Below are 142,985 nucleotides of genomic sequence, written 5' to 3'. Positions count from 1 at the left end.
TAATTTCGCTGTGTGTCAAAGCAATTTTTGTATCTTTCTGAAACAGACAATTCAATAAGCATGACTATGATTGGTCAGGTGGTACCTAGTTATAAGACGTGGCAGAATATTCTTCATCATATTCACTGTAACAACCAAGCCAAGGCTTCTGTCAGAAAAGTTGTTATGCGCAGTAAGGTGAAATTTATTTATTTTTGGGAGGGGAGCTGAGCAAAACTGGGCTTGTGTATACTTATGTAAAGCACTTTTGTGTCTGAAATGTGCTATACAACCTGCCTTGCCATGTCACTAAAATTATATTAAACATCAGTCCACCTTTGGTAAGCCTGGGCCAAAGTGGTCAACTCTGTGGCTAACCATCTTCACATTAATCTGCAGTTGGCAAGCAAGACACAGGAACTTAGTCAGGTTTCGAGGAGTGATGGAAATCCTGTGAGTGCAACATCATGAATACCTTCAAGGAGACACTGTCCCAAACTGTGTGCCATAATGCCCGTCGTATGATTTATTGCAAAAAGATAACAAACACATGCAAACAATTGGAAGAGAGATGATGACTTTGGCTGTGGCCATTCAGAACAGGTAGAGACACAGACGACACATCAAATGACCCTGTTTGTTTCAAGTAGAAGTTCAGATTTGATAGTTTTGAAAAATTACAAAATTAAGAGTTGCAGCTAAAATACACATTGTGCTCAGCAGAAATCTTCCACCAAGCTGAACTTTAGTCATTTATCTGTAAGCAAAACTATAGAAAATGAAAAAAAAAAATGGAAAAAGCTCACGTTATTCCTGTAGGATGTTTGATAAAGTGTGGAGATCTGACTGTGTTTTTTAGACAGTGATGTCCCATGAAGAAGAAAAATATCACTTATTTATACTAAGAACGCTGCTTGCAGACACAAGGCAGATAATAATAATCCTAATAATTGATAGGATTTATATATTGCTTTTCTGAATACTCAAAGACAAAAACAAATACAAAGTCGGTTCAAGTTCAGATTTAGAGGGGCAGTGGGAGTCCTGTACAGTAAGGTGGGTTTTTAGTTGACTATTAAATAAGTGAATTGGGTCTGAGTTGTGGATGTTTGGAGGATGAATGTAATTTAACAACTTGTAAATGAAATGTGCATTGACATACAGCAGCCTCCGTGGATTAAATCAAGCATTCAGTATTTGCAAAACTAGAAATACTTAAGTGGTTGACTTTATTATTGGCTTATTGGTGGACTTTGTGGAAGAATGTAGCAAGCGCCAGTGAACCCTATAAAAATCAGTATGTTGAATAATGCAGCTGCAGCTCTTTGGCAGGTTGCACCAAATATATTTTCTGTAACCTTTTTGTGACTGTGTTCATCAAAGTAACATTAAAGTGAGACCACAACCACAATCCTGAATGTAGAGAGGGGCAGTTAGGCGGGAATCAGCTCAAAGAGTGTTTGTGAATGGAAAGAGGAAGAAATAATGAGGAAAGGCTGTGGAGAAGAAGGGGAGGGGAAAAAAGTCTGGAAAAACTAAGGTGTAGATTAACAAGGGAGTAAATAATGGAAACAGTTCTTTTAACCAATCATTCATTATGAAAATAATATTAAAATCCGTAAGGGAAAATGTACTTCGGGATGATATTTATTCATTAAGAGGACAAACTGACTCCAAAGATACTCACTTTATAAACACCCCCACTTTCAAAGTTGGCATTAGCACCAGAATAAATGAACACCACGACAGATATTGTCCCATAAGCCATTAAAACCACCCACTACAAAGTTTGAGCAGCTTCACGACTGAAGAGAATATCTTCAGAAGCAGACAAACCATTTTATAGTATTTACTGCACATGTAGAGTGAGATAAGGCGTTTATTTTAATATAACACAGTTATGGAGATTGTTCCTCTTTTTATGTTAAGGGAAAATAAGATTGAATTACGTTGCTGTTTGCAGTTTAAGAAAATGCAGATGATACTCAGATCTCCTATCCCAAAGTCAGACCAGTAACTGCATTACAAAGCTTTCTTCAAGACTCCCTCCAATAAACTGAAGACGAAACATTCTTGATTCTACTCTATGACCTGGCTGTTATATTTGATGGCGAGCTGAGTTTTAACAGGCAGGTCAATTCTGTTGTGAGGACCAACTTCTTTTAACTAGAAAGAGTCATTCGTACTCTGATATCCTCCAGACTGAACTACTGTAACACCCTCTACTATCTCTCATTTACAACTGGTTCAAAACGCTGCTGCCTGTTATTCACCAGGTTCCTATTCTTTCATCCAAACAGTTCTCAGTTCTTCACTCAAGTTATGTACTTATGTAAAATTTTGAGGTCTTTGAATTTTACTTGAGTATTTCTATTTTATGTAACTTAATACTTCTACTCCACTACATTTTGGAGGTAAATGTTGTACTTATTACTGCAGTACATTCAACTGAGAGCTTTAGTAGCTTTTAAGGTTGAGATTTAACATGAAAAATGTGATCAATTGGGTGATTTTAAAGGCTTTATAATAAGGTCCTTAATAACCATTAATTAACAACTAATAAGACATTGTTCTCGCTTTAGATCCGGTAGTTGCAAAAAGCATAGTTAACTTATAGTTATCTTATAATAGATGAGCAATAAAGTATATTTTAATATCAATAAGCAAACAAAATAAGATTAAGAAAGGCATGGCAAAGACATAGGTGGGTCATGGGTGTTTGTAACGCCATTATTAACACTTATATAAGCTTATAAACACACAACAATGTTAATAAGCATCTTGTAAGGGCCTTATTACTTGTTAATTCATGGTTATTACAAGGACCTTAATATAAAGTGTTATCTTTTTTTTAATGAAACCTCAAAATCAAAATGCTGCTTACATAAATGCCTCAATACAATTAATCTAATATTATATTTAGAATATATAAAAACAATCTGAGTGGGGCCATTCTGCATAACATGTACTATTACTTTTGATACTTTTACTTCAGTAAATTTTGAATCCTGTACTTTTACTTGTAGTGGAGTAATTTCACAGTGTCGTGTAAGTACTTACTTAAATAAAGGATCTGAATACTTCTTCCACCACTGCCAAGCACTGGCTCCCTGTTCCTTACAGGATTAACTTTAAAATCCTGCTAATTGTCTATAAATCCACATATATCTCAGATCTTCTTACCCCTGACAGCAGCATCAGACCCTTCTGAACCGCCCACCGTAACATGAGTCCTCTGCTTTGGAACAAACTGCCAGGAGCCATCAGACAGTCTGAGTCTGTTGATGCTTTTAAGATCCACCTTAAGACCACATTCATTCTCTGGCCTTTAAGTATGTTTAACCTGTTTTTCCAGTCTTTTTTATCCAATTCACCTGTTTTACATTGTGTTTATAGTTATTTCTATTTTTTTTTTTTTTTTTTTTTTTTTCTGCAATGTATGTGCATGTACACTACCACTCAAAGGTTTGGGGTCACTCAGAAATGTTTTTATTTTTTGAAAGAAAAGCAAATTTTTTTCAAATTTAAATAACATTATGAATTGATCAGACATACAATGTGGACATTGTTAATGTGGTAAATGACTATTAAAGTTGAAAACGGCTGATTTTCTTATGAAATGTCTATTATATATTGTCAGCAATCATCACTCCTGTGTTCCAGTGGCACATTGTGTTAATCCACGTTTACAGTGTTGAAAGACTCATTGATCATTAAAACACCTGAGCATTATGTCAGAACATCTGAAAACATTTATGTGCTGATTTGAGAAGCAATAAAATGATCCTTCCTCAGGCTAGTTGAGTATCTAGAGGTAAAGATGGAGATTTGTACAGCTTAAAATGAGTCTTTACCATCTTTTTGATTAATGTTGTAACTCATTTCATAAATAAAATAGTTTATTTTCATGGAAAACAACACAGACATTTTTTGGGTGACCCCAAACTTTTGACCACTAGTGTATACTCCATGTCGCTTTGCTCATTCTATATGCATAGTCTATGTGATGCACTTTGGTGCAAAAAAAAAGCCCTGTCTGCTTTTAAAGTGCTTTAAAAATGAGATAAACTTGAAACGTGATTTACAGGCAGTGTCAATGTTCAGCACCATTGCAGAAGTGAGATTGCTGAATTTTAAAAAGTTGGCACTGGAAGCTAAAAGACATTGTCATTGAAGTAGATCTGCAGGATCATCCAATGACTTTTGGTGCTACTGGCAACAAAACTTTGACAGTTAACCGGAACTTATCTGTCGTTTCTCCTTTAGTTAACCCCTTGTGAATGTTTAGCCCAAAATAAACAAATTAACTCAAGATCCGGACTTGTAATAAAGTGTCCATGTTTTTCTGTCTTCCTCAACTTTCTCTCTAGAAATGAATGTTTATGCATTTCTAGTTATACATTTATCACTCTATACATTTCAGTTCTATAGTTGATGGACCATAATTTGCTCTTCCCAGTTGCAGTTTTCCTTACAACAAATGCAGATTTTCAGAGGGCAGCTCTGTCTCAAATTTATATGTTTAAATACATATAAACCTATGAAAATAAAGTTGCAGATTTATGAGATTAACAGTGACAAATCTACTAGAAAAAAGTAGCAGATTTATGAGTGAATTGCCCGTAGATGTAACCAGCGATATCCTTTCATCTGTCCATTGTGTTGTAGTTCCTGATGCAGAAAAGCTCTCACCTCATCCACATTAGTACGGTGTTTTCTTCTGAAGATACCCAATTCACAGCAATGTCTTTTTAAAGTCTGTTTAGTTGTTTCAGTTGATAAATCCTTTTGCAAAGTATAATTTGATAAAGTCACTCCCTGCAGACATAGTACACGGCATGCGGCAGCTTCTGTGCTGATGGAGTTCCTTGAAAAACAAACCACTAGATTATTTTATTGACTTTTTTTCTCGTAAATCTGCAACTTTTTTCTTGTATATTTGCAACTTTTTTTTTGAAAATGTTACCCGCCTCCCCCGGGTCCATATTTTATTTTATTTTTTCTCTAATACGCTGTCGTATAAACCAGAGTAAAGTTAAAAAAATAAATAAATAAATAAACTAATGTTTCTTGCCCTTGGTAAAGAAGAAACAGAGAAGGTGCATTAATAAAGCAGACGTTCAATGAAAGTACAGAGGCCAAACGACAATGAGAGTCATGGAGAGAAGAAGAAAGGGTGGACGGGAAGATAAAGGGGAAACACTCTTAATTAAACGCCTACAAAGAGTAATGACGCCAAACTTAATTTTTACCACGTAACTGCAAAAAAAAAACCCAAATGCTCTTGATTCGTGTGTGTGTGTGTGTGTGTGTGTGTGTGTGTGTGTAGTCATGGGAGTCTGTGCATGTGTGTGTGCACAAACGTATTGTAAACAGCATTTTTCCTCACCAGCTATCTGCTGAGAGTGCATTACACATTATTTCTCCCTGACATGGTGTAAAGCGAAAACTAATTCACAGAGACAGGCGCACACACACAGATTTACGCTCACACACTGCAGGTCCAATGATGAGACATACTGCTATGGTAAGGACTTTGTTGGGTGATTGAGTGTGTGTGTGTGTGTGTGTGTGTGTGTGTGTGTGTGTGTGTGTGTGTGTGTGTGTGTGTGTGTGTGTGTGCCGCAGGGCTTGAATAACACAGGTCTAGTTGTATTAGTGGTAGCGGCAGAGAACACACAAACCCAGGACTATTACACGGAGCAAGGACAAACTACAGAACTAACATAGACGGCAGACGGCCTGCACAGAGGTGGGGAGGTTATGAGGACAGACAGGGAGGCTGATGGACAGATGAAGAGGGTGAGTGGGTGAACAGATGAGGGAGGACAGTAATGCAGGACAGATAAAAGTGAGACATTGTGGAGAAAAAAAAAACACCATGCAACCAGCATTCACCCCAAAGGCACAATGGTATGATGGAGAGAGCACTTTAATAAAAGGTACAGAGGCAGCAAAAGCAGGCAGGATGAGGGAGAAAGTGGGAGAGATTAGGGGACATGACAGATGAGTGGAAGAATGACTAATTGCTGAGAGAGAAAAAGAAAGACAGAGCAGAGGCATGCAGATGAAGCAAAATCCTTTCTCGCTTTCAGTCATTATGCGTCTCTTTGTCTCCCCCGGGGATTGACAGAAGAAGACAAGGAGGCTTCTGATCTTCTGACTTAGCAGGGAACTACTAGAACTTGACATACTATAGATCTCCAGTACAGGATGAGAACCAAAGCCCTGTCTCACAGCCACACACTGCATTACAACTGAGGATGTCAGCTACTTAAAATCTTTTAGGGAGCAATCACCATGACCTGCAGCATGGCTGAATGCTTGGGTCATATAAAAGTGCTTCCAGTTTAGTGCTGAAATGATGGGACGATTAAACACTATGAAATGATATAATAAAGCAGGCGTTGTTATCTTTGCAGCAGTGTTTACATTTCATGATAAGATTTCTAAATTACAGTTTTAACCACTAAAACAGTTGTATCTGCATTGCATTTGCAGCTTTATAGCATTATCATCACTTTTTTTAAAGGGAAACTTTACAAATTTCAGCTGGTAAAGACATCATCTGCAACACTTTTCACATTATCCGGCTACTGTGAGCAGTCCTAGTCCTGGCCAGGAAGTTGAGAATCGGACTTGTTACCAGAGGGTCGCCGGCTTGAATCCCATGACAGACAGGTCAAGGACTGAATCCCCCCACAGCTCCCCGGGCACAGAAATCTGCTGCTCACTGCTTCTAAGCATGGTGTGTTCACTGGTGTGTAAAGGAAGGGTTAAATGCAGAGGACAAGTACACTGCTCGCTGTTTCAGTGTGTGTGTGTGTGTGTGTGTGTGTGTGTGTGTGTGTGTGTGTGCGCGTGCGTGTGCGTGTGCGTGTGCGTGTGCGTGTGTGTGTGTGTGTGTGTGTGTGTGTTTCTTATCATTAGCCTCATGCATATGGGTTAGAAGGTGCCTGCTCCACCTATATATGTGCAGCAGGTCATCTCACTTTTAAATGTTTGGTCGCAGTTTATTAAGTTAAGGTGCCAAAACTATGTGGTTAGGTTTAAGAGTAAAAAACTACAAGTTTGGTTTTAGTGAGGGTTGCACGGCAAAAGGGTCTCCGATTGTGGAGATTGCTGGTTATTCGAATGTCAGCTTGGGTTTTCTCTGGTTTCCTCCCACAGTCCAAAGACATGCAGCTTAGGTCTAATTGGTGACTCCAAAATTGCCCGTAGGAGTGAATGAGAGCGGGAATGGTTGTCTGTGTGTCTGGAGGCCTGTTCAGACCCCGCCTCTCGTTTGGATAAGCAGTTTAGGGTGGATGGATGGTTTTAGTGAAAAAAAGAGATCATGGTTGGTTTGGAATACTCATCAATGTTGGCTGTCACCTTTACAATGCTGCCCAGAAACTGAATGCTTCACATGTCACAATAATTTAGCTATTTTACAAAAAACAAGCCTGTAATCCAGATAAAATCATTTCTACAGAGGGCAGAAATTAAACTGCCCAGTTAGCAATTAGGCAAGAAACTGCTATCACACACTTAACTGAATAAATTCATTAATCCTGCCGAGTCCTGATGCATCACTGACATCAGAACCTTTTGTTTCCAGCTTGACTCCAATAAACACAACAGCGAAGGCGAACTGCAGAGTCACCTCTCTTAATTGAACATGACTCAGCCTGAATTTAATTGTAACTCTTATATGGGTTCTTTCTGGTATTTTGTCTTTTCACTTTAAGCTGGCAACTCGCATGCATGCAAAGCTGTCTCAGAGAAGGGGAAGAGTAAAAAGGGAGCACTGGTTTGGTGCATTTAAGAGGGACAGAAGAGAAACAGGGAGCAATGCCTCAAAGTCACAGAAGCAGGATTTTGATTGGAAGGTCACTGAACTGAATCCCTGGGCAGCGCTGGGAAAATCTGGCCAGGGGAAAGTGGATGAGTAAAACCTTTTCCTACCCTTGAACCGGTCCTGAGCAGCTACTTGGGCCATAATTTCTCTAAATTTACTTTGAAAAAAAAACACCTTTTCATCATTACAGTAAGGAGTGGAAATTCAACAGAGGTGTATAGAGCTGACTGGGGAAGTTATTCTGCACGTGTCAGGTCAAGAGAGGATGTTTTACTCGACGGCTGCATCTAAGTGCCTGACAGCATCTTTACGACATAATAGTTCACACTGAGTTAATTCTAAAAGCAGATAACAGGCCCCGACGAATAAGATATGGCATAATAAATACATGTATAACAAACTGTATTCAGCGGCGTGTCCAGACTTTCACTGGTTTATTCAGGGTCGGGCCCTGACGTGTCAGAATAACAACTCACTATTTGTCTAGATTTCTCATATCTTTTTTAAAATTAATAACATTACAGAGTTACAGTTAATTAGTTACAAACAGTGACATCAATCAAATGTAATATAAAGCTTTCATACTTTATTTTCCAAATCCTAAATCACAAAAGTCAAATAAATAAGTCTAAGGTCCCGCCTCTGATCAGACAAAGAGCCAATCATAGTTTAGAACAATGGGGTGGCCAATCAGATTGCAAGTAAGGATACATAAACCTGACATGTGATCCTGCCTAAACTATATAATAGGTCAATTGCTATAGACTACCAAAATGAGATATATATGACCCTCTATTTAATGTTTTCAAACAGTTGCAGTTTTGAACACGGTTAACACCTTCTCGACCAACGCAAGCCAAGTTCTGGTGCTGGGCCGGCGCTGGTTCGCAGTTGGTTCAACTTGCAAACCTTCTCAGAACCTGTTTTCTTTTCCATGGACTAGAGAGCCTCCTCATTACGTCACTACATATGTCTGAATACCTCTCCGCTTTCAAGCATATTAACAATATAGCAGACTGTATTTTGAGCTTCTGTCGAGGACCATGCTGCTCGGAGACAGTTTGTCTTCTCCACAGACCAGTGCTTGGATTTCACACCCATAGCGAAGCTCTGCATTCTTAAAAATGCTGCTCACAATGTTTTAGTTGTTGGTCCAGACAATCCTGCCCCCAGCCCTGACGTAAGTGGTTTGTGGTTCAAGACCAGTAAAGAGTTGGTGTTGCTATGGAACCAGTTTTCTTGGCTGAGAGCTGGTTCTTTGGCTGAGAGATTAGACACCTGCTCTGAACTCACCCTCAACCTGCCTTGGTCGAAATTTGCCAATGACACTGAACTCCTTGGTTATGTTTAGGCACAAAAATGTATTGTTCAGGTTCAGTAAAAGATCATAAGGATGGTCTGGACGTTATAACATACTTACATACACAAGGTTAAAGAACTCAACACTGACTTTTAGTTTCACACGGGACATGGACACCAGTCTCCTGGTCAAAGTCCTGTGTTTTCTGCCCATACATCCACACTGACCTGCTCTATATGTTGACTTTTATTCTACATCCCTTGAGTTCCTACTTTGCTAACGTCATATTTACTACAGCTGATAAGTGTCGCTGCAACACTGAAACGACCTATACAGATGTTTAAGGCGAGGATGGTCTGCTTAAAACCATAAAAATCTTAACCAAACAAAATCTAGAAACTCTTCTTTAACATTTAGAGAAACTAAACACAAGTTGTTTCTTATGACAAACATTTTCTCTCTTTCTGTCAGAAAATTTGCAATTATACAACACTGAATAGTAATCACGAATTTGTGATTCGTAGAGATGTAATCCAAATTGAAGTTAATTACAGTGCAAGAGCCTCCACAGCAGATTCAACATGCTGAATCACCCACAAAGCCAACAATGAGGACTGACTAGTGCCAACGGAGTGGGACGGACAGGCCAGAGAGCCTCAACAATGCCCAAAACTACCCACGAGCAGTATGTTGGAAAATTAACATGTTCATGGTCTCAGATAGTTTTTACTTGCATCATTATTAGTAGATACAGACCAACTAACACAGCCTCTACTTACACATTAGCTACCATTACAGTCATGCTCCTGTTCACAGATTTTCAGGCTGAAAAACTGTGGCAAAAAAATAATTTAAAACCATGTTATGACAAAATCCTCATTCCTAGATACTTGTGAAAATGGTTCACAGCACTCAGCAGGTCACTCATTCAAATGAGTCAGAGCAGGCAGCAGTCAGTTACTCATTCAGCGGAGGTAAAAGTAACCCAGCCGTCCGTTTAGCAGCCAAACACAGCTCCTGGTCTCCTGATGTTCTGACTGTCTGACTGCCGCTGACCTCTTTCTGCCTGTCATCCCCCCAAACGCTCTGACCTCTCAGGTCATCGCTCTGTGACTGCTGCATCCATCAAAGAGCAGGTGAATGCTAACAAGCCACACTGTTTCTCCTCTCACGTCAGCTATGAGGATCCAGCAGAACCTGGAAAAGTCTCCTTTTTTTCCTCCACACTCACTGCTTTGTTATCAGGGGAAATACCAAACTTTAAAGGCACACACCAACACATGAATATGGTAAATGTCCTTTTGGTTTGCAAATATGTGCTTCTTTTGAGCAGGTATTAGTCCAAGGTCCACTTTATCCAACAACAAGTATTATATTGGATTATGCCGTCCTGTGACACTCTCTTTAAATCCTTGAAAATATATATTATTGTAAATTTTGAGGAAGGGTATAGTAAATTATTGGTTGATGACATTTTCATTCACCTCGCCAAGGTGAAATGATATCACCAGCAGGACTCTGGATGCTTGCCATCTCTGCTGTAGCTTAAATTACCTCCTGCTGTCCCAGGAAACATTAACTCAGGGTGTACAAGTAAACCTTTCCTTTTAGAAAAAAATATGGTATTTATGATCTAATATTATTATTATAGTATTGTATGTTGTAGTTTATTATATTTCTATGTTATTAATTTTACAGTTGTCTATTTACTGTTTTTTAATGATTCCCCTCTTATTTGCTGCTTAAAACCTTTTTCATATATGTATTTACTCTATTAATTTAGATTTTTGAAAAATATTGAACTATTGGTATCTTATCTTATATAATTATTATTAATTTTATTTTTGTATTATCTTTTTCACTTATTATTCCACTTTTATAAGTTTATTTATTTATATCCTAGTCATATCTTTATTATTATTACTATCATTATTTATTTTATTATTTTATGTATGTATTTTTTCTTAAGTCCTTTTCACTTAATATCACAATTACTATTTCTCTGTCTCTTCACATTTAGATGTATTATGCCTATATACATTAATCTGTCCAGAAGTGGGTACAGAAACTGCTGATTCATATTTGCCCTGTAACTGCAATGAATAAAACTGAGAGGGGAAAAATGTCTTGCTACTTAAATGGCAATTTACAAAAAGTTTTGTATACCAGCTTTAAAATTCAACATATTTCCTGTAACAAACACCTGACATGTCCTGCTGATATTGTCCAAACCTTACACAACACATCTGTGTGTGAACCTCAGCAGGTGGGCGGGATGTGTCATTTGTGCGATGAAATGAACATCTCAGGTCTGCAGAAATGTCCCAGGTGGGAACATTGAGGAGTAAATGCACTGAGCACTGCTTAATGAAGTGTGAGAAGGTTTTTTCTTGGACCAGTGAACTGTGAAAAGAGCATTGCACATTCACAGTGTGTGTTATCCAAACTAGCTTTAACCTGCTTGGTGAAGGTTTGAGGGCCTCTGGACGACCAACTAGCTGCTCACCATACACTGAGGGTTGAAAAAATAATGACAATGAGCAGAATTGTATGTCATTGTCAAGCGAGAACTTCCCGGCAAAGATGTTTGACCCAGTGACGTCCCTGTTTTTTTTTTTTTTACCGAATACATCACAACAGGTTGTTAGAAGATCACCCCACCACTGTGCTTCTACAAAAATAAAAGCTGTTTCCAATTAACAAATGGAGATCAAGTGATTTGGCTTTGGGGAAAACGTAATTAAATTGTAAACTGTCTCAGTGAGTCACCACACTAGCTCTGGACATGAATAAAATCAGCTGGCAACATGCTGAGATCCATTATTCTAAGAGAGGTAGCCAAAATTATGGGGCGGCGGAGGAGACAGAGGTATTACTGGAGCTTATAAATCTGAGTTAGTGATGGACACAGAGACAGACAGCCAGGAGAAAAAGCTAGATACGGAGGTGAGGTTCCTCTTTTCATCAAAACACAAACACAAGCATACGACTGCTGTCCGCATCATCGCTCTGCTGAACCCAGCCAGTGTCTCACAGTGGAAGTATTTACTTTGGGTTTCACCCTAGGGTGCTACGACACACTGACTCACTCCCGCTTTCATCCCAAATGCTGCATAAAAGCTAGAACACAGGATGTTGTTTACTCCGCCGAGCCCGGTACACCCACGACAACCACGTTTGATTTACGTCACAGTCCGAGAGGGAAGAGCTTCCAGATCACAGAGAGCCAGGTGTAAACAGGGAAACTCACCCAGTCATGGGACAGTATGTGTATAAAGAGACAATTAAATTAAATTAAATTAAATTAAATTAGATACAGTGGCAGAACAAGATGTAAATCGTGTAGCTGAATAAAAAGAGGAACAGCACAGTGTAAAAGTACCCCTGCATTCAAAATGATACTATACTTAAACATGACGTTCCTCCCGGGCAGCAGCATCTGGAAAGTAAAACTAATGTAGACATGCACAAAAACTAATGACTTGTCTGGCAACTTGAGGCTGGCTTAAAAAGGGAGCCAAACCTTATTGACACCCTTATTTTGAAATGCTAAAATTGAATAATCCTCCTTTGTGGAGTTTTCATGAAGGTTTAATTTCATATAACTGACCTGTTTCATTGAACATTAAGGTTTACAGTGTGTGTGTTTTTGGCTGACCACAACTGTGGGAGCTTGGTTTAACCGGACCAATTCGCAAATGCAAATCAGTCATGATTCTCTCACTTTAATTTTCAATTTCTGTTGAAGTTGTTATCAACAGCTACAGCACCAAAGGTGTTAATAGTCAATTTGGTCGCTTCCCTGATCTATGACTGGAGGTAGAACATTTTCGAAAATCAACTGACAACCGTGGTTACTGCGACCAGAACCACTATAACTCCAGCCTATGGCATTATGATTAGCATGAAAAAACAAACATTTAACACCACCTTTTTATCAAAGTGTCACAAAGACCTTTATACAAAACCCAAATGCCAGAACTAAAGTTATGTTTGGTAAGAATTGGAGACAGATGCACCACTGACTAAAGTCCAGGTTACATTTCTGTTGCCATGGTAAAGGAAAATTGTTGAAAATGATAACCAGTCTCCTCTACTCTGTGAGAGCGACAATATTTTCATTGCTCCCCATCTTTTTGGCGACCAGCGTGGCCAGTTGGTAGATCTAACTTATCAAATCCTGTTGGAAGTATTGGAGACATATGTTCTTATCAACAAACTTAACACCTTACATGCAGTTGCTGTTCTTTTAGAGAAAATATCCAATTATTCAAGTGTTCAACTTGCATGAAATCTGGTTGTTTAAGTCGAGATCATGCCAAACTATACTTTCCCAACTATATTTAAGTTCCCTGTTAGGGGACAACCTTCAGTTTTGTAAATTCCTGGTTTATACTCGTTTATTCCCACAAATTTCTGGAACTTTTCAACCCTAATCAGTAGTATCTTGGTGGATTAGAAAACACCTCTGTCATCTGTCTCACACCAGCCCCGTATTAGATGTCCTGGTTGTGATTGGCCCGCTGAGGACCTGGTCGACCCAAGATCTCTCTAAAAGAGAGGAGGAACTGATTAACCTGCCCGAGGCAATGCAACATGAGCTTGCATTTTTGTCTGGTTTCCAGGCTAAAGTTAGGGACATGTGGTGCAACTGAGCAACCTGAAAGCAAGCTCTAGAGCGGGCATGTCCGAGACAAAGAGGAGCTAAGAAAGCTGACAGCAGCAATCAGGGGAAAGGTCTGTGTTTTGCAGCCCAAAACGCCAGCTTCTCCGCCTGAGGGCCCCTTGAAGGATGACATTTCTGAGCACACTACTGGCATGGACAGTTTTAACTGCTCTGGACTTTTTGGCCAAGAGCCGTGCACTGCTAGACTGAGGGTGGAATGTGTTGCAATTACGGGATGTAAGCGTGCCCCCTGCTTCAGGGCGGAGAGTTCGCTCCTGCTCTAATGTGTCCCCTGGGTGCATGGGGGAGTGTTGTGCCCTGTGGTACTGTTTCTACAGAGTGGAGTTAAGGTGGAGGGACACGTTTTCCTTCAGATTTTGTATAATTATTTTCTGTTAAAGGCAAAACAGTGATGCTACACACACATAAATGCAAATAATTCCTGTCTGGTGCAGAAGAGATGAAGGGATCATCAGTATTTGTACAAACATGCAAGAAATATATATATTGCCATGATGGCTTTATACCTGCATAAATCAATTAGCAGGCCAAAATAAAATTGTTTAAATTATTAGTATTTTGTTATTAAAGTTTCCAAATTTATGAATGTGAAAAACCACCCAATATAATAAAAACAGACTATCTTTTCCCAGTCACATATTCTATAGGAAGCATTATAAACTTATTGTACTATTAAAAAGTCAAAAGAGAACAGTATTTCCCTATTCATTTCCCTTTTTCCCTTCTGGTGAGATTCAAATCCCCTGTCCATTCAAATGGATGGATTTTTTTTTTTTAAAAACCCTGAGCAATAGATATGATATTGTGACATGTATAAGGCACTGCTCACCCACACACATTTTCAGTTACTCTGGCTGATTAAACCTCTCGTCAAGCTGACAGTGGGTGCTGTGAATTACGTGACTTCACCATGTGTGATTGTGTGAATGAGAGGTCAATGAAGCCAAGTTTCTACTCACACGTCTACAAGCTCTAAAAATAATGACAAAGCACCAGTGGGTTGACCATGGGTGTGTGTTAGGGGGCTTAAAAACTCCCCAATTCAAACTGTAGCAGGGATCTCCAACATAAACTGGTATAAATATTCTCTCCATGTGTTTAAGTGTGTGGCTGTTTTGTTTGTTTCTTTTGATTTTGGCAGCCATGGAGCATATGAGCAGATGGGTTAGTTCCACAAGTAGAGATGTTTCCCATAAATATTCTACTAGCCTATATAGTATATATTAAAAACAAACAAACAAAACAAACCCTAGACCTGATTCCTTTCAATGTTAACTGTATGTGGATGTGGCTGTCCTGCCCTGAGGAAATGACACCTGTCAAACATTTTTTTTACCTTGTTTCTCACCTGCTTTCATGTCCACAGGCAAATGGGAGTGACAAGGTGTTCATGCCTATTTATTATTTCCTGGTTCCACCATGTTTGAGGAGAGGGGAAGCTTAGTATGCATGTCTCTGTTGTGTCTCACAGAAGCTGCTGGATATATGAAGTTTGTTTTATTAAATATTTAGTGACTTCTGGACACATTTGAGAAAACAGACAAACCAAAAATTGGGGCCAAATTTGTTGTTTTTAAGTAGGTAAAGAGTAGAACTCCCCCACTGGTGGTGCAGTCCGCTCCATTGTTTGTGTGTTGTCTGTTGCTGCTGTTCCGTCATGCAATGATGTAAAGTAACTAAGTACATCTACTCAAATACTTTTTGGGGTACTTGTACTTTACTTGAGTATTTCCAAATTATGCAACTTTATACTTCTACTCCACAACAGTTAAGAAGTAAATACTGAACTTTTACTCCGCTACATTTATCTGACAGCTTTAGTTCCTAGTTACTTTTCAGGTCAAGATGTGAAAAAACACAAAAAGGTGATACATTTAAATTGATTCTGCACTTAAATAATTAAACCACATAACAGAACATTACATAGTTAAAATGAGCCCTATGTTGACAGTAACAGTATAATGCTGCTTACATAAATGCATTTGGAAAATATATAACAATTTGAGTGGGATTATTATGCATTACAAGAACTTTTACTTTCGATACATTTTGATACTTTTTTGGAATGCAGAATTTTTACTTGTAGTAGAGTAATTCCACAGTGCGGTATTAGTACTTTTACTTAAATAAGGGAACATAATCCTCTTTTCAGCACTGCTGTCATGTTGTTGCATAGTGTGACAATGAATGTCTGTACTTAGAAATGTAAATATTGAGCTTTCTGAGGCACTGATAGTTCCCAACACACTGTCAGAAACAAGTTAAATACTCACAGTTTCATGCGAAATGTTGAAAGTTGCCTTCTCCTGATAAAATAACGTGATAAATTACCTGCACTTGATTATAAACCATTTCACAGAAAGTCACACTTAACATACTGTGCTTTTTTCTTTGCTAACTTGTGCTTCCTCGTGTCATGTTTCCTCCTGTGGCCCACACCTAGTTCTCTTTAAATGAATGAATCTTTAAATACATCTAGAGGATAGAGGAGGTTCCTGGAGGACTTTAAAATGAGGACAGACAGGTTTATCCTTCACCAGTCTTTTCTCAACTGGCATCAATGCTGCACCTTCACATGGAGCTGGGAAACCATGGATCTTAGGTCTCTTCCTCAAGTCTCTCTCACATCCTCGCTGAGAGGAGCTAAGACATGAGGAAGAGATGCAAGTGATGGAGGCCAGGAGACCCATGGTGTAGGGTAATAAATCTTGTCTGATAATATGATATTGTAATATCAAAAATCAATTAAGAACTGTAGTGAGCAAACAGTGCTAATTTAAGTCTTATCTTTGTGTGCCTGTGTTTAATTTTCCTGCCAATAATTTTGTTTGTTTATATGAATTTAACCAGATGGCCACATATTTAAACAAATATAATTAAGGTTTATTGTATCAGCAATGATATCTAGGTTTATTACAGTAACTATGCTTGTGCAATCATGACCTCCCCTCCACTCATTTACAACAACAAACCATAAAAGGTGTGTGAGACTCTAAACGGCCCATAGACCATCCATGGGTTCACTAACAAACTGCTCCAAATATCGTCGGTCACAAGATTTTTGCAGACACAAAACGAAAATGTTGGCATTTAACATTTCTGCAAAGAAGAGGTACATTGATATTGAAGTCAAATGAACCTCCCTACATAAATACATCACAACATCTAACCTCACCATCATCTTAACCTCCGTAATTAGTTGGGTGGTTAGTTTTTTTCCTCAAACTCTTTTTTTTTTCCTATCCTTAACCATGTAGTCTTGTTGTCTAAACATGAACAAGTGGCTTTTGTTTGAATTCACAACCTTAACCATGTGTTCAAAACTGAGACCCAGTGCATCGGTATGTTTTTTTTCTCCCAAAGCTTTACTACCACCATGAGAGGTAGTTTGCAGAACAGAGAACAGTCTGCAGCAGTTCAGAAATGTTGAGACTCGACATATCTGTGGTTTTGCAGATGCATACAATGCCAACATTTATTCCACCGACTGGGTTGCAGCGTTACTTATCACATCACCGTCGGACTCAGGCTGCACCAGCTGCATGCAGAGTGTTTTCTATCATGTCTTATCATGTTTTCTCAATTTAAGGGCACAGATTAGTGCACTACATCTTGTTTTTGTCGCTGGAAAAGCACACTAGAGGGCACATTATCACGTATTCTCTCATGGAAGGGCAACTTAGAGGGCACTTTATCACATTCTCTTCACTGGAAAGGCACCTTAGAGGGCACTGCATATCATTTTATCCACCATAGGGGTATCCAAGAGGACACTTTTGCAGCATTTTTTCTGAGCACTGGGGCATTGAAGGGAGCGGTCACACCCCCGTCCCCTCCCTGAGTCCACCAGTGCGTCACACAGTATAGAAACAAGCCTCTGGGCTACCATATCAGTTGCAACATCATTAATCTTAAGTAGAGGCCAACATGGCACTGACTTGGGCTTTACATCCACTATCTACACTATTTATTCCCTGCATGTATCTTGTTTATCTCTGTTTGTCCCATTGCTGGACATTGTTGACTTTTCATCTTCTGCTTATTGTTAGTTCAGTTTGACAGTTACGGCCTCTGACAGCGCCACTGTTTTGTCTCATGCCAATAAGGCTCTAAGTCAGTCGAGTAAAGCTGACAAACAGAGGGATAGATTGACGGATGGAGGGATGGAGGGGTGGATAAACGGAGTGGTGAGACAAGAGGGTCAGGAGAGAGGTGACCCAGAAGGAACAGGCATGAGTGAAGGTGTGAGGATGCATTTAGTAAACACGAATACAAACACACATGCACACATGTGTCAGAAGGACTCAAATCGTTTTTTTAAACACTGGTTCTGTGGGCGTTGAAGCAGGAGAAAACCTGTAAAGATTCTATAACCTTCAGATCTGATGATGCTACGCTGTGTCAGGTTTGAGCCAAAATCGTAAAGGAACAGAGAGAAGAGGAAATATTTTTGGCTAAGAGGTGCAGTAGTACTTTCGAGAGATCTGCACACAGAGATTTTACATAACTCATCCAATAGCAGATACCATACTCTGATGTGTTCAGTAATAGCCTGGGGAGAAAACCTCGACGTCTATCTCCATCTTGCCTGCTTCAGAAGAAGAGCTGTTGTTCTTTGTATAGATCCAGGGTCGTCTTAGACTCGCTGTTCTCTCATCTTAAATATTGAATTTCAGCTAAGGGCCAATACCAGCAAGTCCACAGAAATATAATATAAGTAACTTTCACAGTTTTTTTTCTGTACTCAAACTACCAGTGAGCTCTGAATGGCCATCAAATCTGTTTTCAGGGTTTTCCAGACCTCCACTGCAGCCTTAAAGGATCTGAAGAAGTTTCTATCATGCAGCGTGGCTCAGGCTAGGCAAACATTACGCAATATCTTTCCTGAAGTTTCTTTGATTTTAGCTTTTGTTGCACAGCCGTTAGTGTCTTTTGTGCTTCTGCTAAATCTATTTTTTAACAGATGGAGCTTTGTCTCTAAACACACCAAGCCAACGGATATTTATATGCCATTTTTCACATTATGACTAAACGTGTATTTACATGGACAACTTTCTTTCTGGACTTGTTTATCATACAGTTTCAGGGATCCACTAAGGGGGTTTATTGGTCCACTGCACCAGTGACTCAATCTTTTAGTTTGTTTGTGTTATTAAGTGACTTCTGGTCTCAGATCTAACTAACATGGTGTCTGCAGCAGTATATTGCTTAGCTTTCATGCCGGTGCTCAGCTTTCTTCGCTATTGGTAATACACACTGAGCATATGGATAAAGATATATAAAGAAACCTATGTCAGGTCATGTGGGGAATTAAAAAAAAAAAAGACAAAATGTGAATGTTTGGATTTGAATACTTATTTAACACAACTGCATGGTTACAGAATGATATAAAAACCTCACAAAAACAAAATATAGTGGATCTGCCAATTAACGTCCTTCTAAACACCTAGATTTTGTACAGAAAAGTCTACATTTTTTACATTATAAACAGATGAAAAAAGTAATTTTTGTACAAATTTCCGAGATTCTTAGTATAGAAATCATTCTGCAAAGATACAGTTTAGAGGCATTGCTTGCTTTATATATATATATTTACATTTTGAAGTTGTACATATCATGAACAAGTTACACAGACTTTCAAAAGTAAAAAAGGAATGTTTGGATTTGAATACATAAGTAACACAACTGCAAGGCTACAGAATGATATAAAAACCTCCAAAAACACAGGATACAGTGGATACGATCTTTAGGGTTCTAAAAACTGAGATTTAAGACACAAAAGTCCCCTTTTATATACATTACCAGGGATGAAATATGTAATTTTTGTACAAATTTCCTAGGTTCTTTACTTAGTATAGTAATCATTCTGCAAAGATACAGTCTGGAGGAATCGCCATCTTTATATATACTTCACATTTAGTAGTTGCACTTTTCATAAGACTTTCAAAAGTAGAATAAGCTTCATTTTCCTTGATCCACTGAACAAGGAACCAATAAGGAGTGCAAAGGTCTCGGTCTCAGCAGACTTCAGTAAATAACCCACTCTCCCTCCTCTGTAGGTCTTTAATCAACAATGACTGACCAATGGCAAACAGTTATTATTACACTGAGATGGAGATGCTCCAGGGTCCATGAGGATCACTGTTCTGGCTCTCAGTTTGCTTTGAGTCTTGTCTGTCAGTCAACGTCAGCAGATGATGTAAAATCTCAAACACAAATTGTTTGGAGGTCCAATGGGGACGTGTAATTACAGGGGGAAAAGTTCAGAGCTAAACCTTTTAAGGACTTGGGAATTACCCTAATTAATTTTAATCAAGCCCATTTGAAAGGATCCTAATTAGGTTTACTCCTACGCTGCAAATTTGGATGAAACTGGCCAAAAAAATCGAATCTCATCCTACAAATTGTTCAGAGGCATTAAAACTTCTGGTCAGATCACACCAGGTGTGCTGTGTATCATTATAATTCTGAAAGGATGCTTAATCTTTTGTCACTGTGTTGAGATACTAATATTGAAATGTGGAAAAATATCTACTCAAACAGCAAAGCTAATCAAGGAGCCATAATGCCGACCATTAGCAGCTTTCGCACTTTTACCATTCAATAATGCTGAGGAATTAAAATGAAAACTGAAGAATAAAATTATGATTCTGCAGCGTCATGTTATACATTTTGCTGTATATATTTGAATCCAACTGTGAGATCTTGCTTATTGTCCCATGTCATGTTGGATGACTGATGCATAGGCCTATTTTTACAGACATTTAGAAGAAGAAGAAACAAAAAACAATCATCAATCATAATCAGCATTTTAAAACATTCCAGTGCAGTGTCAATGCCCAGTTGGCTGATCTGCGCATCATCAATCTGTTCACCAAATAACCAAATATATATTATATTTTACATTGAAAATAGTGTTGATTGTTCTGAATTTCTTAGAATAACCAAAAAGCAATATGAAATCAAACTTGTTAAATATCATTGTGACCAAATTAGAAGTTTTAATTGTGCAACTGTGGACAAATATTCAATTTTTATCAATCATATGGTTAAATATTGACTTAATAATACATTTTAAGCGTGTTAGGTGCAAAACCATAATACGTGCAAGCTTACTGGCCTTTTTGCTTCTTATGTCCCCTAAAATGCAACTTATTTTGTTGCACGAAATGAACATTTCCCTGTGACTGGTGGGGTAAAAAGAAGAAACACTTGACTGTTATTTCCAGGCTCCAGATGCAGCTGCTGTCTCCTTACCTGTCTGTCAGGTGCTCTGCTGTCCAGCGGGTACCAAGCCTGCTGTCTCCGGGGATGCCAGACCCGCCCACCGGGTCTCCGGTGTCCCAGACCTGCTCACCTGTCGTGGGGAGACGGCTAGGAGGCAGTCAGCGGTGCTGGGAGGACTGGACGGGCGGAGGAGGAACAGAAACGTATCCACCACCGGAGGGGAGGAAAACTCCATGTTCACATCCAGAACATCCCGACAAAAGTGATGTCCGCCGGTCAGTGAATGTCACTGTGGAGTCAGTGGAGGAGGAAACGCTAACACTGAGATGTCTGCTGCAAAACTGGAGACAGGCAGGGCATTTTCTGATCCGTTGTGTTTGGAGTTCTGTTGTTCCTAAAAGGACGTTTCGGTCTGTGAGCTGACTGCCCCTCATCCACCACACTGACTCTCTCTCTCTCTCTCTCTCTCTCTCTCTCTCTCTCTCTCTCCCTCTCCCCTCCGTCTCAGTCTGAGAGTCTCACATTCACACTTCCAGCTCCTCTCTTTATTCACAAAACTCAGAGGTTGGTGTAGTTCATTTTGATTTACTTAAAATGAGCCTTTATGCAGACCTAATATATGCCTTCAGTATTTCTACTGGTGTTTCTTCTGTTCATTCTGCAGGAAAAATATCCTTTCCCATACAAAATGTGATTTATTTTGTGTCTTTCTTTCATTATCTGAATTGAGGATCTACAGATTACAAACTGCCTGAGATATGACTTTCGGTGATTTTGGCCTATAGCTATAATGATTGGGTTTACTTGACACGTGCCAAAGACACATTTAGGTGGGAAATAAACATGTATATTGATTTTAATTAATTTACCATTACTTAACAAGGTAAAAGTCTAATTTTAATCAATATTTCAGGAGAGACGTTGCCAACAGGAAGTCATAAAATCATCAGGTAGAACAATAAAAACAAATACAAACAACATAATCAGGCTGAGACAACAGTCATGCCCCATAAAATATTTACTGAATATACAAATAGGTATGTGTTTCCAAAATGATGTAAAATAAAGTAAACACAATACATTTAAATGTAAATGCTGGATGTAGAAACCACCAAAGCGTGGCATAAATCGATAAATCCACTTACTCTGTTATAAATGTTGATTAATCCACTAATTTGGGGCTGGGTCGCAGGGGATGCAGGTTAAGGAAGGTGCTCCTGAAGCTCCTCTCACCAGCAATATTTATCATAATAATATTTATTATAACTGCTCCTGGGGGTCCCCAAGGTATTTCCAGGCTAGATGAGATATGTAATCCCTCCACTGTGTTCTGGGCCTATCCCAGGATCTCTTACTAGTTTGACTTACCCCAAGCACCTGCAACAGGAGGCAAAGAAGCTCCAAGCTCCCTCTGGATGTGTGTGCTCCTTACTCTACTGTATCTCTAAGGCTGAGAATACCCACCCTAAACCCCACAGACATGTTTGGATAATAAACATTAATTCTCTCGTTCGTGATCCTTAACCGTTTATCCAAACTCGGGTCGTGGGGGGCTGGAAACCAGCAAATCCCAGCTAATTTTGGGCGAGAGGTGGGGTACACCCTGTACAGATCTACAGACTATCACAGGGCGGACACAAAGGGACAGACAACCATTCCCACCCTCAATTTAGAGTCACCAATTCAACCTAAGCTGCATGTCTTTGAACTGTGGGAGGAAGCTGGAGAACCTGGAGAGAACCCACGCTGACACAGGGAAAACATGCAGACTCCAATATTAAAAATAAACCTGACTTAGCAGACGATAGACAGAGATCATCAGCCTTCAATCATTTTGGCAAGTATGAATTCGCTATTTCTAGTCAATTCAGCATTTTCCCACTCAAAGATTTGTGTCTTTAAGAGAGAAAGGAGATTAGGAGGGCAAAAGAAAAATATTAGGATCATTTTTAGGCAATAGGCTGAAGCTGCAGGACCAATGTCACGGGGATCTGACTTCTTACTGTCAGAATACTGCCCACACTGCTGTGCACACTAGCATTTGTATGTGTGCATGTGTTAGCATTTCTGTGTGGCTTTTTGTGTGCGCATTTGTGTGTGTGTGCGACAGCCTGACGACAGAGGATGCCCGACTCAGCATCTTAGCACCAACAGTGCCGGTGTTCACATCCAATAATAACACCTTGCTCGTGGAAATTAAAGCCTGTAGCCATACATACACTTTCTCTGGCACACACATTTAAGGGATTGAAATATTGCAGAGAGGTACAATACGGTTTAACCCCATTCGAGGACACAGAAAGTAACCTTGTTGTTATACTGCAGAGACTCACAGGGTTTCAGCTAACATGCACATGCAAACGTCCACACAAGCGAAAGTTCACACGCTCACAACTGACACAGGCTGCAGTGTTGAGGATACAATACTAACCTAGCACAGTGCACACTTTATATCTTAGCCTGAAGGTTAAACTATAATGTTAGGTCTGAAACGTTACTATTATATCTTTAACTCTTGTGTTGTCTTAAACTTCTGTATACACCACTTGACCTTCACTGAACCCCTTACATTAAGCAGCTCGATTGGGGGGGTCATTTTTGACCACTAAGACAACACAAGTGTTAAATCTGAAATTATCTGGCTGTTGATGCCGAGTTGCATTCATAACCCCTATTTATGTGTTTTAATATAAGTGTCAATGTTTGGTTGTTTCCCATTTCCTTTCATGAGGAAATTATCTGTAAAGAGTTCCCCTAATAACTGAGGGTATTATTTATTGGTTATGATGCTTTTACAAACTATTTACCTTTTAGATACTGACCCTTATTAAGTCAGAAAAGTCCTTTGCTTTGAGCTACATGCAGGATTCTTATAAAAGCATTTTAATCATTTATCTTAAATGCAAAATGTAACAATAAATATTTCTTCGTTTCTAAGTAGCTGTCATTAAACTGAAGCAAAGATTAAAAGAGTGCAATGCATCAATGTTTAAAGCTAATAAGATAGGTTGAGCCAGATATATGCAAGTGGTGCAACATCCTGCACAAGTTGCCCTTGAGCAAGGCACTTAAACATGCAAAGTCTTTTATAGCCAGTCTGTAAGAAAATAACCAAGCCTTGTCTATAAAAAACTAATGCATTACCCAGTAGCAAATGCAGTTATTTTGAGCTACAATATTTTAGTACTATTTATGTCTGCTTTACATGCTCTTTGCCATTTTACTTTAAGTATACCTGGTATTCCTTGTCCTGAAAATTATTTGCTTTCTGACGAACAAACACATACTGACTAAAATTACATGGATGTGACAATCACAGTATGTTTTATAGGTGACATGAGAGATTTACTCCCAGAAGAGATGTCCGTGTCTTCCTGCTGGAGTCAGGGGACTCACAAAGAACACATAATGCACTTGCTCTCAGATATAAACATTGCATAACAAAATAAGAGCATTTTGTCAATGAAGTTTCAATTGTGGTTTTCACTTTTAAGGGAAGGCAGGTAACTGGCTTCTTCTAGTGTCTAAGACTAAGACTAAGACTAGATAAGACTAGATAAGACTAGATAAGACTAGATAAGATAAGATAAGATAAGATAAGATAAGATAAGATAAGATAAGATAAGATAAGATAAGATAAGATAAGATAAGATAAGATAAGATATACATAAAGTACTTTTATGGCTGATATTTGGCATTTATTATTATAATATATATTTTTGTGTTTGTTTTCCTGAGAGTACTTTGCATTTTTCAGATATTACACATTAGAGAAAATATATTTTAGCATGTGAAATAGGTTAAATATGTTGTTGCATGTAGTAGTATGAACATCAATGAATAAAAATATTTATTTATTAAGAGTTATCTCACATCTGAGGGGCATATAGGGTCATTTGACCAACAGTTTTTAGGAGTCACAGGAAACATCCAACCACTTTAAACCACCTGTCGTCCATTCCACACAACCAAGAAAGATAATTATTTGTTGATAATGCCATGCCTGCTGCTTTCTCACCAACCGTTAAACATTTACTGGGGGAATCATTATTTTAGTAGTTAATGTCTTCCATCAACTAACTAATAAGTGGAGGCCACAGAGACTGGACTCTTTGTGATTTCCTTCTGATTCATTAGGGACTCACTCATCTGTGATGCTGCTGTGCCCTCTAGTGTTACACAGTGAGAAGGAGGCCTGTTTCACAGTGGTCTCCCTACACTCAGATTCAGCAGAGCAGAATATGGAGATTAGATTTAATTAAAATCGCCTCAAGCCCGTCACCCGCTGAACTTAAGATCTACATCCAGCAAACTGTGACAGTTTTTAATATCCAAATTACGCAGCCCACCGATCAATGTGGACGATAATGCTGACTCGGACGAATTCAATATCCTCTCCTCTGATAGCAATCAAACAACAAATGCAGCATTAATACTAGGGCGCACAGGATTTAAAAACCACAACAATAGGATAGAGTTGGAGTTGTTTAAGTGCTTCCCCCCCCAAAAAAAGAGGGAGTTAGTAGTGTGAGTCAGGACAAAGTCAGGAGAAAATCCACTGGGGTTTGCTGAAATGGTGGCTGCAAGCCAAGAAGCCAGAGTATCCACTCTGCGTGGCTGCAGCAGGGCCAGGTCTGGGGAGACGTGAGTTATATGCCACTAAATCAGTCTCACATCCAGCTGACTCCCCAGCTTCTTGTCCGTCATCAGCGTACACACACACAGTCACACACACAAGCAGTTAAAGCTCTGTGCATATGTTGTAGAGAGAGCAATGAGAGGCTGGAGGGGAAGAGACCTAACTGTACACTAACGCTGAAAATTACAAAATGAATCGAAAATATAGTAAGACATTGACAAGGGGGAAATAATATTTTTAACCTGTACAAATCTTAATCTTTACCTCTAGATACTCAACCAGCCTGAGGAAGGATCATTTTTATTGCTTCTTTAATCAGAACAAAACAGTTTTCAGCTGTGCTGACATAATGCTCAGGTGTTTTAATGATCAATGAGCCTTTCAAACACGGTAAACGTGGATTAACACAATGTGCCACTGGAACACATGACAATATATAATCGATATTCCATAAGAAAATCAGCCATTTCCAGCTTAAATAGTAATTTACCACATAAACAATGTCAAAACTGTATGTCTGTTATTCTAATTCGAAAAACAATTGTGCTTTTCTTTAAAAAAAATAAGGACATTTCTAAGAGACCCCAAACTTTTGAGTGGTAGTGTATGTGTGCATGTATGTGTGTGTGTTTGAACCAGAAGATGAGGGGAAACCTCTTACCAGATCAATGTCTGCAGCTGAAAAGTAACATTAACATTAAGTACGAATTTGAGTATTTTCTTAATAAATAAAGTATTGATTTGAACTGAATGGGCAACTTTACTTGCCAATTAATTTGCAGACTTGCTTTTAAGACGCTTTCTGTTATTTATCGTGAAATAGGATTAACATGTTTTTCTAAAGAAAAATCAAATTAAGCCATTCCTTTTTAAAATCATACTTTATTAATGACATTCTGCAACAGATCAGCCAAACAGTAAAGTTTTTCATCAACAAACAAAGTTAGAAAAGGTTAAAAAGAGAAAAAAACATGAGAAGGCAGTCAAAGACAACTTGATGTCTCCGTCTTTACGTAGTGTCTCTTTATTGTCCCCCCCCTCTTGGGTTCCTCTTTATCCTTCTCCTTCTATTATATTATCTTCTTTTCTGTGTCTGTTTTTTCTCAACGATGGCCAGGGGGTGCAATCAGCTGTCTCATCACCACCACTCCAGCGTCCGCCATTCACTTCCATGCTCTTCTGCAATTGGTCCTTAGTTACCATGGCGGCGACATTGGCTGTGGGTTCTGGAGGTAGGACATCACCACTGCTGAGATGGACAGCCTGCAGACAGCAAGAGAGAAAGCATCACTCGACTAGTCGGGTTGTAGTTTCAAAGTCAAACTGAAAAAGTATTTATTGAACATCTTGCTACCTTAATGTAATTAATTTCATATTCAGAACTATATGGGGTAATTCATAAATATTGGAGAAAGTATGTTGTAATAAGATATTATTTGAAAGAGAAAAATACTATGAATAAGGAATTATTCAGGGACAAAATTCCAGAGAGGAAAGACAGCATGTCAACAGTACATGGCACACAGAAGTGGTGTACATCTGGTCAAAACTAGTCTATAATAATATGACGAAATAATCAATGAAGTAAACTTATTAAGGTGAATAAGGGTTAAGAACATTAATGTTTGGCTTTCTGGAGTCCATTCCCATGCTCAGTTATGTCCCATAAGTTGCTGCAGCAGTTCTCTTTTAATACCATTTGTTCAACACATTTGGTGCAGAATTTTGCAATTTTTTAAACATTGAGAATGGATAAAAATGTCAAAGCCCCTCCATAATATTTCATCAAGACACCATAGAAAATCCATGCTGTGATTTGGTTCAAATAAACAATTTAAGCAATTTGGAGATTTCTGTATTTTCAGCAATTGGATGGTGAGCACTTCTGTTCTTCAAACTGCTGAGAAAGATGCACTTTCGCCGAATGCTCTTGGTCTCTAGTTTGTGCTTGTAAAGTTTCATGAGGCTGTGATTATCCTCAAGGTCACAGCAGCTCATGTTATACACTCGGGTCCAGACTCAAGAAATGTCCTCATTGCAATGAACTGGCTACTACTGATGACATCATCCCGCATGAAGAAAACTGGGCTCATTGAATCTACAAGAATCTCAGTTTTTCAGTGATACCCAATGTATGCAATTCACAGACTGTTAAGGTATGCCAGCATGCAGAAATATTCACATAGAGGCCGAAATAGCATATTTTAATACAGAAAAACAAATGTGTTTTTTGCTTTAAACTGCATTTTAATCGTCATAAAGCAGGCATGGCTGTAAAGAAGAGACTTTGAGGAACCAATGGAGCCCATTTTCATTCAGATATCTTGAGGTCAGGGTACAGCTTCCATAAAGGGAAACACTGATACACCTTGATGAGGTTTTTACTCTTGTCCAGTAAGCTGTTTGGGCCTGCAGTCGTAAAGAGTATTCCCCTTATCACAGGGTACCTACATGACTCAGTGCTTCCCTCTAAAAATGTATCTCAAATACGTTAGCTACAGTTCCACCTTTGCCTCATGTTAACCTGCTTTAAACTCACTAAAGTTATGTGTAAACAAAAAAAAGAAAAAAAACACTGCAGTAAGAGGCGGAGCAAAACTGGAAAGACGAAAGCTTCACTGTCATATCAAGCTAGACAGTGGAGACGAATACATAGAAACAAAGAAACAAACTGTCTTAATCAGGTGTTTTCCCCCAACAACACAGCTCTCTGCTAAACACTGGTGAGTACAACTGCTAATGTTGACCGAGTTTTAAAATCTAACTCCTTTTGTTTAAATAATATCAGCTGTACTTTTCCTGCAGCTGTTGTCCATATTTTTTTCCATTTATCGAAAGAATAAAACATTCAAAGAACAAAAGACATTTTTTGAATATATTGGACATTCGAGACACTGTTTTTAGTGAGTAAACTAAGCTTCTGAGTGGGGCCTTTTCTCTGTGAGCAGTTGGCTGACACCTGAGAACCAGTTTGCTGACTGACTCAGCGAGTTTTGGTTCTGCATATACTACAAACAGTGATAAAACATGTTTGTGTCCCGAGTGTTGCTGATGTATCATTAAGTTCAGACTTTTGCCCCTGTACAGCATTCAACAGGAACTTTGCTTTTAAGTTTGTATTCTTAACACGGCTAGTTAGCTTAGCTTGCTTAAGTTAGCACTAATTCCCACTAGCATCACATTTCATTCATGTTATTTCAACACCTGTGTTATCTGTCATCCTTTAACGGTCCAGTTGTACCAGCAGCAACTAACCAGACTATTATACGACAACATGTAGTCCTGTAACAGTTTTCATTTGTATGAAGATACAACCATTACACCACGTGCATTAAAATATAATCGGTGCAGCGGTGACTCAGGTGATAGAAGGGCTGTCCAGTAATCAGAAGGTCTTTTGTTCCCACTTTGTAGATATGGCTACTGTGTCCTGCCTGCTGTCTGAAGATCAGTTTCTGTGCTCCATCTGCCTGGATGTGTTCACTGATCCCGTCAGCACTCCATGTGGACACAACTTCTGCAAAAGCTGCATCAATGTACACTGGAATGCTAGAAACCAGTACCTGTGTCCGATGTGCAAGAAGCTTTTTACCACAAGACCTGAGCTGCATGTCAACACTTTGTTCTCAGAGATGGTTGTTCAGTTCAGACAGTCAGCTCAACAGGAAGCCAGCAGCAGCAGCAGCAGCAGCAGCAGCAGCAGCAGCAGCCCAGGGCAACAAGTGTCCGAACCAGGAGACGTTTCCTGTGACGTCTGCACTGGAACCAAACTGAAGGCCTTGAAGTCCTGCCTGTTGTGCCTGGCCTCCTACTGTGAGACTCACCTGGAGCCTCATCTGACAATGCCAGGCCTAAAAAGACATCAGCTGATCGACCCTTTGGAGAACCTGGAAGGCAGGATTTGTACAAAGCACGATAAACCCCTAGAGCTGTTCTGTAAGACCGACCAGACGTGTGTTTGCATGCTCTGCACCATTTCCGAACACAAGATGCACGAGGTTATTCCTCTGAAAGAGGGATACGAAGCAAAGAAGGCCGAGCTGGGAGAGACCGAGGTTGAAATTCAGGAGATGATCCAGAAAAGACGACTGAAGATTCAAGAGATCAAACACTCCGTGGATCTCAGTGAGAAAGATGCAGACAGGAATATATCAGAAGGAGTTCAGGTCTTCAATGCTATAAAGAAGTCTGCTGAGAGTGGCCTGAATGAGCTGATCAAAACTATAGAAGGGAAGCAGAAAACAACACAGAAACAGGCTGAAGGCTTCATCAAAGAGCTGGAGGAGGAAATCTCTGAGCTGAAGATGAGAAGCACAGAGGTAGAGCAGATCTCACGCTATGAAGACCATCTTCATCTCCTCCAGAGTGTCCAGTCCCTAGACACCCAACACCCAACACCAACCAAGGACTGGACAGAGGTCAGCGTCCGTCCATCATATGAGGGGACTGTGAGAAGAGCTGTGGCTCAGCTGGAGGAGACGCTCAGGGTAGATGTGAAGAAGTTGCTTGCCGAGTTTGAGCTGAAGAGGGTGCAGCAGTATGCAGTGGATGTGACTCTTGATCCTGATACAGCGCATCCTGAACTGATCTTGTCCGATGATGGGAAACAAGTGAGTCATGGTGATGTAAGGAGCGATCTTCCAGACAACCCTGAGAGATTTTCTCTCAAACTCCGTGTTTTAGGGAAACAGAGTTTCTCTTCAGGCAGATTTTATTTTGAGGTTCAGGTGCAAGGAAAGACTGCGTGGAACTTAGGAGTGGCCAGAGAGTCGACAGACAGGAAAGGACTGATCACACTGAGCCCCCAGAATGGTTACTGGGCTATATGGCTGAGAAATGGAAACGAGTACAAAGCTCTTGATGACTCCCGTGTCCTTCTCGCACTGAAGTCTCCTCCTCAGAAGGTGGGGGTGTTTGTGGATTATGAGGAGGGTCTGGTCTCCTTTTATGACGTAGATGCTGCAGCTCTCATCTACTCCTTTACTGGCTGCTCTTTCACTGAGAAACTCTTCCCATACTTCAGTCCCTGTAATAATTGTGGTAGTAAAAGAAATGATGGTGCCAAAAACTCTGCACCTCTGATCATCTCTCCTGTCTGAGTAAATTAATCACTTATCTGATTTCATGTACTCATTTATATCCATTCAGAGTAACAACTTGCATTTTTAGTGTGAATATAGTATAGTGAACATTTTTTGGACTGTGGGGATTGATTTATGCTTCTTTGGTAGTTTGTATAAATCTCTTTACAAGGAAAAAAACAATGACCTGATACATTCCTTTTTTCAACTTTGCATGATGAGACACATAATTTGGAGAAAATCCATTTAAACCTTTGAATCCCAAGCCTTTAATTGCTCCATTTACATTCTACCCACTTGAGCCTTGTATTTCAGTATATAAAATATACTGTACTGTGCAAAAGTGTTAGGCAGGTGTGAAAAGATGCAGAGAAGAATTTATGCTGGTTTGAAGGTAAAGGGTTATAATATTGATTTGATTCAGATTTTTCTTCTGTTCACTCACTTTACATTTTGATAATTGATGAAAACAAACTAAACAATTCTATTTTTGAGGCATTCTTATTTTACTATATTTTTTTTTACACCTGCCTACAACTTTGGCACAGTACCGATATAAAATATACAAGTCTTTGAGGGAAAAAAAAGTGAATAAAGTCTTTATCAAGGTGTAGAAGAAAGGTTTTGCTACCTAGGAATTATATTTTTTGTTTGCATTTGTCACTTTCTATCAGCACCTTTGCTTGTGTGACCTTTTTTAAATTATTTTTAAATGATAAACACCCACTGTATTTTAAATTATTTACTACTATACAGTTAAATCATCCAAACCTGAATAAAGAGGTTCACCTGATAACCCCAATGACACACCTGGCCTCCACAGTTCTTTCATCCTGTATCGGCACTCACCTTTGTTTAATAACACAGGGATACTTACATCATATCTTGGCAATTGACAAATGTCCTGAAACTGGCCTTGAACCAACTTCTATGCACACGAGGCTGGTGCATTAAGTTCATCGTCTGACATTACTTGCTGAGCCAAACATTTCGTGTTACTAAACTATGAGTGCATCAAGCTTGTCTTTAATACAACCTCATCTAGACGATGGACCACAAGGTTTTTCCCTTATTGCAAATCTGTCTGCGAGGACTGGACAGGTGCCCTACTGTAGTACTCTTTTATAAGCAAATGGAAATGTACCACCGCTGGAGGTCACACAGTTAAAAGCTTTTGGACATTAGAGTTGGCTCATCTCAAGTCTCAGCGGCAGACAGGAGAGAGTCTAACCTGCAGATTTAATGCTGCATAATTCAAGAATTTAACGTGAACACATATTAGCCCCTTTCTCTGCAACAGAGAAGAGAGCCACATCCCTAATAGCGGAGATAGTAATGGGTCTTACAGTTTGTTTAAATTCAAGTGGGCACACTTCTCTGTCAAATACAGGGGAGTCTTTGGCTGGACAGTCAAACAACTGTGCACAAGGAGGACATATATAGTATTTCCTCTATGCATAAACACGTGGAGCTGTACACTCACATGAAGCTGCTCATCATCTGTTTGGTGTCCTCTGAACTTCTTGAATTTGCAAAGCTTATGAAAGAGCAGTAGACCGCGATCCAGGCACACCACTTCAGCTGAAACACACAGGTTACAAAGGTTAGCTGCACAAGGTTGTGAAGGACTAAAATATATAGTATATCTTTATAATGGCAGTATGGGACCCATTAATATAATTGGACATCAGATGCTCTGCTTGGAGACAGAGTGACTGTATAAGCAAAGAGGAACAAGGGTCTGTGGTTGAAGTTTACTTTGAAGATGAATGAACACAGGAGACATCTGGATATCATAATAGTTGAGAAATGGTACTGAATGAATAAGCACACGATGACCTTCAATTTAAAGTTGTGTCAACTGGATACATGCATGTATCCTGGCCAGTATTCAAAAATGCATAATGTGGTAAATCACCTCTGCACAATTATCAAAAATTAAAAGAAAGGGTGGCTCTGAACTCCTCCGTTGCCAGATATTGTTCAAATATTTTGTTACCATTATTTTGTTAATCTAACTCCTCCTGTACTTTGAGTGCATTGTCAGTGTTTTACATAAGATTTACTTCTGGGCTTTATTCAGAAGTAAATCGTTTTTTTTGCCATTTGTTTTTGGAAAACAAAGTTAACATTATACAAGTCAAAATTGATCTCTTTTACTAGACAGAAAATTAATTAAACAAATGATCCACTGTCGGGCTCAGAGGCCCCATGAGTCTGCTGCTGCGGTCACCCCTTCTTTGTTTTGCGTGTCCTTAGTGCTGAAAGGCAAAAGCTGTCCTTCATCCTTTCATCTAAAAGGTGAGTTTACCTTTAATCTTCTAAATGGAACGATTGGGATGGACCAAGGTCTACTTTTCAGGGGCAACACCCCTTTAGTGTGGATACAAAGACGTACACACATAGAAATACACAGAGGACAAGAGAAGAGATGTGTAGTGTGTGTGTGTGTGTGTGTGTGTGTGTGTGTGTAGGTCACCTTGAGCATCAGTCCACACATGCTGAAGATCATGCCGAGCAGGTTCATGTAGTCGGGTGTGGGGTCCTCCAGTGTAGGATTGGTCTCTGTGCTGGGGGGTTTGTACCTACAACACAATAAACGCATATGAATAAAAACACTGTAAAAAGCATTTCATTTGTTATTTCCACCAGTCCCATGTTACTTTTATTACAATATCCATTTACATCTGTATACAACTGTTACACAACATCATTTGAAAACTATGGGGATTACTCTCCTGCTTTAAAAGTCTAACCCAGCTGTAGGGATTTTAATGCCATTAAGCCAGAAAAAAAGAGAATTAGTGAGGTCTAGCACTAACATTAAGTCTGGCTTGCAGTCGGCATGTCTACTCCCCCTCAAAAGCAGTTGAATGAAGCTGAGGTCAGGATTCTATGCAGGCTAGTCAAGCTCCTCCACAGCAAACAGGGCAGACCATTCTGTTATTATAAACCTGCCTTTGTGCAAAGGGGCAATGCCACATGAAACAGGAAAGGGCTGTCCTCAAATTATGATCAGAATGTTGGAAACTAAAAATAATAATGTCTGAGATTACTCTCCACTGAAACTAAAAAGACAAGCCCAAACTATGAGCCCGAGATCACAGTTACACTAAAATAGGTGGACAGACACACATCAGTGATACCCGACACAGATGCCAGAAAGAAAGTATGTGGTTCATTTTGTGCAACTTAATGAAAAGAAGCCCACCTTGTGAAAAAAGGGCAAGGACGAATAGAAACATGGAAAAGCAAGCCAAATGCTAAAATCTGAGCTTTTATGTGACAAAATATTAAATCACTGACAGCCGAGCAAACATAAAGTTACTTATGAACGAACATTATTTATTGGATGTTCAGTGGTGTATAAATCCGACAGCTAAAACAACTAATCGCTAATCCCTTTAAGCTAGTTATGCTCATGAATTGTGTCAAAGGCTAAGCTAGTTAGCTAACATGCTGGCTAATTCCGTCAATAAATACCAGTTTTTATTGTATAAAAAACTCACCTTAAAATCTTATTCGTTCTCCTCGGATCCGACATATTGTTGGCAGACATAATGTGCTACAATAACGTCCCGGGGAGGTTTAAAGTTAAGAAATATAAACTCCGGTGGGGGAAAGCCAGCTGATCGGCCTCTTGATGAATGGAGTAGAAGGGGGTAGTCATATCCGGTGAGTTTCGAAATAAAAGCGTAAAGGTAATCCGTTAGCACAGTATAAAGCAGAAGATGGGTTTTGAGCTCTTATTTTGACATGGGCTTTTTATCCCAGTGTGCATTGCGCATACTAGCGAACATGTTGTGTAAAATGAATGGAAGAAGCTGTTGAAAGCTGTAAACTGGACATAAACTTGTAATTATTATGATATTTGCTGCTCCTGGAATTTCAACATGGCTTTCGCATGAAATTTAACTCTGATAGAGCGGTTCCAGGAAGCTAAGCGATCAGGTAACACGGGAAAACTGCTGTAAGTAGTAAATTAATAGCGTTAACTATAACTCTATAAAGCTGTAGCTCTTTAAGCTAATAGATTTCCGTCATTCCATACGTTTTCTTGCATTAGTTTCCTTCGAGAGAGCTAATTACTTGCACTTATATACACGAAATAATATATAGCTAATCTAGCTTGCTTGCAGATTATTTACAGAGTATCAAACTACACGAACTGTAATGAAGAGAAAGTTGTCAGCACATTTTGTAAAAGTAGTAGTACTTTACTGTATTGTAAGTAAGTTAAAAGCCCAGCATTCAAAACATTAATTTAGTAAAGTAAGTATTAGCATCAAAATTAACGTATACTACCAAAAGTGAAAGTACTTATTATGCAGAATAGTTTATATCAATATTTTATTATTGGATTGTTATTGTAAATACACGTGTACGTCACTTTTGCAGGTTGTAGAGGTGGGTTTAATTTAAATTTTAAATTATTTTGTATAACTGGGTAGTTTGTGAATTTACCCTGAGCATCAATAAATCATTTTATCTTAACCTATAATAATACATCATTATTTATTTGTTGAGTATATTTCACATTATTATTCTGGATCTGCAAAGTAGTAACTGGTGACTAAAAATACCTAAATAATTGTACTGGAGTAAAAAGTATAATATTTGCCTCTGAAATGCATTGAAATAGAAGTAGAAAGTCGAAGAAATTGGAAATACTCAAGAAAAGTATAATAATCTCAGAATTGTCCTTAAGTGTGCTTTTTTACTTTCCATATCTGGTCGTTATTGTGGTTAACGTGTGTGTATTGTGTTTTTTCCACACAGGTAATATCATGTCGTTCCCTCAGCCCAAACCTCAGGCTCCTCAGCTCCCTCAGCATCTGCTCAAGACCATAGACTGCCAGCAGGGAGCTGTCAGGGCTGTCCGCTTCAACGGTAAGAAAGGAGTCACATATTTGTCATCCTTGTGTTCAAAATGTTAAGATGTCAACATAAGTAGCTCGCTTGTCATGAGAAATTTGGTTTAAGCTTAAATCCAACATAGGAAAACATGCATGATATAATCTGACACCAGTCCAGTTCAGTTAATGACATGAGGTTAATATGATGTGTCCTTAATTTATAATGTGTCAAGCTTATCCTGCAGCCCGGAGCACCCTAAGTGTCCATGTGAGTCATCCATGAAATGTCATTAGCTTCTACCCATCTCTGTTTCATGTCAGCTGATGGGAACTACCTGCTGTCCTGTGGCAGCGACAAATCTCTAAAGCTGTGGAGTGTGAGCCGAGGGACCCTGCTGAAGACATACAGCGGCCATGGATACGAGGTCCTGGATGCAGATGGGTGAGAGAATTGGCACGGTTAATTGTGCATTGTGACATCATGCAGCATGACAAATGAATTGTTAATACATGAAGAAAGAGTGTGTTTTTCTTTCAACAGATCCTATGACAACAGCCAGCTTTGCTCCTGCAGCTCTGATAAGACTGTGATCCTGTGGGACGTCGCCACAGGCCAGGTCACACGCAAACTCAGAGGTCACGCTGGGGTCAGTTCTGCTCTTTATAACCCATTTTTTTTGTTTTTTCACCAGCCCAGTTTCACTTGTTCTTCTGTGTCTCCATACTTTTGGTATGTTTGTTCTCTCTTCCAATATTTTATATCTCACTCAAATTTTCTGCTCACAGAAAGTCAACTGCATCCAGTTCAATGAGGAGGCAACTGTCATCTTGTCTGGTGAGTCTTCACTCATGTGCAGTGGTGGAATGTAACTAAGTACATTTACTCAAGCACTGTACTAAAGTACAATTTTGAGGTACTTGTACTTTTCTTGAGTATTTCCATTTTATATAACATTATACTTTTACTCGACCCATTTAAAGGCAAATATTGTATTTTTTACTCCACTACATTTAGCTGCCAGCTTTAGTTACTTTTCAGGTCGAGATTTAACATGAAAAACATGATAAATTTAAAGTGATTAGACATTTTTAAAATTAAACCTCATAAAAGTAAAAGTAGTTAAAATGAGCTCTATCTTTACAAAATTAAAGCACTTGCATATGCATCAGTAATAATTATCTAATAATATATTTGGAATAAATATAACAATTTGAGCATTTTTAACAAGTACTTTTACTTTTGATACTTTAAGTACATTTTAATGCTAATACTTTGTACTTTTACTTAATTAAATTTTGAATGCAGGCAATTACTTGTAGTGGACTAATTTGAATTTAAAGAATCTGAATAGTTTTTCCACCACTGCTCATGTGAAATACCTACAAAACATTATTCAGTATACATTGTAGGGTTTTTTTCTTGGATGATGTGTGTGTGTTCTGTGAAATATCTCGCTACCTGAACATTGTTCAGATGTCTCTTATCAACCCCAGTCCTGATTATTAACTGATTCTAATTGTGCTTAAGTGTTAATTTATCAAACGTATATATTAACTTATTTGTGATATGTGATTTTTTCCCTCACCCAGGGTCCATAGATGGGACGGTTCGGTGCTGGGACACCAGGTCCAGAAGATTTGAGCCCATCCAGGTACTAGACGAGGCTCGGGACGGCGTCAGCAGCCTGAAGGTGGTGCAACATGAGCTGCTTACTGGGTAATAACAGCAAACATACAGAGTTTCTGCCATGAAAGCCAATATAAGTCATCTGCATGTTGAAGTTGATATGATTATACTATACTGTACTGGGAGCAAAACAAAAGATAATATTTCCAAGTTTTTCTTCATGACTTTCTTGCCTCGATGCCAGTTTGATTTGACAACCTTGTTTTCAGATCGGTGGACGGCAGAGTGAGACGCTACGACCTGAGGATGGGACAGCTGCATGTTGACTTCATCGACAGTTAGTACCTTTTTCATGCTATCAGCAATCATTGAAAGTAATAACAATAAGTATTACTGTTTTTATAAGCAGCTGTAGTAGAAAAATGCATAACCCTGTAACTTGTGTATATGTTTGTGTGTCCAAGGTCCCATCACATGTGTGTGTTTCAGTCAGGACGGTCAGTGCACTCTGAGCTCCAGTTTGGATTCAACAGTCAGACTCCTGGACAAGAGCACGGGGGAAATGCTGGGAGAGTGAGTGCTGTTCAGTCTCTTTTAACGTGTAGCTTCAATTATAAGTTAACTAAACCAAAATGTATTGACAGAGTGTATGTATATATATATATATATATATTCTGATAAGATGTTTATGTTGATATTTTGTTTTGTTTGTTTGTTTATTCAGGTATAAAGGACACAAGATGAAGGGCTATAAACTGGACTGCTGCCTGTCCAGTAAAGACACTCACGTCCTGAGCTGCTCAGAGGACGGACATGTGTACTGCTGGGACCTGGTAGAAGTAAGTGCTCATGGTGCATTTAAGATAATGCTTTCACCGTAAGCATTTTATAGAACTTGTTATTATATTAAAGCAACTGTGGGGAGATTTGTGTTGATTTTGGTGCCCCATGTGGACAAAAGCGGTAGTGTTTTCTAGGAGCACCACCGCCTTGTGTCGCATGAGGTTGATCTGGCTGCACATGCATTTGTTTAGCAAGCAAGTGAAAGAAAAACGAAATTTATTTTTAAGTAAAGTATTTTTAATACTTTGCCTGGGAAAATTTAAACATTGGCACTTCTGTTGTACACGATTTAAATAATTGTCTGAATTGGAGGTCACTTTTTTCACTTTTTGTTATGCATATCATTTAGATTGGTCAGTTTAAATTGAGACTCCTTCTAGTTGCTTTAAGTGAAAAGAGAGAGAGCTAGTTGGCATTCAGTGCAAACTTCCACCAATACTAAACAGCTCTCTATCATGCAGAACAGCAGCATGTAACTTCAGGGTTTTATCCCATGAGCACATGAACGCAGTATGATTATGTCTCAGAATCAATAAATCCTCCCAAATTAGACTTCTATCCACTGAATTATAGACAAATATGGTCTACAGATATACTTAAAGCATCTGTTGTTTTTCTCACCTTCAGGGATCTTTGTCTCTGAAGCTGCCGGTGGGGAAAGCTGTTGTCCAGTCATTGTCCTTCCACCCCACAGAGACCTGCCTCCTCACAGCCATGGAGGGGCGCGTCCAGGTGTGGGGAGCAGAGCCGGAGGAGACGGAGGAGGATGCCATGGCCACATAGAGCTGGTGAAAGTAGAAGTCAGAAGCTACATCTGCATGCTGAGAAGATTCATTTTTAGTTCGTTATTCCAGGTAAAGCCTGTAGACATCTTGTTATGCTGGCAAGACAATTTCAGTTTTTGTGTCCGTGAACACACGTTGGTTGGACAGGAATAGAACTATTCTGTAAGAAAACATTAAACTGGATCAAATACTGATGTGGGCAACTTGAATAAGATCCTAACTGCAGTCTTTATGGCTTTAAAAAGATTCAGTGGTGTACAGAAAGGAAGCAAATGTTGAACATACCAGCATAAATAGTAAAAAGTCAAAAACTGATGAGCTTTGGTTCACAGATGTACAGAGTGCATGATCTACATGTCTTAAGTTTAAGTTCTTAAATGGCTCATGAGATGATCTAGAACTTTTATTTTTGTACATGTGCAAAACATATATTTTTGTATGAAACCTTGAATAAACCCTTTTGTTGTATAAATGACATCACATCATGTAATTTCTCTTTATACCAATAATACTCCTAGTAACACAGTTTGATTCTGTACAAGTTTTATCTTTTAATAGGAACTTTACACAATGACCACAGAGAGAACACATTACAAAATAAGTTAATCAGCATGACAAAAGAATGGCGACAAATAAATAAATAACTTATCTTACATAAATACATTTTTTTAAAACTGTAGTGGGACTGGTGACAAATAAGTCTGAACTGTAAAATACTTCACTCAGCTGCGTTTGTTGAATCTACGCAGCTTCGTACATATTATCCGTTCTACTGTTAACCCAAAAATTGCACTCAAGATTTTAAATAAATACATGTCAGCTTTTTTTTTTTTTTTTTTAAATAGTCAAGTAGCTTGTAGCAGAATCGTGTCAGTTCAGTTTTACCCTTTAGACCACTTTGTCAGGAAATAAAGGTGTGGAATAGTTGATGTAAAAAATGCTGTCATTTGTAAAGTACTAACATAAGAAGAGCTCATTTTATTTCCTAAATTATGTATTTATTGCTATTGTCAGATGAAAAACTGAAAAACTTCTAGAATATAAATGTATCGGTTGGATTTTTTTTTTGTAGTTTGACTGCTATTAAAGTCGTCTTTTTAAAGCTTGCAGATGCCAAAAGTAATAAAATTGTAATCCTATTGAGGCCCATTAGATCACCAGTTGAAGTCAGAACATTTAAATCAGCAAAACTGGATTTATGAGTTTTTCACACAAGAGTGAAAAGGAAAATAGCTTAGGTTTGTGCTCATTGATTTGACATAAATAACTTAATAAAAAAAACATTTCAGCTTCCTTAATGGTGTGTCATTTTTTGGATAAAACGCTTCATTTACAGACATTAAAGAAAAACCTGCCAGAAAACTTTCAGAACCGCCATCATACACCCCTACCATCTCCCTTCCCCTTTTTCAACCATTTACGCTCAGCTGTCTAGCCAACACAGCTGCAGCCCGCGGCCGACAGCTTCTCCACCTTGTGCCAGCGGTGCGAGTTATCGAGGAAGGCCATGTCCTCGTGGTTGGTGGGCCTGCAGCAGGGCGTGTTGTGCCATAGTTCCCCAGGTGCTGGCTGAGGCAGCACCCCGCTCACCAGCAGGTTGGTGAGGGTGAGGTCGTGGTTGGAACGGACGTGGGGACACGTCCCGCTGCAGTACTTGAAGAGGACGGTCTCGTCCGAGTCGTAGCCCAGCCCGAGGTTCCGAACCTGCAGCAGGATGGAGCGCAGGCTGCACTGGGAGTCTGCAGTAGAGCGACGGGACCGGGCTGGGACCGGGATGATGGGATTGGGTGGCGGCCCGACTCCAGAAGCTTCTGTTTGGTCATCATGTGCAGCTGGTTCTCTGTTCCTCTTGTCCTCGTTTAGTGGCATGTGAGGAGATGCTGTTTCTTTTTTCTGATCTGGAAAAGGAAGAAAGAGTTCAATATACACCCAATGAACAAAACTGGTCACAGGTTAATACAAGAGCAACTCATTTCAAGCTTTAACTGACAATTCAAAGAGGTAGAAAATCAAAAATCAACACAATATTTAAGACATTGCTCTCAAAGCAACCAAAGAGGTCATAGGTCACAACCTTCCCTCCAGCCAGGGGTACACTTACCTATCAGTGATCTCAGCCAGTGGCCCTCTCCCCGCTGGACGCAAAACAGAATCACAACCAGCTTCAACAAAGACCTCATCGCTGGAGTCTGCTCTTCGTCTGTGGCGCCGCTCAAAATCAACCAGACACGTGTGTGTTTGTATGTCTGCGAGTGTCTGCGTGTGATGCTTAGGATGCAGACGAGTCACAACCTCCAATATATAGCCCTCGGAGATGAAGGGGGGGTGAAGGGATGAGATGAGGAGGTGTAGGGGGGAGACAGACACTAACCCGTTACTTGCCAACAGACTATCCCACTCACCTGAGCCTGACAGGGAGCGTAGGAGGGCAGGCGGGCGCTTGACCCAGAATTTGTCCTGTTGAGATTATCTAATTGGTGTAAATCACTGGCTTATTGTTCAGTTTCCCCCAGATGTTTTTCCAGAGGATGTTGGCCCCCGACGGTATGGATTTCCCGGAGGTTTGGGGCTTCTTAATAGCTTCTAAGGAGTGGACAATGATGTCACATTGATGATGCTGAGAATTATGTGTAATAAATGAATCAGGAGATAGGTAGCTAGACAGACACGGAAGTGGAAAGGCAGGCGAGCAGGCGGCCAAGAAATATCACAGACAGAACTTTATCAATACACAAACACAGAAATGTTCCATGTAGGAAATGTAAAGGAAGAAGTGCGGTGAAAGGTTAAAAAGGGGCATGTTGAGTCAGTGTGGAATTCCTTCAGATAGAGCCACGCTGGTTTGTCTCTTATCATATCGGAACGATTACATGTTAGGATTGTTCGAAGCAGAAGAAAAGAAAAACTTTAAAAGTCGGGAAGTCGGGTTAAAATTAGAACACAACAGGGCCTGTTTCAGCAGACATTCCACAATGGGTGACTCGTCTTGAGCTGCTCCATAAATCGAGGGATTTCATCAGCAATGTGTGGCTGACATGTAGAATATGTAGAATATGCATTATGTAACGGTTATAGGGCCCAAGCAGGCAGTGAATGGAATTTGGAGTTTGGAGGAAAGTGCATATTTGGACCCTGTTTTCCATCCAGGTGCAGGTCAAACGCCCCAGTGCACTTTATTTAGCAGCTGATGTTACTGAAATATGAACTGAACGAAAATTATTTGAGTTGCTCAGCGTTTGAAATCATATCTGTCCTGCCCTACTCTATATCTGATAGTATTTGTGTTTTTGTTTTGTTTATTTTTAACAGGGATTTAGATAAATGGTCTTGGTTCCAGCTTGGACACTATGATTCTACTGAAGATTCATGCAGTGGGTTTTACTGTTAAAGAACAAGGATGGAAGAACTGTTGCGACCGGGACAGCAGAGTTAGGAGTTATTGGAATGTTTAACAACAAGAGAGTCTACAGCCATGCTCACAGCTCTGTCAGGCTGTATTTACGTTCTGCAGAGTCCAGGTTTTGGACAAATAACTATTTTTGACCCGATGTTGGAACTAGAGGAGAAGTCAGGGTTCAATTAATCTGAATGTCCTTTAATTCAGCCAAAAACCGTTGAGACATTTCACCACAAACCACAAATATGGTGGCCTTACAAGATATGTCAGGAGAAGACTGATTCAGTAATGCCACAATTTCAAATCAATCTATTAAATAGTCTGGACCAAAGTGAAGGACACATCAGTGGACATTAAGGTATTTACACAAAGACAACAAATACTAAAACAGGGAAGACAAATCAACAAAGGAGGATTAATATTAATTTATTAATCCCACAATGGGGAAATTCAACCACTGCATTTAACCCATCCTTTTGACACACCGTGCTGAGGAGCAGTGGGCAGCACATTTCTGCACCCGGGGAGTAGTGTGGGGTGAGGTGCCTTGCTCAAGGGCACTTCAGTCCTTGACCTGTCCTTCCAACAAGTTCTCCAACCTAAACGACAGGAGAGGTTGTGTGTCAGTGCCACAAAGTATGACACAGGTCACGTGACTACAGCAAAATACATAAACAACGTAACTTCAGTTAAAAATCATTTACTTTTGATTTCAGACGGGACGTGTATCCTGCTTTCCTGGGTGAAAGTCCACCACCTGAGACTCCAACCGAACTTGGCAATCCATCTTTTTGACTGCGATTGGCTGTCAATCACTACTACGTCAGCAAGATGAGGGCGGACGCATTACAGCGGACGGTGAAATACGTACATATAGCTAGTTTTCGCTGCCTGTACACCCGACCTATACTGATCTTTTTGAGGGGAGAATAGGCTGGTCTGTCCTGGGATTCGAACCCTGCAGTTACAAGCCCAATTCCTAACCCCCAGGCCACCCAAGAGGAGATACAGTATATGAGTTTAGTCAAAGATATTGCAAAAAATTTAATGAGTACAGAAACAAAGTGAATTCACAAAAATATGGACAATACTATGGATATCTGAAAACAAAGAATAGATTGTTGAACTCTCAAAAGACTTTTACACAAGACAGATCTTTCCTAGACATAACACTGTACCATCTTTGTAGTTGGGGAATGACTGTAAAGTGGCACTTATTACATATTTATAGTATAGTTGTGACATCACAACCTGACAGAAGTCCTTCTGAATAATGACTGAATGTTTCTTCATGGACTAAGCGTTTTGATGCTTTCACAGTATTTTTTATAGCACGCTTTATAAGCATGCTTTATAATATAAAAATACATTAAAATGTCACTTTTTACAATATCGGACCTTAAAAATCTGCACATTAAAAATTGTGAGTGGTCTAGATAAACAGAAAAGCACACAGGACTTGAAAAAGCAACAACAAGAAAAAGTCGTTGGAACCTGGGAATTAGTAAATGAAAGAATAAATGCCAAAGAATTAGAGAAAAGTGGAGTAAAAAGCGTAAGTCACATAACAGATAATATAACCTATGAAGCAGGCAATTAATATAGTAATCAAAACGAAGAATATGACTTCTACTGCGCTGTATTCATGCCTGACTTCTGGCTTCCCTTCGTTATATTCAGACATGAGGAGTATGTCCAATGAGATTTTAAGTTTATTTATTAGATTTAAACAGCCCCATTTATTATATTATATTATTGCTCTGTTGATGTGAATTACATCCCTAAATCTTGAACTAATAACAGACCATGGAATTTACTGCCAGGAATTTCAATAATTCTTTCAAGGATGTGTTTTTTCAGACTGCACTAAATCAGACATTTAAAGTGAAAAATGTTTTTTTAATATATTTGAGCCCTTCTTAGTTATAAAACAGTCCCACTCAATACACCTGACTCGAACTTTTACACAAAATACTTGTTTCTTCATGCTTTACCCTAACTGTAACGTTCTTTTTAAAATCAACTTTTTGAACTTTTGTTAAAATCATATTTTCAAGTCTAAGAAATGGTTTTATCAATCTCAGAGTGAAATATAAATTGTCTGAGTGGCTTGAACAAACTAATATATGTAGGTTTTAGGACTCAAAACTGGCTCTATAGTCTTAGGTTGCAGTGAATAAAGTTAAGCTAAAGTGCATTTGAGCAAGACAGATCTGCACCCAAATGCTCTAGTGACGTAGAGCTCTGCAACGTCTCGCCTCCACTATAAACGCACCAGAAGCGGGACGCCGGGATAAAATGATCCCACCAATTTTCCGCCTCCAGAGATAGTCACAGAGGTGGAAAACTGGTGGGACTGTTGGAAGCGGGACCACTATGAACGGGCCATCGGGGCATATTTGACGTTGTGTGTGACGTCTAACACATACACACTTGGTCCAACAGTCATAGAATCACAGTTCACTGCGGCCACCATCACTAACTGTGCACAGCGTCCACCGCTTACTGTAAACAAACCAGCATGCTAACTGTACACAAAGTGTCCGCCGCTGATCGTAAACAAACCGGCTTCACTAACTGTGCACAGACTGTCTGGTGCTTGTTGTAAACAAACGGGGGTCGCTAACTGAACACATACTGCTGCAGCACATACATAATGTACTGCTACAGAGCTAACTGAGTAGCCTATTAGCACTGTGCTACTGCGCAGCACTGCTGCTGCTCTGTCGCACATCACTATCGTCTCCTCCCACTATCTCCCCACCACGTTCCACGATGCCAGACTGCACTGTGAAAGGGCAGAATATCTTGCCTTCATGGGATTACTATGAACACCCTAAGGCGAAAAGCCGGTATCTTTCCAGCAATATAGCAGGACATTTGCAGGACGGCACTATGAAAGGGGCTATAGACTTCATATGTCAGCCGTCTTGGATCCGGCATCTGATGAAATGGCTCCCATCAAAAATTGAAACTTATGGTGACAGAGGGCATGTGAAAAAAAATTGGTGCTTTTGTCCGGCGTGTCCCCATTCTTCTCAAATCTGGACCTAACCCGCCTGACTATATGTAATCCTTCTTGTTTCTGCAGATACAGTCATTAATGTCCTTTTTCAGCCTACACAAGTTGAAAACAATAACAGCTCTGCTGTCCACACGCAACCACAATCATTCTCCGAGAGCATTCATTTCCCAGTAATTTGAATGGAAAACAAGAAAACGAAAAGGGCAAATGGCCGGACACATTCCTTCCACCTCTCGAAGGAGACGGGAGGGATGAAGGCCAAGCGAGAGATGAAAAGACAGAAGGAAAGCGGAGGAGGTTGTGGGAGAAATACAGTGGAGATACAGCAATCCCATTGGATTAGGGCCTAAAGAACCAGTCTGGAATCCAGGGCTGTCAGAGGACAGGAATGGAAAGAACGAGGCATCAATTTTTGTTACAAAAGACACAAAACATTTTTATACAGTGGTAAACCAGGCCAGATCTAAAAACTGTCTGCTGCTTTTCCAAAACTTCATCACCTGTTGCTTATGCCAGAATTAATACCACACATTTAAAACAAAGTAGGGCACCAGCAGTTATTAAATACTATAGGTGGGACTCCCGATATGTATCATCCCGATACTTCTTATATAATATTAGTCATGTTACAATATTATTTTAACTGCCGTGATACTATGCTGTATCTATTTTTTCCCCCACCATGTTTAAACATGAGATCCACTTCTACGATGATAAATAGTTTAAGTTGCAGTATCATATAAGTTTAATAGAATTCAGTAAGGACAAAATAAAACATTCACATCTACTGCCGGTTACTGCAACTCTACAGGAGCAGCTCAGGGTTCAGTGACTGTGATGCAGGGCAGGACGCTCATTTCTTTTTTTCCATGGCCCAGCTTGCTTAATAGTGACTTTGCAGTTTTTCCAAACTCTGGGCTGCATTCAGCACCTTACATAAATGTCACAATTGTCTGGCTTCTAGTCCACTTTTAAATCTTTTTCACGGCATCATAGATCTCAAAGCGGAGAGTCACTCCTCCCTGTCTCCTCCGGCACATTCCTGCACATTTATTTTGTTGTCTCATGAAGCAGATATTTTTTTTTTAAATGTAAAGGAATTTCCTGCATTATTTCATGTTTGTGTATGTATATTCTGTGTAGCAGATGAATGTAAATAAATAATTTATAAAGACATGTAATAACTCGATCCTGACAATTAAAATTAAAGGTAATTATGGTGGTTCCAGGCTTTTATGGGCTTATAAAGGAATTTCACCTACCATAATGTACTTAAATTCTTAAAAAAGATATCTTATTCTCCATCAGCTACACAAATAACATTACTTTTCTTCATGTTGAAGTACTCAAAGATAAAGATGAGATATAAAGGTTTAATAATAGCTGCCTTTGAACCCAGCACAGGCAGTCTGTACAGCCAGACTGCTGAGGCGTCGGCATGACTCAAGACTGGGCTACATGAAGCTGAGCTCATGCCAAACTGATAAAGAGAGGTAAAAATAGAGCTGAAAATAAATGGTTTAGGTTAAAAATGGAATATCATTTATTTAAAAGTTTTTTTTAAAAAAGAGTAAAACTATGGAAAACATTTTATTTTTAGTGGTCAGGCAAAGCCAAATAAATGAGTCAAACTAAAGTTTAAGAAGCAAGATCTCAGGGATGTCTTTTAACCAAAATGTTGACTAAAGTTACAGATGTGAACACCGATTAGTGTATTTTTGTTTGATTCTCTTCAGTGGTCTAATCAACACAATTCAGAGCATATCTTCCTCATGATGAGTCCATTTTTATATCTCCAGCAGATCTTAAAATAGAAAATCATTACAAGACACCATGTTACATTCAAATTGCATGAACACTAATTGGATGAGGTCTGCTGTGCATTCCTGAGTGAGCTGGTCAGACAGTCGGTCCTTATAGGGCTCGTCTGAGCTGCACGGGGCAGGAATGTGGGGAGCAGCCGTCCTGTAACGGGAAATATTCAGAGAGGATTTAGCCTTGGAATCTGAAACTTGCACGGAGCTGCTCCTGTTTATGCTGTAAATCTGTTGGTCAGAGCTGAGATGAGATACCTCGCCGTGTCGTCACAGGCACAAGAATCTGCAGAGTTTTGCTCCAGCCGATGTGTGCATCAGGTGGTTTTTACCGACAGCAGGCACCCCTCCAGTGGTGGAAGATGTGCATCAGCTGCACACCTGAATGACATGCATTTCAAACCAATACACCACATTATCTAAAGTATGTTGATACCAAAGCTATTAGCTGAATATTTTAACCGTACGTGATTGTTGAACATGTAATTGCAAAACCAAGTGCTGGATGGGGTTTGAAATCAGGTTCTTAATTAACACATTAGGAAAGCCATCTCTTTATGGATCTTGGCTTTGTGCATTGTGGATCTGTCATGTTAAAATAACAGCCAGAAGCTGGCAAAAATTTGGAAACACATTGTCTGAAATATCATTGCGGGCTTGCAAAAAAATCTATTAAATTGGAGCTAAGGGTTCTAGCCAGAGTCATGAAAAACAGCCCCACACTACATATTTTTGACCACATGGTGTCATTGTGCTGTAACAGTGTCAACAGCAGCAGCAAACCCATGATCGCTGTTCACTAGGGCTGTGCCAAAATTTAGAGATACAGTGGGCTTAACAAATGTATTAGACCAGCGGTTTTTGCCACAGCTGTCCTAAATTAACAGCATTAGTAATTACCAAAATCCTATTTATGTTTCTGTAATGGTTAATACAGCAGCATGTTGAAGCTCTTTAACCCAAATTATATTTTTAATGCTAAAATCATTGTTGTCCATGAATTTTCAAATTTACTGTTTTCCCAAAAAACTGTAAAAAATAAATAAATAATAGTAAAGCACATTATTATTTCTTGATTCAGATGTCAAATAATAGTTATTACAGTTTTTCACAACCGCTATGACTCGTTGTTCAATACTTTTACCGCTTTTTCAAAACTCTTCACAGAGTTACCACAACATCAGCCTGTGTGGGCGATACAATTAACACAATTCTTCTTCTTTTGACACAAAATACACACATTTTACACGTTTAAAATTAATTTTAACTCCTTTTACACACAAGCTCAATCAAGACCAAAACAGTAGATGTTAACTGGTGAATTTTCAATTGCTTTCACACAGTTTGTCAAAACAGAAAACCTCATGTTCAAAACTAATGAATTGAAGATTACATTGATCACAGCTTCTGCTCCTTTTTCTTTTTGTCTATTTGGCAATACAGTAATGAATGACAGCTGATTTTTTTTACCTCTTTACTCTACTGTAAGTCATTTTAATTTGCAATACAGTAAAGTGTTTACTGCAAATCCTGTCATTCACTATCTTCTTCTTTCATACGTAAACATTCTGCAAAGCTGCTCTGACATGGCTCGTTCACTTTCTGTACTGAGTGTTGTACAAAAAAGGACCAAAATTCATGGCCAACAAATGAAAAATGAAGAACATCGTCATAAACATTGTCTCTATGGAGGCTATTTTGTCCATTTTTGAATCATTTTCATGTCTTTTCATGTCTTTGTAAGTCATTTTGTGTCTTTTTTAGTCATTCAGTCCAACATAAAATGTGATTTTGAATCTTTTTTTACTTTCAAAAAACTATCATGCTCAATAAAGAATTTTACAGTAAATGTTGCAAATGTGAACAAAGGTCGCAAATACAACATATACGTAAGAGGGTTCCATCCAGTTCTATCATTTTATACTAAATATATTTGAGCTTGTCTCCAGTTTTACTTGGTATATCATCATCAAACTGAAACTGGCCTCATGGAGTTTACAGCCAGAACTTTAGAGGTAAATTTACAGTAGGGCTCCACGCTGCTTTGTTTTCTAGTCTGGATGTCATGAAGAAGTCTGGATTTGGTGCTTTTGGAGACTCCACAGGGTTAATTTAAATGTATGATCAATACAATAATCTGTTGATTGTAAAAGAAAAAGGAAAACAAGTAGATAAGAAACATGCAAAGTGATTCGGTTTGTGTTATTCCATCAGTTGTCAGTGTTTTTTATGATACGGTGCTGTGACTGACTAAATGTTTCTGTTGGAAGACAACGTGTGTCAGTGTTTTGGTAGATTTGGTGAATTGTGTTAGTGTATTATTGTATTTTGGAAGTGTGTGTCTGTGTTTAGTTACACTGGGTGATTTTGACCATGAAATTTACTGTTTGGGGAATTGAGTGTATCAGGTGTGATGTACGTTAACAGTTTTGAAAAAGTTTTTAAGGTTCTGACAAACGGGTCATAGCGGTTGTGAAAAACTGTAACTTGCATTCCTGAACAGAAAAAATAGTTTTAGTCGTTAAATGTTCTTTGCTTGTTATGTGCCAAATAAATAACATTTTAGTTTTAAGGATTTCTTAAATATTTACGTTTTCTCATTTTTATGACAGGTTGTCTAATACACTTGTTAAGCACTGTATATGGTTACTTATGTAGTGTATAAATGAGAAAATATACAAGAGAAATTTTAAGCCTGGTAAATTACACTACAGCACAAAGTATTTTTAAAAAATCTTTGACAATGTTTTGTGAAATGTTCTGCCAAAAACATACAAACAGCTGGGCCTCAGGAAGTAGAGCTAGTTTTCCATTAATTGCAGGTTTGGTAATATCACAACTTTTAAAATGCCACATTCAGCTGGATAATGTGTCCACAGTGCACCACATCAAAATGTGTATTTTCCCTTAATTTCTTTGAAAGTGATAAGACTCAGATCCTTACAGGCCTTACCGACTCTGAAGAGTAAATACTATTCAGACACTAAATAAGTCCAGAAACAGGTTTTATTTAAACACTGTGCAATATGTTTTCTGACATTTTATGATTTTCTTAACAATATAGACAAATATATTTCAATAAAATTACACAAATAGAAAGATGTAATGGATGAAGAAACACAATTAAGTCTCAAAAAAACAATATTTACACAGAGATAGACCATTGACGACACAGAACACCAGAATTTGAAGCTTAAATTTATCCTCCCTGTGCTCACTTCATTAATCAAAATCTTTTGACCACAAATGAAAATAAATCTACTCGTGGGACAGCTTAATTTGTGAGGTTCCAGCCTACCAAACCACACTGTGTCCAAAATAAAATAGCATTTTATATGTTAAACTACAGTGGACGGAATTCATGCAACAACAGGACCTCCAGCAACCATGTTAGGGGAGGCAAGACATCATAATGCTATGAACAAGTGCTGGTTAGGACTCTTTCTATTGCAGTCTACATTGTGAGAGGTGTAGTCAGAGCATTAGTGAGCTCTTGTGTGTCCACAGCAGGGCTGCATAGCAAGGACGTGTCCTGCAGGAGGGACACCAACTCAACAGAACCAGGTGGATCAGTGTTCTTTTGTGCAGACTCTCTGAGGGATTCAGGCTGCCTGCACTTCTTCAAAACCAGTCTCTTTGACTCACTGTAACCGCTCAACCTGGAAGCAAGAGACCTGCTGGGTCTAGGCCTCTTAAGCTTCTTCTTCTGTGGGTCGTGGGCGATGCTGTGGCGCTGGAGGCTCTGCCTCATGGCGAAGGTCTTCCCGCAGCCGGGGTGGGTGCAGGCGAAGGGCCGCAGCTCCTCGTGGAAGCTGTTGATGTGGCTCTGCAGGTTGAATATCGTGGTGAATGAGCGGTCACAGCCGTCCCTGGGACACTTGAGGACCACCCGTGTGTCAGAGTGGACGTGCTGATGCTGCTGCAGGAACCAGGAGTCCCTGAACACCTTGCTGCATTGGTTGCACTTCAGGATGGGCCTTTGCTTCTCCTTGTTGTGCTGCCCCTTCCTGTGCTTCATGTACTCGGACCAGGTCTTCCCTGTGAAGCTGCAGCCCTCGTCCTTGCAGGGGTACCCTCTGTGCACCTTCTCGTGCCGCTTCAGCTTGCAGGGATAGGTGAATCGCTTCTCACAGCCTTCAAACGTGCACTTGTACGTAGGCAGCTGGGTGTGCTGCTCACACATGTGGGACTTGAGCTGCTTGTTCTTCTTAAACTCGAGCCCGCAGTCCTCAAACTTGCACACGTACTTCTTGTGCTGCTGCGTGTGAGCGCGGCTGATGTGCCTGGCGCGGTTGGTGTTGGTGGTGAAGGCCTCCTCGCAGCCGTCCTCGGTGCACAGGAAGGGCTTCTCACCGCTGTGGATGAGCTCATGTCGCGTCAGGTGGTACTGGCTACAGAACGACTTACCGCAGCCGTCGTGCTCACATGTGAACGGTTTCACCCCCGTGTGTTTACAAAGATGAGCGTCCAGTTTCCACTGTTTGTTATAAGCCGCCGAGCAGCCGGAAAACGAGCAGATGTACCGTTTTAGCTTCGCCGTTTGAATTTCCATTTCTGTGACACTGACAGCGAACACAGGTTGGAAATATATTTTGCTTTGCTCTTACCACGTTTTCTCTTCTGACACCGGTACTTCCCACAATCCTCTGCGACGAGACGCAACTTCCGAAACCGGACGTTACGTCACCACTACCCATCGACCCCTCGGGTGTTTATTTGGTGTTTGTTTTGTGCAGCTACAGTAGCATTTGTAAGTATTATTTTTTTTAGCGTTTGTACTAAGATTAATATATGACAGCACCGCATTTGAAACTATTATATAAATGTGTGTCAGTCGTTATTTAACTACGCGCTATTCGCATTTCGACGAAGATGACGCTAACATTAGATAGCAAGCTAGCTAAAGTTAGCTTCGCTAAACCAAACTTCATGCAAAAATCTGTCATTTTAATGTTTTCATAGGTCTTTAAAAACAGCGAAAGCTGTCCGTATTAAGCCAGACACATCTGTTGTTGCAGCTATTGCTCGTTGTGTACACGTTGTAAAGTAAACTAACTCAACAAAGATTGGTGAAGGTTTGCTTGGTTACCGTTATTAGACTTAAATGTTATGTCCAACGTTGCACTATAACTAGTAAGGAGGTTGATAACATAAGCCACATTTACTAATAGATTTGTACAATATAAGTATGTCTCCAAAGACAAACAATTAGCTTTACTGGCTGAATTCATCTGTGTGTATTGTGCACAGTGATGGAAGAAGTAATCAGATCCTTAACTTAAGTAAAAATACTAATACCAAACCGTGGAATTACTCCATTACAGGTAAAAGTCCTGCATTCAAAACTTATTGAATGAAAAGTACAAAAATATCAGCATCAAAATATACTTAAAGTATCAAAAGTAAAAGTACTCGTTATGCAGAATGGACCCACTTAGATTGTTTCATATATTCTAAATATGTTATTACATCATTTGTGTTGATGCATTTGTGTAAGCAGTGTTCTAATTTTGTAAAGATAGGGCTCATTTTAACCGCTTGATATACTGTTATGAGGTTTATTTAAATAACATGTCTAATCACTTTAAATTTATCCTTTTTTTTGCTTGTTAAATCTCAACCTGAAAAGTGACCGAAGCTGTCAGCTAAATGTAGTGGGGTAAAAATTACAATATAATTGGCCTAAAATGTAGTGAAGTAGATGTATAAAGTCACATAAAATGGAAATACTCAAGTAAAGTACAAGTACTTCAAAATTATACTTAAGTTCAGTACTTGAGTAAATGTACTTAGTTACATTCCACCGATTGTGCATAACTGTTTGATTATATGCAGCCTCACTGACATGTCTTTCTTTTGTTTTCTGGTTAAAATAGTTTAATCTATTACTGTTACTGGTGTGGAGATACAGCTGTCACAATGGTAAGTCATGATGTCTGTGTCTGCCAATACAAATCTTGACAATGATAAAGGTTTGATTTGTACTCTTCACTAATTACATATCCTGAATGGTTTTCTTGACAGGGTGAAAGAAAGGGAACAAACAAATATTACCCTCCAGATTTCGATCCAGCCAAGGTGTGTATTATGATCGCACAGAGCAGCGTGTTTCAGTCAGTTAGTGCAACTTGTGTGTGTCTATACTGACTCATATTTTTCATCATTCATTGTCTTTAGCATGGATCCCTCAATGGCTACCATAAAACTCACGCTCTGCGGGAGAGGGCAAGGAAACTGTCCCAGGGCATCCTCATTATCAGGTGAGTAGACACATAGATAATACAGAGATCCCTCCCTCTATCTCCCTCTCACAGTCTATGTCTTGTTACTTTATTGTGTTGATCTATTTTATAGAAATTACAAACTTTGAGGAGATTCTGTTTAAATAAGTTTTTCCTTGTCCAAAGTGAAAGTCAAAAGGTGTTGTATGATGTACAAATTGGGATTTTGGGCAATGTAAATATAATGAAATTGAACCGATGGTGGAGATTGCAGATGAGAAATTATTATAATTTGCAATCAAGGTACTGTCATGTAACTAGATATGTTAAATTATTTTGTTATTTTGTTATCCAAAAGACATATTTAAAAATGCAAATAACAGCAAAAGTATACTGTTATACATACTGTTATAAAATATATAATGCTAGACCTAAAAATATTTTTTTACCAGATTTAAATTTACTAGAACTGGTAATTTCCTTGACACCCAACCTAAGTGTATGTTTTAACTGTTTAACTTTTGTCCATTAAGGTTTGAGATGCCCTACAACATCTGGTGTGATGGCTGCAAAAATCACATTGGCATGGGTAAGTTTAGAAGCAAAACGTGGTACATTTCATCTGTTTTTGTCTCAACGTCTTGTCAATAGCTGAGTGAATAAATTATCCCAAATCTATTTGTTTATGTCACCCCTAGGGAGGTAAAACATCCACCTCCAGGGAAGCAAATATGTTCTAATAATGTTCTGTTTCTACAGGGGTTCGTTACAATGCTGAGAAGAAGAAAGTGGGGAACTACTACACCACGCCAATCTACAGGTAAGCACTAAAAGAGTGGGTCTACTGCTCATGTGAAGTTCACAGTGTCTCCTTAAACAACAGGAACTCATATTGAACCTCACTCACAAAGTGAAATTTAAGATATTTACATCCTTTTTTTGTCTCCTAAACCAGGTTTAGGATGAAGTGCCATCTGTGTGTCAACTACATCGAGATGCAGACAGATCCGGCGACCTGTGACTATGTTATAGTAACTGGGGCAAGCAGGAAGGAGGAGCGCTGGGACATGGCTGAAAATGAGCAGATTCTCACCACAGGTAAAGGATTTGTTAAAAATCAAAAGATAAAGGAGAAAGTATTTTCTCTTAAATGCACATATGTCTTTGCTGCCCTGAGGCTTTTCTTTAAAGTGCTGATATCATTTTTGACAGTTTGCCTCTATATTTGCCACCTCAATTTTATTCGCATGCTTGTTTTCTGTCCCTCAACAACTCTGTCCTTCGCCTTTCTGTGCAGAGCGAATGGAGAAGGAAAAACTGGAGACGGACCCCATGTTCAAACTTGACCATGGTGGGAAAGACAAGGAGAAGCTCAAGAAGGCTCTGCCTTCACTTTCGGAGATCCAAGACTACCAGTCTGGCTGGAAAAACGACTTCCAACTCAACAGCTCCCTCCGCAGGAAGTTCAGGGTAGGATAATGACCACCTGTGTTGGTAACTGCTGCATTAATGCCACCTAAAATTATGCTCAACGTCAATTTTTCACTGAAAAAAAGGCTCTGCTTTAATTGGACAGACGGAGAAGAAAGTTCTGGCTGAGCAGGAGGAGAAGGACAACACGGTGAGGATGAGGACCAACCTGTCCATCCCACTGCTGCCAGAGAAGGAGGAGGACAAGAAACTAGCAGCACTGCTCACATACCAGGCACCTGACTGTAAGTAACACATACAGGCTCTAAACCCACACACTCACACTGTTTAAATACATGTACCAAGATCTATGCACGGTCACCCTTTGAAAGATTTAAACTTTAAGAAAGACGACTAAACACAGCTGACTCTGGAGCCTGCCGAACTGACAGCAGATCTTCAGATTAAATTCTTCAAATGGGGCAGACTAGTTTTTGTCGAATTGCATGGTGCAAATTTTTCTAACTTGGGTGTTTCTAATAAACTCACAAAATAATATATTATAATATAAGGACTCAAAACTGCTTTTATTCCCCTCCCTTTCAGCCTATGAGGACAAACAGCACAGCAAGCGGAAAGAGATCTCTTCTCGTTCATGGTTCAACTCCCCCTCGACCACACCAGGAGGTGCTGCAGGCAGTCTGCTCCATAAGCTCAGTCTGCAAGGGAAAGAAGCAGCAGTGGCCAAAGCCCTGAGCTCCTCACACAGCCCTCTGATCCGCAAACGCTCAGGAGGATCGGGGATCAAAACCGAACCCTGCGCCACCATCACTTGCAGAAAGTCAAACCCTGAAATCAGCACGTGTGATGGGAATGTTTCTAAAGTCACTCAGAGAGAGGAGGACCAAAGTAGAGCGCCAACACAAGAGGGGAAGGAAGTCACAGAGACAAATGGAAGTGGCTCTGGGGAGATGCATGTCAAAACCACAGAAGAAGCAAATGAAGGACTGACACAGGTCAAGGACTCGGGGAAGGAGAAGGAGCAGGTTAGGCGTTTAGGAGCACTGGCGTCCCTGGTGGCAGACTACAGCGACTCAGATTCAGACCCTGGACAATGAGGCTGACTATAAACTAAATGGGACTATTTCTGTTTTCAGTGGATGGAGATGATTGTCAGCAATGTCAGTGTGTCAGTTTGTGACAGTGAAACATGAACTAAAGATGCACATCATGACTGAGCAAACATCTGCTTGAATGTGTGTTGCATTTCATTTGAAAACAGTGACAGAATAGACTCACCAGTCTAGTCAGGATGGAAATATTTTAGTTGTCTAAAACAAAATGTTTAAGATAAGATTTTGATTTTAAGTTTGGTGGGCTGCAGAATGCATTGTCATGTGTTGTATGATGACAGCATGACTGTTTAATATATTTAAAGGAGCAGTGTGTAGGATTTATCGGCGGAAATTTAATAACTTTTTCATAATTTTGTTTTTCGTTCAGCTGGTTGTAATCAGCAATCTCACCACTAGGTGCTACTAATGCTCCTTGTTTATTTAGATTTCCAGATTACCGTTATTTGAATGATATGATGCTAAAACTGCCAGATAATTGTAAAAAAATAAACACTGTAAAAAAAACCTGTTAAACTGTTGTTTGAGTTGAGTTTATTACCTGAGAACTACACATTGTTGCAGTGGTAAACATCAGCAAAGCTGCCAACACACACAAAAATTTTACACTGAGCAAATCATCATTATATAGGCAAAAAGAGACCAGTTTGGCTTCTAACTTGATCTCTAGTAAAGCAGAAACAATGCCACTGAAAAAACCCCATTTGATTACAGTTGTCACAGATATGCTTCAGTGTGCTAACTCGTCCAAAGAGAAAACAAAATCTGACTTTTTTAAGAGTCATTTTTCTGCACATCAAGAGTAAGTGATTACATTTTCAATGTTTTGAAAACTGCATTGCATGTCTCAGACGGGACACGTTGCTATGACAGCAGTTATTGATACTGATAAGACCTCTGCTCAGGTTTGGAAGTGCAATGCTTAAAGTGCATGATGTCACCAGTCTCTATGTAGTAAATAACAATGATGCATGATTAAGTTAGTGTACTAGATAAACCAGGCCTCGTTCTGTTAGTTTGAATCATTTTCAGTTGAACAAAATATGAGTCAGACCTTCCAAAATTTGGGAAACCTCCATTATAAAAAAGGGCCGTGAACAAGTTCAACAAAGCTCTCAGGAAAGTGTTACAAAGGCCAGTCAAGCACAGTCTGTTTGTGCCCACACAGTCCTAAAACTAACCATGCAAAACAAGTGAAAAGACCTGTTTAGTGTACTATGCTTGTCAAGGGGTATTATCAGCAGCAGCTTTCAGCAAGCACAGATAGTCACTCTTATCTCAAATCTTATTGCTAAGAATAACTGCTGAAATGAGCATAAAATACACTGAGGGAAGTTAAAGAGTAGCAGTGGTAATGCCCTCTAGTTGGACCTGCTCTGGGACAACATTCAAGCATGATTTAAAAAAAAAAAGAAAATGAGTGTGAAGCCAGTTTTGCTAGAATGCAATCATCTTTCCTGACAACATACTTTTACACTAATAGATATGGTGATACACTTTGCATTGGCAGGTTTATCTGTATAGAACACCCATTTTGGACATGTAGGTAAGATGAAATAAGAATTGAAATATTTTTAAAGGTAAGTGTTGGGAATGTAGTTTTCCTTTTCAATAGGGGTGGATTGAAAATAGCCAAGGAATCTCCTTCACCTTTATGGATCTGAAATAAAAATTTCAACATTTTCATGCTGAGCTTTGGGTTCTAATCAAGGATCCCTCACAGCTTGGGAGAGCTAACACACACACACACACACACACACACACACACACACACACACACACCAAACTGACAATAACTGCACTATAATACACACAACATGTGCAATATCAATACTTCAGTTACAATTCATTTCCCTGTGCAATACATATTTTTCTCTATTTAATAGTGCAATTTTAACTCTTTATTGTATATACTGTTTCTAATATTTCTTCTTGCTTAATTTGTTCATTCTTTTGATATTTCTTGTTTCTATTTCTTGTTATTTTATTGATGCTTCTTTTTATTTCTTGCCATACACTTTACTGCTGTAACACTGGAAATTTCCCTGTTGTGGGACTAATAAAGGAATATCTAATCTCACCTCATCTTCCTGTTTGTTTTTGTGTCATTGTTATTGATCGGAAACTGCAGCCCCTCCTTCTCCCACTGACTGTACGTGTCTGATGAGTTGGTTGGAGCTTATAGCAGGTGACCGTCTCTCCTGTGGCCACAGTCCACTGAGGCTCCCAGTCGGTTAACATGGCTCAGTGGACGTTACACTACATTGTATTTTTCGTGTTTCTCTGCCGCTCCAATGGACAGTTTGACTTGGGAGGAAGGTATTTGATCTGTTTTCTCCTCACTGTTAGACAGTTTATATCTGTAAAAATATCTGTTATGTATGTGTGTATCCACAGAGATCAAATACACCGCTGCAACATTTTGTCTCTGACAGCTAAAGTTATTATTTCTGGTTGCTTCCCAGATTTGCCCCCATAGACAGATACTGGAACCTCCATGAGTAAGTAACCAATGCTAGACTTTGACAGAAAACATGCAACAAACAAAAATATATATTTTGAGATGAAATGTGTTTAATTCCGCACTGCAGTTTTTTTTGCAGTATAACACAATGAAAAATATAATTAAAATAGTCATGAACAACAATCTGAACAAGGGTTAGAATGACTGGACTTATTTTATTTATTTATTTTTTACTTTTGTGGCTTGTTTGTTTGTTTTTTTGGTAAAAGATTGCCAAATTATTATTTTTTCTGGTTTAGCCTAATTAGTCACAGTATATACTGTGTTTGACATTAAAAAATGACATATAAAACTACATTAATTCCTGCTTATTTTCTTTGTTTTAGTGTTAATATGCATTTTAACTCCACATGACCTTTCCCTCCCTCCTTGTTCCATACCATGTGACTTATAATACCATGTTATAATTCCACATGTTGTTTATTTTATTTCTTCCTTGATTTGCACAGCTGTGTCATGACTGAAATTAATACTTGTTCTGTTTATTTGCAGCAAGCAACCCCTAAAGGTCGATGGTACTGCACCGAGGTACAGTTTCCATTACTGCAACAGTTGAGCCAAATTTTTCTACTAATGGAAGGACACATTAGGTTTTTTAAATTATCTTCTGACATCTTATCAATTTTCTTTCTTGACCTGCCTTCCACAAACTCTGCTGTGTTTCTGTTAACTTTAAAATCAAGTTTAAGTTATGTTTGTTTTTAGTGGTAATGTAGTAAGTAAGAAAACATCGTTTCATAGAGAATGCATTGGGAAAAATGTTTTTATAAGACACAGAGAGGTGAATATTTTGAGTATAGTACATTTTCAAAATGTTCTACAATATAATAAACCTCATTTGGGTATAAAAGAAAAGAAACAAATAATTATGTTCTCCATAAATAAGACTTGATACCTTATAACATCACATGTTTGAGTTTGAGGGGCTGTATAGGCCATAATTCATTCTTCCCTCTCACATTCACAGTTTTACCTCTCACATTCACAGTTTTACCTCAAACATATACAGTTTTACCTCTTAAATTCGCAGTTTTACCTCTCACATTCACAGTTTTACCTCAAACATATACAGTTTTACCTCTTAAATTCGCAGTTTTACCTCTCACATTCACAGTTTTACCTCTCACATTCACAGTTTTACCTCAAACATACACAGTTCTACCTATCACATACACAGTTTTACCTCTCACATTCACAGTTTTACCTCTCACATTCACAGTTTTACCTCAAACATACACAGTTCTACCTATCACATACACAGTTTTACCTCTCACATTCACAATTTTACGAAGAATGAATTACGGCCTATGCGGCCCCTTATATTTGAGACTCACATCACATATTGGAGTTCCTAATTTATGTGGTGTCACCTTTGAAGGTCCGAGATAATGGACAACTCCTCGTGAAAATTCATTTAGTTAACTGTTAAAATGTATTTTCTGTGAATTTTTATGTCTTAACATAAAGTCAGATTTTAAAGCATTTTCCACACTGCCAGGGATATGATTCTGCTCTGGAAGCATAAGAATAGTTTTTTTTACTATTAAAGATTTGAAGAGCAGCAGTATGGTAGCGATCATGCACAGGGATCTATTTTAACCAAAGTAAATATTGATTTATTATTGGGAAGTTTATTTCTAATTGTATGCTTTGATTTTTGCATGTAATAGTAGTGTTAGTAGATCTTAAAGTTCTGGCAGTACCTACCTAGTTATTGACCACTTCCTGTTCATGTTGTGGTGTTTTCCCTGCAGGTTCACGCTGCTGGCTCCAGACCTGCTGAGGGCAGACAGTCAGGAGAACATCTACCTACAGGCAGACAGCGTGTCCTCACCCGTCACTGTCTCCATCTCCATCGTGGACTTCACTAAGACCACAAGTCTCCTCCAGGACTCTGTCACACTCAATCTGGAGAATGGATACCACGTTCTCAAGACCATACAGGTGACTCGTCAGGGTCTGGGCAGTTTTCTGGAAAAGAATGAGAAAATTACAGCCACTGTATGCACATGCTTCATAGAGAAACTCATCACTACTTTCGTCCTGTTTTCTTTTCAAATGTGTCAGTCTGTAAAGCTCTTTGAGCAACATTTTCTCTTCATATCTGAAATGATTCACTGTTTGAATTAGGTAGCCCTCCTCCCAGCACTCAACCAGTGGTGGAAAAAGTATTCAGATCCCTTACTTCAGTAAAATTACTAATACCACACTGTGAAATTACTCCACTACAAGTAAAAGTCCTGCATTCAAAACTTACTGAAGTAAAAGTACAAAAGTATCAGTATCAAAATGTACTTAAAGTTTAAAAAAGTAATGTTATGCAGAATCTCCCACTCAGATTTGTTGTTTTATATATTTTATTTATTTTATTTTATATATATATTATATATATAATTTCCTCATGATAGCTGTCATTTTAACTACTTAATATACTATTATGAGGTTTAATTAAAAAAAACAACAACATCTTATCACTTTAAATTTATCATGATTTTCATGTCAAAAGTAACTAAAGCGGTCAGCCAAATGTAGTGGACTAAAAAGTACAATATTTACCTTAAAATGTAGTGAAGTAGAAATATAAAGTTACATTAAATGGAAATACTCAAGTAAAGTACAAGTACCTCAAAATTTTACACGAGTACAATACTTGAGTAAATGTACTTAGTAACATTCCACCACTGCACCCAACCTATATATGTATTTTATTAATTAGCTTGGCATTGCTGAAAATGTTTTGAATCAAACATTCAAATCAACTTTAAATGGATTGCACAGATCGGAATTGAAAAATACAACCTCATTCAGCTTTTTGTTGTTCATCCGGAATTTGAAAAACTAAGATATTTTTGTATAAATATGACTAAAACTGATACCAGTACATATAAGAACATATATTCTGAGAGAAGAGATTTTCCCTCTGCTTTAGTACGGTTCTCCCATTTAAAATGGCTTGACTAGACTGAAGTTCCTAATGCTGAATCAACAACCTGCATCTCAATCTCATTTCATCTCAGCTTCCCTCGGATCGTTTGAATCGTGATGAGAAAAAGAACAAGTTTGTGTACCTGAAGGTGAACTTTGGGAGCTACCACTCAGAGGAGAGGATCCTGATGGTGTCCTTTCACTCCGGATACATCTTTGTCCAGACGGACAAACCCATCTATAACCCCGGAGAAACTGGTGAGACACAAAGATAAGGATTGCACAAATGTCACAAACCAAACATAACTGCAAAATAAAAACTTGGATATGGAAGACCATCATTCGAATCTGTTTAAAACTGCTGATTCAGTTTGGTTGATCAGATTTTAAAGTTTAAAAATATATATAATTAATGCAAAGCATATTTTGTCTTTCCAGCATAAAAGTTGAGGTAACATTAGCAGTGATATTGGTAAAAGTAATGGCAGTAGCAGATGTAGTGGTCACAGAAAAGAACAAGAAGAACTATAGTAGTAATAATATCAAAATACGCCTGAGTAATGTTGCACTAATATACATATCATGTAAAGTTTATTTTGAGTATTTTATTTCTCTCTCTCTCTCTCTCTCTCTCTCTCTCTCTCTCTCTCTATCCAGTTCGGTTCAGAACCTTCACATCCACTCCGTCCTTTAAAGCCTTTAGCAGCTCCATCACAATCGAAATTCAGGTAAACAAATTAATAATAAGTCCATTAATTGATTCTCTTGTTCAGTCATCTGGAGATTTGCTGCTTTTTTCTGTTTTATCTTATTGTAAAATAAACATATCTGGGGTTTAGACTGTCTGAGTCTGACATAGGGGTTTAAGAAACTCTAAGGCTCATTTTTTCCACCTTTTATAGACCTTAAGGTGAATGGAATAATGAAAAGGATCATTAGATGCAGCCGTAGTAAGTGTGACATCTTATTATAAATGTTGAGATATGAAAGAGGAGCACAAAAGGGTTCAAAACATAATGAACATGAACATGTTTCAGATGTTCTGCAGGTGCAATGCTGTGTGCACATTGGGTCATGAGTTATAGTAATATCTCTTTTATATCCTGTTGAATAATAGGCCATATTAATTTAAATGTTTGCGTGTGTGTTTCAGAATCCAGACGGTGTGGTGGTGAAACATATCAACAGGAGAGCTATTAATGGCATCTATTCTGACACTTTTACTCTCTCTGAAATTGTCAAGTAAGATATTTGACGCCTCTTTCAACTTCCACTGCTCACATGTTTAAATGTAGCATGTAGCATTCACATTTTTTTTACAGCCATTCTGCTTCACATTTATACAAAACAATTGCTTTAGCTGTTGGGCATCTCAGCAGTCAATACTTGCACCTAATCTAATAAGGCTAGGTGCATCTCTCTGTGAGCCTTTTGATACCTGGACCTGCGTTGTAATAAAAAATAAGACATGGAAATGTCACTTTTTACTCAAATACTTTTAAATGTTTTAGGTACTTGTACCTCACTTGAAATTAAAACACTGCTTACATAAATGCATCAATACAAATAATGTAATAATATATTCAGAATATATGAAACAATCTGAATGGGTCCATTCTGCATAACGAGTACTTTTACATTTGATACTTTAAGTACATTTTGATGCTGATACTTTACTTTTACTTCAGTGTTTTGAATGCAGGACTTTTACTGGTAATGGAGTAATTTCACAGTGTGGTATTAGTACTTTTACTTAAGTAAGGAATGTAACTACTTCTTCCACCACTGCTTTTTACAATGTAAGGCGTGGGACCTTCAAGGTAAAATTAAGTTAAAATCCAGAACAATATAAAAACACCAACTGTCTTGACCACGGTACGACGTATATGAAGTCATTTCAGGGATCATAATTTAGCCCTAATTTGGCTCTTTGGATCCACCACCATTTTGCTGATATACTATTTTTAACAGACTTTCATGGTCACCAGAGGGTGAATCTTACTAACTTTCCTGTAGTGCCACAAACAGCTCCAAGTTTTCACTTCTGCTTAAATATTACAAAAAATACAAAATAGAGAGGCACAAAATTATTTACAAACAATCCTGACTGCATGTCCTCGACAGTGAAGGAAAATGGATACTGACTGCAAAGTTCGACCACTGGAAGCAGAACACGTTCACCTCCCAGTTCGAAGTGAAGAAATACGGTACGCCAAGTTCAACTGTGCTCACTTCTGCTCATAAATTCAGTTTTCCCTTTCTCTCACATTAGAGAGTATTTTGTCTTGAGTTCATCACCATTTCTGAAACTAACACATGTCACATTTTGGAAAAGGAGTTTTGGAAATGTTCTCTAAATGTCCAAGACAGTTATGTAGTATTTTACTGCCGTGTTTTGTTTCAGTGCTGCCTGCCTTCAATGTCACCCTGACGCCCAGAAAGACCTTCATCGACCTGGAAGACAATGAAGTGATTGTAGAGATCACAGCCAGGTCAGTCTAACACGCTCTCTCTCACACACACACACACACACACACACACACATGCTTGTTGTGACACTATTAAACCCCTTCTGGCCATATTAATTCAGTAGCTCCTTAAGGTGAACCTTAACTTACAATATTACTGATTGAACTGTCTGACTAAACTAGCCTCTGAAGAAGTCAGGAGGTGCAGAGAATCTTTTGCAAAGACATACTGAAACCACAGGAACAGACACATTAACAGATTCATGATATCTGACGACAGAAACACACTTTAAAGATATTCTACTGGAATTTTTAAGTATATAATAATGAATGAATGATACCTGCTGACTTGTGGTTGTGTTTTTAGGTACCTATACGGGGAGCCGGTCCAGGGGACGGCCTATGTAGTGTTCGGAGTGATGATCAACCAAGAGATGAGAAGGTTGCCTGGGGTGAAGCAGGTGTCAGATGTAGGTCACTGCTCCGTCCCAAAAATACTCTCATAAAATCACATTTGTGAGATATATCATAATCTCCGCTGATACTACAACTCTCTGGTTCTCCTCAGCATTATCTTTATGTTGCGTTCTTTGTTATTAAGCTTCTTTACATGTTTGGTGTGAAGCAAACAGTATGTTTTGCACAACATTCCCCAGAGTCAACTCTAAGAAAGAGATATTTGGTTTAAAAAGAAATGTGCATGAAAATGTACAAGTTTTTAACTTGGAAATAGCAGTTCAACAAAAAAGTCTAAGTCATCACAAGTAAACACATCTCGCAGCCTTTTTCAGGAGAGGAAGTAGACTGTGGTATAAACATAAGTTTAAGTAAGTAGATTTCTGTTGGATGTTTTGTTGAATCACTTTGTGTATTCTTGTTCTCCTGCAGCTGAACGGTGGAGTCATCAGACTGAGCATGGAGGAGATCAAGACAGCTTACCCAAACATCAGATCTTTGGTGGGAAACTCTGTGTATGTTAAGGCCTCTGTGCTCACCAAGTCAGGTAAGAACTTCATGCCAGTGGGTACACAGGGGAAAAACAGTAAAAATACAATCCTTTGACAAATTATTCCCCATTATAAAAGCTTACAGAGTTTTGTTGCATCAGCTTCTTCCAGTTACAAGCTTCTCTGGCCTTTAAGCTCCATTACCCAGAAAACAACAGGGCAGCAGCTCAGGACAGGGTTCTCTCTGCATAATATTGGAACCCAAATGTTGATTGATCTCATATTCAGTGTAAAGCTGGAAATGTTTATTTTTTCTCTATAATTTCACCCAATACTGTTCATTTGTCCGATTTACTTTGAATAAATGAGAAAAATATTCAATACTTTTTATTCGTCAAGTATTTAATTCACAGTGGGGTATACAAAAAGTAGGCCTTACCATGTGGTTATTTAATATAAACTTTTAACAGTGTTACAATGTTACAACTTCATTTAGCAGACACTTTTATCCAAAGCTACAAAACTCTGAGAGTACATACAACACAAGCAAATATCTAATCAATAGAACAATACATGTATGAGATTTCTCCCTGAGACAATACTTTTCCAAATAAAAGTAGAATATATGCTTTTTAAGCCATTTTTCCTGCTTACAGTATTCACAAAGTTTCCTCTTAAAAAACTTGAGTGGCTTACTGACATGATTGGAGTCTAAGTATCTCTTCAAACTGTTTTCAAACAATTTGGTTTCATATTGTCCGCTGCCAGAGTTTTGAGACACAACACAAAAAGGTCTTTCTTCATCTCCCACCTCATTCGCCATGAATCCTGAAGACTGAGATACGCGCCGTCATACTTTCTCGTCTTGGATTTTGGTGGTTAATCATTGTTCACATTGCCCGACATTGCCCCCCCTTGGCAAGCCTCAGTTTGAGAAACGCTGACTTAGTCCAATTGGACGTACTTGCAATCAGGCTCTGTACAAAGTGCGTGCAAACAGTGCTTTTGTCCTCTCTATTTGATTTTCATTCCCCATCATCCATGCCGATGTAAGAGGGTTTTCTGTAAAGATCTGGGTCTTTAATCTCTTCTTAAAGATTGACAGGGACTCAGCAGATCAGATGGAGTTCTGTTCCTCCATCAGGGAACTACAGAGGAGAAGAGTCTGGCTTGTGACTTATAGTTCTGGGTGGGAGGGTGTGTGGACCTGAATGAAGGAGTTCATGGAGCTGAGTTAGTTGCTGATTTGTAAGGAAGTGTCAGGGATTTGAATTTGATGCAGCAGCTGGGAGCCACTGTGCAGGGTAGAGGTGGGGAAAAAAATTGATACAGTATAGAATTGGAATATTTTGCATGGCGATATATCGATTCATGGCCGCCAAGTATTGATATTTAGCGATTCAACATTGTGCACTTTTAAATCAAATCAAATCAAAATTACTTTACTTATCCCCGAGGGGAAATTGAGTTAGTCTGTTAGCTCTTGAAGAATGAGACAGCCTGAAGGCTGTAGGGCTGGCTGTAAGGATCATTTGAATCTCTCCGTCCTGCAACAGAGAGAGAGGAGCCGTCCACTGCGGATGATCTGGGTATTTCAAGATGGGCTCGAACATCTTGATAGTGCACCTCTCCACCTTTAGAAATATACTGGAGATACTGGTATCATATGAAACTAGAAGATTTAGACCATGTGCTCTTTTTGGGATATCATGTCGGGAAGTTGTCGAAATAACGATGCAGGGTTCGGCTTTTATTTATGTTTCATTAAAAAAAAATTCAGAGCAGTGAAGCTTAAAGTTGAGAAACGTTTGATAAAATGCTGCAGTTGTTGTCGTCCATACATGTTTGATATCAGTTCAGTTCAGTTTGACTTGAATACTTTGTAGGTCAGTCTGTGGGTTTGACTCTCATTGTGGAGAAATAAAAAGACTGAAGTGAGATGAATAGACTGAGAATTTTCTTTTATTTGACAAAACAATTCTTGATTTAATTTAATTTTGTGGACACAAAATACAGTTAAACAGTTAAATTGCAATATATTATATTGCAGTACTCACCATACCATATTAAAATCGTATCGTGGGGCCTCTGGTGATTCCCACTCTAGTGCAGGGATATGAGCAGCAGGGTGACATGTGCTTTTTTGGGTTGGTTGAAGACCAGATGCACTGCCACATTCTGGATCATCTGCAGAGGCTTGAAAGTGCATGCAGGGAGACCTGGAAGTGCTGGTACCAGGAGTTGTCTTGCATGCAACGTGTTATTTATTGAATTAACAGACAACATGCTATACAGTGATGTATTTTTAATTGAGATAGGAAATTTGGATTTGGGCCTTATAGCTGAGCCAAAGTTCAAAGAACATATACTGAACACATGTCAAATATTGATCCCACATGGAGTTAACAACTCTAAATGAACATATGCTGACTTTTACTTGTACAATAGGATCATTTCTCCTGATTTGTGTAACATTTTTAATCCATCTCTCTGTCAGTGAGCATTTGCTCAGTGATGCAGTGATTTCACTCAGTACATGGGTGTGGCATTTCCAGACGGTGATCAGACAGAATGAGCAGTACCCAGACACTCCTTATACTGGGGACAATAAAGGCCACCCCAAAATGTCAAATGTTGTCATAAGTCATCATGCCTCAGATGTCTCAGGTCATGCAGTAACGTGCCATTGGCTGCTGGATGCAGGGTCGTCTACCAGAACGCTCGCTGTGCAGCTGAATGTTAATTATCGGACGATAGGCCGTTGAGAGTTCATATTCGCCAGACATATCGCCTATAGAGCATCTTTGGGCTGTTCTGGATCGATGTGTCCGCGACCGTGTTCCAGTCCTGGATAATGTGCTCCAGCTCTGTGTGGCTCTCCGGGAAGAATGGAATAACATTCCACAGGCCACGATAGAAACCTGATCAACTCCATGAAGTAGATGTGTTGCTCTGAGAAATGCAAATGGTGACACACAAGATATTGAACATTCAATTTCTTCAACCTGACCCCCAACGTGTTCAAAGGATTGTCACCCTTTGCAGATGCCAATATCAAGATGTTGATCTGAATATTAGTCTTTAACAAAAATAAATTTTGATTCGCTTCATATATTGCATAACCCTGATGTTAATAAAAAAACTAAAATTTGACATGCGGCGTTCATATTTTTGTTCAGTGTAGGGATCAGTGAAAGGACTTTAAACAAACTGTGATGTGGGCTGTGTAGTGTTCTGCTGCCTATAATCGTTTCTGTTTGTGTTTGCTCTGATCCTAGTCAGACCAAAGTCTTCAAAATGTTGTAAACAGACGGTTTAATGTATCACTGTAGAAGGCAGGTCGATTGGGTCATCTAAACATTTCCACATGTAACTTGGGTTCAGACACATATCAACATGACCTTTAGCCCCTTGGACAAACTGAAGACATCAAACACTTTAAACCAACAGCAAGGTCTCCACAAACAACAAGACGCTGCATTAAAACATGAAACAATTGAAACATTGAAATTTCCCTGTTGGAACTGTAAGACAATACAGCAACATGGTATAAAACATCAAAATATCACTGGAACCTTTGAGTCTAGTTTCCTGAAATGATTCATGTTTGTGGTTATTGGTGCTGTTTGACCCTATTTTTCCTCCTGTTCAGGCAGCGACCTGGTTGAAGCAGAGAAGACTGGCATTAAAATAGTGGAGTCTCCATATGTTGTATCCTTTAGAGCCGTACCAAAGTACTTCAAGGCGGGCCTGCCTCTGGATCTGACAGTAAGGACCAATCTACTATTCATATATATTTGTCTGTTATATATATCTGTCTTGTTTAAAAAACAAACTGTATCTTCTGTGTCCTTCTGCTAATCACTATGATTGAAAAACAGTAAAATGTATAATATAACAGAGAAAAATGTTCCCCAACCTGTCCAGATCCAGGTGAGCCACCACGACGGTTCCCCGGCCCGTAACATCCTGGTCAAGCTGACGCTGCTGGCCGAGCCTCTGCGGGTGACCTCCGGCACCACCACCGCCACAATCAACATGCCTGCAGAGCAACAACCACAAACCATCACTGTTAGTGTGACTGCTTTCTCATTGTACTCACAGAGTCTCTTCCTACCTCTGGTTCTGGTTCATAATTATTCAACCTTTCTATTGTTAGTTTCTATTTTCCGTGAATGCTTTATTGCAAAGACACCAGATAAAATGAAACCATTCTTTACTCTGATTTTATAGTATTTTCATTCAAATCCCGTTCTTGGAAATCTCTTTTCAAGCAGTGCATTAGAGCTTTATGATGCTCATATTGGGCTTAATATCAAAATCTAAAATACCATGATAGCAAAGGCTGCACCATTGCACCAAATAGAAATATTCTATTTGTGTTGTGAATCATTTTTGAGACATTTCCCTATTTTTGCACCATTGAAAACCTTGGGATCAAATCTAATATTTCCTTATGATTAACTGAAATCATAATCAAAAAAGACATTTCAAGCAAAAATGCTCCAAATTTGCTGGTTCCAGGAACTCATTTAATATGATGTTAAGGTTTTTCAGTTTTTATTTGCTTTAAATTACAGAAAATTGTTTGTTGGAGCATTTTTGGTTCAAACAAGCTGCTACATGCATCACATTGGGCTCTGAAAAATTGGTCAGTTTTCATTATTTTCTGACTTCATGAGCAGCAACTAGTTGGCAGAGATGGCAGGAAAAAATTTTTTTCCCTAAATATGCAAAGGTGGTTTTGACATTATTTTGTAATTGCTGATGTCATATGCCAGATAGATAAAGGTTACTTTTGATCTTGGCGTTAAAACATTTTTTCAAACTGAGATTCCCTTTTTTGATTTCTTTTGTATACCTTTGGGATAACAAAAAAAAGAAACTGTCAATAACCTATATTTCTTTTTCTATTGTGTCTGTTCCTCAGGTTGAGACGGTGCAGGCTGGCCTGAGACCAGACCAGCAGGCCAAACAACAAATCATTGTTCAACCGTACCGCACCTTTAACACCCGCCACCAGAACTACCTGTACATCTCTGCAGGGAAAAACATGGTGTCTGTCGGAGAGAGTCTGTCCCTGAAGCTGAGAATCAATCCTGCAGACGAGACCCACAGACAGCACATTAAACACATCACCTACCTGGTGAGACAAGAACACAACATTACATGTCCAGTACAGTAGATTTCCAATTCACATGGATTTTTAGAAAGAACTAAAAGTAGAACCAGCAAATCATAAAAAAAATCTCCCTAAATCTCTCAGGTGCTGAATAAAGGCAAAATCATAGTGGGTGAGCGTGTGGATGTGACGGGTCAGCTGGTCACCAGTGTTGGACTGACGGTCACCCCGGACATGATGCCATCGTTCCGTTTCGTGGCATTCTTCAGTATTCCCTGGTCGCGGGAGGAGGAGGTGGTGTCGGACTCTATCTGGGTGGATGTGGTAGATTCCTGTGTTGGTGGGGTGAGTGATCAGCTCCGTCTCTGAGGTCACTACAGCAGCTTACAGTTTTTTGCAAACATAGTTAAGATACATGGCATCTGAAAGCAAGCAAAAATGTATTAAAAGACAGACGAACACATTGTTGGTTTTCTAACAATTTAAAGAACAGGAAAATGCCAGCTTTATCCTAAATTTGATCTTATCAGTTACACTTACAAAACAACTAGTAAATTAGGATTTTTTCTGTTCCAATACATTTAAATTTAAACTGTCTTACAGCTCAAAGTTGGGCCGGTGGATGGCACAATTCGAAAATACAGTCCTGGAAAGGGCTTTAATTTCCGGGTCAGAGGAGATCCAGGGGCAAATGTCAGCCTGGTGGCTGTGGACAATGCTGTGTATCTGCTCAACAGGGACAGACTTACACAAGGAAAGGTAAGTGTGTGTGGAAACAAAGAAAAGATCCAAAACTAATTTTATTTAATATACTTTTTTTTACAAAAAGAATTGTTTCTTTGCAAACATCTGCAATTATCACAAAAGTTTGTTTTTAGGTGTTAGTTGAATGTTATGATTTTGTTCTGTAATGACAAGCTATACCGAAATTCAACAACATCAAGTCAACTTTTTGTTAAGGCTAATTCATACTCCACAAGAAAAGAAAAAGAACAAAGTTAGTTCTGGCCAGGACATTTAATACTTCATGTGAAACTCAAGTGCAAAACTCCTGGGAAGTCGTCATAGGGCCATCCCACTGCAGCACATGTCAAATTCAAACTTCTGACCAATCACACAATAGTTGTCAGACACCACACAAGAAAAAGTTTTGCCCAGATGATGTGTCTAGAACAGAGACATTTGTTCTCTCTCCCAGGGCTGCAAGAACAGAATCATTCATCAGAAGTCTTTCTGTTCTTGCAGCCCTGGGAGAGAGAACAAATTTCTCTGTTCTTGCAGAGTATGTATTAGCCTTTAATGGGAACTTTTCATCAGATTTGGGGTGCGGTGGAGCAGGGAGACATCGGCTGCACCCGAGGGGGAGGCAAAGATGCCAAGGCGGTGTTCACAGATGCAGGACTGCTCTACTCCTCCAGCACCGGGTTCAAAACCCAAATCAGACAAGGTACCTGCGAGCATGGAGCAGCTAGCCTGGAGAGCTCGTGTTTTATTTGCTCGGACAAATGCATCTGGTCACTCTCACATTCAGGCCAAATCGTGGATAGACCGATCTCATACGGCATCCACAAAACTCATGATCATACTAGGCAGCACTAACAACATATTCTAGTGTGTTTGTGACCAGGTGTTTTTCATGCTGACAAACAGACCAAGCACCAGTCTAATTTGCACATGTCACTAAGCACTATATCACATGTTCTGTTGCTCTGATTGGTTGTATATCTATCAGAAGCATTTTGGATAAAGCCCCTTGGAAATGAGAGGTTCCAGACTAAAGGCAAAGTCACACGTACAGCATTACCACTGATGGGTATTCGCCTCCAATACACTTCCATTCTATGCAAGCAAAGGGCCAATCTATTCAATTCAGTTCTATATACATTACATACTGGAAATGTAATTCCAGTTAATTGCTGCTGTTATAGCAATTATAAAAAATATAACATTACATTAATTGTAATTCCTGTTCATTCTGAAGATGTTTAACAAGTTGCTGCTGCACAATTTATTATTTAAATTAAAAATGACTTACAGTACACTGATGTGTGTAATTACATTTTGTTTTACAAAGTTAGGAAAACAATGTTTAAGTCAAGCCTGATGTTGTATTTCACATAAAGAAATTTTTTCTTTATGTGATCTCTCTTGTAACTGGTCATTGTTGCTCACATGAATGTTTGAAAATGTCCTTGATAAAGTCATGGGTCAAAGATGTTTTTCTCCTCTCCACTCCACAGTTCTGCAGTGTCCGAGCAGTGCCAGAAGGAGGCGCTCTGCTGAACGGCTACAGCGTAAAGCTCAGCTGGGTGAGTAAAAGAAGTGAATTTATTGCTTTACTTAGGGGAAACAAGCTGACATTTTAAACTTGACTACACAGCAAGCAGACATAAAACATTAGGTTGTGTTTCTGTCTACCTCATGAATATGACGGTGTATTAGGGCCAAGTATGAAAAAAAAAATTATGGGCCCAGGTGGAGGGGTAATATTTTGAGGAAAAAGTGTCAAATCTACAAGAAAAAAGTATCTGATTTATGAGAGGAAAAATAAGCTAGAGTTTTGTTTTACAAGGAGCTACATAAGCACAGAAGCTGCTGCATGCCCTGTACTATGTCTGCAGGGAGTGACTTTATCAAATTATACTTTGCAATGAGATTAAGTAATGAGGAAACACTCGTAGTTTTAGCCCAGAATCACTATATTATCAGGTAAGTATCCAGACTTTCAAGAGTCTTTGCCGTGAATTGGGCCTATTCAGAAGAAAACGCTGTACTAATTTGGATGAGCTGATAGCTGGAACTACAATGCAATGGACAGATGCAAGATATTGCTGGCTACATCTATGGGCAATTCACTCATAAGTCTGCGACTTTTTCACCTAGATTTGCCACTTTAATCTCATAAATTTGCGACTTTTTTCTCGAAATATTACCCCCCTCACCCAGGTCTGTATTTTTTTTTTTTTTTTTTTTCATACTTGGCCTTAATATGCCATCGTACATGAATGCATGTTAAATTATTCACTCACACAACAGTGGTTATATGCATCAAAAAGCTTGGGACAGAATCACCCCTACTGTTTAAATAACTCGTTTACGGTTAGTCTGACTCACCAGATGAAGCCAGCCATTGGTCGCCTATTTCAAACGTCAGTCTTCTGTCTATCCTGCAGGAGCACCATCACTGTATCCTCGGTTTGGCACCACTTAAAACGTTTGATATTGGTTTAACAAACCAGCTTTTTTAATGATTGTTGTGCAGTTTGACCATTTTCCAGCTAGGTTGGCTATGTGAGATTAGTTAACAATAATCAAGTAGATTGCTTATGGTGAGGATTTGGGGTCTTTTCATACGTGACAAAATATGAAAAAAATTCACTTTCATGACAATCTTCTTGTGGTAACCTGTTTGCATTTCCAAACTTGCTACCAGTTCAGTGTGGATAGCCTGCAGTTGACAGAAATGCACTGAAACCACCAAGCTGTTGGTTTGCAGCCTTTTGTAACGACTTCAGAAACAAAACTGGTGGACTCAAATGCACGACTTACAGGCAGTAGAAGGTATAACAAAAGACTTTACTTTACGAAAATTTAATCAAAACAAAAATTCACTCAATATGAGGATCAAAGCACAAATAAAGGAAAGTGCTCACTTGGAGGATCAAATATATTCACAAACTAAATCAAACCTGATGACATGAAAAGCCTGAACAAGACAAACTGGCAACAAGACAAAGGGAGACGAGGACTATTTATACATGAGGTAGGGAAAACAGGTGAAACCAATCAGGGCCGGGGTAGACAATAGTGTACTGTAGACACAGTGGCAGGAAATTCACACAAAGGGAGGAAGTCAGGGTCTGAAACAAGAGGGAGAAGGTAAGTACATGTGCACGACAAGACTAGACATGAGTGACTTTAACTAAACATAAAGTGCTCAAGACAACAAAGGACTACACATGAAACTAAACTAAGGCATGACATCAAACATGAAACACTAAACATGAACATGAATAAAATTAACACACTTGACGAGACACAGCACCTATTTGCACTATACTGACGTTACTGTATTTAGAAACGGCACAGTACTTTTATGGGCTATAGCCTATACAAATGAATCTACACCAAGCTGTACTCTACATATAGAAGACCTACTGTGTTGTATGTTAGTGTATATGATCTATACACAGTACAGTGACTGAATTTGTCCAGTAATTTGAAAGCCAATGAAATTCAGTAAATAGCAATCCATTACTTTGTGCTCATGGAGTAAACAAACAAATATTAATCACATGTTAATATGCATGAGAAAAAAGGAATAACAATGATTTGCTAATAGTGAGACATTTTATGTGATCACTATAAAAAATAAAAAAAAATCCACTGTATCAAACTTTGATTATTCCCTGTGGGTTCTACACCGTCAGTAACACAGTTCACATTAAACAGTCATTTCTTTAGCGCTGAAATAAAAATATTTATATTCCATCTCTAGTACTTATGAGTCCGATACTTCTCTCTTCTGCCTGCAGAGAATCATTACAAGGAGAAACTGCAGCGGCGCTGCTGTAAGGACGGCCTGCGGGAGATCCCCATGCCCTACTCCTGCACGCGGCGCTCCCTCTACATCACAGAGGGCTGGGAGTGCATGAAAGCCTTCCGCTACTGCTGTGCAACCTTCAGGAACCAAGTGTTTAGCACAGAGATTCCCACCACGCCACCACCCTTGACCACAACTGTTCCACCCACCACCACCACCACCCGGCGACCCAGGGTGCCATCCAGCAGACACTCTGATGTGATGGTGTATTCAAGGATGGGACCCCCTCTAACCAGCAGAAACTTTAGTAATAACTACCTCAACCTTTAACAGCTTGCTTTAAAATGTATCGGAATAACGTTTGTGTTGGTTTGATGTGCTTCCATGCTAACGTTTGCTAATAATCAAAGCATGCAAAGTACAGCCGAGGCTGATGGGAATGTCATTAGTTTTTGCAGGTGTTTGCTCATAGACCACAGCATTGGACACATTAGAAATGTGACTGGCACTAGATGAAAAGTCAGGAGAGGGGCATGAAGTTCTGTAGTTGGCAAGACACTTCACAAAGAAACACTAAAGATTAAAAGTGGTGGCTAAATCCACCAAGATTTTTTGACAAAAACAGCCAAACAGAACCAAGAAATGTTGAATGCAGCTGTCAGTCATGTCAGCTGCTGCTAAACTGTCAACTAGGCAGTGCTGATCAAATGTCAATCAAGATTCTGTAACTGCGTTGCCTATTTTTACCCTCAAATGTTATCGGGGACATATTTTAGTTTAATGTTCAGCCGTAAAATTATAAAATGTGTTAGCCGGCCGCCATTTGTTGGACCTAAAGGCTATGCATAACTTAAATGCATACATTTTATGCACACTTGTACTGCTTAGCGCATAAAATGCGTTCTTTAAAAGCAAGCTATAAAAAAAAGATGAATTATAACGTTATATTTGACTTTCATTGTACTGATTTTTTTCTCTTCAACTGACTTAATAATTGATATATCAAACAGTAATTGATATTTTAACCCTTTAAATGCCATGTTTTTGTCATAATTCCACCATGTTTTTAGATGAAAAAAAAAATATATGAATTATTTTCAATATACTACATGCAAAGTAAAAAAAAAAGTTTAATTATTGCAGCAAGGAACTTGTCAGTGATAAGCAGCAACACTGCTTTTGTTGCATTACTATTTTTTGAGCAGTGTCAAATACTCACACTTAATGCTTAGCGCATAAAACGCTCTCTTTAAAATCAAGCTATAATAATATTATATTCTACTTTAATTGTGCCGATTTTTCCCCCTACATCTGACCTAATTATTCATATCAAACACTAATTGATTTTTGAATATTTTAACCCTTTATATGCCAGGTTTGTGTCATGATGCCACCATTTTTATAGACCTGGCTGTGTAAATAACTTTTGTTATTTTTTTCGTTTGTCATGTCTCTCTAGGGTCAAAATGACGCAATCTGGTGGAAAGTAGTAAAAATTATCAATTCCAAGGCCAAAGCCCAGATTGACACCAAGATTTCATAAAATGCGTGTATTATGCCTTAACGTAATTGAGATCAAAAATAGCATTTTAAATGGGTTTCAATGGCTCATTTTATTCGCTCAACCTTAAGAGTGGAACTATTGTTTGTCCACAGTGTATTTTAGCCTTACTGGAGGAGCTGAGCTGGAAATAACAAGATCAAAGAAAAATACACAATCTTGCCAAAATTCATGCCAAATGCATGAACACAGCCAAAATTATCAAAAAAAGAAGAAAAAGCACGTAAAAAGCGCTCAACCTGCCCTGAGGGTTAATTGTGCAGGAATTTGTTGTGTGTGGGTGCAGACTAATTATGTTTTTAAATTCAAATTTTAAAGATATAATATAATGAGAGGTCAAGACCTGCTAACCATGTGAATGTGTTTACACAGATTGGGGACGTGAACATGTGGTTGCAGTGGCTGGACTGCCTGGACTTGCAGAAGAAAAAAATTACATGTACACAGATGTTAACAAAATGGCAGAAGAAGACGTGGTGCTTGCTCAAGCGGAGAGTCATTTTGACTATGACGAGGAGGAAGAATATCTGGATGAGTCTGAAGTGGATCTGCGATACAGGTTCTTTGAGTCTTGGCTGTGGATAGATTTAAACCTGCCCAACGAGGCGGACAGAGAGGGGTGAGTACACGGTTAGAGTTGAGGTTACATCAGAGGCCAATGATTCTCATTTGTATTAGAGCGTGAAACAAGATTAAATAGTTACTGCTGTCCTGTCCCAATCCCAGGAGAACGACTCCCCTCCCATCCCTTTCCTGCGTTAGGACTCAAAAATGCCCAAAGGACCCAAAAACATAACAAAACACTTTTGCTTTTCTAAGTTCCTGTTTTTTTGGATTGTTATTATGATTCCTGTCCCCAATAATATATTTAATCTTTCTAAGAAGAATTAGGAATGCCAAAAATGCCACTTGGTTGTATTAATAATCTCAGATAAGAAAAGGGAATCATCCTAAAATAGGTTTTAGGGCATTTTTAGTGTAATTTCAAGAGCAAGAAAAGTTTACAGATATGTGTTTCAGATTTTAAGTTCAGCAGTTTAAATGGAAAGAATGTGACTCAGTTTGTTTGGGTCCATGATTCATTTATATGGGAACAAGTGAGTAAACAGGTCATCCCTTTGGAGATTTAGTTATCTCTTGTTTTGTAACTGACAAATAAACCTTTCAACAAATGTTGCAATAGTGAAGATTCTAGTATGCAGCAAGGGTGGTGTATAAGTACGTTTGAATGACCCACTGATGTGCCTGTGATTTTCTTCGTAGTCGTAATGTACTAAAAACATCTAGGCCAGTGAAGGTTACTTTTGAATGTTTAAAGGTTATATTGTATTTCCTTATTCCCATGACACAACTATATAGGGCTTTTTTACAGGCAGCAAATTACAACTCATATTTACGTTTTACCCCCCAAATCCACCGGGCCCGTCCACAGCGCGGCGTGGAAGCGTTGCGTCATTGCAAGTAATACGCAGCCAGTATAGTCAATGTATCAACCTCCACTGGCTCCGTAGTGCTCCGTTTCAGATGCGTCCCGGACGCATCTCAACGCTCGGCCACGCATGCATTACGCATCTGTTCTATTTTTGATGCTCAGCGCGAGTTGCTGGACAGAGAGCGGATTGTTCTGACAGGAAGTCAGACAGAAATTGCAGGGCGAATCTGGTCGGTTTTCAAATTAAACACCATGAGCAGACTCCGGGTCGTATTTCACATCGCTAGATCAGCATTACGACACAACCAGTGGCACCAGGCCATAAGTCAGTTGGAGGCAGGTCACAATGAGAGATTGACAAGGAGAGATTTATTACAGACCAATGGTCAACACCATCATACAAAAGATAAAAACGTGGCGCACGCAAGACATGGCACTTTTTAATCGCTTCTGGTGGGTGTTTACGGCGTGAGGAGGACGGTCCAAATATGTGATGTTCACACAACGTGACGCGGATGGGCCTGATGGATTTTCGGTGAGACTGTCTTCCGCTGCCATCTTGCTGCCATAGTAGTAGTGATTGACAGCGATGCAGTTTAATTGGCGAATGTCACTATCGTACACTGCAGACTTTTACCCAGGAGAACAGGGTTCGTGTCCCAAGTAAAGACAAAAGTAAACAACTTTTTTACATAACTTCCGTGGCTCACATCACCCTCGTAACTACTTCACTGCCGGTATTTACGTACATTTATTTACTGTTTAAACAGTCTTTTATAACGCCTAACCAGGAGTTTTTTCCCTAAACCTAGATCAGTGGTTTCGTAGCCTAAACTCACTGAAACTGCAGAAACCCCTTTTTACAACCGCAGATCAAACAAGTATGTATTAAGACGTGTGTGCCATTTTTACCATGAGCTGCAAAGCGCTCATATGTGTCGTTATGGGTGGTGTTGACAAACTGTCTATTCTGTCGTTTAGGTTGGAGATCTTGTTGGCCCACAAAGGGCCGGCGGATCCAAATGAAACCCCTCTATCCCAGAACCATGACCTATTGAAAATAAGAAACAGAAATAAAATACCTGAAACTGAGCCAACAGTCCCATCAGAAAACAAAGGAAAAACCAAACCAAACAAAAGGCCTGAACACCAACGGCATGATGCTGCTGCTGCAAGGTGGAAGTGAGAGAGTGAGGAAAGGTCGCCGCCTCCTCTTTATAACCTTCCCCCTAATCAGCTTCACTGTTCACACGTGAGGGAAAAACACAAGACATAAATGAATGACAGACTCCTTATGACAACAAGAGCAAAGATGGGGGAGCGCGTAACACCATGATAATAAGGACAAGCAGTAAACTGTCATTTACCATTTCTCAAAAAGCAAACAAGACAACAGCTGATTTCACAGGACTTTAACCACTCGAATGCTAAAAACTAACTGTTCACACAACTTTCTGCTGTGAAATATACATCCTGGTCAGTTCAATTTAAAGGCAGCGCGAGATGTATTACTCTAACAAATGTTGTCTTGTCTTGTCCATCCAGTTTCTATCCCCCTGTGACAGTATAATGCTGGAATATACCAGCAACTGGTTTCAGCAAAAGTCCACACCCAACCAGTGATTGTTAATGCATCTTACCTGTCTGATGAAAAAACGGATTGGGGACAATCCAAAGCCAAAGTTTCATCATATCAGACAAAACACGCAGCACTGTGAACTCCCTGCATTGCATCATGTTTTGTTTGGTCAGTGATAAAAGCTGAGTAAACAGCTCAGATTCAACAACACTGATTCTAAACAGACATTCTGTACTAATGCAGATTCCTTTATGTTTGTGATTTCCTTGTTTGCCTTGTGAAACGTATCAGTCAACCCAAACTAGAAAGTAGCTGTTATTGTCTATTAATAAGTTAACATTTTAAAAATAAGCTTTAACATGATGCTAATTCCTCTTTCATACATTCATACAGCTATTCTTTACATGTTTTTGTTACTTCTATTTTAAAAAATGCAGCCTTGGCTTTGGACCTCCTGGTGCTAACACAGATATGAATCTGATCAACAGGTTGGCATTTAAGGACGTGAACGACTATCCCCTTCCTGACAGCATCACAGAGTGGGGAGTTCTGGCCATCAGTGCATCACCTCACACAGGTGCGAGTGTGGTAGGAGGAGGGTGTCACATTGTGGATCTTAGTTTTTGCATCATCTACCACAGCCTGTCGTGTGATTACAATTCTGGCTTTTATAAAGGAATATAGGCAAACTTATTGCCAAAAAGATTAAATGTCACATGCACTCACCGGCCACTTTATAAGCTAGCAAGTTGTACCTAATAAAGTGTTGGTGTGGTCTTCATCTGCTGCAAAGTTGGACGTGTTGTGTGTTCAGAGATGGTCTTCTGCAGACCTTGGTTGTAACAAGTGGTTATTTAAGTTACTGTTGCCTTTCTATCATCTTGAACCAGTCTGGCCATTGTCCTCTGACCTCTGGCATCAACATTCGCCCAGAGAACTGCCGCTCACTGGATATTTTCTCTGTTTCGGACCATTCTCTGTAAACCCTAGAGATGGTTGTACGATCAGCAGCTTGTGAAATGCTCAGACCAACAACCATGCCATGTTCATGTCACTTAAATCACCTTTCTTCCTCATTCTAATGCTCAGTTTGACCTTCAGCAGCTCGTCCTCAACAAATCTACATGACTAAATGCATTGAGCTGCTGCCATGTGATTGGCTGATCAGATATTTGCATTAACAAGCTGAACAGGTGTACTTAATAAAGTGGCCTGTGAGTATATTATTTGGAGTTTCCTCAGTGTGATGAGAACTGGGCAATGGATATACAGGCATGGTATTTTAAGATGTTAGATGATAGAGAATTTCTTAACAGCAACTGTAACCATAACATACTACAAAAAAAAATGATTAAAACAGTTAATTCTGTTCATTTTTTTGTAGAATCTGTAGTCCAACAAGCCACTCTGTTGCTCGACCTGATGATGAGCACATGAATGAACTTTCTACTGGCCTACTAGCTGCATTGCTTTAAGTGTAGCCTCACAATGCCAGACTAATCTGCTCAACTCAAGGGATGAAGGAAAAACAAGTTGTTTTGTTTTGTTTTGCAGGCCCATCCCTAATGTGCTTCTGATTGTCCGCAGGTTTCTGTGTTGCCGAGCCTTACAACGTCAAAACATGGAAGCATTTCTTTGTGGACCTGAAACTGCCATATTCCGTGGCGAGGAACGAACAGATTGAGATTAAAGCTGTGGTCCACAACTATGCCTCTACAGAACTGCATGTAAGACAATCACCCTGAAACAAACATTCACTTCATTATTATTCAGCTGGGAAATTACTCTCTATAGAATTTATTTTCTACAAAAGGAGTAGAGGTAGGTAAAATAGAAACATAATGTTCAGTATCTAATATTAGTATGTCAGGAGATAACATTTTCTAATTAGAAATTAACTCAAAATACAGTTGAGTGCACTCAAAAAAATAACTTGTTCCCAGAACAAAATAAAATTATGGAAATCATTTCCACCTAAATAAAATGCTTTAATTAAGCGAGAAACAGTTTTGTTGAGTGAACAAAATGTAAATATGTTGGGTCAACATGATGTATTTGCGTTACTGTTAATTACCAGGGGTCAGTCTAACTAGATTTGTAAGGGTAATTGTAACATACTAACATAATTTTCTTGGGCCATTTAAACGTGTATGACATTATTAAGAGTTACTTTATTTAATAGGGTAGTTACAACTACTTTTTAAAATAGTGCAGTACATGAATTAATTGTGCTGAGCCAACAAAACAAAGTTAGGTTGAAGTGGTTTAGCCTAAAAGATTACCTTTATCATATGAAAATGAACATAATAGTAATTATTCAGAAAAATAAAGAATTTTTAGACAGAGTATTATATTCAGCAATTTAATTGGTGTTGTGTTGTTTTAACATAAAGTATTCTACTAAATTTTAAAGTGTTGCATTTTATGCTAAAACTACATGTTTTAAAACTGTTCAACCACAAAACATCATTTTATTTAGTAGAAGCTACATGTTAGACTAAGGAGAAGGTAACAGACACCCAGTTTGCTTTTTTTGAGTGTGTAACAGAAATGACATACGTTTTGCAAGTATTTGGTCATAAACCAATTTATTTTCTGGTAATCCCTCTTATTGCACAGACACTAAAGGGGAAAAAAATATTTGTCACTCTGTTTCCACTCAAACTTAATCACTAAAATACAACTTGAATCTATACATTTTGTGACTCAGGTGAGGTTGACGCTGATGAAGACAGAAGGCATATGCAGCATTGCCTTTAAGGATAGACACATGCAGGAACTGACGGTGCCCGCTGGCTCTTCTGTCGTGGTGCCTTACACCATCGTACCGCTGGTGGTGGGGAAACTTCCCCTGGAGTTGATGGCGCTCGCCAGAGACATGATGGGAGGAGACCGCATCCAGAAAGATCTACGGGTGGTGGTGAGTAACCCTTGATGATGAAGATGTCATCAGGCTGGGATGGTAACGTATTTCCCTTCCATCAGCCTTTTGAATGTTTTTATGTTCATCCCAAAACAATTGACTTTCAAAGAGTTTGCAAAACAGAAATGAACTGAAGTCTAATTAAAGGTTAAATAGGAATATATATAAAGAAAATAAAAGATAATAAGGAGACTTGCTAGTATATTTTCTCAACCCAAACAGATGGATGGAGTGGAGAAGACTGAAGTTTGGAGTGCCGTGCTGAACCCGTCAGCTGAAGGAGGTAGGAAGATAACCATTTATTCATTCATTATCCCTAATCGATTATCCAAACTCGGGTCTCGGGGGGCCACAACCTATCCCAGCTGGCATTGGAAGAGTGGCGGGGTACACCATGGATAGGTCGCCAGACTATCGCAGGGCTGACACATAGAGACAGACAACCATTCATGCTCTCATTCACTCTAACAGGCAATTTAGATTGACCAATTAAACCTAAGCTGCATGTCTTTGGAGCATGTTAATTTGCCACAATTCTGGGATATCATTTTGCATCCTGTCCTCCGTATTTGAATGAGTTGAGGTTGCTTCTGAGTCTGGTTTTCTGTTGTGGACATAATAAACGTATTTCCCAATTTTGTTCTTTTTTGGTGATCATATTTTTAAAAAAATTAGAACTAGGTATTAACCAGTTAAAATTGGTCTTCTCATAGTCCTAAAGCTCACAAACTCAAGGGCCTAGTCTGTCCAGGATTAGAAATGTATTGTTGATATTAAAGAAAGAAATTATAAGCATTCAACAATGCTGAAGCAACAGTAATGCATAAACTTGAATGTTTCAGTTTTTAGACTTTCGTGGCTCTGTTTCTGTGTACTATAGGACGGCAGACTGTTATTGTGGGCAAGATTGAACTGGACTCAGTTGTGCCAAACTCTAAGCCAGAGACGATCATCAATGTCAGAGGTCAGTCACTAAAAGAGCAACGGTAAGGATTCAAAATGAGTCCAGCAGAAAGGACTGATTCCTTGTCTCCCATGCAGGCAATGTACTGGCAGACAGCATTGATAACTCTATCAGTGAGGACTCTTTGGCCTCGCTGATCCGGATGCCCGGCGGCTGTGTGGAGCAGAACTTGGCCAGCATCACCCTGCCGCTCATCGCCACCCTTTACCTGGAGCGAACCAACAACTGGGAGAGCGTAGGGGTAGAGCGCAAGGCTGAGGCTCTCCGGTACATCAGGAGAGGTGAGAGAAGGACAGAAAACACGGATAATGGATAGATAAATGGACTGATCTAAATATAAGTTGGTTGGAGAGTTAGATGAATAATGGGGAGTTGCATGAATGGATGGACAGTTGGATGAATGGATGGAGAGTTGGACGAATGGATGGAGAGTTGGACGAATGACGGAGAGTTGGATGAATGATGGAGAGCTGGATGAATGGATGGAGAGTTGGATGAATGGTGAAGATTTGGATGAATGGATGGATGAGTTGGATGGATGGATGGATAAGTTGGATGAATGGATGGATATTTGGATGAATGATGGAGGGCTTGATGAATAATGGAGAGTTGGATGAATGGTGAAGTTTTGGATGAATGGATGGATAGTTGGATGAATGATGGAGAGTTTGATGGATGGATGGATAAATTGCATAAATTATGGAGAGTTGGATGAATGGATGGAGAGTTGGATGAATTATGAGAGTTGGATGAATGGATGGAGAGTTGGATGAATTATGAGAGTTGGATGAATGGATGGAGAGTTGGATGAATTATGAGAGTTGGATGAATGGATGGAGAGTTGGATGAATTATGAGAGTTGGATGAATGGATGGAGAGTTGGAAGCATGGGTGGATGAGAGTTACAAAAATGGGCGAATGGATGAATAAATGAATGGATTGTTTAGTACATGGATGGACAGTTGGAAACATGGATGGATTACTGAATGCATCCTGGATGGATAGATAATTTGATATACTGATGGTTACATAGACATGAATAAATGGCTTTTGAGATCCATGGATGGATACATGAATCCAATGGATGGGTGTGTGGATAGATACAGTAATTGATGGATGGATGAGTAAATGACTAGTCAGATATATGGATGGATCAGTAAATGGATGATGGGCGAACTGCAGGTTTGGTAAACAGATGGAATGCCAGTTAGCTTGATGGATGATTTTGGAACAAGCTTTTTTTTCATTATGAGTAAATAAAGATGTGTCCCTCCTTCTTTTTAAATTATTCTATGTTGTTTTTTGAGGCTATGAGAACCAGCTGGCATACAGAAGAAGTGACGGATCTTACCCCCCCTACAGGAGCGAAGGCGCAAGTACATGGTACTGTCAACATTTTAACATTTATCATATTTAATTGCATTCTAATTATTACTTCTCCGTAGACTGACATGCATTAGGTATTACGATATCTGATTAAAAAAGAGCCAATCTAATATATTTAAAGTTTAAATGTATGAATGCAAACATATTTTTTTCCGTGCCACATTCGGAAATGGAATACTATAGAAAAGCAATTAAAAATACTATTAATTGATTTAATTCATACCATAAGCTGTTTTGTGTGTATAATGTTTTGTGTAATGTGTTTAAAAGTGACCGAATATAATCTAATAACAATCCACCTGGTTGTCAGGATCACGGCGTACGTGGTGAAAGTTTTCTCCATGGCTCACTCTATTGTTGGCATCAACGAGGAGCAGGTGTGCGAGCCTCTGCTCTACCTGGTGAACAACAAATTCAAGCCTAGAGGCTTCGTAGAGGACAACCCAGTGTACACGACTACCATGACGGTGAGACGCACCCAGCCACCCTGCTGATAACTGATGAAAGCTTTTCCACGTGGCTTTTCACCTTTTTTCTTTCAATTCACTTAAATGAATGAATATGCACTTTTTTGTGCAAACCTAACCCTTGTCCATCTCTTCAGAACAGCTTTCTGCCACAAAAAAACTTTTAACCATCCTGATCACCTACTACTATAACATCCATTCTTTCAATTGAATTTTAAAAATTTTCAACATTTCCTTTCCTACATGTGTCTCCAGGGCGGTCTCCGTGGAGATGACCCCGGGCTAACCCTAACAGCCTTCGTCCTCATAGCACTCGCAGAGGCCAAGCAGGCTGGGATCCGCTGCACTGGTCCAAATGTAGAGGTAAGTGTAAACAGGTGTTTGTTACCTGCAGAGGACTTTTTTACCTCATTCTATCGTTCTCTATCGTCTCAAGACTATCTCTCCCCGTACATATGAAATATGTAACGGAGTGAAGAGAAAGTCCCTTCACTTAGAGAACCAAGTTAACAACGTAACCGTACGTCATCATGTTCAGCGATACTATCAGTAGTTTTAGTTCAAACTAATGCATATCTGTCTGCTGTAGCATGTTATCAGTACGGCAACTGACCAACTGAGGACAGCACTGGTGATGCAGGGGAGGAGACCGTACACTGTGGCCATTGCCTCCTATGCACTGGCTCTGCTGTGGAATGGTCAAGGCGAAAACCCGACACAAGCTTTACTCAGAGCTGCAGCTCCAGGTATTCTGTATACTCAGCCATGTTTTAATTGTGCCGTACAGAAAATGTTGCCGGCAAAGACAGCAAATAATGCTGCAAGCCATACACTTTATTTATGTTTTGCCCTGTCCTGTAGGCGGCAGCCACTGGCCCGACACGAAGAACACTTTGTTCACCTTGGAGGCAACCGGCTACGCCCTGCTGGCTCTGGTCAAGTTAGGGCGCATGGAGGAAGCAGCAGCGCCATTCAAATGGCTGAACAGCCAGCGGAGGAGAGGAGGCGGATTTGGCTCCACTCAGGTACCAGCTGTAGACTTTATATGAACAATAGTAGTAGTAGAAGTATTCTCTGACACATCACCCATAGCTTTGCTAGCTAATGTTACTTGCAAGTGTTTCATTAGAATTAAATGACATCAGGTGGATTAAAACTTGAGTACATTAACTCGTTCCCCTTCTCTGTCTCCTCCCAGTCAACCATGGTGGTTCTCCATGCGCTGTCGGAGTACCTGATTAACAAACCTCCTCCTGATAACCTGGATCTGAATGTGAACGTTATGATTTCAGGACGCAAGCTAATCCGCTACAATTTCAACCCTAAGACCTCCTACGCTGCTCGCTCCAACAATGTGAGAGACAAGAAACTGAATTTAAAATATGAATGAGTTCATCAGTGGGAGGAAGTGAGAGTGGGTCATAATGTTTCTCTTTTAATGTCCAGAAACTCAGCACAACTCACAGTTGAGTTGAACATCAAACTGTGAGTTTGGAGGGCGTTTTGGAGAAACACTGGTTCAACCCTGCCACCGGATTTTTTTCCTTTTTATTCTTTTAGAGGCTGTAGCAAACTTTAAGGGGCTACAAAGACTATATTAATATCTCATCAAACTAAAAGATCTAAGAAATCCATTGGTACTGACCTTGTCTTGGTTCTAATATTTTGGAGGGATTTTTGACCACTTTTATCAATTTTTGACTCATAAAAAAAGAGCAAAATTTCTGACGAAGACGTATGCAACAAATGGTATCAGGTCAAAAACGTATTTGACATTAGTGAGCATGGAAATGGACTTCATATATTCATCATAATGTTCAAAGCCCTCATACACTTAAATCATTTTAATTAATTGATTTCTTTGACAGATTTATGCAACAACTTGACACAGTGCTGAGCAGCGTCTCATTAATTCATCTCCAGGTTCAACACTTATTTGCTATACTGTTGACCTGCTATCTCCCCCTTAAAATCCTAGGCCCCCCACCCTGAGGAGTGTTTTTTTATATATATTTTCACCAAAAATGTCTTCTTCTCTGGTGCTTTTGTTTCGTAGTTGCCTGCTGGTCATGAATTGACGGTTCAGGCTGAAGGGAATGGACAAGGAATACTGGAGGTATGATCACATTTTTAATATAGTAACATTTTTCTTTTTTTATAGACATAAATAACCTTTATACATACAGGTATGCATAAATGTAATCAATAGTCTGATTATATGAAAGAAAACTAGTGTCATTCAGTTTCATAACATGATGAAACTTCATTCAAGCAGGATTTTGTATGTGGAGTTTTTTTTAGTGCAGTTTGTACAGGTTTTGTTTTTTTGGGTCTAGTGTGTGTCTCTCTTGTGTTTCGCATGGTGTGTCCCTTCCTGTTCCTGGACTCAAGGTTGTGACGTATTACAACCAAGTGCACGAGGTGGATGAGAAAATGCCCTGCAAGCACTTTGATCTCAGCGTCACTATAGACGAATCCAGCGGTAATTCAAGTTCTCACACTCTCATATATGCATCATTTCTTGTTTTCTGTCTTTCTTCTTAAGTGCCACAAGAGGGAAAAAATGCATTAACTATCCTTCTGTAGACCTTTAACATCTGCCCTGATATAAGCTCATGAAACAAAATAATATACTAAATGAATGTAGCTTAACCAACCTCACCATGCCACCAAACATTAGCACATCATAATGCTTTGTTTCTGTCCCATAACAGAAAAACTTCCAGCAGATGTAGTTAAATCCTACCAATTCACTGTTAAAGTGAGGTGAGTTATTGTTGTTGTCTTTAAGCTTTTTTTTTCCTTTACGCTTTTTTATAACTGAAGAAGGGGAATGAAAGACTGAAGTATCGATTGTCTCTGTGTATCCAACAGGGCTTTAGGACCCAGAGATGTCAGGATGGTCATTCTGGATATAAGTCTGCCGACGGGCTTCACCCCAGAAAACTCAGACTTGGAGATGGTAATCAGCCTCTACTCCTAAATCTAGTTTAAAATTTTTTGCTTATTTTACATTCTGAAGAAATTATTTTAACACTTAAGCCAACAGGAAAATGCTTGATAGTTTTACTGACAATGTTTTTTATCTTATTTTGAAAATAAAACAACTGATATAACTGATAAGAATAAGAAGAAAAAGTTCCCCTTTTCACAACAGAGAGGAGTAAAGTAGTTGAATGCACACAAAACCCACAAAATGATAATAAAGATTCTATGAACAATTTGTTTTACCTACATAAAACATAAATCCAAGCCCTGCTGATGAGGAGTGTCCTCTGGTGACCAAGTGAAAAAAGATGCATTCAACCTCATCCCAGTTAATCCCTCTACATTAATATAAAGTTTACTATGTGGTGATAATGATGTCTGATTGTTAAAATGAGACTGGTGACATGTTGAGGCCAGTGCTGCTAACTGATTCCTTCTGTCTGTCCAGTTGTCTAACTCAGTGGACAGCTACATCAACAACTTCCAGATTGTTGATAACCTGAGTGAGAGAGGCTCTCTGATCATCCACCTGTTCAAGGTAAAACATTGTTGACTTCTTTGCAACCAGAGTGAGTTTGATCTGCATTAATTCAGTTTACTTCCATGAAATAATCGCCTCTTTAAGTCAGTTTGTGCATCTGTTAATGTTTTTATTTCTGTGCATTTCGAAGAAGTTGGTATAATGAATTATCTTGACAACTTTACTTGGTTAATCCTGGACCAATAGCCCTAGACTTGAAGAGATTCTGGGTTTTACACAGCACTGTTACATAGATAACCTTGTAAACCAGCTCAGGCTCGCTAAATTGTCTATAGCTTTGCTTTTTTCTTCTCTGTTGCACTATATTATCCTCCCTTGTTCTGCTCTCAGGTGTCTCACAGAGAGCCTGAGATCTTGATGTTCAGGCTTCAGCAAAACTTTAAAGTCGGCCTCCTCCAGCCTTCCTCGGTCACTGTCTATGAGTATTACAACCCAGGTAGGAGAACACGTGTGACCATCACATTATAGCATCATACAAGAAATAGATCACGACCAAAACATCTTAAACATCAGTGAAAAGCCCAATCTGAGACAAAAAGGGCAGCCATTTGATCCTTATAATACTCATCGATAATGTTGAATATGTCCAGTTTTAGTTTACGGTAATTATAATATTAACAAAAAATAATATTCCAAATTTCAGTATGATGTTGACAGGTGTTGTATCCTTGCTATCTGTCACAGATCACCGCTGCAGCCGCACATACACTCCCAAGGAGGACAAAGAAGCGCTCACTCACATCTGCAGGGAAAACGTCTGCCGCTGCACGCAGGGTAAAGTGTGCCTGCATCTGCAACGATGCATTACAGGACATGTTTGTACTTATGCTGTCTGTTATTTTCAGTTTATGTTGATTGTTTAATTTGCTCATAATCTCCAGGTGACTGCTGCATCTCCAAAAGTGACAGTGAAAACTTCCCCAGCACAGAAAGAGAGACGTTTGCCTGCAAGGGTTTACACCACGGTACCACACACTGTCACACACATACATGCACACAGCTGAGTTTAAAGTTAAAGTCTCAAGTCTTCATTGGACAATTGCCAGTCAAATGTTTTTACAAAGCCATCCAAAAATATATATTTAAATATTTTAACGAGAAAACTGCAGCATTAAACATTTCATATAAATGGGAGAATAACATTGGATTCATTATTAGCAATTCTTGTTCCAATATGCAGAGAAAGATATCAATAGAAGTCTTCAATTATTTAAAAAATTTAGCAGATAAGGATGAATCTAGCACATATAAAGAAATCTGTACAGGGAAATGTAAAGGGGAAGGGGGTAAACTGTCAAGCTACCCATTTATGGAGATACATTTATTGGCTAGTAATAGAATAAATTCTTAGATTATTTATTGGAGCATTTATTATTAGGGCTATAAGAACATTGATGTGCCCAATTTGCCTATTGGGATGCATTTTGGTGGTAGAAGAAATGTGAGGGCCATGCCATACACATTCATAATTATCCTCTGTGGACCAATTCATGACATCACTACCACAGATCTAAATATTTACAGGACAAAAAAATGATATATTTTTCTTGTGCTTCAGTTTTCAAGGTGAAGGTGCTGAGTGTTGTGGAGAGTTACTACGACAAATATGAGATGGAGATAACACAACTTATCAAGCTGGGTGAGTCAGTGAAATGTCTGTCTGTCTTTTATGGTCGTCAGTGTCAGAATGACTCATAGTCACAATAATCTGAATCTCTCCCTCCTACACTATAACTGGCAATGTGCAATAATTTGTGCAATAAATTGTCCTTCAATGTGCAATATATTTATGAACACTGCATAGAATCATATCTGCTTCTGGCAAATTGAATTGAAGGCTGTGCACCTTACCTCCCTTTCTTGCCTATGTTTACATTTACCGTATATATTTTTCTTTACATGTACTTGCATGAGTATGTTTATGTTTATGTTGTATATTTTTATATTATATATATGTTTTATTTATTGTCGCACTGCTTTTTGGAGTCAACTCTCAAATCTCATTGTACATGTGTAAAGTGACAATAAAGGCATTCTATTCTATTCTACCATCCAGGCCAGGAGGCAGGGGTGGGAGTGGGCCAGAAGAGGGTTTTCATGTCTCACGGAAGCTGCAGAGATGGAATCAACCTCAAGCAGGGCTCCCAGTACCTCATCATCGGCCCCAAAGAGGACCAGTGGAACCTTGACACGGAAACCAACAAGTAAGAAGAGCACAAAAAATACAAGTTGGTAGAGTTTACTTGCAGACAGCTGGGGGACCTGACTACATAGAGAGAAAAAAAAGTATCTTCTTCGTCGGCATGCATGTGAATGTGTGCTTAATAAAAAAAAAGTGGGATGCTTGCCGTAAACTGTCGGCTGTTTATGGGAAGAAGACACTGTACCAGTACGTCCTTTGTTTTTTTTGCTGCATCACAAACTGGGGTTTTAGAAATTGCCCTCCTAAATAAGTACAAACTATGATTTAAAAAGGCTACTTTATTTTTATTTTCCATGTCAAAAGAAAGGTTCCTGCTCATAATCAATCAAGTGTTGAATTTTATTATCATATGCACAAGAATTACAAAGAAGCCATGGCTGGCAAGGAAAATCAGATCACTGACTAATTAAATTAAAAGAAAGAAAGATCACGCAAGTTGATAAAAAAATACATTAAACTGCACAGAAGTTAAATTCTAGGTATAAAATACAACAAACAACTATTCTATGGTTCTGTGGTTACCCACAAGTCTCCCCTTTACAGACAAATATCCATTATAACAAGCTTTGGTCTCAAGATGAAAAAAAGTGATTCATTTTGGTTTATCCCAGAAAATTAGGTGATTAATTTGTTACATTGCCAGCCAGAAAAAGAACAATTTATGGTGGAAGGACAGGTGTAGCGTAAACTGTAATTGAAACAAGAAAGTAGTATATGCATACTGAAAAGTACAAATATATATTCAATGGTTCAAAGTTTGTTAAACAGTAAGCAAAAAGTATATAAATGTAACAAATAAAGTGACAGTATAATATATTACTGAGGAGCAAGGTTATAATAGTTTTGGATTTTTCATTATTTTTTATTTTGTTGTGATTTTTTGTTTTCAAATTCAGTTAGTTTTAGTTTTTTTTTGAGTTTGGTAGTTGTTATTTTTATGAAAATGCTTAGTTTTAGTTTAGTTTTCATTTGTTTTATTGTTTTTGGAATGGGGTATTTGTTTGGTGCGAGATTCAAAAAGTTCACAATAAATGTTGCCTTTATTTCCTTTGCCTTATCCATCTCAGCCCCAATAAGGTTATTAACTCTGGCTGTGCCGAACTTTTTGAAGGCAATTTTCACATTAACTTTAGTTAGTTGTGTAACAACACAATACAATTTCAGTAAGTTATTGGGTTTTTTTTTTTATAAACTCTAGTTTTCATTCAGATAAATGTTAATTACACCCACCAGTGAAGCATGCATCATAGCCATACAGAGGCACTTGCAAAATGCAACCTAAACACTCCTCTCTTTCCTCCCTGTCTGCCAGAATCATCTACATGTTAGGAAAGGACACCTGGTTGGAACGCTGGCCTACGTCTGCAGAGTGCTCCAGCAATCCCGCCATGCGAGCTAAATGTAAGAGCCTCGACGACGCTGCAAAAGAACTGTCTGTCACCGGCTGCAGGCTGTAGAGGTGCACACTGTTCTCCTGTGCAGGCAAGCAACTATGCATGCAAAGATTCACTAATTATTTTAGGTTTAAAGCCTGTGCAATATGAAAACAACTTACTTGTGTTTTCACTGTGGGAAAAAAGAACTGAAAGTGGAGCCAGTAATACCCATAAGGTTTTTTCTCCACTTAGACGATTTCATGAGAAAGAGGAAGAACTGCAGGCAGCACAAAGTAATAAAAATATACCAAATTGCACACAATGCCTACTGTAACATGAGCTTACATAAATGTATTATTGATATTGTGGCAGAAGACCCCATCTTTATCATCCTGTTCTGGTTAAGTTTGTACATTTGAATCTGTGTTAAAAGTGTGTGGTTGTCTCAATGCTGCATTCTAATAAACAATATATTAAAATCCTGCTCAAATGAACAATCTATTTAATATAAATACCAGGCTGGAGATTCTCTGTGTGTTCAGCTGGTTTTGTTGATCGTGCTGTACAATGCAGCTGGATCCTCCCCGGCAGACTTCTGACTTCTGATTTTCAAAGTAAAATAAAGAATAATGCAGAGAAGATATTAAGCGATACAAACGGTGCTTATAAAACATGTTAAATCACACCAGGAAAATGCAGCAGTGATGAAATATGTATTATATTTTTACTCTTAAAATCAGCATAATGTTCCTGTGAGAAGAGCTGCTCACCTCGGGGCACGCTTGAATTTCACCGCAGTGTACACAACACTCTCCTCCTTCATGTGTGTGTGGAGCTGAGCTGGTCTGATGTTGGAGTAGAGAGGATCCGCATTTATCTTGGAGAACCGGACACTGGCATAGTGAGGGTCGTCCTGCAGGTCAGCTGGCTGTCTCTGAGTCGGTAGACAGACGAGATTAGTTACCTTAGGAGCTTTAAATATGATGTTTATAGGTTATTGTTGCACTGGAATAGTTAGAGTCTCCAAGAGTCTCCCTAAAATAATCTTAGGTTGTATCACTTCTTGCCTGTGATCGGTCCATTCTGCAGCTTCCTGGCAGATCTTCTGAGATATGTAATCCTGAGATATGTTCCTGTTAATAATAATAATAATAATAATAATAACACATTTTATTTGGAAGGCGCCTTTCTTGGCACTCAAGGACACTGTACAAAAAAGATTAAGAACAATACAATAGATTGGACAGGGCAATTGTCATCAGAGGGAATAGGCAGTTTTAAACAGATGTGTTTTGAGTTGTGATTTGAAATGGGGGAGTGAGTCAGTGTTTCTGTTTTGGGGTGGTAATGAATTCCAGAGGCGGGGAGCAGAGCGGCTGAATGCTCTGCTCCCGTGAGACGGGCAGAGGGGACAGACAGGTGTATGGAGGAAGAGGATCTGAGGGAGCGGGAGGGAGTGGGAACATGGAGGAGATCTGACAGATATGGGGGGGCGAGGTTGTGAATAGTCTTGAAAGTTACCAGGAGGACTTTGTATTGAATACAGAGCTGAAGCGGGAGCCAGTGGAGCTGTTGGAGGACAGGGGTGATGTGGTGTATGGAGGCGGTTCTTGTGATGATGCGGGCAGCTGAATTCTGGACCAGTTGAATTTTATGGAGTGATTTGTGAGGGAGGCCAAAGAGGAGAGAGTTGCAGTAATCCAGACGGGAAGTGACGAGGCTGTGGACGAGGATGGCGGCAGCGTGGGGGGTAAGGGAGGGGCGGAGGCGCTTGATGTTTCGTAGGTGGAAGTAGGCAGACTGGGTAATGTTGTTGATATGGGATTGAAAGGATAGAGTACTGTCAAGGATGACACCCAGACTCTTAACCTGGGGGGACGGTGAAACGGAGGAGTTAATATGCTGACTATGACTGGCTAAAAGCTGTGTCACTTTCAATGTTTTTATTGTGGGACAGATTTATTCCCTTTGCTTTGTAAAGAACGATTGAGTGTTGCTCATGCTCAAGGAGAAAGCTGCTGCCACATATACTTCCAGTTCATTTCACTCAGTTAGAAACCCTACAAAGCAAAAAAACTCTATTTGACTGCAGCCTAGGTCTTGCAGTTGTGGAGTAGATGGCTTCAGCTCAATGTGTTTCTGTCTGAGCCCAACCTGCATCCATTGTAGGCGGGCAAAAGAGCATTTTAAGTGGATTCCATGTGACCCAGCAGTCTGAACTGAACTGTGGAAACAGAATTGATTTTATTTTTGCATTGCTATTGTTCAACTCTTTTTCCTCACCTGTTTCCTGTAGACCAATCTCTCTCCAGGCTCAGGTGATTGTTTAGCAGCCCTCTTCTTTCTGGGTAGAAAGGTTAGAAATGAATGAATAAATGATTTAACACTTTAAAACTGATTGGTGAAATGACTTCATTTTCAATAGTTTAATGAAAGTTCATTTTGGTTTCTAGAAGAAGCCTGGGTACTTTTTTTTTTTTGCAGTTTTGGTAAATATCCTGGAAATAATAAAAGTGTACTTTCCAAATAAACTGCGACCATCTGGCAGCAAGTAGTCACACAGGTTTTAAACTCATTTTCAGGTTTCATGAAAGATATTTGCAAAAGGGAACTGAGACAAATTTACATGTGACAAATGTTTGTTTCACTCACAGATTACAAACTTCCTACTTCAACTTTGACCTGCTGTACCTATCACAGTTGTGTGTGCACACAATGAAGGATTTCAGTGTCATTTAGTGTAAGCTGTCTTTAAATTCACCTACAACAAGTGGGTGAGAAAATCTGTAAACTATTAACTTTTCTTCTTTGGACACTCAATGTCCTCAGTGCTACAGAATCTATCTAAAGCAAGAAGCGTGTGTGTGGATGTGTGTCTAGGGCATATCTCGCTGACCATTAGTCAGACCTAAGATTTCGTATGTGAATGGCACGATGGTGTGCATACTTGATTTTGAAGATTTTTTAATTCATTTTTCAAAATATCATTATTTACGTAGGATGTGTTGCAGCATTCTACTGTTTCCCATCGAACGCCTTTTAGGGGAGCTCCGCTCCACCAACTAAGAGCGGCCATGCACCACCAAACACAGAATCGAGAAAGAGCTCTCAATCTGTCAATCTTTTCCATGTCCGGGCAGGTGAGGTTTCCCGTGTTGAGTCAAATTAAGCCTCGGGCTCCAATTCACTCTGGATTTCCACGCCTGACTCATCTCATCTGTAAGTCTATTTAGCCTACTTATCTTTCGGAGTTTTAAAGTGCACTACAACGTTTGATTTTCAATAATATTTGAGTAGTTTCCAGCGAATATCTATGTTCAATATGTATGTGCTGGATGGTGTGGTACCTTATGAAAAGTAAGTGTTTTATGGAGTTGCAGACGTTGTAGTGTGGCATGTAATGTACGAATACATACTTCCTACGGGCACTGCAATGCACTGCACTGTAATACACTGCTATATGGCTTAAATTTACAAATATACATTGAGAGCAAACTGCTTACCTTGTCAGTATAAGGACAGAGAGGAGTACAATAACCAAGACAAAAGCAGTGGTTGTTCCAGCTCTTGATTTCCATCCTCCTGGATACATAAAACAGCAACACACAAACTTAATCAGGCTGTTAGAGAATGTGAGAATGAGAACTAATTATCAGCAAAGTTATAAGTCTTTTATTCAGTATTATTAATTGGAATATGAGTGTCTTCTATATATGTTGACTGACTTTATCATATGTTTAATGCTCGGTTTTCCTTGTCAACACTAAAACAGATACCTGCTTCTAAAACTTCTCTCCTCTTGAGACAAACTGTAGAAAGTGTAGATGTGGTCGGAGTTTCCTTCTGCATGTTGTTATCTCTGCAGCAGAGTGTGTGGAAACTTACTCGCCACGGCAATCAGATGTAAAGTGGAGTTATGGCGTCCTCTGCTGTTCTGGGCTTCACAGTAATAATTCCCACTGTGCTCAGCTCTGAAGTCAGTGATGGTGAAGATCTGTCCTGATGCTTTTGCTGAGTCTTCATTCTCCTTGTACCAGGTAATGTTAGCTGCTGGGTTAGCATCACTGCTGCAGGTCAGATTCACTGAACTGCCCTCCACTATCTCAGCAGAGGGACTCACTGACACAGAGGGAAGCTTTGGAGCATCTGGAGGAGAACAAGCAGAGACAATTAATTGATATTAGTGGGCATTTGTGCGCCTGAACTGTGTCTCTCTGTGTCCATTGTGGAGTAAATGACATGGACTCTTACAAATGTTTTGTCACATGACCAATTTTAACTTTGCATTCCGAGAAACAGCACACATCACTTTATTCCCACTTGTAAATATAGTGTTGGCTTTAGAGAATTGCAAATGTTCAACTCTTACACTGGACATCTATACAGACAGACTCAGAGCTTGACGCTCCATGTTGATTCTCAGACTTGCAGTAGTAGATCCCTCTGTCCTCAGAGCTGATGGAGGTGAAATGGTAACTTCCTCCATGTCTCTGAGGCAGTGTTTGGTTCTCCTTGTACCAGGTAATGTTAGCTGCTGGGTTAGCATCACTGCTGCAGGTCAGAGTCACTGAACTGCCCTCCACTATCTCAGCAGAGGGACTCACTGACACAGAGGGAAGTCTTGGAGCATCTGGAGGTGGAGATGATTTAACATAAATCAACTAAGGCCACACAAATGTCTATAATACTGGAGTGGGTACATATAAGGGGCCAATGGGGAAACTTTATCCCCCTGGGCCTGTATTTCACTCACATTTCACATTGATGAAGATGTGTTCAGACGTCCTCCTCCCCAGCTCGTTCTCAGCTGCACAGGAATAGTCTCCAGAGTCAGAGGCCTGGATGGAGCTGAAGACAAGCTGTGGTTCTTCATTGAACAGTGTTTGGTTCTTCTTGTACCAGGTGTAGTTAGCTGATATGTTAGCATCACTTCTGCAGGTCAGAGTCACTGAACTGCCCTCCAAGATTTCACCAGGACTCACCGACACAGAAGGAACATTCAGAGCATCTGGAGTATAAAACATTAATGTTTATAAGGTACAGAAGAAAATTTTAGACTCACAGTGAGGAATGCAGGTGGAGCCACATCATGATGTTGGAAAACTTTTCTGAACTCACACACTGAGGGCGAGCTGTGATTCTCGTGTCCTTTCAAAGCACAAGAGATGTCGTCTCCAGGATTAAACCAGCCTCGATATGAAGAACTTTCCTCCTGCATGATTTTCTCTCCATTCTTGTACCAGACGTAGGAAAGACGAGCAGCTGGAGGGCAGCTGCTGCCACACGTCAGCTCCGCCTCGGTGTAAGACTGATGGACTCGCTTTCTGGTCACTATCACCTGGAGAGCTGAAAAAAGAACAAGAACCAACAATGTATGAGGTTAACAGCAAAAAACACACATGCATCTTTGAAGGAAGTTGTGTTTCAGCCAGCTGCTAAACAAGCACAACTGCAGAAACTAGAAGATGATAACTTTCAAATGAAGCCTTGTACATGCATTTTGGCCGTACAGTTCGTCTTTTAATAAACTTTGGTAAAAAAAAATTAAGTTTTGGTCTGATCCTAGCCCTTCCTCTACCCTTAAAAACCTCCCCCAGGTTTAAATAAGTTCATGTTTAAAACTGATAAATAAATGTATGTTAACAAAGCATCCATACTTCTTTGGAATCTGGATTTTAGTTCAAATGAATTGATTATAATGATGTATAAATGAATGCAGAAAATCTTATGATCTCATAAGATAAAGTACTCTATCATGTAAAAGTACTTGGAACAGCAATCAGATGCTAATGCATGGCTTCGACTTGCAACGGTATTATACAGGATCTGTACTTCTTCCACCTCTGAACAACTGAAGTAGTTTTTTTAATCATTAATAAATACTTACAGTCAATATCATTAACCCTTTTTAAGTCCATCTATTTATTGAAAATGCACATGTTTTATTTACAGTAATAGCTTTATTTATATATGATATGTAATAAAGCTGAGAAAGTGCAATCATAGGAGCTTTCACAGTGTGCCATTTATGTTTCTAGACCCTTTTTAAAATGTGAATTTTCTTGCTACAATGAAAACTATTATTATTTTTAATTTGCATGCAAATAGACTGTAGTTTTATTATTTATTATTATTTCAGCTGTTTTTGTGTGTATAAATGTTTCATTTATATATTTCAATTATAATACATTTCCAAAGACACCTGTGTCTTTTGTTTGTATTTTTGTTTCCTGGCAGCTTTATACTTTCTTCATTAAAATAAAATGAAAAATCTGACTGATAGTCAAGTTTGTGTGCAGAAAAAGGAGCCATGCATGTGATGTATGGACAGACTGAAAGATGCTAAACAGAGACAGACATGAATACATAGGAAGTTGACAAATTTGAACCAAAATCTCCTGGACTTCAGAGGTTTAAGAGGTGCCTTATTAGAGACTGTTATAACATGCTTTTATTCAGCTGTGTTGCTGTGAATATCTGCTTGTGCTCATCAGTACCTGTGACAGTCAGAGTGGTACCAGGTAAACTGCTCCTCCACTCAAAGCTCGGTGTTTTGAATTTGAAGTGATACTCGGCTGCGGCGCTGTCTCTCAGGTCAGAGATTCTCAGAGTGGAGCGTCCTCTCTCTGTTTCAAGGACCTGAACACGACCTGCATACTGGTGGTCTTTCAACAGGTCCTCGGGTTCAGAAGGACTGCGTTCATGACTGAACCAGAATTCAGATTCTACGTGATCTTCGTAACTGCTGTACGTGCAGGAAATGTCCACTGAAGAGCCTTTGGAGGCACAGATGGATCTGTCCGTGTAAATCACTCTGTTGCAGGTTTGACCATGAATACCTGAAAAACAAAATATTTAAAAACATTTTATTGCATCTTTTTAAGACCAAGAATGACTAGAAAGCATAAAAGCTAAACATGCACTGTATAATCTTTCCCAACTCTCACATCCACACTTCTAAAAGGAAGCTGGACTGCCCGAATCTTATTATTATATAACCTGATTAATATCTGAGCATGGCTTGCTCTGTGGAGTTATAATAATAAGTTGCTTTCTCAACTCATGAGGTTCTTGCATCTAAAGCTGAGAGTCAAAAGAGGCTGGATGACAAATTACACAAGAAAAGAATATGAGAACAGGTCTTTAGTTACCAGATCCATCCAAGGCTTCTGTGATCCAAAGGATTTAAGAAGTAACACAAATCATGTTTTATTACATTTTGAAATGTAAAATCGTTAGTTTTCAATCCAGCCAGGAAAAAAGGCAACAATGTAACATTTCTAAAATTCTCTTGAGGCATTTCCAGTATGATTTTCCCTCAAACTCTCTTAAAAAAGCAGAATTTTGAGATGAGAAATATCAATGGGACACTCACACACAGAAGGAGAGGGGAAATCCTTGTATCCCTTAACAGCACAGGCATAGCTGTCTTTAGGATGAAAGACACCTGAATAGGAAGATTTTTCTCCCCAAGTTTTCTGACCATTCTTATACCAGATGTAGGAAGAACTATCAGGTAGACGACAACTGCTGTGGCACTTCAGCTCTGCCCACGGATAAAACCATGATAGTTTCACCTGCATCTGCAGATCTGGATCTTTAAAAGAGATACGTGACAGATACAGTTAATATGATGTTTATAAGTAATAATAATATAACATAATTCTCCATTACATTAGCTACATGCCATATTCACTACTGTACTGTGTTGGTTTATATAACACCAGTTTGTGTTCATCAGTACCTGTAACAGTCAGAGTGGTACCAGGTAAACTGCTCCTCCATTCAAAGGTTCCTGTTTTGAATCTGAAGTGATACTCGGCCGAGTCGCTCTCTCTCAGGTCAGAGATTCTCAAAGTGGAGCGTCCTATGTTTGTTTCAAGGATCTTAATGCGACCTGCATACTTAGAGTCTTTTCTAAGGTCCTCAGGCTGTGAGGGATACTGTCTAGGACTGAACCAGAACTTAGATGTGGGACGATCATAACTGTTGTACGTGCAAGAAATGTCCACTGATGAGCCTTTGAAGCTACAGATTCTTCTGTCAGTGTAAATCACTCTGTGGCAGTAATGACCATCAACACCTGGAAAACAAAACATTTCACAAATCATTTCAAAACATTTTATTGCATCAATTTAATACCAAGAATGACTAGAAAGCATTCAAGCTAAACATGAGAGAATGAGGCAGTATTGACCATCAACACCTTAAATATAAATCAATGTTTAAACTGAGCTGTTAGAGCAGAAGTGATCCTGTCGAGCTCAATGCCAAAAAAAAAGTTGGTGGTAATATAGAAAGGGGAAGTGGGGTTATCCATATTTAAACTGGCTAAAAGCAGTCATGTGACATGGTGCTCTGTGAGTGGCAGATGGTGGACGATGCTTACACACTGCAGGAGACGGGGAATCCTCATGTCCTTTAAGTGCACAGGAGAAACTGTCTGCTGAGGCAGAGACTGAAAACGAAGAAGTTTCTCCCTGAACTTTCTGCCCATTCTTGTACCAGATGTAAGAAGAACTATCAGGTAGACGACATCTGCTGCGACACCTCAGCTCTGCCTTGGCATAACTCTGGTGGACTATTGATTTAATCACCTCTATATGCAGATGTGGATCTGTGAAGAAGGAACATGAAAATAGCTTTTAGTCACAGTATCTATGCATGCAAGCAATGAATATATTAATGATTAATACTGGTAGTAGAAGAACATTCAAAAACAAAAGCTTGCACAGTAGAAAACAACAACTGAGGAATCTTAAATCCCATCAATTTACAGTGAGGAAACACCAGATAAAATTATATAAATATGTAAAATAACATTAAATAAATAAAATAAATAAATGGATACCCTAACCACAACCCCTACTTAAGTAAAAGTAGTTATATCACAGTTCAGAAGCACTCTGTTAAAAGTGATATCATGCATTCAAATTTGACTTAAAGTAACGACAAAGAACTTTGATGATTTTGGAAGCCACTGTGAACAAAACAGGTAGTGCTGGCTCTCAGGAAATGTGCAGTGAGCTCCAGAAATAGCAAATGTTCTTGCTGATGGTCTTTTTTGCTCTTTAAAGTCATACAAAGACATCAGTACCGAATTGAGACTGTTTTATAACAAGTTGCTGTAACTTTAAGTAAAAGTACAAAAGTATTTCCATCAAAATATACCTAAATGACTAAAGGAAAAGTACTCATTCCACAGAATTGACCCATTTAAGAATCATATATTTCTGGATTATGATGAGTAATGCGCAAGTGTGTTCATCACTGTAATGTTGCAGCCGATAAAAGTTTTTATTTTTTAAATCTGAATCTTCAAAGTAACGCAAAACACAAGGTATTAAATTAATGTAGTGGAGTTAAAAGCATAATATTTCATGCAAAGGAGAAGTATAAGGGAGATTAAATATTTAAATATTACTCTACATTACTGTATAAAATGTTACCCAGCGTTCATATTTAAGCAAGCAGTCAATAGAAAATATTCTGTTCAAAAACTGTTACCTGTGATGGACAAATTGACTCCAGGTGGACCTATAAATTTCCCATCTGGTTGGTTTGTTATGAACCCGAAAAAGTACTCAGCTGAGTCGCTCTCTCTCAGGTCTCTGATTGTCAGAGTGCAGTCGTTGTTGTTAGAACTGTACTGAACACGACCTGAATACTCTGAGTCTGTTTTCAGATCCACAGGTTCGTCATGATTTACTCTGGTAAACCATAATATTTTCTCCACTGTAGTATCACGATAATTTATTCTGGATGGGTATGTGTAGGTGCAGCTCATTTCCACAGTTGATCCTTTTAAGGCGCAGACCTGAGTAGGAGTGTAAGTCACTCTCCAGCCATTCTCACCCTGCACCGCTGGAACACAGAGCACACCAGGAACAACAATCAGATTCACAAACAAACAACAGATTTAGGTATCTTTTGGACATGCATGCAGTTTTGTGTGATGAATATTGTTCTTTTTTGCACTACTCGGTTTTTTTTTGGTTTTTTTACACCTTTGTTTGCTACTGGAAGTACTTTACAAATAAAGATTTGTGCATACAAAGAGCCTGTATAATATGATGCATTGTTATTGACCCAACATTATATTCAAGTGCACCTGAAACAATTTGTGAAGTCTTATAGTCAATTAATCAATTATTCAATCGCAAACTAAGATAATTAGCAACTATCTTGATAATTGTTTATTTTTCTTGCAAAACTTTACAAATGTGAAGATTTCATGAATGTGCACGGACACAAACTGCAAAAGTAGTGGAAGACAGACAGACAGAAACTGCAAAAGTGGTGACAGACAGACGGGCTGCAGACAGACAGACAGACAGACAGACAGACAGACAGAAACTGCAAAAGTGGTGACAGACAGACGGACAGACAGACAGACAGACAGATGAGGAAGATCTTGGGTCAATAATGTTGACAATAAATATGAAACAAAATACTCTTTGGCTGGATGGGAAACTCAACAGTGAATGGAAATGCTATTGACACAAAGCTGCTCTGAATAAGGCTGAATGCCCGACAATGTAATTGTAAATATAGATTACCTGACATAGAGAGGAGAAAGACTACAAATCCACCTGCTGCTGCAGTTAATCTCATAGCTGCTCCTCTCATCGTTGCTTCAGTGACAATACAACAAATAATATTAATGCACAGGATTCAGATGAGTCACATCAAATACTTTCAATATAAAAGGAAGTTTTCCTCTGTGGGCATGAGACAGCTGGAGACAGAAAGCAGGTGGTCGAAACACTCCAGACTTCCTTCCTCTTCACTCTTTCGGTGGACCAGATACCAGTCAACGGCTATGAATATTACTTTTTGTTTGTTGTTTTGCAGCATGATGGGACAGTGAAACAGCCTCGGCCCCTGACTTAAAAACAATAGATTGCTTAAATAATGTCTGCAAAAAATATGGAGACTTAACGGTTATTTGAGCTTGTTATCTTGGGATTTGCATTTCCTAAAAATCCTAGATGTTTATTTTTAATAATGCATGTTAAGAAGAAAGTGGACAAAGAAATGTTTTAAAAAATCTGTAAATTCTGTAAATCAGATGAACTGTAAGCATTTTAGCCATGTTTTTATTTTTTAAAAATCAATACAGAACAAATTAAAAAAAATATATCTACAAATGCAACGCAGAACCAAAGAGATGAGCCACAATAAAAGGAGAACAAAGAAACAAGATAGACAAATGAAAATAGACCAGACAGGATCCTGATCTGTCTGTCTGTCTGTCTGTCTGTCTGTCTGTCTGTCTGCCTGTCTGTCCATCTATCATCCATCCATCCATCCATCCATCCATCCATCCATCCATCCATCCATCCATCCATCTAATTGATTTGATATTTGACCTGATGATTGTACCAACAAAGTATTTAAGGGATAACCAAATTAATTAAATGTGACAAATGTCATGGCAATCCATCCTACAGCAGTTGAGAAATTTCAGATGAAAAGTCATGAAATCCCACTGATCAGTAGGATTTATCCTTGGAGAACCATGGATATTTCTCCCAAATTTTGTTAAAAATCCATCTAATATTTGTTGAGACATGTCACAAAAATACAAACATGTTCCTTAGACTAGAGCTTCCTGTTGTGCCAAGCAGTTTTGTTGACTGTACTGTACAATACAGCTTGATCCTCCACTGTTCTCTGACCTCTGGTTCTGCGCAGAAAAAGAAAAAAACAACAATGAAAATTTCAGTGACAGTAAAAATGCAATAAAGAAAATTCAACAGCATTAAAAAAAAAAAAAAACTATGTAGTTAAATACATAATAATGCAATCAACAATGTGATGTTCTGTGAGAGGTGCAGCTCACCTTGGAGGACTACTGGCACTGTTGAGTTTGACTGCAGCATACTCCACTTCTTCTTCTTCTTCATGTGTGCAGGGTCCAGCTGGTCTGATGTTGGAGTAGACATGGTCTGTCTGGTTCTTAGAGAATCGGACACTCGCATAGTGGACTTCAACCTGCTCCTTTGACTGATTGGGTTGACATGGCAAATAAAATAAATTTAAAAAAGTAAAATGACATTGAAATGAGTGTTGGGGATATCAATCACCATAGAAACGTCAGCCTTTCTTGAATTTAATAGAACTAGAAGGCTTGTGGTACGGTGGCCCTGAGAGCTCACAGCACTGCAACTACACAAAACACAAGCAAATTAAGAAAACATATTCATCAATTTGACAACACATGCGCAGCATTTAAAAAACGCACTTCAAAGAGCACAACACATTAAGAAACGCGCTGCAAAGACCACAACACAACACATTAAGGAAAAGAGATGCAAAGAGACTGCAACACAACGGAAGTGTTTCCAGAAGACAGTTGACTCAGATTTTGGAATTAAATACATTTACGAGTAAAATTAGTGAAATCTAAACTATAAAAAATGAAGTAATAATAAAAATAGAGCCAAAAATGTCACTTTTCCAAAAATAATGACCTTGTTATGAGCAGTTTGATGTCGTACAATAGTTCCTCCAACTCTTAACCTCACCCACTAGCTCTAGTTTCTGCCTCACCAAAGCTATTTCATGGCCAGGAAGCTAACGTGTAGCTACCTAAATGCAACCAAGACAGAAAAATTGTTGCAAATTCAGATGTACAAGGAATTTAATCATGTCCAAGAAAATAGGTGGACCAAATAGAGTGGACACAACTGAAGACAGGACTACTTTCTGTGAAGCTGGGAGGCGTTAAAGCTACATTGAGTTGCACTTTTATGATAGTGAGGTAATGAACAAAAAACAAACCTATCAATAAACGGCAAAAGCTGCCAAACACTTACCATCAAATAACAGGAAACAACCATACGTTATTTTACAGATAATTTCTCTAAAAGTACAGATAATATACAATAAATATCTGGAAATATATATATATATATATAATATAGGTAGAACTGCAGTTTTTTTTAACTCTAAGATGACAACTATTGCTGTTTTAGTTGCTTTAATTTTACATTAAGCAATATGTGTATTTTCTTGTTTGTTTGTTTGTTTTTTACATATAATTTACTGTAACTTAACATTGAAGTCCATGAAGCAATTTAATAATTCTGGTAAAAAAAGATTCTACTATGCCCCATGTTATTAATTTACAGATTTCAACATCGATTTTATCGTTAATATTTGTAATAAAAGTAATTGACTTTTTATGGCATTAGTGAGAGTAAGAAATTCATAGTGGTTTTTATTTCTTTCCTCTTCTTGCTTACATTTTCTCTGTTGTCTGGTCTCTCTCCAGGCTCAGATGATTGCTTAGAGGCCCTCTTTTTTCTCCTTATGAGAATTAATCAAAAACAAATGAATGCATAATTTAGTTGCCAATCTGACTGCAAACAAGACTTGATTTCCAGGTATATAATGCATAATGCTTTATAAAACACAGATCTGCTCACCTTATCAGTAGGAAGACAGAAAGCCATATAATGACCAGGAAAACAGCAGTGGTAGTTCCAATGATGGCTATTTTCCATGCTTTTGGAAAAACTGTGGAAAAATAAACCAGTTTTTTACATATTGGATGTCTTTTTATGGCTTAAAATAACATTGCACTTATTTCAGAAATTCTGACGCGGCAGAATTAGTCAGACTGAATAAAAACAAACAGTCCTTCTGTCTATAATAATTCAATTTATTTTGATGTAAAAAATTGAGGGTAAACACAAATGTTGCTAAAAAAAATCCCTATTTGTGCAAGAAAACTCCACAGTATGTCATATATATGGTGGATTATGATGTTTGACATATACCTGCTGCAACAGTCAGATGTAAAGTGGAGTTATGGCGTCCTCTGCTGTTCTGGGCTTCACAGTAATAATTCCCACTGTGTTCAGCTCTGAAGTCAGTGATGGTGAAGTTCTGTCCTGATGCTTTTGCTGAGTCTTCATTCTCCTTGTACCAGGTAATGTTAGCTGCTGGGTTAGCATCACTGCTGCAGGTCAGAGTCACTGAACTGCCCTCCACTATCTCAGCAGAGGGACTCACTGACACAGAGAGAAGCTTTGGAGCATCTAGTGAGCAATTAAACAATATATATGGAGACATTTACAATAAAGTTAGCATGCATTATTGGACAATACTTTTGACGGGTGTCTTTGTTGTTTTTGTTGTTGTCTGTTTTTAAGTAAAATGCTACTTACACACGACATCTATGAATACAGATGAAGAGTTGATCGATCCATGTTGATTCTCAGACTTGCAGTAGTAGATCCCTCTGTCCTCAGAGCTGATGGAGGTGAAATGATAACTTCCTCCATGTCCCTGAGGCAGTGTTTGGTTCTCCTTGTACCAGGTAATGTTAGCTGCTGGGTTAGCATCACTGCTGCAGGTCAGAGTCACTGAACTGCCCTCCACTATCTCAGCAGAGGGACTCACTGACACAGAGGGAAGCTTTGGAGCATCTGCAGAGGAATATCTCGTTAATCAATAACAACAATAACATCTTTTTTTTTTTTAGAAACATGCCTTCTTAAAGCACACATTTTCTCAGAGCTTTGTTTAATTTGTGAAGTGACCCTTTAACCCTTGTGTGCCCCTAGGTACATTTTTTTGCACATTTCCATTTTAAAATACTCAATAATTTTGCCTGTGTTAATGCTAGTGGGATAACATTTTGCAAGGATATCCCTTTTCTTTGAACTTTTTAAATTTCAACCTTGGATCAATTGATAAGGCGACATTTCACTGTGTTAAAAAAAAAAAATACTCGTAATATCCATTTTCATCCTAGTCTAATTTGAGCCTAAAATTATGTTTTACAAATGACTATCTTTTCTATGGAAGAGGATTAGGGCCACACATGAAAAAAATATTTGAGTTCTGACTTTATTCTCAGAATTCTGACATCAATGTCTCTGTATTGGCTTGAGAGAGAAACGGTCGTACTTTGGCAATGTTCTTCAGATGATAAAAGGCAGTTTTGGTGATATCTTTAATATGGGCCTAAACATGTGGGTTTACATTCCTAAAAGGGCATTAGAGGGTTACAATTATTTAAGAAATGGATGTAAATTGTATAGTTATGATCAGGACTGAAGTTGGTCAACAGATTTAATGCATTGAAAGTTAAAAAGAAATATATATATATATAATATTTTTATAGCACTTTTTAAGAAGTGAACATTTTTTGCACCAAGGGTAATACATTAACATTTCCTGAAGGGGTGCACAAGGGTTAATAAAGAGCAAAAAATAGGACAGAGGTGATGTAAGTGTTGCTTACAATCTACATTTTACTTACATCTGACATCAATTAAGAGGTTTTCTGATGTCCTACTCCCCAGCTTGTTCTCAGCTGTGCAGTAATACCCTCCAGAGTCAGAAAACTGGATGGAGCTGAGGACAAGCTGTGGTTGTTCACTGAGATGCTGATGAGCTTGATTTCTATTCCTCTTGTACCAGGTAATGCTAGCTGCTGGGTTAGCATCACTGCTGCAGGTCAGATTCACTGAACTGCCCTCCACTATCTCAGCAGAGGGACTCACTGACACAGAGGGACGTCTTGGAGCATCTGGAGGAGATTTAAACGTATGTAAACTTTCAGATAAGAGTTATCATTTTTTAATATGTTGTATCCCAAAGAGAAGCATTTAACCAGACAGAAGCTACAGAAAGTTAAACAGAGGGTTTTTTTTCTATTATTGCCGCAGTCCAGAGTGTCCACAAACCTAACTAACATAATGATCTTTAATTGCATAAGACTGCTCGCAGAGTTTTTGCACTTTACTCAAATTTAACACCTGTGTTAAAGCTAAATAATATAATAATTTATTTCCGGTAAAAGCATTACTATTTTGTGGAGGTAGTGCTAACAAAAAGGCTTGGAAGGGGAATTACAGTTTTGAAATCACAAACACACAGTGTCCATGTAGAGAATAAAACTTGACTTCTCGATTATTTGGCTGAAACAAACAGAAGTGAACTCACACACTGTAGGCGAGGGGAACATCTCGTGTCCTTGTACAGCGCAAGAATAGTTGTCTGCAGGATTTAATGGGTGCGGATGAAAATAAACTTTCTTATCTTGAACTTTCTGTCCATTCTTGTACCAGATGTAAGAGTACCGATCAGGCAGCGGACAGTTGTTGTGGCAGGTCAGCTCTGTCCAGGTGGAATACTCATTCACTGTTGATCTCCTCACATGTATGAGGAGCTGTGGGTCTGTGATTTACCAGCAGAAATGTTATTTTCAAATCAACTGTCAACATATGCATGAATGTAATGTTTCCTACAGAATAAACATTTGAAAGTAACTGATTTCCAGTGAAGGTGTTACCTGTGACAGACAGAGTGACTCCAGGTGAACCAGTGTATTTCCCTGTTAAAAGGTTTATTATGAACCTGAACTTGAACTCAGCTGAGTCGCTCTCTCTCAGGTCTCTGATTGTCAGAGTGCAGTCGTTGTTGTTAGAACTGTACTGCACACGATACTTGTAATCTGAGACCGTCTTCAGATCCTCAGGTTCAGGATTACGCTCTCTAAACCAGAAAGCATTCTGAACAGTATATTTAGAGGATATCCTGAATGGGTATCTGTAGGTGCAGTGTATGTCCACTGTTGATCCTGTTAAGCCACAGATCTGAGAAGAAGAGTAAGTCACTCCCCAGCCGTTTTCACCCTGCATCGCTGTAACACAGAGGACATGAGAGACCACAGTCAAATTCATATCAGAGGACGGAGTTTAATATTTAGTGGAAAAGCTTCGGTATTTAAAACCTGGGTCTCCTTCCTTGAGTTACCTCAGAGACTGATTAAAACCACAGACTGCATCTAAATAATGGTCGAGTCAGCTTGATGTAAGCTGTGGGTTTGTGGACTGAATGCCCGTTTGAAGCATCGAGTTCAGCATTACGGCTGTCGCCATCTATTTATCTTGAAACCGGAAGAGACCATATTTGGACTGGGGAGGCATGAGGACAGGTGTATATAAAAACAAACTGATAACACTAAAACAAAAAGTGTCTTTTAGTATAACCGAACGCTGAACAAGACATTTTAAAATAATTAAAATGTTCAAATAAACTTTAATGAAGTGAAAACTCACACTGAAAGGGTTAAAGTTCTCAAACAGTTGTAAACAGTGCCGTCGATACACTTTGTTTTGTTCTGCTTCTCTCCTGATGACAGCTCACCTTGTCACCTGTCAATCAAAGGTAGCCAGGCCCCAAATCAGAAGCTGCTTTATCGTCTATTTTCTTCTAAAAGGGAACATTATTTACTTACTTACATCATTATTTTCTGCTGTAATAAATCAAGTGAGAAGTTTGTCTCGAGATAGATAGGACCGGAGTTCTTTTGCAACCGACGTTTGCGACCCCTGTGAGATTTTTTAAGAATGCAGGCTGAAGGTACTTCCTGCTTTGCTTCACTGCTCAGACCCGGATGTTGCCGCCGGATTAAAAACATACACATACAAGCACGCAGGTTGTAAGACTGTACGTAAACTCACAGAGTGAAGGAGAAGGGGAGTTTTCATGTCCTCTTACAGCACAGGAATAACTTCTGTGTGCATAATACATGTTTACTGAACATGTATTAGATGTTTGTCTGTGAATCTTCTGTCCATTCTCGTACCAGACGTAGGAGGGATGACCAGGTAGAGGACAGCTGCTGTGACACTCCAGCTCTGCCCATAAAGACGTCCTGAAGGCATCTGTTTTCCTCACCTGGACCTGAAGATCTGAACAAGGAACATAAGTCTTCAATTTAGACAGAGCCGTCAACACACACAGATATAAACACAGGGAAATGAAAAAGCAGATCATATAACATGTTACCTGCGACGGTCAAAGTGACTCCAGGTGAAGCAGCATACGTCCCATCCGGCTGGCTGATGTAGTACACAGCTGAGTCGCTCTCTCTCAGGTCTGTGATTCTCAGAGTGCAGAGACTGTTCTCACAGCGATACTGCACCCGACCTGCATAGTCCGGGTCTGTTCTCAGATCCACAAAAACATTATTACTCTCTTTTGAAAACCAGAATGTTTTCCCAGCTCGGTGTCTGTAGGTGCATTGTATGTCCACCGTGGAGCCTTTTAACGCGCAGATCTGAGTAGAAGTGTAAGTCACTCTCCAGTCATTCTGGCCCTGTACCACTGAAACACAGAGCAAACCAGAAGAAATAATCAGATTCATAACAGAGAACAAACATAGTTTACTCCTCCGACCGTCCAGCTTTCTAAAAAATACAACCAATATATTTTTAAATAATTTTAATTGCTTGTTTCAGTTGTCTTTATTGTCTTCTAAATAAACGTGTACTGTCTTATTATATTTTAATTGAGATATGAGAAAAATGCACTTAACATGTAAAATCTACACTGTGAGCTCAGAATGGCTGAATTTAATATTCAAATTGTGTAATAATAAAAACAATAGCTGTACAAATACCTGGTACAGTGAGGAGAAGGACAATAACTCCACCTGCTGCTGCTGCTGTTAATCTCATGACTGCTCCTCTCATCTCTCTGTGAGAATCAAAGTCAATAAAACAAGTCTGCAAGTGAAAAACGTAAAGGAGCAAATGAGTCAAAAGCACTTGAAAAAGAAGGTTGTCTTGGCAAGTTAACCTTTCTCTGTTCTCTGAAAGCAGAAAACAGAAGTCAAGTTGTTAAAAATACATCCAACTTCCTTCCTCTTCAAGTAATTTACATGCACGATGAGCCAGACACCAGTGGATATCCTCAAAGCAAAGAAGTCACTTGTTTGTGAAAAGTACGAGCTTCCTCTTATGATCTTTTTCACAGTGTGAGAAACTAGCTTTGTGGCACATCAGAAAACCACACTACCACAAGGAAGATCGTCTAAAGAGTTGACACCATTTACAGGAAAATAAACACTAGAATCCCTCTGTTGAATTTGAGAATTAAAGTCAGATAACTTAAAAAGAATCAGTGGGACAAAAAAAAATGGAAAGCAGTGCAGTTCAACCTATTCAGACTTTTCCAATTGATGTAAACAATAAAAGAAACATATAAGGAGGTAACTGCATGAAACAATCAGACTGAGAAATTAAAGCAGATAAAGAAGAAATTTAATGAAATAAATACAAATAGAAAATAAAGGAAATTACAGGGATGACATAGATTGAAAGCATTACAATATATTAGACTATATAAGAGAACTGTGTCAGTATTTCTGCAACAACTGTGGTTAAACATGTTTCCACTGTCATTCTCTCAGCTGTACTTTCCCTTTACTGACTTATAAAATGAAGCTTTTTGCTTTGTTGCCAATTTTTTATTTATATATGGATATCAATTTCACTTTTACTGCTACTGTATTTGCATGAAGAAAACAGCAACACAAAAGACCACAATGAGCATGTCAGGAAGCAGAAATAATCCACAAAATGAGGAGAAGAAAACTGATCATGTATATTTGACTTACAATAAAAACAACTCTAATTAAACTGAAAAGGAAAATGGGAGGGAGGATACACAGTAATCTACACGGTAAGGAGAGAAATGTACTTGATAGGATCATAGAAATTAAAACAGTAAAATAATAAACCACTTTCATACATGTATTAATGCACAGATGCTTTGGAGGCTGCAGCCTCCACCACATCAGAGAGTCTTGGTGACACTATCAGTTTGTATGTTCCAGATCGAAGCACAAGGTTTCTGTGAGAGTAATTGGTTATTTTTAGGCAAATTAGTGCACTACTTTGGTCCAGAATGAAAGCATAAAATGGACTTTTGTGAGGAACCACTAACAGCTACTTCACATATGTTTTTGCATCTGTAAGGGGAGGTTTACAAATTAATAATTAGCTGAACTTTATGCATTAAGTCATGAAATACTGAACACGTCTTTTACACAAGAGTAAAAATATAAGAAGTTTATCAATTTCAAAATCAAGTTTCTCTAATGTAAAATTGTCTCTATGGCACATTCTTAAAAGCTAAATATACAATACTGCAATGCTATTAATTCAAGGCCTGCTGTGGTCGTTGGGTTTTGTTGACGGTGCTGTACAATGCTGCTGGATCCTCTCCAGCTTCCTGACTTCTGGCTCTGAGAAAGAGAAAAAGATGACATTTTGATGACATGTTGTGAAATAAAATAATTCTCATCATACTTAATAGAGAGTAATGCAGCAAAGATATTTCTTCCCCGGAGGCTGATTCAAGCAGCTAAACTGTGGGAGTCACGTCATTTTAATCTGGTAGTGAGGAGAATGTTCCTGTGAGGAGCTGCTCACCTCGGGGCAGGACCGCCTCTCTTGAAGTTGACCGTGGCGTACTCCATGAAGTCTTGATACTCTGTGTGTCTGTCGGGCTGAGCTGGTCTGATGTTGGAGTACAGAGGATCTGCTGCCTGGTTGTTGGAGAAGTGGATGCTGGCATACTGAAGTTCCTCTGACTGTCCCTGATCAGGTAGGCATCACAGAGACAACAACTTGCAGCTACACATTTTATGCATGTTCTTGCATAATAAATACCGCTGCTTTAGCATATATGACAGAAAATAATCAAGGAACTTCCAAGACAAGAGCAGAACCAAAGAGAGCGTGGTAGAGAATATCTTCTGTGAGGAGGATGTACAAAGATCAAGTTATTTGACCAACAGATGAACTATTCTCACCTGTTCCCTGTTGTCTGGTCTCTCTTCAGGCTCAGAAGAGTTCCTGGGAGCCCTCTTTTTCCTGGTGAGGAGAATTGATTTAAAATAAATCTTCTGACCAACTTACTTTAAATCATTCAAACAACAATGAAATCTAACTGCTCACCTGATCCACAGGAAGACAGAAAGAGAAATGATCAACAGGAGAACAACAGTGATTGTTACAGCAGCTGTTAATGTACCAGCTCCTGAGAAATGGTGACCACAAGAAAACACAAACAGTTAATTAGGTTAAAAGCCATTAATGTCCTGTTCAAACAGGTGAAATAACTGTCAGACTGTGGACACAGCCTCATTGAGCCTCTCTGGCAGCAATGGCTGGACCCCAAACTGCAGCAGGACCCCCTCAGACACATCAGGGAGAAAATTCTTCAACCTGTGACACAAGAAATGATCACGGCTCCACACTGAGCATTAAACCTGGGCTCTCAGACCTCAGTCTGATAAAGGATCACAGGAGGCAGACTAGACTAATATATTCATATAAACAGCCCTCTGCCCTCTGCCCTCTCTCTGCTAATATGTGATGGCAGGTTAACATGGGGCATTTTGGTCATTTTGCTAAAAAGGGGGAAAGCACCTTCCTTTATGTCACCTACTGCTGTCAGATAATCAGAACATTCTCATGTTTCTGTCTCCTATCCAAACAATACGACTGTGAGAGCTTCTCAACATGCTTCTTGTCCTGTTAACAGTATCAAGGTGAAGAAAATGTTCAAACCTTCAATAAAAACATACCTGCTGCAACAGTCAGATGTAAAGTGGAGTTATGGCGTCCTCTGCTGTTCTGGGCTTCACAGTAATAATTCCCACTGTGTTCAGCTCTGAAGTCAGTGATGGTGAAGATCTGTCCTGATGCTTTTGCTGAGTCTTCATTCTCCTTGTACCAGGTAATGTTAGCTGCTGGGTTAGCATCACTGCTGCAGGTCAGAGTCACTGAACTGCCCTCCACTATCTCAGCAGAGGGACTCACTGACACAGAGGGAAGCTTTGGAGCATCTGGAGGAGGAAACAAACACATTTAATATCAAGATGAGTTTGTCAGTTAACACTTTCAGTTAGTCAAGCTTAAAATTAGTTATTTTATGGAACAATAAAGATCAAACATTTTTTTCTCATTACCTGGATAGCACAGCCAAACATCTATATAATTTTATAGCTAAAATTACGAAAAGGCCATCAACTTGTTTATACTTTAAGATAATGAAAGTTCCTCTACATTTTTTTGTTTTTTTTGTTAATAACTGATGATGTTGGTACCGTAAGCCAACTGGATGAGGATCAAAATGAGAGGCGTTCCAATGGTTTTAAAATGTTTCTGGTGATCCAGCAGAAATTTTATTTACTTCAAGTTTACTGTAATCAACAAAGCAGACTGTTGATAACAGAGCAGAAGCCTGAAGTGGATTTCTTGACGACAAAGTGCATGATCAGAAATTAAGGGATCAACATTAGATAATGAGAAGAAAAGGGTTTATTTTTCAATTATCTGCATGATGCTTTTACTCACATTTCACATTATTAGAGATGGATTCAGATCTCTTACTCCCCAGATTGTTCAAAGCGGCACATAAATATTCTCCAGAGTCAGAGGACTGGATCGAGTCAAAGACAAGCTGTGGTCCAGTTCTGACAAAGGTAGAGTTTGGGTTCATCTTGTACCAGTTATAAGTAGCTGCTGGGTTAGCATCACTGCTGCAGGTCAGAGTCACTGAACTGCCCTCCACTATCTCAGCAGAGGGACTCACTGACACAGAGGGAAGCTTTGGAGCATCTGGAGGAGAAAACAAACACATTTAATATCAAGATGAGACACTTTTTGGGGGGATCCAGCATTTTTTGTGGTGAAGGGAATAAGAGATAATTATGCAACATTTCAACAATCTCATGTCAGAGACTTAGTTTTCCTCCACCAAATACAACTTAGTTTCATGCTGTAATGTTTAAGTGTCTCCAGCAGATGGTGATGTATCAATGAAAGACTGAAAGTAAACTCACACACTGGAGGAGAGGGGACGTGTCCAAATCCGTTTACAGCACAAGAATAGCTGTCTTCAGCAGAAATGGGGCCTGAATAAGAACTGGAAGTTTGTCCTGGAATCATCCGTCCATTCTTGTACCAGATGAAGAAAGTGTGATCAGGTAAACAAATGCTGTCACACCTCAGCTCTGTCCGGGACTTCACCTGCACTTGGAGATCTGAAAATGTATAAAAAGAAAAAGGAAACAAATAGAAATTAAAACTTGTCAAGATACACAGAAACACACACACTTGCAGTGACGTTTCTAACGTGAAAAAAATGAATAAACCTTCATGTTACCTGTGACAGACAAAGTGACTCCAGGTGAACCAGTAAAACCTTGTTGGTTTGTTATGAACCTGAACTTGTACTCAGCTGAGTCGCTCTCTCTCAGGTCTCTGATTGTCAGAGTGCAGTCGTTGTTGTTAGAACTGTACTGTACACGACCTGAATACTTCAGATCCACAGGTTCAGTATCAGTCCCTTTAGTAAACCAGATGGTTTCTTTAACCTTAGTATCAAGGCCTTTTATCCTGGATGGGAATGTGTAGATGCAGCGTATGTTCACAGTTGATCCTTTTGGTGCACAGACCTGAGTAGAAGGGTAAGTCACTTTCCAGTCAAGTTGACCCCATAAGACTGAAACACAGAAGGAAGCAAAGACAAAATTAATGACTTAGATGTTCATCTCTATATCACACGTATCTAGTAGTGAGTTTAAGTGGTTTCCTCTAATAATGCACACTCCAAATCCACTGAGTTATATTAGTATGTCAGATAAAATGTAAAAGGCTCCAGCAGATGGTGTTACATCAATGAAAGACTGGAAGTAAACTCACACACTGGAGGAGAGGGGAAGTCCTCATATCCTGATATAGCACAGGAAAAGCTGTCTGGTGAATAATAAATGTAGCCTGCATATTTAGGAGACCTGTCTTCCTTTATCTTCTGTCCGTTCTGGTACCAGATGTAAGAAGTGAGATCAGGTAGAGGACAACTGCTCTGACAGTGAAGCTCTGTCCAGTAACTAACTTTGGATGGGGACACCTTCACCTGCAGATCTGGATATTTAAATAAATACATAAAAAAAGATAAAATGTCAACATGAATTTAAGCTAGCAGTGATGATTTTAATATTTTCAACAATTTAAAAAAGCACAAAAAACCTTCATGTTACCTGTGACGGACAAAGTGACTCCAGGTTTACCAGTAAAACCTTGTTGGTTTGTTATGAACCTGAACTTGTACTTAGCTGAGTCGCTCTTTCTCAGGTGTCTGATTGTCAGAGTGCAGTCGTTGTTGTTAGAACTGTACTGTACACGACCTGAATACTCTGAGTCTGTTTTCAGATCCACAGGTTCAACATCAGTCCCTTTAGTAAACCAGATGGTTTTGGTTTGATAGCCATCTACTGTGTAAGGGTATCTGTATGTGCAGCATATGTCCACAGTTGATCCTTTTGGTGCACAGATCTGATTAGAAGAGTACGTCACTCCCCAGTCACCCTGAGCCTGTATCACTGTAACACAGAGAGAACCAGAAACCACAATAAAATTAATATATTCAGTCTCTAAATGGAGGATCTAAGGTAACCTGGACAAGCTTAAACAATCCTTAATAATCAGATGAATTATTTTGAATTGAGAAGAGTACTGAGGATCTTATCAGTGGTTTATAGTTCATCACTGTTGGAATAAAGGAATATTTATTGATGAAATGTAAACCAAATGCTTTCAACCAAAAATAAATAAATGAAATAATAATAATTATTATTTTATTTCAGAAGTTCAGACACTAATTATTAAAGTGTGCTTTTCTTGGTTAAGTTCCTCTTTGTTCACTCTATGGTCAGGTTTGTGCTCAAGTGTGAAAACTTAAGAGAAATGCAGAACACAGAGGTGTGGTGAAGTGTTTTCAGCAGAAATGATGTGAAGACATGATAAAATAGTAAAAGTTAAGACTGTATGACAGTAGACTTCCCAGTGAGAACAATGTCCCTCCAAAATACTTCAGCCTAATAAAATCAGCTGCAGATAGAAACTAATTGTCGGCCAGAGTCAGCTTTAGAACTGATTAAAGAGGGCAACATGTTTTCACAGGGTGAGGAGGGAACAATCTCAGTTTACAGCATGTAAAAGTGCTCAGCACACATAAGTTATACAAAAGAGAAAAGCAAAAGATGTTGGCCAACACAAGAGCTTCCTAAAACTTATTCCAATTGATGCAAAAGAAAGAAAGAAGATGATGCATCAGTAAGTTTTCACAATTAATCACAAATTGATATTTGCACACAACTCTGATCCACTTATATCCAGGTGACTTCACAAGCCCCACATGTCCCCAGATTCCCCTCTTTTAAAGATATACAGTACCTGACACAGAGAGAAGGAAGACAAGACATCCACTCACTGCTGCAGTCAAACTCATAGCTGCTCCTCTCACCTCTCTGTGTGGGAGACAATAAAACATGTCAGCAGATAAAATAATGTATACAGGAGGTATACAGAACGAGTCAAAGAAATGTTTCTACTTACAGTAAAGGACGTTTATGTCTTTAAAGACACCTTTCCTCTGAGCAGAAGACAGATATCAGGCTGTTAAAATGCTACATTTCCTTCCTCTTTACATTATTAATATGCATGATGAGCCTATTGGCTAAAGACGCCCACAACACAACAAACTTCAAATGTGTAACAAAATAAAAAAAATAAATAAGGTACCAAACCGGTTTCATTGTCAACATCCAACCAATAAAATTAAAAGAAATCCAAATAAAAGAAGAAAAAAGACAATCTTTATATGCACTGTACATGATGTCATACTGACTGCATGAAATCTTTGAGTTCATATATTCACTGTTAACTCTGCAGTCAGGCTGCTGCTGTTTTTAGAAATGCAGAACACAGATGTGAGAAAGTCAAACCTATTAGTGTGAACAAACATGAACATGTGGCACACATATTCAAGTGCACTTGAAGCATTTAAACACACAATGGTGATGTTGATTAGAAAAAGTCCTTTTCATGACTTTGGCCTGTTTGCAAAGAAAGATAAATACCATTAAAAATAAATTAATAGCCTACCTGACATAATAGCAACAAACACCTCGAAAACAACTTGTTTTACTTGAGGCTCATAATCACAATGTTTCACTAATTGACCTTTATTCTGAAAACCTTTATTCATATTTAGGGAACCTCAGCCTACTCCTGCTTTAATGAATCACCCCAAACACACAACAAACTTTTCATCAGTTTCTTCACATTTCTAACTGGTTTGTTGCTCTGAAGCTGTTTTTGGGATCTCCTTCTCCACATACCACTATTGTGTTTTTTCACCATTTCTACTCAACCAAAATTTCTGCACTTTTCATCCTATTTTCTCGTACAAAGAATTTAAATTGGTTCAATGGAGATTTAAGGACTCAAATGGATGTTAAAGGTCAAATATTGTGAAGTGACACATGCACCCCATGTTCACCACCAGCTCAGGGTTTTCTGAAGAAGAAAGTAAGAGTGGTGACTGAAGTGATTTTTATTGTTTTACCTCGTCAACAGTGATGGAGAAGATCTGTCCTGATGCTCTTGGTCAGTCTTCATTCTCCTTGTACCAGGTAATGTTAGCTGCTGGGTTAGCATCACTGCTGCAGGTCAGAGTCACTGAACTGCCCTCCACTATCTCAGCAGAGGGACTCACTGACACAGAGGGAAGTCTTGGAGCATCTGGAGGAGAAACACACACATTGAACATTACTTTTTTACTGATGCAGTGATATAAACAAGGAAATTATTTCATAATTTTTGGTCACTGACATGTCTGTTGATGACCTCTGGCGGCTAAAAGACTATTATAAAAGAGTGGGTTAAAATATACAGATGTGTGTCTGGCACATTTTCTCCTCTGACACAAGAAAAGACGATCAGACAATTTATATGATGATCAGCAAAAAGTCTTTGAGATCAAAATCTTTCATTCAGGCTAAAGAATAGCTTGGGAAAAAAATCCTGGTATTATCAAATATCAGTGATTTACATGTAGTAACAAAGGTATAAAGAACCACTAGATGATGTTAAAGCAGAGGAAGACAGTAAGTAAACTCACTCACTGGAGGAGAAGGGAAGTCCTCATATCCTTTTACAACACAGGAAAAGCTTTCTGCAGGATCAATGTTGCCTGAATATGAATTAAACGTCTGTTTCCAATGTGAAAAATAAGTGGAAACTTCCAACAGGCAGAAGAACTGAAAACACAATTCATTTTTGTATGTTCCAGCTGAAAGCACAAGGTTTCTGAAAACAACATGGACATGAAAACAACTCATAAAACCCCCGAAATTGGTTATTCTTAGGCACATTAGCTTCACAGCCCAAAGATCAGTCCCTCAGTGCACCACTTTGGTCCAGAATGAAACCATGACATTGATTTTTGTGGGGAATCACAAACAGTTACTTCACATATGTTTTGCCATCTGTATGGGGAGGTTTACAAATGGATAAATATCTGAACTTTCATTCATCAGGTTGCTGTAGAAATCAAGTATCAAGAGTTATGTTTACAATATAAGGCATTAAGTCATGAAATACTGAACATATTTACACAAGAGTAAAAATATAAGAAACTTATTAATTTCAAAATCAAGCTTCTCTAATGTAAAATTGTCTCTATGGCACATTCTTAAAAGCTTATATTATACAATATTGCAATGCTATTAATTCAAGGCCTGCTGTGGTCTTTGGGTTTTGTTGACGGTGCTGTACAATGCTGCTGGATCCTCTCCAGCTTCCTGACTTCTGGCTCTGAGAAAGAGAAAAAGAAAAGGTAATTTTGGTGACATATTGTGAAATAAAATAATTCTCATCATACTTAATACAGAGCAATGCAGCAAAGATATTTCTTCCCCGGAGGCTGATTCAAGCAGCTAAACTGTGGGAGTCACGTCATCTTAATCTGGTAGTGAGGAGAATGTTCCTGTGAGGAGCTGCTCACCTCGGGGCAGGACCGCCTCTCTTGAAGTTGACCGTGGCGTACTCCATGAAGTCTTGATACTCTGTGTGTCTGACGGGCTGAGCTGGTCTGATGTTGGAGTACAGAGGATCTGCTGCCTGGTTGTTGGAGAAGTGGATGCTGGCATACTGAAGTTCCTCTGACTGTCCCTGATCAGGTAGGCATCACAGAGACAACAACTTGCAGCTACACATTTTATGCATGTTCTTGCATAATAAATACCGCTGCTTTAGCATATATGACAGAAAATAATCAAGGAACTTCCAAGACAAGAGCAGAACCAAAGAGAGCGTGGTAGAGAATATCTTCTGTGAGGAGGATGTACAAAGATCAAGTTATTTGACCAACAGATGAACTATTCTCACCTGTTCCCTGTTGTCTGGTCTCTCTTCAGGCTCAGAAGAGTTCCTGGGAGCCCTCTTTTTCCTGGTGAGGAGAATTGATTTAAAATAAATCTTCTGACCAACTTACTTTAAATCATTCAAACAACAATGAACGCTGACTGCTCACCTGATCCACAGGAAGACAGAAAGAGAAATGATCAGCAGGAGAACAACAGTGATTGTTACAGCAGCTGTTAATGTACCAGCTCCTGAGAAATGGTATCCACAAGAAAACACAAACCGTTAATTAGGTTAACAGCCATTAATGTCCTGTTCAAACAGGTGAAATAACTGTCAGACTGTGGACACAGCCTCATTGAGCCTCTCTGGCAGCAATGGCTGGACCCCAAACTGCAGCAGGACCCCCTCAGACACATCAGGGAGAAAATTCTTTAACATGTGACACAAGAAATGACCACGGCTCCACACCGAGGATTAAACCTGGGCTCTCAGACGTCAGTCTGATAAAGGATCACAGGAGGCAGACGAGACTAATATATTCATATAAACAGCCCCTCTGCCCTCTGCCCTCTCTCTGCTAATATGTGATGGCAGGTTGACAAGGGGCATTTTGGTCATTTTGCTAAAAAGGGGGAAAGCACCTTCCTTTATTTCACCTACTGCTGCCAGATATTCTGAACACACTGTTGTGACCTTGCCACATGTAAATCCTGAGTTCATTTGTGAATTTGAACTGATATGGATATACTAGGGTGACCAAGCGTCCTCTTTTGCCCGGACATGTCCACTTTTTACGTCCTGTCCGGGGGTTTTATAAATTCACGAAAATGTCCGGTGTTCACTGTTTTTCATAGGACCAGTACACGTGCACGTAAATTGACCGGCGCTTTGCACACAATTTTGCGAGATGTAATTACCAAGAGGCTGCCTTGTGTGCGGGTCAGCGCCGCGCACACACACAGAGAGAGACAGAGAGCAGAGCAGACAGAGGGCAGATCGAACAGCGGAGCAGCATTGCACGGGAAATGCCGACGCGTAAGTGCAGCTTCACAGATGAACTGCAAAAAAAATTTCTGACGTACCGTCACAGGTGGGAGGCGGAGTGCACCGCGTGCAATGCTGGCACATATGTCTCAGTGTCTAATAAAGATGCTGGAGATCTCAAAGCTCAAAGCTCAAAGACAACTAAAGATGAAAAGTATAGATCCTTTTTGTTTGTTAAGTTAGTATCTTTGTGAGACTCTTCTATTATTTATCTTATTGCAGTTATCAAGAGATATATTGTTGAAGCTAGATTTTCTAACAGAAGAGTTCATATTTAGAACATTATTTCATATTATTTATTCATTTATTTGAAAATAGTCTACGAGAGCTATTATTTTGTTACAAGTTTTTACAGATTTCATTTTATTTAATAACAGAAGTTAGATTTGCACCATTGAAGCATAATAAAGCATGTTCATCAACCTCCGAGAAGCCTGTCTGAATTTGTGTCTCGAGGCCGTGCCGATTGTCCTCTTTTTTGGAAATCAAAATATGGTCACCCTAGGATATACAGATGTTTCTTCTCCCATGATGCTTGGCATTTATGACACCTACAGATGAGTTCATTGGTCAGGAGTCCTATGACACCATAGGTTATCAACTGTGAAAGGCCCAGCAACCCTCTGATCTTTCTCTTTCTCCACCAGCCAGAGGGACACAAGCTCGGGGTCCCCCAGAGACCAGCACCAGGACCAGGACCCCTTCCCCTCTTCTTCCACACTCCAATTATTAAGTTAATTATTAATCAGTGTTCCAAATTTAAAGTTCAGTAACATTTTGAGACTGATTTAGGTGAATTGTCTATATTTTTCTCTGTTTTACAGAGTGATGCCCCGATCAAGAAGATTTAGATTACATCAAGTCATATTATTTATTATAATTATAATTATTTGTGATAATAATTAATAATTCTGATAGACATCCAACCACACTTTTGAACCACAAGATCCACACAAGTGTTGCTCAGGTACATTCTTACTACTTTGCTATCCTTATGGGAGGGACAGCATTTATTAAAACACTTTTTTTCCCCTGCAAGGAATCATATATTCAGAAAATATTCTTCCTGAATTACCAAAAACACTCATGTTTCTGTCTCCTATCCAAACAATATGATTTTTGAAGCTTCTCAACATGCTTCATGCCCTGTTAACAGTATCAAGGTGAAGAAAATGTTCTCAATAAAAACATACCTGCTGCAACAGTCAGATGTAAAGTGGAGTTATGGCGTCCTCTGCTGTTCTGGGCTTCACAGTAATAATTCCCACTGTGTTCAGCTCTGAAGTCAGTGATGGTGAAGATCTGTCCTGATGCTTTTGCTGAGTCTTCATTCTCCTTGTACCAGGTAATGTTAGCTGCTGGGTTAGCATCACTGCTGCAGGTCAGAGTCACTGAACTGCCCTCCACTATCTCAGCAGAGGGACTCACTGACACAGAGGGAAGTCTTGGAGCATCTGGAGGAGATTTAGAGAGACTCACATCATTCACATCAGAAGTCCCTCACTGCTGGCTCACCAGATTTACTTATTTTTGTACTTACACTGGACATCTACTGACAGAGACGATGATGTGATCGATCCATGTTGATTCTCAGACTTGCAGTAGTAGATCCCTCTGTCCTCAGAGCTGATGGAGGTGAAATAATAACTTCCTCCATGTCCCTGAGGCAGTGTTTGGTTCTCCTTGTACCAGGCAATGTTAGCTGCTGGGTTAGCATCACTGCTGCAGGTCAGAGTCACTGAACTGCCCTCCACTATCTCAGCAGAGGGACTCACTGACACAGAGGGAAGTCTTGGAGCATCTGGAGGAAAAACAAACACATTTAATATCAAGATTAGTTTCTCAGTTCATATTTTAGATTTACAGTTATTTTATGGAACATTAAAGCTCTCCATTGTTCACTAATATTGTTTTACTCGTAGTTAGCACAAGCCAAAACATCCATATACGTTCATAGTTAAAATTACAAATGCAAAGACCATGAATTTATTATTTAATTTTCTATAATGAAAGCTTCCTTTGATGTTGGTCCTGTAATTCAACTGAATGAGGATCAACATGAAAGGCGTTTCTATGATCCTTAAAATGTTTCTGGTTATCCAGCAGCAATTTTATTTACTCCAAATTTACTGTAATCAACAAAACAGACTTTTGATAACAGAGCAGAAGCCTGAAGTGGATTTCTTGATGACAAAGTGCATGATCAGCAATTAAGGGATCAACATTAGATAAGGAGGAGTAAAGGTTTTTTTTTTTTTCTTTTTCAATTATCATTAGTTGCATGATGCTTTTACTCACATTTCACATTAATAGAGATGGACTCAGATCTCTTACTCCCCAGATTGTTCAAAGCAGCACATAAATATTCTCCAGAGTCAGAGGACTGGATCGAGTCAAAGACAAGCTGTGGTGCAGTTCTGACAAAGCGAAAGTTTGGGTTCATCTTGTACCAGTCATAAGTAGCTGCTGGGTTAGCATCACTGCTGCAGGTCAGAGTCACTGAACTGCCCTCCACTATCTCAGCAGAGGGACTCACTGACACAGAGGGAAGCTTTGGAGCATCTGGAGGAGAAAACATGAACTCATTTATTATCAGGTTTAGTTTTTCAACTTTAATAATATTTTGTGCCTACAAAATAATCCTGGTTCAGGGATTTGCCAACAAGAGATGTGCAAGGGAAATGCAACATGTCAGCAATCTCATGTCAAAGATTTAGTTTTCCTCCACCAAACACTAGTTACATGCTGTAATGGTTAAGTGTCTCCAGCCGATGGTAATGTATCAATGAAAGACTGAAAGTAAACTCACACACTGGAGGAGAGGGGAAGTCCTCATATCCTGATATAGCACAGGAAAAGCTGTCTGGTGAAGAATAAATGTAGTCTGCATAATGAGGAGACCTGTCTTCCTTTATCTTCTGTCCGTTCTGGTACCAGATGTAGGAAGTGAGATCAGGTAGAGGACAACTGCTCTTACAGTGCAGGTTTGCCAAGGAAGGATACAAGATGGGCTGTGGTCTTGTCACTTGCACCTGCAGATCTGGATATAAAAAAGTAAAAAATTCAACATGAGCTTTAGCTAGCAGTGATGATTCTAAAATTCTCAACATTTGACAGAATAATTAACCTTCATGTTACCTGTGACAGACAAAGTGACTCCAGGTTTACCAGTAATTTTCCCACCTGGTTGATTTGTTATGAAGCTGAACTTGTACTCAGCTGAGTCGCTCTCTCTCAGGTCTCTGATTGTCAGAGTGCAGTCGTTGTTGTTAGAACTGTACTGTACACGACCTGAATACTCTGAGTCTGTTTTCAGATCCACAGGTTCAACATCAGTCCCTTTAGTAAACCAGATGGTTTCTTTAACCTTAGTATCAAGGCCTTTTATCCTGGATGGGAATGTGTAGATGCAGCGTATGTTCACAGTTGATCTCTTTAAGCCACAGACCTGAGTAGAAGGGTAAGTCACTTTCCAGTCATTCTGAACCTGTAAGACTGAAACACAGAGAGAAGCAGGAAGCACAAACAAAAATAGATTTATATCTCTAGATTGCACATATATGATAAATAGTCATATCCCCAGTTGTTGATTCTGTATAAAAGGTCCACTATTAGTATAACTTGTTCCTGCATTATATAATTTTATACTCACACCTGCATTGCTATTATTATATATGTATCCAGTGTATTTATATCAACTTCTTATTATCCTTTCAATTTATTATTGCCACTAGACATGTACATTTCTCAAAACTTTACACATTTCATTAAACTTTTGATTAGATGCTGAACAACATTTCCTTGTTTCAGTACCTGTGTTTTTTGCAATGCCAATAAAGTTGGATACAATCTGATCAATTTTCTAATTTGACAGTGAAGACCAGGAAGAGATTATCATGCAGCATGTCTACAATCTAATGCAGCAGTGAGTTTATGTGGTTTCCTGTAATAATGCACACTACAAATCCACTGAGTTATATACAGTTAGTATATCATATAAAATGTAAAAGGCTCCAGCAGATGGTGTTACGTCAATGAAAGACTGAAAGTAAACTCACACACTGGAGGAGAGGGGAAGTCCTCATATCCTGATATAGCACAGGAAAAGCTGTCTGGTGAATAATAAATGTAGTTTGCATAATGAGGGGACCTGTCTTCCTTTATCTTCTGTCCGTTCTGGTACCAGATGTAGGAAGTGGGAGCAGGTAGAGGACAACTGCTCTGACAGTGCAGGTTTGCCCAGGAAGGATACAAGATGTGCTGTGGTCTCGTCACTTCAACCTGCAGATCTTGATGTTAAAAAAAAAATCAACATGAACTTTAGCTAGCAGTGATAAATTCTAAAATCCTCAACTTTTGAAAAAATAATAAACCTTCATGTTACCTGTGACAGACAAAGTGACTCCAGGTTTACCAGTAACTTTCCCACCTGGTTGGTTTGTTATGAACCTGAACTTGTACTCAGCTGAGTCGCTCTCTCTCAGGTCTCTGATTGTCAGAGTGCAGTCGTTGTTGTTAGAACTGTACTGTACACGACCTGAATACTCTGAGTCTGTTTTCAGATCCACAGGTTCAATATCAGTCCCTTTAGTAAACCAGATGGTTTCTTTAACCTTAGTATCAAGGTCTTTTATCTTGGATGGGAATGTGTAGATGCAGCGTATGTTCACTGTTGATCTCTTTAAGCCACAGACCTGAGTAGAAGGGTAAGTCATTCTCCAGTCATTCTGACCCTGTATCACTGTAACACAGAGAAAACAAGAAACCACAATCAAAATTAATACATTCAGTCAATTATTGGCAGAATTGGAGGAAAGGCAGCCTGGAAAACATTTAAAAATGACTCAGCTCCAGGTGTCAATTTGCATGTACATTAGGTTTGAGAACCTCATTGGCTACAGAACCTCTGACACTACAGGATGTCTAAAAGGAACACAAAAAGTGGCTATCATGCACTTCCTCCTTCTCTTCCTCTCAGTCCCTTAAGGGGACAACACTGCTCTTCTCAACAGGGTCTGCCAAAGACAGAAGCTCCTCGACTACAAACGCCGCTTCTCTCTTCTCCTGCAGTCTCTCCCAGGAGACGCAGAACCCGTTCCTCCAGGAAACAGGACTTCCAGCTGGAACAAAGGACCCAGAGCACAGGCATGGGCCACAAAGTCAACTACAGCAGCAGTGAGCCCAGAGACCAGGACCCAAGGTCTCAGATAACTTCGACTGCAATAGGACAACGAAGCAAATTGCTCTGGATTATAACAAGGACTACTAGTGTGCAAACACAGCAACTGATGGCTGGACCACACTCAGGAGCAAACCTTTAACCTTTGTCCAAGCCTTTCTTCATGATCCTGTAGATCCTCCTCACCCTCACAGACTTACTGGTAATGTACTGGGCTAGAAACGTTAGAAACAAGCAGAAGACTGAGCGCAAGATTTTAACCTGTAATAGATATTTAGATTTAATGTGTTTGTTAAGTATTCTTGTTGGGGTATCTGTGCAAGATGTTGTACAAGGCTCTCTGCTACTAATTCCATTTTTATCTGGCACATGATTTCACATACAGCACACTTTAGATTGGCTTTCTAACAGACACATAGCTCAAAGTTGCATTGAAAGCACAAGCTCTTTGTTTTCCAAGATGAGAGAAAGACCATCCATTATGATCTTTTGTCTGAATGCCATTTTTACTCACATAAACACACAAGTACACACACACACACACTTCCTTTGCAATGTCGCTGCTAAGAAAGAGTGAAATATATGCATTAACATACCTAAATAATACATTATCGGAAAAATGTGAATTATTATAGTGTGCTTTTCTTGGTTAACTTCCTCTTTTTTGACTCTGTGGTCAGGTTCCTGCTAAATTGTGAAAACAAAAAAGAGAAATGCAGAACACAGAGTTGGAGTTACCTGCTTTCAGCAGAAATGATGTGAAGACATGATAAAAAATAAGATACGTTAAGACAGTATGACAGTAGACTTCACAGTGAGATCAATATCCCTCCAAAATACTTCAGCCTAATAAAATCAGCTTCAGATAGGAACTAATTGTCGGCCAGAGTCAGCTTTAGAACTGATTAAAGAGGGTAACATGTTTTCACAGGGTGAGGAGGGAACACTCTCAGTTTACAGCATGTAAAAGTGCTCAGCTCACAGATACTTCAGATGTTGGCCACCACAAGAGCTTCCTAAAACATATTCCAACTGATACAAAAGAAAGAAAGAAAACTATGCATCAGAAAGTTTTCACAATTCATCACAAACTGATATTTGGAGCATTTCTGTGTTTGTCTTCCACACAACTCTGATCCACTTATATCCAGGTGACTTCACAACCCCACATGTCCCCAGATTCCCCTCTTTTAAAGATATACAGTACCTGACACAGAGAGAAGGAAGACAAGACATCCACTCACTGCTGCAGTCAAACTCATAGCTGCTCCTCTCATCTGTGTGTTGCCAGTAAGCAGACGACTTATATCAGGTTCACTCGCCTGACAAGACTTCCTTCCTCTTTTGACTATTTAACATGCATGATTAGCCAATTGCCTGAAAACGCCTACCAAAACAAACGAATTAAAAACGTTGTGACATAAGTGGTTGTTGTTTTTAAAAATGCAGAACACAGATAGAAACTCACACCTGTTAGTGTGTACAAATATGAAACTGTTACACACATGATCAAGTGGACTGGAAGCATTTTGACACAAAATGATGATAAATCAAACTTTGAATGACTTTGGCCTGTTTATGTGGTTCAGAGGGACAACTGTGTCCCCAGAGACGTCCTACATTTAAATTGGGACCAGCCAAACCTCACAGTATGCAGCATAGTATAAATATGTTGGTTGTTTTTGTAATTTGGGTGAACTAAACTTTTAAAGTAGATAGTGCCTCTAAAGTGCTGTTAAAGTCATTGGCTGCAGTGAGAGAACAAAGGTGCAGGAGACCATTAAACACTGACATTGTTAGGGTCAATACAGGTGTATTCAGACAGTATGAGAAAAATATGTAATTTTAAACAGGAAAGCATGTAAACATGTTCTAACACAGAGATTTTTTCAAAAGCTTTTTATTTGGTAGAATTTCAAAATAGTATTTCGGACAACAGTATAAATTCTAATAAAACTAACTTGACAAGAAAATAATAAGCTTACATAGTTTAAACATGATTACTGGCTTTTCAAAATAAACTTCTGCACTCACAAGAAACAATTAACTTTAAACAATAAAACCATTTTCTATCAAAAATATTATGCACATAAATCAATTTCAGTAACTTATTTACACTGTTGTAACATGACTTCATATTTGTACATCTCTTTTTACTTCATATTTATGTATATATTTCCATATTTCTATTTATACATATCTCTATTTCCTTTGAAGCATTTGTATTTTATATTGTTGCATATTTAGTCTAGCGTGTGTTTTTAGCTTTTTTTTATTTACATAATTACTTATTTTTATGTCTTATACAGCAGCAACTTTAACAAAAACAATTCTATTTCTGATTCTGATTCATAAATCCACAGGCTGAAAGAACAGAGTTGGGCTTAAAAACAAATACTTCCACAGTTAACTACTGGAGGCAGTTACACAGGTTGACTCCATATAACAACACTGACTCTTGGTTTCACGCGGGAGATGAAAACCAGTCTCTGAGGTGAAAGTCCAGGGTTTGTCTGTTATAACTGGAACTGTGACTGTGAATCTGAAGTCGACCTGTTTCATTCCATGCAGGAGGCTCTAAGCTGACTGGACTTCACACCAGGTCTTCCTGCTCCTCTGAGTCTTCTGTCTGTGCTGCGGTGTCTGAGATATTCTCGTACTCATGACAGGAGTCTAACTGATGGGGAGATATGACAAGACGAGACTCATTAGTCCTCATTTATTAAACCTGTTGATATTAAGAGGTTGTCAAAAAGTATTTAAAACTGTTAAAAAAGTTGATTGTTCGCTGAAGTTGTATTTAAAATCTAATTTCACATCACACCTTCTTGACGTTTCAGAGCATTTATAAGTTATTATAACTGTGATACAGAGGAAGTGTGGTCAATATGTCTTCTGTCTCTCTCACCTCTATCTCTACAGGATCATGTGGTTCAGCAGTGGAGCTCTGGGTTTTCTTCTTCCTGGATTGAGCCCAACAACAAAATAAAACTCAAAAATGGACATTTAAAGGCAGAAGAAAATTGGTGGTGACTGAACTGATTGTTGTTGTTTTACCTCATCATCATCATCAGACTCAGGAGAACCAGAGGAATCAGCATCAAGACCACCACAGAAAACCTGATGATGTTCATTATTGTTGTGAAATTCCCTAGAAATATATAAAGACATGTGATACATCTCATTAGTGAAATTAGTTTGATGAATCATGTTGCAGCCAGTCGAGGTTCCTCCCTGAACACAACAACAGAAAAACAGTCTGGAAACAGACAGGGAGTTTTATTTCTCTCTGCACCAGTTATGGGTTCTTACATATGAACACATGAATGCAGTAAACAGGTGTGTGTGCAGGTGAATGTGCAGAAATTACCTGCTGCAACAGTCAGATGTAAAGTGGAGTTATGGCGTCCTCTGCTGTTCTGGGCTTCACAGTAATAATTCCCACTGTGTTCAGCTCTGAAGTCAGTGATGGTGAAGATCTGTCCTGATGCTTTTGCTGAGTCTTCATTCTCCTTGTACCAGGTAATGTTAGCTGCTGGGTTAGCATCACTGCTGCAGGTCAGAGTCACTGAACTGCCCTCCACTATCTCAGCAGAGGGACATGCTGACACGGAGGGAAGCTTTGGAGCATCTGGGGGAGATTTAGAGAGACTCACATCATTCATCAGAAGTCCCTCACTGCTGGCTCACCAGATTTACTGATTTTTGTACTTACACTGGACATCTAAAAATAGAAAAGTAGAGTTGATCGATCCATGTTGATTCTCAGACTTGCAGTAGTAGATCCCTCTGTCCTCAGAGCTGATGGAGGTGAAATGATAACTTCCTCCATGTCCCTGAGGCAGTGTTTGGTTCTCCTTGTACCAGGTAATGTTAGCTGCAGGGTTAGCATCACTGCTGCAGGTCAGAGTCACTGAACTGCCCTCCACTATCTCAGCAGAGGGACTCACTGACACAGAGGGAAGCTTTGGAGCATCTGGAAGAGAAAACAAACACATTTAATATTAAGATGACTTTCTCAGTTCATATTTTCAGTTAGTTGAGCTTAATTTTAGTTATTTTATGGAACAATAAAGCTCAAACATTTTTTTCTTCTTTCCTGGATAGCACAGCCAAAAAAAATCCATATACTTTCAGAGTTAAAATTACGAAAACAAAGACCATTAACTTGTATTTACTTTTCTATAATGAAAGCTTCCTTTACATTGGCATTTATTTGTTAACAACTGATGATGTTTGTACTGTAATTCAACTGAATGAAGTTCAAAATGAGAGCTGTTCCTAAAATCCTAGATGTTTTCTGTTTATCTACCAGCAATTATGTTTACTTCAAATTTACTGTAATAGACAAAACAGACTGTTGATATCAGAGCAGAAGTCTGAGGTGGATTTCTGGATTACAAAGTGCATGATCAGCAATTAGAGATCAGCATTAGATAATGAGGAGTAAAACATTTTTTTAATTATCATTATTTGCATGATGCTTTTACTCACATTTCACAATAATAGAGATGGATTCAGATGTCTTACTCCCCAGATTGTTCAAAGCAGCACATAAATATTCTCCAGAGTCAGAGGACTGGATCGAGTCAAAGACAAGCTGTGGTCCAGTTCTGACAAAGGTAGGGTTTGGGTTCATCTTGTACCAGTTATAAGTAGCTGCTGGGTTAGCATCACTGCTGCAGGTCAGAGTCACTGAACTGCCCTCCACTATCTCAGCAGAGGGACTCACTGACACAGAGGGAAGCTTTGGAGCATCTGGAGGAGAAAACAAACACATTTAATATCAAGATGAGACATTTTTTTGAAGGGGGGGGGGGGGGGGGGGTTCAGCTGTTTTTGTGGTGAAGGGATTAAGAGATAATTATGCAACATGTCAACAATCTTGTGTCAGAGATTTAGTTGTCCTCCACCAAACACAACTTAGTTACATGCTGTAATGTTAAAAAGTCTTCAGCAGATGGTGATGTATCAGTGGAAGACTGTAAGTAAACTCACAGGTTTGGAGCATCTGGAGGAGATTTTAAGAGACCCAAGCTATTCACATCAGAAGTCTTTCACTGCTGGGTCACCAGATTTACTGATTTTTGTACTTACACTGGACATCGAAAAATTGAAAAGTAGAGTTGATCGATCCATGTTGATTCTCAGACTTGCAGTAGTAGATCCCTCTGTCCTCAGAGCTGATGGAGGTGAAATGATAACTTCCTCCATGTCCCTGAGGCAGTGTTTGGTTCTCCTTGTACCAGGTAATGTTAGCTGCTGGGTTAGCATCACTGCTGCAGGTCAGAGTCACTGAACTGCCCTCCACTATCTCAGCAGAGGGACTCACTGACACAGAGGGAAGGTTTGGAGCATCTGGAAGAGAAAACAAACACATTTAATATTAAGATGACTTTCTCAGTTCATATTTTCATTTAGTTGAGCTTAATTTTAGTTATTTTATGGAACAATAAAGCTCAAACATTTTTTCTTCTTTCCTGGATAGCACAGCCAAAAAAAATCCATATACTTTCAGAGTTAAAATTACAAAAACAAAGACCATTAACTTGTATTTACTTTTCTATAATGAAAGCTTCCTTTACATTGGCATTTATTTGTTAACAACTGATGATGTTGGTACTGTAATTCAACTGAATGAAGTTCAAAATGAGAGCTGTTCCTAAAATCCTAGATGTTTTCTGTTTATCTACCAGCAATTATGTTTACTTCAAATTTACTGTAATAGACAAAACAGACTGTTGATATCAGAGCAGAAGTCTGAGGTGGATTTCTGGATTAAAAAGTCCATGATCAGCAATTAGAGATCAGCATTAGATAATGAGGAGTAAAACATTTTTTTAATTATCATTATTTGCATGACGCTTTTACTCACATTTCACATTAATAGAGATGGATTCAGATCTGTTACTCCCCAGATTGTTCAAAGCAGCACATAAATATTCTCCAGAGTCAGAGGACTGGATCGAGTCAAAGACAAGCTGTGGTCCAGTTCTGACAAAGGTAGAGTTTGGGTTCATCTTGTACCAGTTATAAGTAGCTGCTGGGTTAGCATCACTGCTGCAGGTCAGAATCACTGAATTGCCCTCCACTATCTCAGCAGAGGGACGCACTGACACAGAGGGAAGCTTTGGAGCATCTGGAGGAGAAAACAAACACATTTAATATCAAGATGAGACACTTATTGGGGGGATCCAGCTTTTTTTGTGGTGAAGGGAATAAGAGATAATTATGCAACATGTCAACAATCTCATGTCAGAGATTTAGTTTTCCTCCACCAAACACTACTTAGTTACATGCTGTAATGGTTAAGTGTGTAACCTAGTTGCAAAACATGGTTATTTTAAAAAAAAAGAGAGATAATTAGAAATATACATATATATATATATATATATATACATTTAAAAGAAAAAGTAGTGTTCTATTCTAAAAAGTATTCAAAAGTATCTTAGAAATGTTTGTTATTTTAAGATTTTATTTGTTTATTCATTTGGGTAGGAACCAATGTTCTTGTAATTGTCAGTACTAATTGTATGAGGTGGTCTGAGCGTCTGAGAGGCAGGTGTTTCTCACGGACGAGAAAGGGGGGGACAGAGAGTAAGGGGAGGAGAGAAGAAAGATGTATGGAAGGGATGAGTGAGCATGAATGTGATGACCAGGTAACGAAAGTTTTCAAGAGTTAAAAAGTGGGACACTGTGTATTTGTGACTGCGAGTATTAAAGCAACAGTCGGGACAGTACGAGTGCATGACAGTTTTGCTGTGACTTCAACACGAAGCTGCACGGTGTGTCGCGCTGATTAAGAAGGAAGCTAACGCTACGAGGACAAGCATTAGTTGGGTTTCAGCAGTCCTAGGGGAACTGCCAAGCTAACGCAGCTGGACGGAGCCGAGAGGAGCCGCTGTTTCAACCATAGACTGTATAAAAGGTTTCAACGAAAGACGGAGGAGACCGGAGCTGTGCGTGTCATCCCGTGGACGGACGTGAGGACGACTGCTGGAGGACGTAACGGCACTTGTGCGGTTGGTTGCAGACACAGACAGAAACGTAAAGGTACTGATTCATTTATTTTGCTCAGCTGGAGCATAACGGTCATTTTGTTTGAGGCCGCAAAGAACCCGAGCCACGCATCAGGCCTGCAACTTTATTTTGATTTGCATAATTAAGTAGTGCCGGCTTGTATTGTTGTGTGTGTGTGTGTGTGTGTGTGTGTGTGTGTGTGTGTGTGTGTGTGTTTTATTTGTGGTTAAGTATATAATTGAGGTTTCTTTACTTCAAACTGGTGTTTGATCATTTTATTTGCATGATTCTGTAGAAGGATTTATTTCATAGGTTAAAGGGACAAATAGTTTAAAGTTTGATAAAATAATTGTTATTAAAACCAGTGAATTAGAGAGTTTAAAAAACAGAGGGATAAGATCATAGAAATACAAGATTATATTTAAAGTCTGTAAAATTAGGGTTAAAAGTAATATTGCTAACAGAATAAAAGAACACAAAAGCTCTCCCCTTATTACATATTATTGAGGGAAGCGCCACAAGTGTCTCCAGCAGATGGTGATGTATCAATGAAAGACTGAAAGTAAACTCACACACTGGAGGAGAGGGGACGTGTCCAAATCCTTTTACAGCACAAGAATAGCTGTCTTCAGCAGAAATGGGGCCTGAATAAGAATTGGAAGTTTGTCCTGGAATCATCCGTCCATTCTTGTACCAGATGAAGAAAGTGTGATCAGGTAAACAACTGCTGTCACACCTCAGCTCTGTCCGGGACTTCACCTGCACTTGGAGATCTGAAAATGTATAAAAAGAAAAAGGAAACAAATAGTAATTTAAACTTGTCAAGATACACAGAAACACACACTTGCAGTGATGTTTCTAACATTTGAAAGAAATGAATAAACCTTCATGTTACCTGTGACAGACAAAGTGACTCCAGGTGAACCAGTACCTTTCCCACCTGGTTGGTTTGTTATGAACCTGAACTTGTACTCAGCTGAGTCGCTCTCTCTCAGGTCTCTGATTGTCAGAGTGCAGTCGTTGTTGTTAGAACTGTACTGCACTCGACCTGAATACTCTGAGACTGTTTTCAGGTCCACAGGTTCAGTATCAGTCCCTTTAGTAAACCAGATGGTTTTGGTTTGATCGCCATCTACTGTGTAAGGGTATCTGTAGGTGCAGCGTATGTCCACAGTTGATCCTTTTGGTGCACAGATCTGATTAGAAGTGTACGTCACTCCCCAGTCACCCTGAGCCTGTATCACTGTAACACAGAGAGAACCAGAAACCACAATAAAATTAATATATTCAGTCTCTAAATGGAGGATTAGGAGGAAAGGTAACCTGGACAAGCTTTAAAAAATCCTTAATAATCAGATAAACTATTTTGAATAGAGAAGAGTACTGAGGATCTTATCAGTGAATTATAGTTCATCACTGTTGGAATAGAGGAATATTTATTGATGAAATGTCAACTAAATGCACAAAATTTTAATTTTATTTCAGAAGTTTAGACACTAATTATTAGAGTGTGTTTTTCTTGGTTAAGTTCCTCTTTGTTCACTCTGTGGTCAGGTTTGTGCTCAAGTGTGAAAACTAAAGAGAAATGCAGAACACAGAGGTGTGGTGAAGTGTTTTCAGCAGAAATGATGTGAAGACATGATAAAATAGTAAAAGTTAAGACAGTATGACAGTAGACTTCACAGTGAGATCAATGTCCCTCCAAAATACTTCAGCCTAATAAAATCAGCTGCAGATAGAAACTAATTGTCGGCCAGAGTCAGCTTTAGAACTGATTAAAAAGGGCAACATGTTTTCACAGGGTGAGGAGGGAACAATCTCAGTTTACAGCATGTAAAAGTGCTCAGCACACAGATACGTTATATAAAAGAGAAAAGCAAAAGATGTTGGCCAACACAAGAGCTTCCTAAAACTTATTCCAACTGATGCAAAAGAAAGAAAGAAGATGATGCATCAGTAAGTTTTCACAATTAATCACAAATTGATATTTGCACACAACTCTGATCCACTTATATCCAGGTGACTTCACAAGCCCCACATGTCCCCAGATTCCCCTCTTTTAAAGATATACAGTACCTGACACAGAGAGAAGGAAGACAAGACATCCACTCACTGCTGCAGTCAAACTCATAGCTGCTCCTCTCACCTCTCTGTGTGGGAGACAATAAAACATGTCAGCAGATAAAATAATGTATACAGGAGGGATACAGAACGAGTCAAAGAAATGTTTCTACTTACAGTAAAGGACGTTTATGTCTTTAAAGACACCTTTCCTCTGAGCAGAAGACAGATATCAGGCTGGTAAAATGCTACATTTCCTTCCTCTTTACATTATTAATATGCATGATGAGCCTATTGGCTAAAGACGCCCACAACACAACAAACTTCAAATGTGTAACAAAATAAAAAAAATAAATAAGGTACCAAACCGGTTTCATTGTCAACATCCAACCAATAAAATTAAAAGAAATCCAAATAAAAGAAGAAAAAAGACAATCTTTATATGCACTGTACATGATGTCATACTGACTGCATGAAATCTTTGAGTTCATATATTCACTGTTAACTCTGCAGTCAGGCTGCTGCTGTTTTTAGAAATGCAGAACACAGATGTGAGAAAGTCAAACCTATTAGTGTGAACAAACATGAACATGTGACACACATATTCAAGTGCACTTGAAGCATTTAAACACACAATGGTGATGTTGATTAGAAAAAGTCCTTTTCATGACTTTGGCCTGTTTGCAAAGAAAGATAAATACCATTAAAAATAAATTAATAGCCTACCTGACATAATAGCAACAAACACCTCGAAAACAACTTGTTTTACTTGAGGCTCATAATCACAATGTTTCACTAATTGACCTTTATTCTGAAAACTTTTATTCATATTTAGGGAACCTCAGCCTACTCCTGCTTTAATGAATCACCCCAAACACACAACAAACTTTTCATCAGTTTCTTCACATTTCTAACTGGTTTGTTGCTCTGAAGCTGTTTTTGGGATCTCCTTCTCCACATACCACTATTGTGTTTTTTCACCATTTCTACTCAACCAAAATTTCTGCACTTTTCATCCTATTTTCTCGTACAAAGAATTTAAATTGGTTCAATGGAGATTTAAGGACTCAAATGGATGTTAAAGGTCAAATATTGTGAAGTGACACATGCACCCCATGTTCACCACCAGCTCAGGGTTTTCTGAAGAAGAAAGTAAGAGTGGTGACTGAAGTGATTTTTATTGTTTTACCTCGTCAACAGTGATGGAGAAGATCTGTCCTGATGCTCTTGGTCAGTCTTCATTCTCCTTGTACCAGGTAATGTTAGCTGCTGGGTTAGCATCACTGCTGCAGGTCAGAGTCACTGAACTGCCCTCCACTATCTCAGCAGAGGGACTCACTGACACAGAGGGAAGTCTTGGAGCATCTGCAGGAGAAACACACACATTGAACATTACTTTTTTACTGATGCAGTGATATAAACAAGGAAATTATTTCATAATTTTTGGTCACTGACATGTCTGTTGATGACCTCTGGCGGCTAAAAGACTATTATAAAAGAGTGGGTTAAAATATACAGATGTGTGTCTGGCACATTTTCTCCTCTGACACAAGAAAAGACGATCAGACAATTTATATGATGATCAGCAAAAAGTCTTTGAGATCAAAATCGTTCATTCAGGCTAAAGAATAGCTTGGGAAAAAAATCCTGGTATTATCAAATATCAGTGATTTACATGTAGTAACAAAGGTATAAAGAACCACTAGATGATGTTAAAGCAGAGGAAGACCGTAAGTAAACTCACTCACTGGAGGAGAGGGGAAGTCCTCATATCCTTTTACAACACAGGAAAAGCTTTCTGCAGGATCAATGTTGCCTGAATATGAATTAAACGTCTGTTTCCAATGTGAAAAATAAGTGGAAACTTCCAACAGGCAGAAGAACTGAAAACACAATTCATTTTTGTATGTTCCAGCTGAAAGCACAAGGTTTCTGAAAACAACATGGACATGAAAACAACTCATAAAACCCCCGAAATTGGTTATTCTTAGGCACATTAGCTTCACAGCCCAAAGATCAGTCCCTCAGTGCACCACTTTGGTCCAGAATGAAACCATGACATTGATTTTTGTGGGGAATCACAAACAGTTACTTCACATATGTTTTGCCATCTGTATGGGGAGGTTTACAAATGGATAAATATCTGAACTTTCATTCATCAGGTTGCTGTAGAAATCAAGTATCAAGAGTTATGTTTACAATATAAGGCATTAAGTCATGAAATACTGAACATATTTACACAAGAGTAAAAATATAAGAAACTTATTAATTTCAAAATCAAGCTTCTCTAATGTAAAATTGTCTCTATGGCACATTCTTAAAAGCTTATATTATACAATATTGCAATGCTATTAATTCAAGGCCTGCTGTGGTCTTTGGGTTTTGTTGACGGTGCTGTACAATGCTGCTGGATCCTCTCCAGCTTCCTGACTTCTGGCTCTGAGAAAGAGAAAAAGAAAAGGTAATTTTGGTGACATATTGTGAAATAAAATAATTCTCATCATACTTAATACAGAGCAATGCAGCAAAGATATTTCTTCCCCGGAGGCTGATTCAAGCAGCTAAACTGTGGGAGTCACGTCATTTTAATCTGGTAGTGAGGAGAATGTTCCTGTGAGGAGCTGCTCACCTCGGGGCAGGACCGCCTCTCTTGAAGTTGACCGTGGCGTACTCCATGAAGTCTTGATACTCTGTGTGTCTGACGGGCTGAGCTGGTCTGATGTTGGAGTACAGAGGATCTGCTGCCTGGTTGTTGGAGAAGTGGATGCTGGCATACTGAAGTTCCTCTGACTGTCCCTGATCAGGTAGGCATCACAGAGACAACAACTTGCAGCTACACATTTTATGCATGTTCTTGCATAATAAATACCGCTGCTTTAGCATATATGACAGAAAATAATCAAGGAACTTCCAAGACAAGAGCAGAACCAAAGAGAGCGTGGTAGAGAATATCTTCTGTGAGGAGGATGTACAAAGATCAATTTATTTGACCAACAGATGAACTATTCTCACCTGTTCCCTGTTGTCTGGTCTCTCTTCAGGCTCAGAAGAGTTCCTGGGAGCCCTCTTTTTCCTGGTGAGGAGAATTGATTTAAAATAAATCTTCTGACCAACTGACTTTAAAACATTCAAACAACAATGAACGCTGACTGCTCACCTGATCCACAGGAAGACAGAAAGAGAAATGATCAGCAGGAGAACAACAGTGATTGTTACAGCAGCTGTTAATGTACCAGCTCCTGAGAAATGGTATCCACAAGAAAACACAAACCGTTAATTAGGTTAACAGCCATTAATGTCCTGTTCAAACAGGTGAAATAACTGTCAGACTGTGGACACAGCCTCATTGAGCCTCTCTGGCAGCAATGGCTGGACCCCAAACTGCAGCAGGACCCCCTCAGACACATCAGGGAGAAAATTCTTCAACCTGTGACACAAGAAATGATCACGGCTCCACACCGAGGATTAAACCTGGGCTCTCAGACCTCAGTCTGATAAAGGATCACAGGAGGCAGACTAGACTAATATATTCATATAAACACCCCTCTGCCCTCTGCACTCTCTGCTAATATGTGATGGCAGGTTAACATGGGGCATTTTGGTCATTTTGCTAAAAAGGGGGAAAGCACCTTCCTTTGTTTCACCTACTACTGTCAGATATTCTGAACACACTGTTGGGACCTTGCCACATGTAAATCCTGAGTTCATTTGTGAATTTGAACTGATATGGATATACAGATGTTTCTTCTCCCATGATGCTTGGCATTTATGACACCTACAGATGAGTTCATTGGTCAGGAGTCCTATGACACCATAGGTTATCAACTGTGAAAGGCCCAGCAACCCTCTGATCTTTCTCTTTCTCCACCAGCCAGAGGGACACAAGCTCTGGGTCCCCCAGAGACCAGCACCAGGACCAGGACCCCTCACCCTGTTCTTCCACACTCCAATTATTAAGTTAATTATTAATCAGTGTTCCAAATTGATAGTTTAGTAACATTTTGAGACTGATTTAGGTGAATTGTCTATATTTTTCTCTGTTTTACAGAGTGATGCCCCGATCAAGAAGATTTAGATTACATCAAGTCATATTATTTATTATAATTATAATTATTTGTGATAATAATAAATAATTCTGATAGACATCCAACCACACTTTTGAACCACAAGATCCACACAAGTGTTGCTCAGGTACATTCTTACTACTTTGCTATCCTTATGGGAGGGACAGCATTTATTAAAACACTTTTTTCCCTTTTTTTCCCCCCTGCAAGGAATCATATATTCAGAAAATATTCTTCCTGAATTCCCAAAAACACTCATGTTTCTGTCTCCTATCCAAACAATATGATTTTTGAAGCTTCTTAACATGCTTCTTGCCCTGTTAACAGTATCAAGGTGAAGAAAATGTTCTCAATAAAAACATACCTGCTGCAACAGTCAGATGTAAAGTGGAGTTATGGCGTCCTCTGCTGTTCTGGGCTTCACAGTAACAATTCCCACTGTGTTCAGCTCTGAAGTCAGTGATGGTGAAGATCTGTCCTGATGCTTTTGCTGAGTCTTCATTCTCCTTGTACCAGGTAATGTTAGCTGCTGGGTTAGCATCACTGCTGCAGGTCAGAGTCACTGAACTGCCCTCCACTATCTCAGCAGAGGGACTCACTGACACAGAGGGAAGTCTTGGAGCATCTGGAGGAGATTTAGAGAGACTCACATCATTCATCAGAAGTCCCTCACTGCTGGGTCACCAGATTTACTGATTTTTGTACTTACACTGGACATCTAAAAATAGAAAAGTAGAGTTGATCGATCCATGTTGATTCTCAGACTTGCAGTAGTAGATCCCTCTGTCCTCAGAGCTGATGGAGGTGAAATGATAACTTCCTCCATGTCCCTGAGGCAGTGTTTGGTTCTCCTTGTACCAGGCAATGTTAGCTGCTGGGTTAGCATCACTGCTGCAGGTCAGAGTCACTGAACTGCCCTCCACTATCTCAGCAGAGGGACTCACTGACACAGAGGGAAGTCTTGGAGCATCTGGAGGAAAAAACAAACACATTTAATATCAAGATTACTTTCTCAGTTCATATTTTAGATTTACAGTCGTTTTATGGAACATTAATGGTCTCCACTGTTTACTAATATTGTTTTGCTCCTCGTTAGCACAAGCCAAAACAGCCATATATTTTCATAATAAAAATTACAAATGCAAAGACCATGAATTTATTATTTAATTTTCTATAATGAAAGCTCCCTTTGATGTTGGTACGGTAATTCAACATGAGGATCAAAATGAAAGGCGTTCCTATGATCCTTAAAATGTTTCTGGTTATCCAGCAGAAATTTTATTTACTCCAAATTTACTGTAATCGACAAAAAAGACTGTTGATAACAGAGCAGAAGCCTGAGGTGGATTTCTTGATGACAAAGTGCATGATCAGCAATGAAGGGATCAACATTAGATAAGGAGGAGTAAAGGGTTTGTTTTTTCTTCCAATTATCATTAGTTGCATGATGCTTTTACTCACATGTCACATTAATAGAGATGGATTCAGATCTCTTACTCCCCAGATTGTTCAAAGCAGCACATAAATATTCTCCAGAGTCAGAGGACTGGATCGAGTCAAAGACAAGCTGTGGTCCAGTTCTGACAAAGGTAGAGTTTGGGTTCATCTTGTACCAGTTATAAGTAGCTGCTGGGTTAGCATCACTGCTGCAGGTCAGAGTCACTGAACTGCCCTCCACTATCTCAGCAGAGGGACTCACTGACACAGAGGGAAGCTTTGGAGCATCTGGAGGAGAAAACATGAACTCATGTATTATCAAGTTTAGTTTTTCGACTGTTAATAATATTTTGTGCCTACAAAATAATCCTGGTTCAGTGTCTTTGCCAACAAGAGATGCGCAAGGGAAATGCAACATGTCAGCAATCTCATGTCAGTTGTCCTCCACCAAACACTACTTAGTTACATGCTGTAATGTTTAAGTGTCTCCAGCCGATGGTGATGTATCAATGAAAGACTGAAAGTAAACTCACACACTGGAGGAGAGGGGAAGTCCTCATATCCTGATATAGCACAGGAAAAGCTGTCTGGTGAAGAATAAATGTAGTCTGCATAATGAGGAGACCTGTCTTCCTTTATCTTCTGTCCGTTCTGGTACCAGATGTAGGAAGTGAGATCAGGTAGAGGACAACTGCTCTTACAGTGCAGGTTTGCCAAGGAAGGATACAAGATGTGCTGTGGTCTCGTCACTTGCACCTGCAGATCTGGATGTAAAAAAGTAAAAAATTCAACATGAGCTTTAGCTAGCAGTGATGATTCTAAAATTCTCAACATTTGACAGAATAATTAACCTTCATGTTACCTGTGACAGACAAAGTGACTCCAGGTTTACCAGTAATTTTCCCACCTGGTTGATTTGTTATGAAGCTGAACTTGTACTCAGCTGAGTCGCTCTCTCTCAGGTCTCTGATTGTCAGAGTGCAGTCGTTGTTGTTAGAACTGTACTGTACACGACCTGAATACTCTGAGTCTGTTTTCAGATCCACAGGTTCAACACCAGTCCCTTTAGTAAACCAGATGGTTTCTTCAACCTTAGTAACAAGGCCTTTTATCCTGGATGGGAATGTGTAGATGCAGCGTATGTTCACAGTTGATCTCTTTAAGCCACAGACCTGAGTAGAAGGGTAAGTCACTTTCCAGTCATTCTGAACCTGTAAGACTGAAACACAGAGAGAAGCAGGAAGCACAAACAAAAATAGATTTATATCTCTAGATTGCACATATATGATAAATAGTCATATCCCCAGTTGTTGATTCTGTATAAAAGGTCCACTATTAGTATAACTTGTTCCTGCATTATATAATTTTATACTCACACCTGCATTGCTATTATTATATATGTATCCAGTGTATTTATATCAACTTCTTATTATCCTTTCAATTTATTATTGCCACTAGACATGTACATTTCTCAAAACTTTACACATTTCATTAAACTTTTGATTAGATGCTGAACAACATTTCCTTGTTTCAGTACCTGTGTTTTTTGCAATGCCAATAAAGTTGGATACAATCTGATCAATTTTCTAATTTGACAGTGAAGACCAGGAAGAGATTATCATGCAGCATGTCTACAATCTAATGCAGCAGTGAGTTTATGTGGTTTCCTGTAATAATGCACACTACAAATCCACTGAGTTATATACAGTTAGTATATCATATAAAATGTAAAAGGCTCCAGCAGATGGTGTTACGTCAATGAAAGACTGAAAGTAAACTCACACACTGGAGGAGAGGGGAAGTCCTCATATCCTGATATAGCACAGGAAAAGCTGTCTGGTGAATAATAAATGTAGTTTGCATAATGAGGGGACCTGTCTTCCTTTATCTTCTGTCCGTTCTGGTACCAGATGTAGGAAGTGGGAGCAGGTAGAGGACAACTGCTCTGACAGTGCAGGTTTGCCCAGGAAGGATACAAGATGTGCTGTGGTCTCGTCACTTCAACCTGCAGATCTTGATGTTAAAAAAAAAATCAACATGAACTTTAGCTAGCAGTGATAAATTCTAAAATCCTCAACTTTTGAAAAAATAATAAACCTTCATGTTACCTGTGACAGACAAAGTGACTCCAGGTTTACCAGTAACTTTCCCACCTGGTTGGTTTGTTATGAACCTGAACTTGTACTCAGCTGAGTCGCTCTCTCTCAGGTCTCTGATTGTCAGAGTGCAGTCGTTGTTGTTAGAACTGTACTGTACACGACCTGAATACTCTGAGTCTGTTTTCAGATCCACAGGTTCAATATCAGTCCCTTTAGTAAACCAGATGGTTTCTT

The 142,985-nt window shown here is 39.1% G+C and overlaps 11 protein-coding genes and 2 long non-coding RNA genes across 14 annotated transcripts in view; 4 read left to right on the top strand and 9 right to left on the bottom strand.

Annotated features, from left to right (window-relative positions):
• Positions 1–26,534: 26,534 nt before the first annotated feature.
• On the bottom strand, positions 26,535–34,441 carry wdr83os (WD repeat domain 83 opposite strand). Its single transcript, XM_059332579.1, has 4 exons — positions 34,263–34,441; positions 33,233–33,338; positions 32,237–32,334; positions 26,535–26,935 (listed from the first exon to the last, which is right to left on the bottom strand). Exons 1-4 carry the CDS (start codon positions 34,310–34,312, stop codon positions 26,869–26,871), a joined length of 321 nt encoding a protein of 106 aa, XP_059188562.1. The 5' UTR covers positions 34,313–34,441; the 3' UTR covers positions 26,535–26,868.
• Positions 27,730–31,207, top strand: LOC131971227 (E3 ubiquitin-protein ligase TRIM39-like). The gene has a single exon (XM_059332559.1). It carries the CDS (start codon positions 29,089–29,091, stop codon positions 30,769–30,771), a length of 1,683 nt encoding a protein of 560 aa, XP_059188542.1. The 5' UTR covers positions 27,730–29,088; the 3' UTR covers positions 30,772–31,207.
• Positions 34,442–34,497: 56 nt separating the features above from the next.
• Positions 34,498–39,339, top strand: wdr83 (WD repeat domain containing 83). 2 transcript variants are annotated; one of them, XM_059332569.1, is made up of 10 exons: positions 34,498–34,704; positions 35,533–35,643; positions 35,931–36,051; positions 36,151–36,256; positions 36,396–36,444; positions 37,200–37,326; positions 37,506–37,573; positions 37,701–37,809; positions 37,961–38,075; positions 38,707–39,339. In XM_059332569.1, exons 2-10 carry the CDS (start codon positions 35,541–35,543, stop codon positions 38,860–38,862), a joined length of 954 nt encoding a protein of 317 aa, XP_059188552.1. In that variant the 5' UTR covers positions 34,498–34,704; positions 35,533–35,540; the 3' UTR covers positions 38,863–39,339. The 2 variants fall into 2 exon arrangements, with proteins under 2 accessions (XP_059188552.1, XP_059188545.1); XM_059332562.1 differs by having other exon boundaries at positions 34,498–34,723.
• Positions 39,340–40,295: 956 nt separating this feature from the next.
• On the bottom strand, positions 40,296–40,848 carry LOC131973078 (artemin). The gene has a single exon (XM_059334927.1). It carries the CDS (start codon positions 40,731–40,733, stop codon positions 40,296–40,298), a length of 438 nt encoding a protein of 145 aa, XP_059190910.1. The 5' UTR covers positions 40,734–40,848.
• Positions 40,849–50,088: 9,240 nt separating this feature from the next.
• Positions 50,089–51,761, bottom strand: gtf3aa (general transcription factor IIIAa). The gene has a single exon (XM_059335305.1). The coding sequence runs from the start codon at positions 51,650–51,652 to the stop codon at positions 50,555–50,557; it is 1,098 nt and encodes a 365-aa protein (XP_059191288.1). The 5' UTR covers positions 51,653–51,761; the 3' UTR covers positions 50,089–50,554.
• Positions 51,638–56,273, top strand: yju2b (YJU2 splicing factor homolog B). Its single transcript, XM_059335292.1, has 10 exons — positions 51,638–51,850; positions 52,977–53,022; positions 53,125–53,178; positions 53,278–53,360; positions 53,855–53,910; positions 54,081–54,141; positions 54,277–54,419; positions 54,619–54,791; positions 54,898–55,036; positions 55,338–56,273. The coding sequence occupies exons 2-10, from the start codon at positions 53,020–53,022 to the stop codon at positions 55,847–55,849; spliced, it is 1,224 nt and encodes a 407-aa protein (XP_059191275.1). The 5' UTR covers positions 51,638–51,850; positions 52,977–53,019; the 3' UTR covers positions 55,850–56,273.
• Positions 56,274–58,059: 1,786 nt separating this feature from the next.
• LOC131971008 (complement C3-like) lies at positions 58,060–92,297 on the top strand. The gene is made up of 43 exons (XM_059332276.1): positions 58,060–58,183; positions 58,330–58,365; positions 58,881–58,916; positions 60,143–60,332; positions 61,406–61,571; positions 61,971–62,041; positions 62,467–62,555; positions 63,438–63,520; positions 63,718–63,805; positions 64,149–64,251; positions 64,670–64,784; positions 68,381–68,496; positions 68,656–68,799; positions 69,659–69,874; positions 69,995–70,195; positions 70,454–70,609; positions 71,168–71,297; positions 72,091–72,159; positions 74,386–74,700; positions 76,327–76,573; positions 79,454–79,542; positions 80,553–80,692; positions 81,676–81,885; positions 82,111–82,171; positions 82,769–82,852; positions 82,930–83,133; positions 84,160–84,235; positions 84,549–84,705; positions 84,961–85,068; positions 85,295–85,451; positions 85,567–85,730; positions 85,904–86,059; positions 86,762–86,821; positions 87,097–87,187; positions 87,420–87,471; positions 87,580–87,667; positions 88,142–88,231; positions 88,565–88,670; positions 88,919–89,008; positions 89,116–89,199; positions 89,793–89,873; positions 90,291–90,438; positions 91,750–92,297. The coding sequence occupies exons 1-43, from the start codon at positions 58,104–58,106 to the stop codon at positions 91,892–91,894; spliced, it is 5,292 nt and encodes a 1,763-aa protein (XP_059188259.1). The 5' UTR covers positions 58,060–58,103; the 3' UTR covers positions 91,895–92,297.
• An 838-nt stretch (positions 92,298–93,135) lies between these two features.
• On the bottom strand, positions 93,136–97,235 carry LOC131973059 (B-cell receptor CD22-like). The gene is made up of 5 exons (XM_059334907.1): positions 96,932–97,235; positions 96,567–96,821; positions 96,183–96,443; positions 95,699–95,959; positions 93,136–93,251 (listed from the first exon to the last, which is right to left on the bottom strand). Exons 1-5 carry the CDS (start codon positions 97,029–97,031, stop codon positions 93,136–93,138), a joined length of 993 nt encoding a protein of 330 aa, XP_059190890.1. The 5' UTR covers positions 97,032–97,235.
• An 897-nt stretch (positions 97,236–98,132) lies between these two features.
• On the bottom strand, positions 98,133–102,581 carry LOC131973016 (uncharacterized). The gene is made up of 6 exons (XM_059334855.1): positions 102,373–102,581; positions 101,321–101,677; positions 100,203–100,430; positions 99,558–99,896; positions 99,189–99,410; positions 98,133–98,652 (listed from the first exon to the last, which is right to left on the bottom strand). Exons 1-6 carry the CDS (start codon positions 102,440–102,442, stop codon positions 98,252–98,254), a joined length of 1,617 nt encoding a protein of 538 aa, XP_059190838.1. The 5' UTR covers positions 102,443–102,581; the 3' UTR covers positions 98,133–98,251.
• A 615-nt stretch (positions 102,582–103,196) lies between these two features.
• LOC131974976 (uncharacterized) lies at positions 103,197–105,699 on the bottom strand. The gene is made up of 5 exons (XR_009394686.1): positions 105,601–105,699; positions 105,247–105,337; positions 105,064–105,127; positions 103,659–103,822; positions 103,197–103,502 (listed from the first exon to the last, which is right to left on the bottom strand). It is a non-coding gene; the product is annotated as an uncharacterized LOC131974976 (long non-coding RNA).
• A 283-nt stretch (positions 105,700–105,982) lies between these two features.
• Positions 105,983–110,360, bottom strand: LOC131972942 (B-cell receptor CD22-like). The gene is made up of 7 exons (XM_059334768.1): positions 110,241–110,360; positions 109,628–109,945; positions 109,300–109,530; positions 108,126–108,476; positions 107,777–108,010; positions 107,091–107,360; positions 105,983–106,251 (listed from the first exon to the last, which is right to left on the bottom strand). The coding sequence occupies exons 1-7, from the start codon at positions 110,311–110,313 to the stop codon at positions 105,983–105,985; spliced, it is 1,746 nt and encodes a 581-aa protein (XP_059190751.1). The 5' UTR covers positions 110,314–110,360.
• An 18,296-nt stretch (positions 110,361–128,656) lies between these two features.
• On the bottom strand, positions 128,657–129,542 carry LOC131977707 (uncharacterized). The gene is made up of 4 exons (XR_009394907.1): positions 129,441–129,542; positions 129,128–129,221; positions 128,979–129,033; positions 128,657–128,747 (listed from the first exon to the last, which is right to left on the bottom strand). It is a non-coding gene; the product is annotated as an uncharacterized LOC131977707 (long non-coding RNA).
• A 12,688-nt stretch (positions 129,543–142,230) lies between these two features.
• The window catches only part of LOC131971561 (uncharacterized), a 5,770-nt gene continuing 5,015 nt past the window's right edge, over positions 142,231–142,985 (bottom strand). The window contains exons 4-5 of the mRNA XM_059333073.1: positions 142,761–142,985; positions 142,231–142,665 (exon numbers count right to left, since the gene is read on the bottom strand). The exon at positions 142,761–142,985 is cut by the window's right edge and continues 132 nt beyond it. Coding sequence (XP_059189056.1) covers positions 142,403–142,665; positions 142,761–142,985 — 488 coding nt within the window. The 3' untranslated portion in view covers positions 142,231–142,402. The remainder of the gene's footprint in view (positions 142,666–142,760) is intronic.

Source organism: Centropristis striata, chromosome 1, assembly GCF_030273125.1.
Source record: "Centropristis striata isolate RG_2023a ecotype Rhode Island chromosome 1, C.striata_1.0, whole genome shotgun sequence".
Taxonomy (NCBI): domain Eukaryota; kingdom Metazoa; phylum Chordata; class Actinopteri; order Perciformes; family Serranidae; genus Centropristis; species Centropristis striata.
This window is presented reverse-complemented; position numbering and strand designations above follow the sequence as displayed.

What these genes read in the sequence shown, in the direction of transcription:
- wdr83os (XM_059332579.1), bottom strand. Translation starts at nt 34,312, where the DNA reads ATGTCTGCCAACAATATGTCGGATCCGAGGAGAACGAATAAGATTTTA. An exon ending in AGAACGAATAAGATTTTAAG is followed by an intron (nt 33,339 to 34,262) that starts GTGAGTTTTTTA and finishes ATTGTGTTGTAG; the next exon opens with GTACAAACCCCCCAGCACAG. An exon ending in TGTGTGGACTGATGCTCAAG is followed by an intron (nt 32,335 to 33,232) that starts GTGACCTACACA and finishes TGTGTGTTTCAG; the next exon opens with CTGAAGTGGTGTGCCTGGAT.
- LOC131973016 (XM_059334855.1), bottom strand. Translation starts at nt 102,442, where the DNA reads ATGAGAGGAGCAGCTATGAGATTAACTGCAGCAGCAGGTGGATTTGTA. An exon ending in CTTTCTCCTCTCTATGTCAG is followed by an intron (nt 101,678 to 102,372) that starts GTAATCTATATT and finishes TCTGTGTTCCAG; the next exon opens with CGGTGCAGGGTGAGAATGGC. An exon ending in TACCACTCTGACTGTTACAG is followed by an intron (nt 99,411 to 99,557) that starts GTACTGATGAAC and finishes TCTCTTTTAAAG; the next exon opens with ATCCAGATCTGCAGATGCAG.
- LOC131973078 (XM_059334927.1), bottom strand. Translation starts at nt 40,733, where the DNA reads ATGCCACTAAACGAGGACAAGAGGAACAGAGAACCAGCTGCACATGAT.
- LOC131971227 (XM_059332559.1), top strand. Translation starts at nt 29,089, where the DNA reads ATGGCTACTGTGTCCTGCCTGCTGTCTGAAGATCAGTTTCTGTGCTCC.
- LOC131973059 (XM_059334907.1), bottom strand. Translation starts at nt 97,031, where the DNA reads ATGCAGGAGGAAAGTTCTTCATATCGAGGCTGGTTTAATCCTGGAGAC. An exon ending in TCACAGCTCGCCCTCAGTGT is followed by an intron (nt 96,822 to 96,931) that starts GTGAGTTCAGAA and finishes TTTATACTCCAG; the next exon opens with ATGCTCTGAATGTTCCTTCT. An exon ending in TGTCTGTATAGATGTCCAGT is followed by an intron (nt 95,960 to 96,182) that starts GTAAGAGTTGAA and finishes GTTCTCCTCCAG; the next exon opens with ATGCTCCAAAGCTTCCCTCT.
- LOC131972942 (XM_059334768.1), bottom strand. Translation starts at nt 110,313, where the DNA reads ATGAGAGGAGCAGTCATGAGATTAACAGCAGCAGCAGCAGGTGGAGTT. An exon ending in CTCCCCTTCTCCTTCACTCT is followed by an intron (nt 108,477 to 109,299) that starts GTGAGTTTACGT and finishes TCTGTGTTACAG; the next exon opens with CGATGCAGGGTGAAAACGGC. An exon ending in AGTCACTCTGTCTGTCACAG is followed by an intron (nt 108,011 to 108,125) that starts GTAACACCTTCA and finishes GGTAAATCACAG; the next exon opens with ACCCACAGCTCCTCATACAT.
- yju2b (XM_059335292.1), top strand. An exon ending in TACACCACGCCAATCTACAG is followed by an intron (nt 54,142 to 54,276) that starts GTAAGCACTAAA and finishes CTCCTAAACCAG; the next exon opens with GTTTAGGATGAAGTGCCATC. An exon ending in TGAGCAGATTCTCACCACAG is followed by an intron (nt 54,420 to 54,618) that starts GTAAAGGATTTG and finishes CTTTCTGTGCAG; the next exon opens with AGCGAATGGAGAAGGAAAAA.
- gtf3aa (XM_059335305.1), bottom strand. Translation starts at nt 51,652, where the DNA reads ATGGAAATTCAAACGGCGAAGCTAAAACGGTACATCTGCTCGTTTTCC.
- LOC131971008 (XM_059332276.1), top strand. Translation starts at nt 58,104, where the DNA reads ATGGCTCAGTGGACGTTACACTACATTGTATTTTTCGTGTTTCTCTGC. An exon ending in GGGTGAAGCAGGTGTCAGAT is followed by an intron (nt 64,252 to 64,669) that starts GTAGGTCACTGC and finishes GTTCTCCTGCAG; the next exon opens with CTGAACGGTGGAGTCATCAG. An exon ending in CAGTGCATCACCTCACACAG is followed by an intron (nt 79,543 to 80,552) that starts GTGCGAGTGTGG and finishes GATTGTCCGCAG; the next exon opens with GTTTCTGTGTTGCCGAGCCT.
- wdr83 (XM_059332569.1), top strand. Translation starts at nt 35,541, where the DNA reads ATGTCGTTCCCTCAGCCCAAACCTCAGGCTCCTCAGCTCCCTCAGCAT. An exon ending in GGCAACTGTCATCTTGTCTG is followed by an intron (nt 36,445 to 37,199) that starts GTGAGTCTTCAC and finishes TCCCTCACCCAG; the next exon opens with GGTCCATAGATGGGACGGTT. An exon ending in CAACATGAGCTGCTTACTGG is followed by an intron (nt 37,327 to 37,505) that starts GTAATAACAGCA and finishes CCTTGTTTTCAG; the next exon opens with ATCGGTGGACGGCAGAGTGA.